General features: G+C 36.9%; 8 protein-coding genes and 1 long non-coding RNA gene across 20 annotated transcripts; 2 read left to right on the forward strand and 7 right to left on the reverse strand.

Annotated features, from left to right (window-relative positions):
• Positions 1–38,423: 38,423 nt before the first annotated feature.
• LOC124200832 (mucin-2-like) lies at positions 38,424–52,829 on the reverse strand. 8 transcript variants are annotated; one of them, XM_046597154.1, is made up of 12 exons: positions 52,705–52,829; positions 51,880–51,985; positions 51,600–51,805; positions 51,307–51,531; positions 50,757–51,232; positions 50,610–50,691; positions 47,608–47,762; positions 41,806–41,932; positions 41,568–41,732; positions 41,315–41,493; positions 38,770–41,252; positions 38,424–38,671 (listed from the first exon to the last, which is right to left on the reverse strand). In XM_046597154.1, exons 6-12 carry the CDS (start codon positions 50,658–50,660, stop codon positions 38,598–38,600), a joined length of 3,234 nt encoding a protein of 1,077 aa, XP_046453110.1. In that variant the 5' UTR covers positions 50,661–50,691; positions 50,757–51,232; positions 51,307–51,531; positions 51,600–51,805; positions 51,880–51,985; positions 52,705–52,829; the 3' UTR covers positions 38,424–38,597. The 8 variants fall into 8 exon arrangements, with proteins under 8 accessions (XP_046453110.1, XP_046453109.1, XP_046453112.1 ...); XM_046597153.1 differs by having other exon boundaries at positions 51,595–51,805; positions 52,705–52,817; XM_046597156.1 differs by lacking the exon at positions 52,705–52,829 and having other exon boundaries at positions 38,770–40,410; positions 40,453–41,252.
• Positions 52,830–57,575: 4,746 nt separating this feature from the next.
• LOC124199305 (lipase lipl-1-like) lies at positions 57,576–59,531 on the reverse strand. Its single transcript, XM_046595101.1, has 7 exons — positions 59,338–59,531; positions 59,066–59,264; positions 58,873–58,990; positions 58,561–58,804; positions 58,329–58,487; positions 58,166–58,250; positions 57,576–58,078 (listed from the first exon to the last, which is right to left on the reverse strand). Exons 1-7 carry the CDS (start codon positions 59,479–59,481, stop codon positions 57,783–57,785), a joined length of 1,245 nt encoding a protein of 414 aa, XP_046451057.1. The 5' UTR covers positions 59,482–59,531; the 3' UTR covers positions 57,576–57,782.
• A 310-nt stretch (positions 59,532–59,841) lies between these two features.
• LOC124200637 (gastric triacylglycerol lipase-like) lies at positions 59,842–62,153 on the reverse strand. The gene is made up of 8 exons (XM_046596901.1): positions 61,872–62,153; positions 61,268–61,469; positions 61,058–61,172; positions 60,723–60,975; positions 60,455–60,613; positions 60,292–60,376; positions 60,092–60,237; positions 59,842–59,997 (listed from the first exon to the last, which is right to left on the reverse strand). The coding sequence occupies exons 1-8, from the start codon at positions 62,151–62,153 to the stop codon at positions 59,842–59,844; spliced, it is 1,398 nt and encodes a 465-aa protein (XP_046452857.1).
• A 1,213-nt stretch (positions 62,154–63,366) lies between these two features.
• LOC124199302 (gastric triacylglycerol lipase-like) lies at positions 63,367–66,139 on the reverse strand. The gene is made up of 10 exons (XM_046595097.1): positions 65,625–66,139; positions 65,332–65,533; positions 65,176–65,202; positions 65,005–65,092; positions 64,825–64,910; positions 64,588–64,745; positions 64,318–64,476; positions 64,160–64,244; positions 63,924–64,069; positions 63,367–63,816 (listed from the first exon to the last, which is right to left on the reverse strand). The coding sequence occupies exons 1-10, from the start codon at positions 65,907–65,909 to the stop codon at positions 63,664–63,666; spliced, it is 1,389 nt and encodes a 462-aa protein (XP_046451053.1). The 5' UTR covers positions 65,910–66,139; the 3' UTR covers positions 63,367–63,663.
• An 845-nt stretch (positions 66,140–66,984) lies between these two features.
• On the reverse strand, positions 66,985–70,962 carry LOC124199304 (lipase 3-like). The gene is made up of 11 exons (XM_046595100.1): positions 70,307–70,962; positions 69,175–69,382; positions 69,047–69,085; positions 68,905–68,980; positions 68,724–68,810; positions 68,481–68,637; positions 68,201–68,362; positions 68,005–68,089; positions 67,794–67,914; positions 67,679–67,706; positions 66,985–67,581 (listed from the first exon to the last, which is right to left on the reverse strand). Exons 1-11 carry the CDS (start codon positions 70,517–70,519, stop codon positions 67,429–67,431), a joined length of 1,329 nt encoding a protein of 442 aa, XP_046451056.1. The 5' UTR covers positions 70,520–70,962; the 3' UTR covers positions 66,985–67,428.
• Positions 70,963–71,078: 116 nt separating this feature from the next.
• On the reverse strand, positions 71,079–81,614 carry LOC124199303 (gastric triacylglycerol lipase-like). 4 transcript variants are annotated; one of them, XM_046595098.1, is made up of 12 exons: positions 78,093–78,541; positions 77,905–78,029; positions 77,561–77,807; positions 77,195–77,399; positions 76,980–77,097; positions 76,812–76,897; positions 72,317–72,474; positions 72,075–72,236; positions 71,828–71,912; positions 71,611–71,741; positions 71,520–71,534; positions 71,079–71,450 (listed from the first exon to the last, which is right to left on the reverse strand). In XM_046595098.1, exons 3-12 carry the CDS (start codon positions 77,795–77,797, stop codon positions 71,301–71,303), a joined length of 1,347 nt encoding a protein of 448 aa, XP_046451054.1. In that variant the 5' UTR covers positions 77,798–77,807; positions 77,905–78,029; positions 78,093–78,541; the 3' UTR covers positions 71,079–71,300. The 4 variants fall into 4 exon arrangements, 2 of the variants coding, with proteins under 2 accessions (XP_046451054.1, XP_046451055.1); XR_006876780.1 differs by lacking the exons at positions 71,079–71,450; positions 71,520–71,534; positions 71,611–71,741; ... (4 more) ...; positions 76,980–77,097; positions 77,195–77,399 and adding exons at positions 78,778–78,792; positions 78,887–79,017; positions 79,088–79,172; ... (5 more) ...; positions 80,554–80,826; positions 81,081–81,614 and having other exon boundaries at positions 77,682–78,029; positions 78,093–78,691; XR_006876779.1 differs by lacking the exons at positions 71,079–71,450; positions 71,520–71,534; positions 71,611–71,741; ... (4 more) ...; positions 76,980–77,097; positions 77,195–77,399 and adding exons at positions 78,778–78,792; positions 78,887–79,017; positions 79,088–79,172; ... (5 more) ...; positions 80,554–80,834; positions 81,081–81,614 and having other exon boundaries at positions 77,682–78,029; positions 78,093–78,691.
• Positions 73,045–73,434, forward strand: LOC124199308. Its single transcript, XR_006876781.1, has 2 exons — positions 73,045–73,282; positions 73,352–73,434. It is a non-coding gene; the product is annotated as an uncharacterized LOC124199308 (long non-coding RNA).
• On the forward strand, positions 73,828–76,725 carry LOC124199306 (homeobox protein prospero-like). Its single transcript, XM_046595103.1, has one exon. It carries the CDS (start codon positions 75,378–75,380, stop codon positions 76,572–76,574), a length of 1,197 nt encoding a protein of 398 aa, XP_046451059.1. The 5' UTR covers positions 73,828–75,377; the 3' UTR covers positions 76,575–76,725.
• Positions 81,615–82,279: 665 nt separating the features above from the next.
• Positions 82,280–84,742, reverse strand: LOC124199307 (arrestin domain-containing protein 17-like). 2 transcript variants are annotated; one of them, XM_046595105.1, is made up of 8 exons: positions 84,645–84,742; positions 83,942–84,112; positions 83,707–83,836; positions 83,526–83,607; positions 83,275–83,457; positions 83,004–83,180; positions 82,735–82,942; positions 82,280–82,656 (listed from the first exon to the last, which is right to left on the reverse strand). In XM_046595105.1, exons 2-8 carry the CDS (start codon positions 84,051–84,053, stop codon positions 82,538–82,540), a joined length of 1,011 nt encoding a protein of 336 aa, XP_046451061.1. In that variant the 5' UTR covers positions 84,054–84,112; positions 84,645–84,742; the 3' UTR covers positions 82,280–82,537. The 2 variants fall into 2 exon arrangements, with proteins under 2 accessions (XP_046451061.1, XP_046451060.1); XM_046595104.1 differs by lacking the exon at positions 84,645–84,742 and adding an exon at positions 84,214–84,379.
• Between the last annotated feature and the right edge of the window lie 21,816 nt (positions 84,743–106,558).

Genomic DNA, 106,558 nt, shown 5'->3' on the forward strand with positions numbered 1-106,558 from the left:
TTTGAACACGTTACTCATTTTCATCTTGTCGGATACGTGATTTTTTACTCCCTCTCGTAGAAGTCTCTGATGCGTCCCGTTTTTATTTTTTGGCTCCTTCTCCACACTTAGAAAATTTCGGAGAAACTGTCTTTGTTTTTTCGCGGCAAAGTTTGATTCTAAAATCTTATAATTTCCTTTATCTTAAAAATTGTAGACATGAATTCGTGGCACATCTGTATAGTATTGGCTTCCCACCACGACGATCCGGGTTCGATCCCCGGTTCAGGTTCCTTATTTCATCAACTATGCTGTTAGTATGCAGTAGATTTATGAAGTATGTTCCGGTAACCCTTTGAATACTCTGACAAATGAACTTGATGTCCAGATATCCGGATCAGCGTTCGTGAAAAATGTCGGCACAGCAAACACTCATAAGGAAAAGAAGAGTCAAGAAAAAAGGAACGAAATTCAGAGTCCAGAAAAATATTTATTATTAATGACTTCTTGAGATCCTTTTTCCGTCCCAAGTACGTCTAAATTCCATCCAATGGGACGGGATAAGGACCGCTATGAGATCTCGGCGAAGCGGACATTGGTCATACGTAAAAGACGTCCTAGGAATGTAAACTTGGGAATCTGCTATGTGCCAAGTACATCTCAGACGTCTCAAAGTGACGTGTTTGGGACGTATATGGGACTGCACTGTGCTATCTGGGAGAACAGTACAGAACAGCACAGCACAGCACAGCACAGCACAGAACAGCACAGCACAGGACAACACAGCAAAGCACAGCACAGAACAGAACAGAACAGAACAGAACAGAACAGAACAGAACAGAACAGAACAGAACAGAACAGAACAGCCTAGCACAGCACAGCACAGCACAGCACAGAACAGCACAGCACAGCACAGCACAGCACAGCACAGCACAGCACAGCACAGCACAGCACAGCACAGCACAGAACAGAACAGAACAGAACAGAACAGAACAGTACAGAACAGAACAGAACAGAACAGAACAGAACAGAACAGAACAGAACAGAACAGCACAGCAAAGCACAGCACAGAACAGCACAGCACAGCACAGCACAAGACAACACAGCACAGCAAAGCACAGCACAGAACAGAACAGAACAGAACAGAACAGAACAGAACAGAACAGAACAGAACAGAACAGAACAGAACAGAACAGCCTAGCACAGCACAGCACAGCACAGAACAAAACAGCACAGAACAGAACAGCACAGAACAGAACAGCCTAGCACAGCACAGCACAGCACAGAACAGCACAGCACAGAATAGAACAGAACAGAACAGAACAGAACAGAACAGAACAGAACAGAACAGAACAGAACAGAACAGATCGGAACAGAACAGAACAGAACAGCCTAGCACAGCACAGCACAGCACAGAACAGCACAGCACAGAATAAAATAGAACAGAATAAAATAGAACAGAATAAAATAGAACAGAACAGAACAGAACAGAACAGAACTGAACAGAACAAAACAGAACAATACAGCACCGCACAGCACAGCACAGCACAGGACAACACAGCACAGCACAGCACAGCACAGAACAGAACAGAACAGCACAGAAAAAAACAGAACAGAACAGAACAGCACAGCACAGCACAGCACAGAACAGAACAGAACAGCACAACACAGAACATAACAGAACAGAACAGCACAGTACAGTACAGAACAGCACAGAACAGAACAGAACAGAACAAAAAAGAACAGAACAGAACACACATGCATTGCGCACAGCACAGCACAGAACAGAACAGAACAGCACAGCACAGCAAAGCACAGAACAGAACAGAACAGCACAGCACAGCACAGAACAGCACAGCAGAGCACAGCACAGCACAGCACAGCACAGCACAGAACAGAACAGAACAGCACAGCACAGCAGAGAACAGAACAGAACAGAACAGAACAGAACAGCACAGCACAGCACAGAACAGCACAGCACAGCACAGGACAACACAGCACAGCACCGCACAGAATAGAATAGAACAGAACAGAACAGAACAGAACAGAACAGAACAGAACAGATCAGAACAGAACAGAACAGAACAGCCTAGCACAGCACAGCACAGAACAGAACAGCACAGCACAGAACAGAACAGAACAGAACAGAACAGAACAGAACAGAACAGAACAGAACAGAACAGAACAGAACAGAACAGTACAGAACAGCACAGCACAGCACAGCACAGCACAGCACAGAACAGCACAGCACAGCACAGCACAGCACAGGACAACACAGCAAAGCACAGCACAGAACAGAACAGAACAGAACAGAACAGAACAGAACAGAACAGAACAGAACAGAACAGATCAGAACAGAACAGAACAGCACAGAAAAGAACAGAACAGAACAGAACAGAACAGAACAGCCTAGCACAGCACAGAACAGAACAGAACAGAACAGAACATAACAGAAAAGAACAGAACAGAACAGAACAGAACAGAACAGAACAGAACAGAACAGAACAGAACAGAACAGAACAGAACAGAACAGAACAGAACAGAACAGAACAGCCTAGCACAGCACAGCACAGCACAGCACAGAACAGCACAGCACAGCACAGCACAGCACAGCACAGCACAGCACAGCACAGCACAGCACAGCACAGCACAGAACAGAACAGAACAGAACAGAACAGAACAGAACAGAACAGTACAGAACAGAACAGAACAGAACAGAACAGAACAGAACAGAACAGAACAGCACAGCAAAGCACAGCACAGAACAGCACAGCACAGCACAGCACAAGACAACACAGCACAGCAAAGCACAGCACAGAACAGAACAGAACAGAACAGAACAGAACAGAACAGAACAGAACAGAACAGAACAGCCTAGCACAGCACAGCACAGCACAGAACAAAACAGCACAGAACAGAACAGCACAGAACAGAACAGCCTAGCACAGCACAGCACAGCACAGAACAGCACAGCACAGAATAGAACAGAACAGAACAGAACAGAACAGAACAGAACAGAACAGAACAGAACAGAACAGAACAGATCGGAACAGAACAGAACAGAACAGCCTAGCACAGCACAGCACAGCACAGAACAGCACAGCACAGAATAAAATAGAACAGAATAAAATAGAACAGAATAAAATAGAACAGAACAGAACAGAACAGAACAGAACTGAACAGAACAAAACAGAACAATACAGCACCGCACAGCACAGCACAGCACAGGACAACACAGCACAGCACAGCACAGCACAGAACAGAACAGAACAGCACAGAAAAAAACAGAACAGAACAGAACAGCACAGCACAGCACAGCACAGAACAGAACAGAACAGCACAACACAGAACATAACAGAACAGAACAGCACAGTACAGTACAGAACAGCACAGAACAGAACAGAACAGAACAAAAAAGAACAGAACAGAACACACATGCATTGCGCACAGCACAGCACAGAACAGAACAGAACAGCACAGCACAGCAAAGCACAGAACAGAACAGAACAGCACAGCACAGCACAGAACAGCACAGCAGAGCACAGCACAGCACAGCACAGCACAGCACAGAACAGAACAGAACAGCACAGCACAGCAGAGAACAGAACAGAACAGAACAGAACAGAACAGAACAGAACAGAACAGAACAGAACAGAACAGAACAGAACAGAACAGAACAGAACAGAACAGAACAGAACAGCACAGCACAGAACAGCACAGCACAGCACAGGACAACACAGCACAGGAAAGCACAGAACAGAACAGAACAGAACAGAATAGCGCAGAACAAAACAAAACAGAACAGAACAGAACAGAACAGCACAGCACAGCACAGCACAGCACAGAACAGAACAGCACAGCACAGCACCGAACAGAACAGAACAGAACAGAACAGCACAGCACAGTACAGTACAGAACAGCACAGCACAGAACAGAACAGAACAGAACAGAACAGAACAGAACAGAACAGAACAGAACAGAACAGAACAGAACAGAACAGAACAGAACACACATGCATTGCGCACAGAACAGAACAGAACAGAACAGAACAGAACAGAACAGAACAGAACAGAACAGAACAGAACAGAATAGAACAGAACAGAACAGAACAGCCAGCACAGGACAACACAGCACAGCACAGCACAGCACAGAACAGAACAGAACAGAACAGCACAGAACAAAACAGAACAGAACAGAACAGCACAGAACAGTACAGAACAGCACAGCAAAGCACAGCACAGAACAGCACAGCACAGCACAGCACAAGACAACACAGCACAGCAAAGCACAGCACAGAACAGAACAGAACAGAACAGAACAGAACAGAACAGCACAGAAAAGAACAGAACAGAACAGAACAGAACATAACAGAACAGAACAGAACAGTACAGAACAGAACAGCACAGCACAGAACAGAACAGAACAGAACAGAACATAACAGAACAGAACAGAACAGAACAGTACAGAACAGAACAGAACAGAACAGAACAGAACAGCACAGAACATAACAGAACAGAACAGCACAGTACAGTACAGAACAGCACAGAACAGAACAGAACAGGACAGAAAAGAACAGAACAGAACACACATGCATTGCGCACAGCACAGCACAGAACAGAACAGAACAGAACAGTACAGCACAGCACAGCAAAGCACAGCACAGCACAGCACAGGACAACACAGCACAGCACAGCACAGCACAGAACAGAACAGAACAGCACAGAACAAAACAGAACAGAACAGAACAGAACAGCACAGCACAGCACAGAACAGAACAGAACAGAACAGCACAGCACAGCACAGCACAGAACAGAACAGAACAGAACAGCACAGAACAGAACAGAACAGAACAGCACAGTACTGTACTGTTCTGTGTGTGTGTACTGTACTGTTCTGTTCAGCAAAGAACAGTACAGAACAGAACAGAACAGAACAGAACAGAACAGAACAGAACAGAACAGAACAGAACACACATGCATTGCGCACAGCTCAGCACAGTTTAAGAACAAGAACAGTTCTTATTTTTGTTCTTCATCTTGTTCTTATTGTTGTTCTTATTCTTGTTCTTTTTTTTGTTCTTATTCTTGTTCTTATTTTTGTTCTTATTTTTGTTCTTATTCTTGTTCTTATTTTTGTTCTTATTCTTGTTCTTATTTTTGTTCCTATTTTTGTTCTTATTCTTGTTCTTATTTTTGTTCTTATTCTTGTTCTTATTTTTGGTTCTTTTTTTTGGTTCTTATTCTTGTTTTTTTTTGTTCTTATTCTTGTTCTTATTTTTGTTCTTATTCTTGTTGTTATTCTTGTTCTTGTTCTTATTCTTATTCTTTTTCTAATTCTAATTCTATTTCTTGTTCTTGTTCTTATTCTTGTTCTTATTTTTGTTCTTATTTTTGTTCTTATTCTTGTTCTTATTTTTGTTCTTATTCTTGTTCTTATTTTTGTTCTTGTTCTTGTTCTTCTTCTTCTTCTTAATTTTGTTCTTATTTTTGTTCTTATTCTTGTTCTTATTTTTGTTCTTATTCTTGTTCTTATTCTTGTTCTTATTCTTATTCTTATTCTTATTCTTATTCTTATTCTTATTCTTGTTCTTATTCTTGTTCTTGTTCTTGTTCTTGTTCTTGTTCTTGTTCTTGTTCTTGTTCTTGTTCTTATTCTTGTTCTTATTCTTGTTCTTATTCTTATTCTTATTCTAATTCTTGTTCTTATTCTTGTCATAATTTTTGTTCTTGTTCTTGTTCTTATTCTTGTTATTCTTCTGTGGGTGTGGCTTCGACAAGCCCGATGAAACAATAGGCCTCTTATTAGCAAACTAACCGGTGCACTTCTATTTGTCTGGACTGGACTGGACTGGACTGGACTGTGGACTCATTACATTCCATCATCAACCCTTATTTCTATTTCTTTTCCTTTTTTTTTTTTTTTTTTTAATAGTCATGGGGCTCTGAAGAGGCCCTCTGGTAGCCAGAGATTTTTTCAGATGATGGGTTGTGGGTAGCCCTTTAGCCCCCACCTTCTTCACTGTCTTTATTTTTCTTTTTTGTGCTGAGTGTGGACCTTATGAAAGTTAATTGTGGAGATTGGCGACCGCAATTGGTAGTGAAACGATTAAATTGGTTGCTTGTGATTGCTTAAAGTTTTGTTTTTAGAAAGTGTAGTTTTTTAAAGTTTTAATAGTTTTACAAAAATGGTTCAAAAAAAAAACCATCCAGGAACTCCGAAAAACACTTTTATGAGATTGAAGTTGCTATTATATTTATTTCACTTGTGAAAACCATTTCTTTATTACAGGATGTGTTAATCGATGTCCAATACACCATTTCAAGTGTATTGAATCAATAAATTCATAAAGCAATTCATGAAGATATAGTTTTAGAAAAATGGTTCATAGAAAATCTTCCAGGAACTGTAAAAAAACACTTTTATAAGATACAAATTTCTATAATATTTATTTCACTTGTTTTAACCATTTCTTTATTACAGGATGTGTTAATCGATGTCCAATACATCATTTCAAGTGTATTGAATCAATAAATTCATAAAGCAAATCATTAAGAAATAGTTTTTAAAAATGGTTCAAAGAAAATCTTCCAGGAACTGCGAAAAAACACTTTTATGAGATTGAAGTTGCTATAATATTTATTTCACTTGTTAAAACCATTTCTTTATTACAGGATGTGTTAAACGATGTCCAATACACCATTTCAAATGTATTGAATCAATGAATTCATGAAGCAATTCATGAAGAAATAGTTTTAGAAAAATGGTTCATAGAAAATCTTCCAGGAACTGCGAAGAAACACTTTCATGAGAATGAAGTTTCTATAATATTTATTTCACTTATTAAAACCATTTCTTTATGACAGGATGTGTTAATCGATGTCCAATACACCATTTCAAGTGTATTGAATCAATAAATTCATAAAGCAATTCATGAAGAAATAGTTTTAGAAAAATGGTTCATAGAAAATTTTCCAGGATCTGCGAACAAACACTTTTATGATATTGAAGTTTCTATAATATTTATTTCACTTGTTAAAACCATTTCTTTATTATAGGATGTGTGAATCGATGTCCAATACACCATTTCAAGTGTATTGAATCAATAAATTCATAAAGCAATTCATGAAGAAATAGTTTTAGAAAAATGGTTCATAGAAAATCTTCCAGGATCTGCGAACAAACACTTTTATGATATTGAAGTTTCTATAATATTTATTTCACTAGTTAAAACCATTTCTTTATTACAGGATGTGTTAATCGATGTCCAATACACCATTTCAAGTGTATTGAATCAAAAAATTCATAAAGCAATTCATGAAGAAATCGTTTTTGAAAAATGGTTCATAGAAAATCTTCCAGGAACTGCGAAAAAACCTTTTTATTAGATTGAAGTTTTTAAAATATTTATTTTACTTGTTAAAACCATTTCTTTATTACAGGATGTGTTAATCGATGTCCAATACACCATTTTAAGTGTATTGAATTAATAAATTCATAAAGCAAATCATAAAGAAATAGTTTTAAAAAATGGTTCAAAGAAAATCTTCCAGGAACTGCGAAAAAACAATTTTATGAGATTGAAGTTTCTATAATATTTATTTCACTTGTTAAAACCATTTCTTTATTACAGGATGTGTTAATCGATGTCCAATAAACCATTTCAAGTGTATTGAATCAATAAATTCATAAAGCAATTCATGAAGAAATAGTTTTAGAAAAATGGTTGATAGAAAATCTTCCAGGAACTGCGAAAAAACACTTTTATGATATTGAAGTTTCTATAATATTTATTTCACTTGTTAAAACCATTTATTTATTACAGGATGTGTGAATCGATGTCCAATACACAATTTCAAGTGTATTGAATCAATAAATTCATAAAGCAATTCATGAAGAAATCGTTTTTGAAAAATGGTTCGAAGAAAATCTTCCAGGAACTGAGAAAAAACCTTTTTATGAGATTGAAGTTTCTAAAATATTTTTTTTACTTGTTTAAACCATTTCTTTATGAAAGGATGTGTGAATCGATGTCCAATACACCATTTCAAGTGTATTGAATAAATAAATTCATAAAGCAATTCATGAAGAAATAGTTTTAGAAAAATGGTTCATAGAAAATCTTCCAGGATCTGCGAACAAACACTTTCATGATATTGAAGTTTCTATAATATTTATTTCACTTGTTAAAACCATTTCTTTATTACAGGATGTGTTAATCGATGTCCAATACACCATTTCAAGTGTATTGAATCAATAAATTCATAAAGCAATTCATGAAGAAATAGTTTTTGAAAAATGGTTCGTAGAAAATCTTCCAGGAACTGCGAAAAAACTTTTTATGAGATTGAAGTTTCTTAAATATTTATTTTACTTGTTAAAACCATTTCTTTATGACAGGATGTGTTAATCGATGTCCAATACACCATTTCAAGTGTATTGAATCAATAAATTCATAAAGCAATTCATGGAGAAATAGTTTTAGAAAAATGGTTCATAGAAAATTTTCCAGGATATGCGAACAAACACTTTTATGATATTGAAGTTTCTATAATATTTATTTCACTTGTTAAAACCATTTCTTTATTACAGGATGTGTGAATCGATGTCCAATGCACCATTTCAAGTGTATTGAATCAATAAATTCATAAAGCAATTCATGAAGAAATAGTTTTAGAAAAATGGTTCATAGAAAATCTTCCAGGATCTGCGAACAAACACTTTCATGATATTGAAGTTTCTATAATATTTATTTCACTTGTTAAAACCATTTCTTCATTACAGGATGTGTGAATCGATGTCCAATACACAATTTCAAGTTTATTGAATCAATAAATTCATAAAGCAATTCATGAAGAAATATTATTTGAAAAATGGTTGATAGAAAATATTCCAGGATCTGCGAACAAACACTTTTATGATATTGAAGTTTCTATAATATTTATTTCACTTGTTAAAACCATTTCTTTATTACAGGATGTGTGAATCGATGTCCAATACACCATTTCAAGTGTATTGAATCAATAAATTCATAAAGCAATTCATGACAAAATAGTTTTAGAAAAATGGTTCATAGAAAATCTTCCAGGATCTGCGAACAAACACTTTTATGATATTGAAGTTTCTATAATATTTATTTCACTTGTTAAAACCATTTCTTTATTACAGGATGTGTGAATCGATGTCCAATACACCATTTCAAGTGTATTGAATCAATAAATTAATAAAGCAATTCATGAAGAAATCGTTTTTGAAAAATGGTTCGAAGAAAATCTTCCAGGAACTGCGAAAAAACCTTTTTATGAGATTGAAGTTTCTAAAATATTTATTTTACTTGTTAAAACCATTTCATTATGACAGGATGTGCTAAAGATGTCCAATACACCATTTCAAGTGTATTGAATCAATAAATTCATAAAGCAATTCATGAAGAAATAGTTAAAAAAAATGGTTCAAAGAAAATCGTTGCATTGGTGTTGAAGAAATACCAAAAAAACGTCCCAAACATCTAGCCTGAAATATTTCCAAATTGTGGTGGAGACCTTTCCTATCACATGTTTTAGTATTTTTCGTGTTGAATCAGTATAGAATACACTATTTTACAATAATTATAAGAAGAAACTCAGAACATGTGACAGGTTGCATTGGTGTTGAAGAAATACCAAAAAAAAACGTCCCAAACATCTAGCCTGAAATATTTCCAAAACGTGGTGGAGACCTTTCCTATCACATGTTTTAGTATTTTTCGTGTTGAATCAGTATAGAATACACTATTTTACAATAATTATAAGAAGAAACTCAGAACATGTGACAGGTTGCATTGGTGTTGAAGAAATTCCAAAAAAAAAAACGTCCCAAACATCTAGCCTGAAATATTTCCAAAACGTGGTGGAGACCTTTCCTATCACATGTTTTAGTATTTTTCATGTTGAATTAGTATAGAATACTCTATTTTACAATAATTATAAGAAGAAACTCGGAACATGTGACAGGTTGCATTGGTGTTGAAGAAATACAAAAAAAAACGCCTCAAACATCTAGCCTGAAATATTTCCAAAACGTGGTGGAGACCTTTCCTATCACATGTTTTAGTATTTTTCATGTTGAATCAGTATAGAATACTCTATTTTACAATAATTATAAGAAGAAACTCAGAACATGTGACAGGTTGCATTGGTGTTGAAGAAATTCCAAAAAAAAACGTCCCAAACATCTAGCCTGAAATATTTCCAAAACGTGGTGGAGACCTTTCCTATCACATGTTTTAGTATTTTTCGTGTTGAATCAGTATAGAATACACTATTTTACAATAATTATAAGAAGAAACTCAGAACATGTGACAGGTTGCATTGGTGTTGAAGAAATACCAAAAAAAAACGTCCCAAACATCTAGCCTGAAATATTTCCAAAACGTGGTGGAGACCTTTCCTATCACATGTTTTAGTATTTTTCGTGTTGAATCAGTATAGAATACACTATTTTACAATAATTATAAGAAGAAACTCAGAACATGTGACAGGTTGCATTGGTGTTGAAGAAATTCCAAAAAAAAACGTCCCAAACATCTAGCCTGAAATATTTCCAAAACGTGGTGGAGACCTTTCCTATCACATGTTTTAGTATTTTTCATGTTGAATTAGTATAGAATACTCTATTTTACAATAATTATAAGAAGAAACTCGGAACATGTGACAGGTTGCATAGGTGTTGAAGAAATACAAAAAAAAAACGCCTCAAACATCTAGCCTGAAATATTTCCAAAACGTGGTGGAGACCTTTCCTATCACATGTTTTAGTATTTTTCATGTTGAATCAGTATAGAATACTCTATTTTACAATAATTATAAGAAGAAACTCAAGAACATGTGACAGGTTGCATTGGTGTTGAAGAAATACCAAAAAAACGTCCCAAACATCTAGCCTGAAATATTTCCAAATCGTGGTGGAGACCTTTCCTATCACATGTTTTAGTATTTTTCGTGTTGAATCAGTATAGAATACTCTATTTTACAATAATTATAATAAGAAACTCAGAACATGTGACAGGTTGCATTGGTGTTGAAGAAATACCAAAAAAACGTCCCAAACATCTAGCCTGAAATATTTCCAAAACGTGGTGGAGACCTTTCCTATCACATGTTTTAGTATTTTTCGTGTTGAATCAGTATAGAATACTCTATTTTACAATAATTATAATAAGAAACTCAGAACATGTGACAGGTTGCATTGGTGTTGAAGAAATACCAAAAAAAACGTCCCAAACATCTAGCCTGAAATATTTCCAAATCGTGGTGGAGACCTTTCCTATCACATGTTTTAGTATTTTTCGTGTTGAATCAGTATAGAATACTCTATTTTACAATAATTATAATAAGAAACTCAGAACATGTGACAGGTTGCATTGGTGTTGAAGAAATACCAAAAAAACGTCCCAAACATCTAGCCTGAAATATTTCCAAAACGTGGTGGAGACCTTTCCTATCACATGTTTTAGTATTTTTCGTGTTGAATCAGTAAAGAATGCTCTATTTTACAAAAATTATAAGAAGAAACTCATTACATGTGACAGGTTGCATTGGTGTTGAAGAAATACCAAAAAAACGTCCCAAACATCTAGCCTGAAATATTTCCAAATCGTGGTGGAGACCTTTCCTATCACATGCTTTAGTATTTTTCGTGTTGAATCAGTATAGAATACTCTATTTTACAATAATTATAAGAAGAAACTGAGAACATGTGACAAGTTGCATTGGTGTTGAAGAAATAACAAAAAAAACGTCCCGCACAGAACAGCACAGCACAGCACAGCACAGAACAGAACAGAACAGCACCGTACAGTACAGTACAGAACAGAACAGAACAGAACAGAACAGAACAGAACAGAACAGAACAGTACAGAACAGCACAGCACAGCACAGCACAGCACAGGACAACACAGCACAGAACAGAACAGAACAGAACAGAATAGAACAGAACAGAACAGAACACACATGCTTTGCGCACAGCACAGCACAGAACAGAACAGAACAGCAAAGCACAGAACAGAAAAGAACAGAACAGAACAGAACAGAACAGAACAGAACAGAACAGAACAGAAAAGAACAGAACAGAACAGAACAGAACAGAACAGAACAGCCAGCACAGGACAACACAGCACAGCACAGCACAGAACAGAACAGAACAGCACAGAACAGAACAGCCTAGCACAGCACAGCACAGCACAGAACAGCACAGAACAGCACAGAACAGAACAGCACAGAACAGAACAGCACACAACAGAACAGCCTAGCACAGCACCGCACAGAATAGAACAGAACAGAACAGAACAGAACAGAACAGAACAGAACAGAACAGAACAGATCAGAACAGAACAGAACAGAACAGCCTAGCACAGCACAGCACAGCACAGAACAGCACAGCACAGCACAGCACAGAATAGAATAGAATAGAACAGAACAGAACAGAACAGAACAGAACAGAACAGAACAGAACAGAACAGAACAGAACAGTACAGCACAGCACAGCAGAGCACAGCACAGCACAGGACAACACAGCACAGCACTGAACAGAACAGAACAGCACAGAACAAAACAGAACAGAACAGAACAGAACTGAACAGCACAGCACAGCACAGAACAGAAAAGAACAGCACAGCACAGAACAGAACAGAACAGAACAGAACAGCACAGTACAGTACAGAACAACACAGAACAGAATAGAACAGAACAGAAAAGAACAGAACAGAACACACATGCATTGCGCACAGCACAGCACAGAACAGAACAGAACAGCACAGCACAGCAAAGCACAGAACAGAACAGAACAGCACAGCACAGCACAGCACCGAACAGAACAGAACAGAACAGAACAGAACAGAACAGAACAGAACAGAACAGAACAGAACAGAACAGAACAGAACAGAACAGAACAGAACAGAACAGAACAGAACAGAACAGAACAGAACAGAAAAGAACAGAACAGAACAGAACAGAACAGAACAGAACAGCCAGCACAGGACAACACAGCACAGCACAGCACAGAACAGAACAGAACAGCACAGAACAGAACAGCCTAGCACAGCACAGCACAGCACAGAACAGCACAGAACAGAACAGCACAGAACAGAACAGCACAGAACAGAACAGCCTAGCACAGCACAGCACAGCACAGAACAGCACAGCACCGCACAGAATAGAACAGAACAGAACAGAACAGAACAGAACAGAACAGAACAGATCAGAACAGAACAGAACAGAACAGCCTAGCACAGCACAGCACAGCACAGAACAGCACAGCACAGCACAGCACAGAATAGAATAGAATAGAACAGAACAGAACAGAACAGAACAGAACAGAACAGAACAGAACAGAACAGAACAGAACAGTACAGCACAGCACAGCAGAGCACAGCACAGCACAGGACAACACAGCACAGCACAGCACTGAACAGAACAGAACAGCACAGAACAAAACAGAACAGAACAGAACAGAACTGAACAGCACAGCACAGCACAGAACAGAAAAGAACAGCACAGCACAGAACAGAACATAACAGAACAGAACAGCACAGTACAGTACAGAACAGCACAGAACAGAATAGAACAGAACAGAAAAGAACAGAACAGAACACACATGCATTGCGCACAGCACAGCACAGAACAGAACAGAACAGCACAGCACAGCAAAGCACAGAACAGAACAGCACAGCACAGCACAGCACCGAACAGAACAGAACAGAACAGAACAGAACAGAACAGAACAGAACAGAACAGAACAGAACAGAACAGAACAGAACAGAACAGAACAGAACAGAACAGAACAGAACAGAACAGAACAGAACAGAACAGAACAGAACAGAACAGAACAGAACAGAACAGAACAGAACAGTACAGAACAGCACAGCACAGCACAGCACAGCACAGCACAGAACAGCACAGCACAGCACAGGACAACACAGCAAAGCACAGCACAGAACAGAACAGAACAGAACAGAACAGAACAGAACAGCACAGAAAAGAACAGAACAGAACAGAACAGAACAGCCTAGCACAGCACAGCACAGCACAGCACAGAACAGCACAGCACAGCACAGCACAGCACAGCACAGCACAGCACAGCACAGCACAGCACAGCACAGCACAGCACAGCACAGCACAGAACAGAACAGAACAGAACAGAACAGAACAGAACAGAACAGAACAGAACAGAACAGAACAGAACAGAACAGAACAGAACAGAACAGAACAGAACAGAACAGAACAGAACAGAACAGCACAGCAAAGCACAGCACAGAACAGCACAGCACAGCACAGCACAAGACAACACAGCACAGCAAAGCACAGCACAGAACAGAACAGAACAGAACAGAACAGAACAGAACAGAACAGAACAGAACAGAACAGAACAGAACAGAAACAGCACAGAAAAGAACAGAACAGAACAGAACAGAACAGCCTAGCACAGCACAGAACAAAACAGCACAGAACAGAACAGCACAGAACAGAACAGCCTAGCACAGCACAGCACAGCACAGAACAGCACAGCACAGAATAGAACAGAACAGAACAGAACAGAACAGAACAGAACAGAACAGAACAGAACAGATCGGAACAGAACAGAACAGAACAGCCTAGCACAGCACAGCACAGCACAGAACAGCACAGCACAGAATAAAATAGAACAGAATAAAATAGAACAGAATAAAATAGAACAGAACAGAACAGAACAGAACAGAACTGAACAGAACAGAACAGAACAGTACAGCACCGCACAGCACAGCAGAGCACAGGACAACACAGCACAGCACAGCACAGCACAGAACAGAACAGAACAGCACAGAAAAAAACAGAACAGAACAGAACAGAACAGAACAGCACAGCACAGCACCGAACAGAACAGAACAGAACAGAACAGCACAGCACAGTACAGTACAGAACAGCACAGAACAGAACAGAACAGAACAGAACAGAACAGAACAGAACAGAACAGAACAGAACAGAACAGAACAGAACAGAACAGAACAGAACAGAACAGAACAGAACACACATGCATTGCGCACAGCACAGAACAGAACAGAACAGAACAGAACAGCAAAGCACAGAATAGAAAAGAACAGAACAGAACAGAACAGAACAGAACAGAACAGAACAGAACAGAACAGAACAGAACAGAACAGAACAGCACAGAACAGAATAGAACAGAACAGAACAGAACAGAACAGAACAGCCAGCACAGGACAACACAGCACAGCACAGCACAGCACAGAACAGAACAGAACAGAACAGAACAGAACAGAACAGAACAGCACAGAAAAGAACAGAACAGAACAGAACAGAACAGCCTAGCACAGCACAGCACAGCACAGCACAGAACAGCACAGAACAGCACAGCACAGCACAGAACAGCACAGCACAGAACAGAACAGAACAGAACAGAACAGCACAGCACAGAACAGAACAGAACAGAACAGAACATAACAGAACAGAACAGAACAGTACAGAACAGAACAGAACAGAACAGAACAGCACAGTACAGTACAGAACAGCACAGGACAACACAGCACAGAACAGAACAGAACAGAACAGCACAGAAAAAAACAGAACAGAACAGAACAGCACAGCACAGCACAGAACAGAACAGCACAGCACAGAACATAACAGAACAGAACAGCACAGTACAGTACAGAACAGCACAGAACAGAACAGAACAGAACAGGACAGAAAAGAACAGAACAGAACACACATGCATTGCGCACAGCACAGCACAGAACAGAACAAACAGAACAGTACAGCACAGCACAGCAAAGCACAGCACAGCACAGCACAGGACAACACAGCACAGCACAGCACAGCACAGAACAGAACAGAACAGAACAGCACAGAACAAAACAGAACAGAACAGAACAGCACAGCACAGCACAGCACAGCACAGCACAGAACAGAACAGATTAGAACAGAACAGCACAGCACAGCACAGCACAGAACAGAACAGAACAGAACAGCACAGAACAGAACAGAACAGAACAGCACAGTACTGTACTGTTCTGTGTGTGTGTGTACTGTACTGTTCTGTTCAGCACAGAACAACACAGAACAGAACAGAACAGAACAGAACAGAACAGAACACACATGCATTGCGCACAGCTCAGCACAGTTTAAGAACAAGAACAGTTCTTATTTTTGTTCTTCATCTTGTTCTTATTCTTGTTCTTATTCTTGTTCTTTTTTTTGTTCTTATTCTTGTTCTTATTTTTGTTCTTATTTTTGTTCTTATTCTTGTTCTTATTTTTGTTCTTATTCTTGTTCTTATTTTTGTTCCTATTTTTGTTCTTATTCTTGTTCTTATTTTTGTTCTTATTCTTGTTCTTATTTTTGGTTCTTTTTTTTGGTTCTTATTCTTGTTTTTTTTTTGTTCTTATTCTTGTTCTTATTTTTGTTCTTATTCTTGTTCTTATTCTTGTTCTTGTTCTTATTCTTATTCTTTTTCTAATTCTAATTCTTGTTCTTGTTCTTGTTCTTATTCTTGTTCTTATTTTTGTTCTTATTTTTGTTCTTATTCTTGTTCTTATTTTTGTTCTTATTCTTGTTCTTATTTTTGTTCTTGTTCTTGTTCTTGTTCTTCTTCTTAATTTTGTTCTTATTTTTGTTCTTATTCTTGTTCTTATTTTTGTTCTTATTCTTGTTCTTATTCTTGTTCTTATTCTTATTCTTATTCTTATTCTTATTCTTGTTCTTATTCTTGTTCTTGTTCTTGTTCTTGTTCTTGTTCTTGTTCTTGTTCTTATTCTTGTTCTTATTCTTGTTCTTATTCTTATTCTTATTCTAATTCTTGTTCTTATTCTTGTCATAATTCTTGTTCTTGTTCTTATTCTTGTTATTCTTCTGTGGGTGTGGCTTCGACAAGCCCGATGAAACAATAGGCCTCTTATTAGCAAACTAACCGGTGCACTTCTATTTGTCTGGACTGGACTGGACTGGACTGGACTGGACTGTGGACTCATTACATTCCATTTCTATCAACCCTTATTTCTATTTCTTTTCCTTTTTTTTTTTTTTTTTTAATAGTCATGGGGCTCTGAAGAGGCCCTCTGGTAGCCAGAGATTTTTTCAGATGATGGGTTGTGGGTAGCCCTTTAGCCCCCACCTTCTTCACTGTCTTTATTTTTCTTTTTTGTGCTGAGTGTGGACCTTATGAAAGTTAATTGTGGAGATTGGCGACCGCAATTGGTAGTGAAACGATTAAATTGGTTGCTTGTGATTGCTTAAAGTTTTGTTTTTAGAAAGTGTAGTTTTTTAAAGTTTTAATAGTTTTACAAAAATGGTTCAAAAAAAAAACCATCCAGGAACTCCGAAAAACACTTTTATGAGATTGAAGTTGCTATTATATTTATTTCACTTGTGAAAACCATTTCTTTATTACAGGATGTGTTAATCGATGTCCAATACACCATTTCAAGTGTATTGAATCAATAAATTCATAAAGCAAATCATAAAGAAATAGTTTTAAAAAATGATTCAAAGAAAATCTTCCAGGAACTGCGAAAAAACAATTTTATGAGATTGAAGTTTCTATAATATTTATTTCACTTGTTAAAACCATTTCTTTATTACAGGATGTGTTAATCGATGTCCAATAAACCATTTCAAGTGTATTGAATCAATAAATTCATAAAGCAATTCATGAAGAAATAGTTTTAGAAAAATGGTTCGTAGAAAATCTTCCAGGAACTGCGAAAAAACTTTTTATGAGATTGAAGTTTCTTAAATATTTATTTTACTTGTTAAAACCATTTCTTTATTACAGGATGTGTTAATCGATGTCCAATACATCATTTCAAGTGTATTGAATCAATAAATTCATAAAGCAAATCATTAAGAAATAGTTTTTAAAAATGGTTCAAAGAAAATCTTCCAGGAACTGCGAAAAAACACTTTTATGAGATTGAAGTTGCTATAATATTTATTTCACTTGTTAAAACCATTTCTTTATTACAGGATGTGTTAAACGATGTCCAATACACCATTTCAAATGTATTGAATCAATGAATTCATGAAGCAATTCATGAAGAAATAGTTTTAGAAAAATGGTTCATAGAAAATCTTCCAGGAACTGCGAAGAAACACTTTCATGAGATTGAAGTTTCTATAATATTTATTTCACTTATTAAAACCATTTCTTTATGACAGGATGTGTTAATCGATGTCCAATACACCATTTCAAGTGTATTGAATCAATAAATTCATAAAGCAATTCACGAAGAAATAGTTTTAGAAAAATGGTTCATAGAAAATTTTCCAGGATCTGCGAACAAACACTTTTATGATATTGAAGTTTCTATAATATTTATTTCACTTGTTAAAACCATTTCTTTATTACAGGATGTGTGAATCGATGTCCAATACACCATTTCAAGTGTATTGAATCAATAAATTCATAAAGCAATTCATGAAGAAATAGTTTTAGAAAAATGGTTCATAGAAAATCTTCCAGGATCTGCGAACAAACACTTTTATGATATTGAAGTTTCTATAATATTTATTTCACTAGTTAAAACCATTTCTTTATTACAGGATGTGTTAATCGATGTCCAATAAACCATTTCAAGTTTATTGAATCAATAAATTAATAAAGCAATTCATGAAGAAATAGTTTTAGAAAAATGGTTGATAGAAAATCTTCCAGGAACTGCGAAAAAACACTTTTATGATATTGAAGTTTCTATAATATTTATTTCACTTGTTAAAACCATTTATTTATTACAGGATGTGTGAATCGATGTCCAATACACAATTTCAAGTGTATTGAATCAATAAATTCATAAAGCAATTCATGAAGAAATCGTTTTTGAAAAATGGTTCGAAGAAAATCTTCCAGGAACTGAGAAAAAACCTTTTTATGAGATTGAAGTTTCTAAAATATTTTTTTTACTTGTTTAAACCATTTCTTTATGAAAGGATGTGTGAATCGATGTCCAATACACCATTTCAAGTGTATTGAATAAATAAATTCATAAAGCAATTCATGAAGAAATAGTTTTAGAAAAATGGTTCATAGAAAATCTTCCAGGATCTGCGAACAAACACTTTCATGATATTGAAGTTTCTATAATATTTATTTCACTTGTTAAAACCATTTCTTTATTACAGGATGTGTTAATCGATGTCCAATACACCATTTCAAGTGTATTGAATCAATAAATTCATAAAGCAATTCATGAAGAAATAGTTTTTGAAAAATGGTTCGTAGAAAATCTTCCAGGAACTGCGAAAAAACTTTTTATGAGATTGAAGTTTCTTAAATATTTATTTTACTTGTTAAAACCATTTCTTTATGACAGGATGTGTTAATCGATGTCCAATACACCATTTCAAGTGTATTGAATTAATAAATTCATAAAGCAAATCATAAAGAAATAGTTTTAAAAAATGATTCAAAGAAAATCTTCCAGGAACTGCGAAAAAACAATTTTATGAGATTGAAGTTTCTATAATATTTATTTCACTTGTTAAAACCATTTCTTTATTACAGGATGTGTTAATCGATGTCCAATAAACCATTTCAAGTGTATTGAATCAATAAATTCATAAAGCAATTCATGAAGAAATAGTTTTAGAAAAATGGTTCGTAGAAAATCTTCCAGGAACTGCGAAAAAACTTTTTATGAGATTGAAGTTTCTTAAATATTTATTTTACTTGTTAAAACCATTTCTTTATTACAGGATGTGTTAATCGATGTCCAATACATCATTTCAAGTGTATTGAATCAATAAATTCATAAAGCAAATCATTAAGAAATAGTTTTTAAAAATGGTTCAAAGAAAATCTTCCAGGAACTGCGAAAAAACACTTTTATGAGATTGAAGTTGCTATAATATTTATTTCACTTGTTAAAACCATTTCTTTATTACAGGATATGTTAAACGATGTCCAATACACCATTTCAAATGTATTGAATCAATGAATTCATGAAGCAATTCATGAAGAAATAGTTTTAGAAAAATGGTTCATAGAAAATCTTCCAGGAACTGCGAAGAAACACTTTCATGAGATTGAAGTTTCTATAATATTTATTTCACTTATTAAAACCATTTCTTTATGACAGGATGTGTTAATCGATGTCCAATACACCATTTCAAGTGTATTGCATCAATAAATTCATAAAGCAATTCACGAAGAAATAGTTTTAGAAAAATGGTTCATAGAAAATTTTCCAGGATCTGCGAACAAACACTTTTATGATATTGAAGTTTCTATAATATTTATTTCACTTGTTAAAACCATTTCTTTATTACAGGATGTGTTAATCGATGTCCAATACACCATTTCAAGTGTATTGAATCAATAAATTCATAAAGCAATTCATGAAGAAATAGTTTTAGAAAAATGGTTCATAGAAAATCTTCCAGGATCTGCGAACAAACACTTTTATGATATTGAAGTTTCTATAATATTTATTTCACTAGTTAAAACCATTTCTTTATTACAGGATGTGTTAATCGATGTCCAATACACCATTTCAAGTGTATTGAATCAAAAAATTCATAAAGCAATTCATGAAGAAATCGTTTTTGAAAAATGGTTCATAGAAAATCTTCCAGGAACTGCGAAAAAACCTTTTTATTAGATTGAAGTTTTTAAAATATTTATTTTACTTGTTAAAACCATTTCTTTATTACAGGATGTGTTAATCGATGTCCAATACACCATTTTAAGTGTATTGAATTAATAAATTCATAAAGCAAATCATAAAGAAATAGTTTTAAAAAATGGTTCAAAGAAAATCTTCCAGGAACTGCGAAAAAACAATTTTATGAGATTGAAGTTTCTATAATATTTATTTCACTTGTTAAAACCATTTCTTTATTACAGGATGTGTTAATCGATGTCCAATAAACCATTTCAAGTGTATTGAATCAATAAATTCATAAAGCAATTCATGAAGAAATAGTTTTAGAAAAATGGTTCATAGAAAATTTTCCAGGATCTGCGAACAAACACTTTTATGATATTGAAGTTTCTATAATATTTTTTTCACTTGTTAAAACCATTTCTTTATTACAGGATGTGTGAATCGATGTCCAATACACCATTTCAAGTGTATTGAATCAATAAATTCATAAAGCAATTCATGAAGAAATAGTTTTAGAAAAATGGTTCATAGAAAATCTTCCAGGATCTGCAAACAAACACTTTTATGATATTGAAGTTTCTATAATATTTATTTCACTTGTTAAAACCATTTCTTTATTACAGGATGTGTTAATCGATGTCCAATAAACCATTTCAAGTTTATTGAATCAATAAATTAATAAAGCAATTCATGAAGAAATAGTTTTAGAAAAATGGTTGATAGAAAATCTTCCAGGAACTGCGAAAAAACACTTTTATGATATTGAAGTTTCTATAATATTTATTTCACTTGTTAAAACCATTTATTTATTACAGGATGTGTGAATCGATGTCCAATACACAATTTCAAGTGTATTGAATCAATAAATTCATAAAGCAATTCATGAAGAAATCGTTTTTGAAAAATGGTTCGAAGAAAATCTTCCAGGAACTGAGAAAAAACCTTTTTATGAGATTGAAGTTTCTAAAATATTTTTTTTACTTGTTTAAACCATTTCTTTATGAAAGGATGTGTGAATCGATGTCCAATACACCATTTCAAGTGTATTGAATAAATAAATTCATAAAGCAATTCATGAAGAAATAGTTTTAGAAAAATGGTTCATAGAAAATCTTCCAGGATCTGCGAACAAACACTTTCATGATATTGAAGTTTCTATAATATTTATTTCACTTGTTAAAACCATTTCTTTATTACAGGATGTGTGAATCGATGTCCAATACACCATTTCAAGTGTATTGAATCAATAAATTCATAAAGCAATTCATGAAGAAATAGTTTTTGAAAAATGGTTCGTAGAAAATCTTCCAGGAACTGCGAAAAAACTTTTTATGAGATTGAAGTTTCTTAAATATTTATTTTACTTGTTAAAACCATTTCTTTATGACAGGATGTGTTAATCGATGTCCAATACACCATTTCAAGTGTATTGAATTAATAAATTCATAAAGCAAATCATAAAGAAATAGTTTTAAAAAATGGTTCAAAGAAAATCTTCCAGGAACTGCGAAAAAACAATTTTATGAGATTGAAGTTTCTATAATATTTATTTCACTTGTTAAAACCATTTCTTTATTACAGGATGTGTTAATCGATGTCCAATAAACCATTTCAAGTGTATTGAATCAATAAATTCATAAAGCAATTCATGAAGAAATAGTTTTAGAAAAATGGTTCATAGAAAATTTTCCAGGATCTGCGAACAAACACTTTTATGATATTGAAGTTTCTATAATATTTTTTTCACTTGTTAAAACCATTTCTTTATTACAGGATGTGTGAATCGATGTCCAATACACCATTTCAAGTGTATTGAATCAATAAATTCATAAAGCAATTCATGAAGAAATAGTTTTAGAAAAATGGTTCATAGAAAATCTTCCAGGATCTGCAAACAAACACTTTTATGATATTGAAGTTTCTATAATATTTATTTCACTTGTTAAAACCATTTCTTTATTACAGGATGTGTTAATCGATGTCCAATAAACCATTTCAAGTGTATTGAATCAATAAATTAATAAAGCAATTCATGAAGAAATAGTTTTAGAAAAATGGTTGATAGAAAATCTTCCAGGAACTGCGAAAAAACACTTTTATGATATTGAAGTTTCTATAATATTTATTTCACTTGTTAAAACCATTTATTTATTACAGGATGTGTGAATCGATGTCCAATACACAATTTCAAGTGTATTGAATCAATAAATTCATAAAGCAATTCATGAAGAAATCGTTTTTGAAAAATGGTTCGAAGAAAATCTTCCAGGAACTGAGAAAAAACCTTTTTATGAGATTGAAGTTTCTAAAATATTTTTTTTACTTGTTTAAACCATTTCTTTATGAAAGGATGTGTGAATCGATGTCCAATACACCATTTCAAGTGTATTGAATAAATAAATTCATAAAGCAATTCATGAAGAAATAGTTTTAGAAAAATGGTTCATAGAAAATCTTCCAGGATCTGCGAACAAACACTTTCATGATATTGAAGTTTCTATAATATTTATTTCACTTGTTAAAACCATTTCTTTATTACAGGATGTGTTAATCGATGTCCAATACACCATTTCAAGTGTATTGAATCAATAAATTCATAAAGCAATTCATGAAGAAATAGTTTTTGAAAAATGGTTCGTAGAAAATCTTCCAGGAACTGCGAAAAAACTTTTTATGAGATTGAAGTTTCTTAAATATTTATTTTACTTGTTAAAACCATTTCTTTATGACAGGATGTGTTAATCGATGTCCAATACACCATTTCAAGTGTATTGAATCAATAAATTCATAAAGCAATTCATGGAGAAATAGTTTTAGAAAAATGGTTCATAGAAAATTTTCCAGGATATGCGAACAAACACTTTTATGATATTGAAGTTTCTATAATATTTATTTCACTTGTTAAAACCATTTCTTTATTACAGGATGTGTGAATCGATGTCCAATACACCATTTCAAGTGTATTGAATCAATAAATTCATAAAGCAATTCATGAAGAAATAGTTTGAGAAAAATGGTTCATAGAAAATCCTCCAGGATCTGCGAACAAACACTTTCATGATATTGAAGTTTCTATAATATTTATTTCACTTGTTAAAACCATTTCTTCATTACAGGATGTGTGAATCGATGTCCAATACACAATTTCAAGTTTATTGAATCAATAAATTCATAAAGCAATTCATGAAGAAATATTTTTTGAAAAATGGTTCATAGAAAATATTCCAGGATCTGCGAACAAACACTTTTATGATATTGAAGTTTCTATAATATTTATTTCACTTGTTAAAACCATTTCTTTATTACAGGATGTGTGAATCGATGTCCAATACACCATTTCAAGTGTATTGAATCAATAAATTCATAAAGCAATTCATGACAAAATAGTTTTAGAAAAATGGTTCATAGAAAATCTTCCAGGATCTGCGAACAAACACTTTTATGATATTGAAGTTTCTATAATATTTATTTCACTTGTTAAAACCATTTCTTTATTACAGGATGTGTGAATCGATGTCCAATACACCATTTCAAGTGTATTGAATCAATAAATTAATAAAGCAATTCATGAAGAAATCGTTTTTGAAAAATGGTTCGAAGAAAATCTTCCAGGAACTGCGAAAAAACCTTTTTATGAGATTGAAGTTTCTAAAATATTTATTTTACTTGTTAAAACCATTTCATTATGACAGGATGTGCTAAAGATGTCCAATACACCATTTCAAGTGTATTGAATCAATAAATTCATAAAGCAATTCATGAAGAAATAGTTAAAAAAAATGGTTCAAAGAAAATCGTTGCATTGGTGTTGAAGAAATACCAAAAAAACGTCCCAAACATCTAGCCTGAAATATTTCCAAATTGTGGTGGAGACCTTTCCTATCACATGTTTTAGTATTTTTCGTGTTGAATTAGTATAGAATACTCTATTTTACAATAATTATAAGAAGAAACTCGGAACATGTGACAGGTTGCATAGGTGTTGAAGAAATACAAAAAAAAAACGCCTCAAACATCTAGCCTGAAATATTTCCAAAACGTGGTGGAGACCTTTCCTATCACATGTTTTAGTATTTTTCATGTTGAATCAGTATAGAATACTCTATTTTACAATAATTATAAGAAGAAACTCAAGAACATGTGACAGGTTGCATTGGTGTTGAAGAAATACCAAAAAAACGTCCCAAACATCTAGCCTGAAATATTTCCAAATCGTGGTGGAGACCTTTCCTATCACATGTTTTAGTATTTTTCGTGTTGAATCAGTATAGAATACTCTATTTTACAATAATTATAACAAGAAACTCAGAACATGTGACAGGTTGCATTGGTGTTGAAGAAATACCAAAAAAACGTCCCAAACATCTAGCCTGAAATATTTCCAAAACGTGGTGGAGACCTTTCCTATCACATGTTTTAGTATTTTTCGTGTTGAATCAGTATAGAATACTCTATTTTACAATAATTATAATAAGAAACTCAGAACATGTGACAGGTTGCATTGGTGTTGAAGAAATACCAAAAAAAACGTCCCAAACATCTAGCCTGAAATATTTCCAAAACGTGGTGGAGACCTTTCCTATCACATGTTTTAGTATTTTTCGTTTTGAATCAGTATAGAATACTCTATTTTACAATAATTATAAGAGAAAACTCATTACATGTGACAGGTTGCATAGGTGCTGAAGAAATACCAAAAAACGTCCCAAACATCTAGCCTAAAATATTTCAAAATCGTGGTGGAGACCTTTTCTATAATTTATAATGGTATTTTTCGTTTTTAATCAGTGTAGAATACTTTATTTTACAATATTTATAAGAGAAAACTCATTATATGTGACAGGTTACATTGGTGTTGAAGAAAAAACAAAAGAAAAGTCCTAAAGTTCAAGCCTTAAATATTTCCAAATCGTGGTGGAAACCTTTCCTATCACATGTAATGGTATTTTTCGTGTTGAATTAGTGAAGAATACTCAATTTTACAATAATTATAAGAGAAAACTCATTACATGTGACAGGTTGCATAGGTGCTGAAGAAATACCAAAAAACGTCCCAAACATCTAGCCTAAAATATTTCAAAATCGTGGTGGAGACCTTTCCTATAATTTATAATGGTATTTTTCGTTTTTAATCAGTGTAGAATACTTTATTTTACAATATTTATAAGAGAAAACTCATTATATGTGACAGGTTACATTGGTGTTGAAGAAAAAACAAAAGAAAAGTCCTAAAGTTCAAGCCTGAAATATTTCCAAATCGTGGTGGAAACCTTTCCTATCACATGTAATGGTATTTTTCGTGTTGAATCAGTGAAGAATACTCTATTTTACAATAATTATAAGAGAAAACTCATTACATGTGACAGGTTGCATAGGTGCTGAAGAAATACCAAAAAACGTCCCAAACATCTAGCCTAAAATATTTCAAAATCGTGGTGGAGACCTTTCCTATAATTTATAATGGTATTTTTCGTTTTTAATCAGTGTAGAATACTTTATTTTACAATATTTATAAGAGAAAACTCATTATATGTGACAGGTTACATTGGTGTTGAAGAAAAAACAAAAGAAAAGTCCTAAAGTTCAAGCCTGAAATATTTCCAAATCGTGGTGGAAACCTTTCCTATCACATGTAATGGTATTTTTCGTGTTGAATTAGTGAAGAATACTCAATTTTACAATAATTATAAGAGAAAACTCATTACATGTGACAGGTTGCATAGGTGCTGAAGAAATACAAAAAAACGTCCCAAACATCTAGCCTGAAATATTTCAAAATCGTGGTGGAGACCTTTCCTATAATTTATAATGGTATTTTTCGTTTTTAATCAGTGTAGAATACTTTATTTTACAATATTTTTAAGAGAAAACTCATTATATGTGACAGGTTACATTGGTGTTGAAGAAAAAACAAAAGAAAAGTCCTAAAGTTCAAGCCTTAAATATTTCCAAATCGTGGTGGAAACCTTTCCTATCACATGTAATGGTATTTTTCGTGTTGAATTAGTGAAGAATACTCAATTTTACAATAATTATAAGAGAAAACTCATTACATGTGACAGGTTGCATAGGTGCTGGAGAAATACAAAAAAACGTCCCAAACATCGAGCCTGAAATATTTCAAAATCGTGGTTGAGACCTTTCCTATAATTTATAATGGTATTTTTCGTTTTTAATCAGTGTAGAATACTTTATTTTACAATATTTATAAGAGAAAACTCATTATATGTGACAGGTTACATTGGTGTTGAAAAAAAAACAAAAGAAAAATCCTAAAGTTCAAGCCAGAAATATTTCCAAATCGTGGTGGAAACCTTTCCTATCACATGTAATGGTATTTTTCGTGTTGAATCAGTGAAGAATACTCTATTTTACAATAATTATAAGAGAAAACTTATGACAGGTTGCATAGGTGCTGAAGAAATACCAAAAAACGTCCCAAACATCTAGCCTAAAATATTTCAAAATCGTGGTGGAGACCTTTCCTATAAGTTATAATGGTATTTTTCGTTTTTAATCAGTGTAGAATACTTTATTTTACAATATTTATAAGAGAAAACTCATTATATGTGACAGGTTACATTGGTGTTGAAGAAAAAACAAAAGAAAAGTCCTAAAGTTCAAGCCTGAAATATTTCCAAATCGTGGTGGAAACCTTTCCTATCACATGTAATGGTATTTTTCGTGTTGAATCAGTGAAGAATACTCTATTTTACAATAATTATAAGAGAAAACTCATTACATGTGACAGGTTGCATAGGTGCTGAAGAAATACCAAAAAACGTCCCAAACATCTAGCCTAAAATATTTCAAAATCGTGGTGGAGACCTTTCCTATAATTTATAATGGTATTTTTCGTTTTTAATCAGTGTAGAATACTTTATTTTACAATATTTATAAGAGAAAACTCATTATATGTGACAGGTTACATTGGTGTTGAAGAAAAAACAAAAGAAAAGTCCTAAAGTTCAAGCCTTAAATATTTCCAAATCGTGGTGAAAACCTTTCCTATCACATGTAATGGTATTTTTCGTGTTGAATTAGTGAAGAATACTCAATTTTACAATAATTATAAGAGAAAACTCATTACATGTGACAGGTTGCATAGGTGCTGAAGAAATACAAAAAAACGTCCCATACATCTAGCCTGAAATATTTCAAAATCGTGGTGGAGACCTTTCCTATAATTTATAATGGTATTTTTCGTTTTTAATCAGTGTAGAATACTTTATTTTACAATATTTTTAAGAGAAAACTCATTATATGTGACAGGTTACATTGGTGTTGAAGAGAAAACAAAAGAAAAGTCCTAAAGTTCAAGCCTTAAATATTTCCAAATCGTGGTGGAAACCTTTCCTATCACATGTAATGGTATTTTTCGTGTTGAATTAGTGAAGAATACTCAATTTTACAATAATTATAAGAGAAAACTCATTACATGTGACAGGTTGCATAGGTGCTGGAGAAATACAAAAAAACGTCCCAAACATCGAGCCTGAAATATTTCAAAATCGTGGTTGAGACCTTTCCTATAATTTATAATGGTATTTTTCGTTTTTAATCAGTGTAGAATACTTTATTTTACAATATTTATAAGAGAAAACTCATTATATGTGACAGGTTACATTGGTGTTGAAGAAAAAACAAAAGAAAAATCCTAAAGTTCAAGCCTGAAATATTTCCAAATCGTGGTGGAAACCTTTCCTATCACATGTAATGGTATTTTTCGTGTTGAATCAGTGAAGAATACTCTATTTTACAATAATTATAAGAGAAAACTCATTACATGTGACAGGTTGCATAGGTGCTGAAGAAATACCAAAAAACGTCCCAAACATCTAGCCTAAAATATTTCAAAATCGTGGTGGAGACCTTTCCTATAATTTATAATGGTATTTTTCGTTTTTAATCAGTGTAAAATACTTTATTTTACAATATTTATAAGAGAAAACTCATTATATGTGACAGGTTACATTGGTGTTGAAGAAAAAACAAAAGAAAAATCCTAAAGTTCAAGCCTGGAATATTTCCAAATCGTGGTGGAAACCTTTCCTATCACATGTAATGGTATTTTTCGTGTTGAATCAGTGAAGAATACTCTATTTTACAATAATTAGATAATGATTACAATGATCAATAATGAGAAAACTCATTACATGTGACAGGTTGCATAGGTGTTGAAGAAATACAAAAAAACGTCCCAAACATCTAGCCTGAAATATTTCAAAATCGTGGTGGAGACCTTTCCTATAATTTATAATGGTATTTTTCGTTTTTAATCAGTGTAGAATACTTTATTTTACAATATTTTTAAGAGAAAACTCATTATATGTGACAGGTTACATTGGTGTTGAAGAAAAAACAAAAGAAAAGTCCTAAAGTTCAAGCCTTAAATATTTCCAAATCGTGGTGGAAACCTTTCCTATCACATGTAATGGTATTTTTCGTGTTGAATTAGTGAAGAATACTCAATTTTACAATAATTATAAGAGAAAACTCATTACATGTGACAGGTTGCATAGGTGCTGGAGAAATACAAAAAAACGTCCCAAACATCGAGCCTGAAATATTTCAAAATCGTGGTTGAGACCTTTCCTATAATTTATAATGGTATTTTTCGTTTTTAATCAGTGTAGAATACTTTATTTTACAATATTTATAAGAGAAAACTCATTATATGTGACAGGTTACATTGGTGTTGAAGAAAAAACAAAAGAAAAATCCTAAAGTTCAAGCCTGAAATATTTCCAAATCGTGGTGGAAACCTTTCCTATCACATGTAATGGTATTTTTCGTGTTGAATCAGTGAAGAATACTCTATTTTACAATAATTATAAGAGAAAACTCATTACATGTGACAGGTTGCATAGGTGCTGAAGAAATACCAAAAAACGTCCCAAACATCTAGCCTAAAATATTTCAAAATCGTGGTGGAGACCTTTCCTATAATTTATAATGGTATTTTTTGTTTTTAATCAGTGTAAAATACTTTATTTTACAATATTTATAAGAGAAAACTCATTATATGTGACAGGTTACATTGGTGTTGAAGAAAAAACAAAAGAAAAATCCTAAAGTTCAAGCCTGAAATATTTCCAAATCGTGGTGGAAACCTTTCCTATCACATGTAATGGTATTTTTCGTGTTGAATCAGTGAAGAATACTCTATTTTACAATAATTATAAGAGAAAACTTGTGACAGGTTGCATAGGTGCTGAAGAAATACCAAAAAACGTCCCAAACATCTAGCCTAAAATATTTCAAAATCGTGGTGGAGACCTTTCCTATAATTTATAATGGTATTTTGCGTTTTTAATCAGTGTAGAATACTTTATTTTACAATATTTATAAGAGAAAACTCATTATATGTGACAGGTTACATTGGTGTTGAAGAAAAAACAAAAGAAAAATCCTAAAGTTCAAGCCTGAAATATTTCCAAATCGTGGTGGAAACCTTTCCTATCACATGTAATGGTATTTTTCGTGTTGAATCAGTGAAGAATACTCTATTTTACAATAATTAGATAATGATTACAATGATCAATAATGAGAAAACTCATTACATGTGACAGGTTGCATAGGTGTTGAAGAAATACAAAAAAACGTCCCAAACATCTAGCCTGAAATATTTCAAAATCGTGGTGGAGACCTTTCCTATAATTTATAATGGTATTTTTCGTTTTTAATCAGTGTAGAATACTTTATTTTACAATATTTTTAAGAGAAAACTCATTATATGTGACAGGTTACATTGGTGTTGAAGAAAAAACAAAAGAAAAATCCTGAAGTTCAAGCCTGAAATATTTCCAAATCGTGGTGGAAACCTTTCCTATCACATGTAATGGTATTTTTCGTGTTGAATCAGTGAAGAATACTCAATTTTACAATAATTATAAGAGAAAACTCATTACATGTGACAGGTTGCATAGGTGCTGAAGAAATACCAAAAAACGTCCCAAACATCTAGCCTAAAATATTTCAAAATCGTGGTGGAGACCTTTCCTATAATTTATAATGGTATTTTTCGTTTTTAATCAGTGTAAAATACTTTATTTTACAATATTTATAAGAGAAAACTCATTATATGTGACAGGTTACATTGGTGTTGAAGAAAAAACAAAAGAAAAATCCTAAAGTTCAAGCCTGGAATATTTCCAAATCGTGGTGGAAACCTTTCCTATCACATGTAATGGTATTTTTCGTGTTGAATCAGTGAAGAATACTCTATTTTACAATAATTAGATAATGATTACAATGATCAATAATGAGAAAACTCATTACATGTGACAGGTTGCATAGGTGTTGAAGAAATACAAAAAAACGTCCCAAACATCTAGCCTGAAATATTTCAAAATCGTGGTGGAGACCTTTCCTATAATTTATAATGGTATTTTTCGTTTTTAATCAGTGTAGAATACTTTATTTTACAATATTTTTAAGAGAAAACTCATTATATGTGACAGGTTACATTGGTGTTGAAGAAAAAACAAAAGAAAAGTCCTAAAGTTCAAGCCTTAAATATTTCCAAATCGTGGTGGAAACCTTTCCTATCACATGTAATGGTATTTTTCGTGTTGAATTAGTGAAGAATACTCAATTTTACAATAATTATAAGAGAAAACTCATTACATGTGACAGGTTGCATAGGTGCTGGAGAAATACAAAAAAACGTCCCAAACATCGAGCCTGAAATATTTCAAAATCGTGGTTGAGACCTTTCCTATAATTTATAATGGTATTTTTCGTTTTTAATCAGTGTAGAATACTTTATTTTACAATATTTATAAGAGAAAACTCATTATATGTGACAGGTTACATTGGTGTTGAAGAAAAAACAAAAGAAAAATCCTAAAGTTCAAGCCTGAAATATTTCCAAATCGTGGTGGAAACCTTTCCTATCACATGTAATGGTATTTTTCGTGTTGAATCAGTGAAGAATACTCTATTTTACAATAATTATAAGAGAAAACTTGTGACAGGTTGCATAGGTGCTGAAGAAATACCAAAAAACGTCCCAAACATCTAGCCTAAAATATTTCAAAATCGTGGTGGAGACCTTTCCTATAATTTATAATGGTATTTTGCGTTTTTAATCAGTGTAGAATACTTTATTTTACAATATTTATAAGAGAAAACTCATTGTATGTGACAGGTTACATTGGTGTTGAAGAAAAAACAAAAGAAAAATCCTAAAGTTCAAGCCTGAAATATTTCCAAATCGTGGTGGAAACCTTTCCTATCACATGTAATGGTATTTTTCGTGTTGAATCAGTGAAGAATACTCTATTTTACAATAATTATAAGAGAAAACTTGTGACAGGTTGCATAGGTGTTGAAGAAATACAAAAAAACGTCCCAAACATCTAGCCTGAAATATTTCAAAATCGTGGTGGAGACCTTTCCTATAATTTATAATGGTATTTTTCGTTTTTAATCAGTGTAGAATACTTTATTTTACAATATTTTTAAGAGAAAACTCATTATATGTGACAGGTTACATTGGTGTTGAAGAAAAAACAAAAGAAAAGTCCTAAAGTTCAAGCCTTAAATATTTCCAAATCGTGGTGGAAACCTTTCCTATCACATGTAATGGTATTTTTCGTGTTGAATTAGTGAAGAATACTCAATTTTACAATAATTATAAGAGAAAACTCATTACATGTGACAGGTTGCATAGGTGCTGGAGAAATACAAAAAAACGTCCCAAACATCGAGCCTGAAATATTTCAAAATCGTGGTTGAGACCTTTCCTATAATTTATAATGGTATTTTTCGTTTTTAATCAGTGTAGAATACTTTATTTTACAATATTTATAAGAGAAAACTCATTATATGTGACAGGTTACATTGGTGTTGAAGAAAAAACAAAAGAAAAATCCTAAAGTTCAAGCCTGAAATATTTCCAAATCGTGGTGGAAACCTTTCCTATCACATGTAATGGTATTTTTCGTGTTGAATCAGTGAAGAATACTCTATTTTACAATAATTATAAGAGAAAACTCATTACATGTGACAGGTTGCATAGGTGCTGAAGAAATACCAAAAAACGTCCAAACATCTAGCCTAAAATATTTCAAAATCGTGGTGGAGACCTTTCCTATAATTTATAATGGTATTTTTCGTTTTTAATCAGTGTAAAATACTTTATTTTACAATATTTATAAGAGAAAACTCATTATATGTGACAGGTTACATTGGTGTTGAAGAAAAAAACAAAAGAAAAATCCTAAAGTTCAAGCCTGAAATATTTCCAAATCGTGGTGGAAACCTTTCCTATCACATGTAATGGTATTTTTCGTGTTGAATCAGTGAAGAATACTCTATTTTACAATAATTATAAGAGAAAACTCATTACATGTGACAGGTTGCATAGGTGCTGAAGAAATACCAAAAAACGTCCCAAACATCTAGCCTAAAATATTTCAAAATCGTGGTGGAGACCTTTCCTATAATTTATAATGGTATTTTTCGTTTTTAATCAGTGTAGAATACTTTATTTTACAATATTTATAAGAGAAAACTCATTATATGTGACAGGTTACTTCAACCTCCTCCTCCTCAACCTCCTCCTCCTCAACCTTCTCCTCCTCAAACTCCTCCTCCTCAACCTCCTCCTCCTCCTCAACCTCCTCCTCTTCAACCTTCTCCTCCTCAACCTTCTCCTCTTCAACCTTCTCCTCCTCAACCTTCTCCTCCTCTACCTCCTTCTCCACAACCTTCTCCTCCTCAACCTACTCCTCCTCAACCTCCTCCTCCTCAACCTCCTTCTCCTCAACCTTCTCCTCCTCAATCTCCTCCTCCTCAACCTTCTCCTCCTCATCCTCCTCCTCTTCAACCTCCTCCTCCTCAACCTCCTCCTCCTCATTTTCTCCTCCTCAACCTCCTCCTCCTAAACCTCCTCTTCTTTAACCTCCTCCTCCTCAATATCCTCCTACTCAACCTTCTCCTCCTCAAAAGTCCTCCTCCTCAATCTCCTCCTCCTCAACCTTCTCCTCCTCAACCTCCTCCTCCTAAACCTTCTCCTCCTCAAACTACTTCTCCTCAACCTCCTCCTCCTCAACCTCCTCCTCCTCAACCTTCCCCTCCTCAAACAACTCCTCCTCAACCTCATCCTTCTCAACCTCCTCCTCCTCAACCTCCTCCTCCTCATCCTTCTCCTCCTCAACCTTCTCCTCCTCAATCTCCTCCTCCTCCTCGAGGAGAAGGAGAAGGAGAAGGAGAAGGAGAAGGAGAAGGAGAAGGAGAAGGAGAAGGAGAAGGAGAAGGAGAAGGAAATAGAAATAGAAGGAAAATAGGAAAATAGGAAAATAGGGATATAGGAAATAGGAAAGTAGGGAAATAGGAAATAGGAAATAGGAAAATAGGAAAATAGGAACATTGGAAAATAGGACAAAAGGAAATAGGAAAATAGGAAATAGGACAATAGGAAATAGGAAAATAGGAAATAGGAAAATAGTAAAATAGGAAATAGGACAATAGGAAATAGGAAAATAGGAAATAGGGAAATAGGGAAATAGGGATATAGGGAAATAGGAAATAGGAAATAGGAAATAGGAAATAGGAAAATAGGAAATAGGAAAATAGCAAAATAGGATATAGGGAAATAGGAAAATAGGAAATAGGAAAATAGGAAATAGGAAATAGGAAAATAGGAAATAGGGAAATAGGGAAATAGGAAATAGGAAATAGGAAAAAAGGAAAATAGGAAAATAGGAAAATAGGAAAATAGGAAAATAGGAAAATAGGAAAATAGGAAATAGGAAAATAGGAAATAGGAAAGTAGGGAAATAGGAAAATAGGAAATAGGAAATAGGAAAATAGGAAAATAGGGAAATAGGGAAAAAGGGAAATAGGAAAATAGGAAAATAGGAAATAGGAAATAGGAAAATAGGAAATAGGAAAATAGGGAAATAGGGAAATAGGGAAATCGGGAAATAGGAACATTGGAAAATAGGACAAAAGGAAATAGGAAAATAGGAAAATAGGAAAATAGGAAAATAGGAAATAGGAAAAAAGGAAATAGGAAAGTAGGGAAATAGGAAATAGGAAATAGGAAAATAGGAAAATAGGGAAATAGGAACATTGGAAAATAGGACAAAAGGAAATCTGGAAAATAGGAAAATAGGAAATAGGACAATAGGACAATAGGAAAATAGGAAATAGGGAAATAGGGAAATAGGGAAATAGGGATATAGGGAAATAGGAAATAGGAAAATAGGAAAATAGGAAAATAAGAAATAGGAAAATAAGGAAATAGGAAATAGGAAAATAGGAAAATAGGAACATTGGAAAATAGGACAAAAGGAAAATAGGAAAATAGGAAAATAGGAAAATAGGAACATTGGAAAATAGGACAAAAGGAAAATAGGAAAATAGGACAATAGGAAAATAGGATATAGGGAAATAGGAAAATAGGAAATAGGAAAATAGGAAATTGGAAATAGGAAAATAGGTAAATAGGAAATAGGAAAATAGGAAATAGGAAAATAGGAAATAGGAAATAGGAAAATAGGAAATTGGAAAATTGGAAAATAGGAAATACGAAATAGGAAAATAGGAAATAGGGAAATAGGGAAATAGAGAAATAGGAAAATAGGTAAATAGGGAAATAGGAAAATAGGAAAATAGGAAATAGGTAAATAGGTAAATAGGAAATAGGAAAATAGGAAATAGGAAAATAGGAAATAGGAAAATAGGAAAATAGGAAATAGGACAATAGGAAATAGGAAATAGGAAAATAGGAAATAGGAAAATAGGAAATAGGGAAATAGGAAATAGGAAATAGGAAAATAGGAAAATAGGAAAATAGGAAAGTAGGGAAATAGGAAATAGGAAAATAGGAAAATAGGAACATTGGAAAATAGGAAAATAGGAAAATAGGAAAAAGGAACATTGGAAAATAGGTAAATAGGAAATAGGAAAATAGGAAAATAGGAAATAGGACAATAGGAAATAGGAAATAGGAAAATAGGAAATAGGAACTAGGGAAATAGGGAAATAGGTAAATAGGGATATAGGAAATAGGAAATAGGAAAATAGGAAAATAGGAAAATAGGAAAATAGGAAAATAGGAAATAGGAAAATAGGAAATAGGAAAGTAGGGAAATAGGAAATAGGAAAATAGGAAAATAGGAAAATAGGAACATTGGAAAATAGAACAAAAGGAAATAGGAAAATAGGAAAATAGGAAATAGGACAATAGGACAATAGGACAATAGGAAATAGGAAATAGGAAAATAGGGAAATAGGAAAATAGGAAATAGGGAAATAGGGAAATAGGGAAATAGGGAAATAGGGAAATAGGGAAATAGGAAATAGGAAATAGGAAATAGGAAAATAGGAAATAGGAAAATAGGAAATAGGAAATAGGAAAATAGGAAATAGGAAATAGGAAATAGGAAATAGGAAAATAGGAAATAGGAAAATAGGAAATAGGAAAGTAGGGAAATAGGAAATAGGAAAATAGGAAAATAGGAAAATAGGAAAATAGGAAAATAGGAAAATAGGAAAATAGGAACATTGGAAAATAGGACAAAAGGAAATAGGAAAATAGGAAAATAGGAAATAGGACAATAGGACAATAGGACAATAGGACAATAGGACAATAGGACAATAGGAAAATAGGAAATAGGGAAATAGGAAAATAGGGAAATAGGAAAATAGGAAATAGGGAAATAGGGAAATAGGGAAATAGGGAAATAGGAAATAGGAAATAGGAAAATAGGAAATAGGAAAATAGGAAATAGGAAATAGGAAAATAGGAAATAGGAAAATAGGAAAATAGGAAATTAGGAAATGGGAAAATAGGAAATAGGAAAATAGGGAAATAGGGAAATAGGAAAATAGGAAATAGGAAAATAGGAAATAGGAAAATAGGAAAATAGGAAAATAGGAAAATAGGAAAATAGGAAAATAGGAAAATAGGAAAATAGGAAAATAGGAAAATAGGAAAATAGGAAAATAGGAAAATAGGAAAATAGGAAAATAGGAAAATAGGAAAATAGGAAAATAGGAAAATAGGAAAATAGGAAAATAGGAAAATAGGAATTTTTCCCTATTTCCCTATTTGGAAATAGGAAATAGCAATTTCCTATTTCCCTATTTTCCTATTTCCTATTTCCCATTTTCTATTTCCTTTTTTCCTATTTCCTATTTTCCTATTTCCTATTTACCCATTTCCCTATTTCCTATTGTCCTATTTCCTATTTTCCTATTTCCTATTTTCCTATTTCCTATTTTCCTATTTCCTATTTCCTATTTCCTATTTCCTATTTTCCTATTTCCTATTTTCCTATTTTCCTATTTCCTTTTTTCCTATTTTCCTATTACCTATTTTCCTATTTCCTATTTCCTATTTTCCTATTTTCCTATTTTCTTATTTCCTATTTTCCTATTTTCCTATTTTCCTATTTTCCTATTTTCCTATTTCCTATTTCCTATTTTCCTATTTTCCTATTTTCTATTTTCCTATTTCCTATTTTCCTATTTTCCTATTTCCTATTTTCCTATTTCCTATTCAGGATCTGAAAATCACAACTTCAATGAATTTGAAATGACGATTCTGATTGTTTTACAAATGTCAAGGGTTTTTACAAATTTCAAAAGTTATGAGCATTTGAATTTTTTTTCTGTCATAATTTTTGAGATTTCAAGACTTTACGGTCACACCACAGGCTTAATACTCAACACCAAAATGAAAACTAAGTCTCAAAAGATTGAGGGGACTGTCCTCTATTACCTAGGTTTCAAATATTCAAACACCAAAATTAATTTCAAAAGTACTGAGCATTTGAAGTTTTTTCTGCCATCATTTTTGTGATTTCAAGACTTTACGGTCACACCAAAGGCTAAGTACTCAACACCAAAATGAAAACTTTGTCTCAAAAGGTTTAGGGGAATGTCCTCTATTACCTATAGGTTCCAAATATTCAAACACCAAAATAAATTTCAAAAGTTATGTGCATTTGTTGCCATAATTTTTGTGATTTCAAGACTTACCGGTCACACCACAGGCTTAGTACTCAACACCAAAATGAAAACTAAGTCTCAAAAGGTTCAAGGAAATGTCTTCTATTACCTAAGTCCCAAATATTCAAACACCAAAATAAATTTCAAAAGTTTTGTGCATTTGAAGTTTTTTCTGCCATAATTTTTCTGAATTCAAGACTTCACGGTCACACCAAAGGCTTAGTACTCAACACCAAAATGAAAACTAAGTCTCAAAAGGTTCAGATGAATGTCCGCTATTACCTAGGTCCCAAACATTCAAACACCAAAATAAATTTCAAAAGTTATGAACATTTGAATTTTTTTCTGCCATAATTTTTGTAATTTCATGACTTTACGGTCACACCACAGGCTAAGTACTCAACACCAAAATGAAAACTAAGTCTCAATAGGTTCAGGGGAATGTCTTCTATTACCTAGTTCCAAATATTCAAACACCAAAATAAATTTCAAAAGTAATGTGCATTTGAAGTTTTTTCTGCCATCATTTTTGTGATTTCAAGACTTTACGGTCACACCACAGGCTTAGTACTCAACACGTAGAACAAGATATTTTATTGATAACTTGTAGATATATTTAGTTAAAGCTGTATTGCTGCTGTCCTTGGTGTCACAATTTAATGTGTTGCTCATTGATTTGTTTTCCACTTCAAATCTCTTCCATCTGTCTGATTAAGGGACAACTGAACTGATTTCTCCTGGTTTATATTGACACTTGCTGACAGACCCCTGACAAAAAAATGCAGTCATTTTCATCAGCATTGGAATGAGTCAAGCACGTGTGTTTCAGTGTAAAAATCACGAATGTGGATTTATTTCCGAAAAATATCGCATCGTTTATTCAGAAATTCGTCTTATACACGAAAAAGTTTTTGGCTGACTGCCTTAGCCTATTAATGAACAATAAAAAATTTTGCAGATCCACAGAAAAACAGTGGTGGAAACGAATTTCAATCCAATTTTATCAAGAAAATTTAAACAAAAATCAAATGTTGCTAGCTGTCTTCAACGAAGTTTTTATCTTGTTGCCTCTTGGTCTTGGTGCTGGCTGGTACAACCCTAATATTGAAAAATAAGATCAGCGTGTTAATTCACGGCATAAAGTAATTAGTGGTTATTAGTAGTACTGCAATTATATTTCAAACGCGTGAACTTACAGGAATGGAAGGCGTGATATCTAGGATCGGCTCCTTCCCAACCGGGCTTTCCAGGATCGTCAACGACGGAAGCGGCTGTTGATGGCTTCCGTGTAGTGGTACTGACAGGAGCGGCTGTAACAGTCTGTGTGGTAGTTCTGACTGTGGTGGTGGTGACGGTAGAGGCAGGGCAGCGAGGATCGCTTGAACCTGGAACACATATGGGAGGAGAAGTAGGACATCTTGGATCTGAGGATTCTGGATTACAAGTTAATGGTGGTTGTGTTGTTGTTGCTGTCGTTGGGCAGCGAGGATCGTTTGTTCCAGGAATGCATCTCGCGGGTGGCTGAGTTGTTGCCGCTGTTGTTGGACAACGTGGATCATTCGATCCGGGAATGCAAACAAATGGACGCTGAGTTGTGGTTGTGGAAGTCGTGGATGGCGGTGGTGGGCAACGCTGATCCTTGGTTCCCGGTTTACATACCAGAGGCGGTTGCGTTGTTGCGACTGTTGTTGTTGGGCAGCGCAGATCCTTTGAATCAGGGGTACAAATAAAAGGACGCTGTGTTGAAGTAGTCGGGCAACGAGGATCAGTCGACCCGGGTATGCAAACTAATGGGGGTTGTGTGGTGGTGGTGGTGGTAGTAGTTGTTGCTACTGTTGATGGCGGTGTAGACGGTAGCAGTGGACACAGTGGAGATCCCGGTGTACAAGTTGGAGGTGGTTGAGGACAGCGAGGATCTTTGGATCCAGGCACGCAAATCTGAGGCGCTTTCGTTGTCGGGATTGTCGTTGGACAGCGGGGATCATTCGATTCAGGAGTGCAAATCAAAGGTTGCTGAGTTGTGGTTGTAGTTGTGATGGGTGTTGTTGGTGGAACTGGTGGGGCTGGTGTTGTCTTTGGGCAGCGTGGATCGGTCGAACCGGGAGTGCAAACTGGAGGTGGCTGTGTTGTTTTGGCAGTGGTTGTAGTTGGACATCTTGGGTCGGTTGATCCAACCACACAGACTGGAGGAGAAGGCGTTGTTGTTGTCCTTTCAGTCGGGCATCTGGGATCATTTGACCCAGGAAGGCAGGCAGGCGGTGATGGCGTTGTAATTTTGGGCGGAGCTGTAGGGCACCTGGGGTCGGTAGAACCTGGGAAGCAAACTGGAGGAACCGGAGTTGTTGTAGTGCTGGTTGTTGGAGCAACTGTTGTTGTAGTTGGACACCTTGGATCATTTGATCCAGGATAACATACAGGGGGCGGCTGCGGTGTAGTAGGGCATCTGGGATCTTTGGATTCTGGTCGACAGACCAATGGTGCTGGTGTAGTGATTATAAGTGGACACCTACGATCGTTCGTTCCAGGAGAGCAATCAGGCAGTGACGGCGTAGTAGTTATTGTTGCGGGGGTGATGCATTTGGGATTCTTTGATCCGGGATAACAGGGAGGAACCGTTGTCGCTTCCGTTGTAGTCGGTAGAACTGGAGTTGCTGTCGTCGGGCATCCCGGGAGATTCGATCCAGGAACACACGGTGGGCGTGCTGTCGTAGTTCTGAGTGGGATTTCAGGTGGACATTGCGGATTATTAGAACCTGGGACGCAGATGGGAGGTGGACATTGCGGATTATTAGAACCTGGGACGCAGATGGGAGGTGGGCATTGCGGATTATTAGAACCTGGGACGCAGACGGGAGGTGGACATTGCGGATTGTAAGAGCCTGGGACGCAGGTTGTTGGAGGCTCAGTGATGATTGGCGAACTAGTCGTCGTTGGACATCCAGGCTGATTAGATCCTGGAAAGCAAGTCGGTGGAGTTGGGACCGTTGGAGCTGTTGAGCATCCCGGTGAAGTCGATCCTGGGAAACAACCAGGTGTCGTGAAGGGCGGAGGTGGCAGAGGAGGCAGAGTCGTTACAACAATAGGCCGGCTGGTCGTTGTTGGACATCTGGGATCGTTGGAGCCTGGGAAACAAACCACTGGCGTGACAGGCGGTGCGAGCGTTGTTGATGGCGGAGGTGGAGGCGGACATCCAGGATAATCCGCACCAGGAAAGCAAGGTCTTTGGGTTAACTGTGGCGGACATCTGGGATCTTCGGGTCTCAAGTTGCAGTTGGGGATGCTGACGGGGGATCTGGTCGTTGTTGGGCACCTGTAATCAAACGGATTCGAAAGGCAATCCAGCGGAGTAGTCGCTTCAACCGAGGGCTCTGTCGGTCGCCTTGGCGTCGTCGTCTCTGCGATAGGGGCAATTGTCGTCGTTTGAACGGCCAGGGCAACCGTGGTAGTCGGGCGAGTCGTGACGACGGTGGGCGGTTTGGTCACGACGCTAATCTGCGACTCTTCTTCAACGCAGTTGCGCTGATTGCATGACCCCTCGCAGATGTCAACGTTACAGGTAAAGTAAACTTCACTTTTCGTTGGGAAGCGGAAGGCCGTAATGTTGGAATAAGTAACAAGCGTTGCATTGCTGTCACCCACTTGGTCCGTTCGCCGCCAGAAATGCATCAATTTGGGCTTCCTGAATCGATTTAGTTCACATTTAGTCAATTTTAACTGTTAGTTCATCTGATTTATACATACTTGGCGCATCCATCTGTCGATGTGAGTTGCAACTTTAAAGTGGATTCCACATCAATGCTACTGTCGTCGTAAGCCCAGCAGTCACGAACGGCCATATCGTACAAGCCGTAGAGATCTCTCAAGTAAATGATAAGACTCAGTTCCTCTCCAATTTTCAAGTTTCCGTCAATCGGTTTCGTCTGAAATTGCGCCATTAAAAAAAGAAATGAAATTTTGCAGTTCATTTTTTGTAGTTAAGTCATTTCACACTTACGGCAGGATAAACGCCTTTCATAACGTCCATCCAGCAATCCACTTCTCCACTCTTTCCGCTGCTTTGGACATCGAGCATTTCGACAGTCAACGGGCTCCAGGTAACGTATTTGGTGATCCTTTCCGACAGCCGACAACTGATCTTTCGTGATACGTCCCATATTTCCTGATAAATTTGGTCTTGTATTAACGCTAACCTATTTTAATGAAACATAAAATAAAATATTATGGATGTATACCTGAACGATGGGATCCGATTGAAAAATGAGGATGTTGGACTGAGTGCCGTCCACAGCAATTGTCCCGCAACCTTCGGCCGGAACGACGAACGAATACTTTGAGCGGTTGCTACCTAATGCCACGTACCTACGATCGATTGGAGTTGTAACAAAGAAAGAATGGAGATACTTGGTAGTTTTGAAGAAAATTCGAGCCGATTTTTCTCGAGTGCGAAGGAAATGGAAGACGAGGAATCCGTCGTGAAAAAAAAAAGGTAAATAAATATTTTAAATATTTTCTTGTCGGAAATTTTTATGATGAGAGCCCGGGCTTTAGAATAACACGTCGAAAGGAGCGCCGTTGCTTTAAACACATGCATAGATTACCTTCGAAGGTCTGACAGTTCTCTTCTTTATTATTCGTCTATTTTTTTTAGATTTTTCTGAGGACATAATAGAGTCGGCCGAAAGTCTCATAGTCATTGTCATCGTGATTTCTCAACAGAAGAAGCGTGACTGTGTCGTCTTCTTTTTTTTATTACTTGGCCAAAAAGAGAGAAAAGGATCCATCTACTCGATAAAATGAAAGCCCTTCCTAGCATACTACATGTCCTTGGGTAAGGTGCGTCATTCTTTCCCTTTTAGTGTAAACATTTTCAACTCTCAATCTATGCTATTAAATTATTATTTTTTCAAAAGTTCTAACATCGCGTGATATCAATTCCAGGTTTCTACAGGGACATTTTGTTGTTGTTATTACTGTTTGGACAAACTACGTACGGAAAATGACATGAATTGAAAGAAGAAGACATGTCGTGTGAGAAAGTTTTGAAAATCAAAGTGAACAGAACTAGACGTGGAAGCGAAAGAGCTCGTGTTCAGGCCAAAAAAAAAAGGTGCTGGAGAAAAGCTCACCTATACCAACCTACCTGTTTCATTTCACATTCGAACACGCTTCATTTTCTTTTCCCTGTCGGATATGTTGGACATTATGTCGCACCAAGAAAAGACAACACAACTTGTTTGGGACTCGAAAATTGACAACGATAAAAAAGAAAAAGTCTGAAATGTCGGCAAAGGATGTGAAAAGGACTTGGATTATTAGTATTTTATCGGGGGATTATTCACTAGGTCAAAATAAAGAAGTTTCCTTGACTTTCTTTTCTGGTCATTCTTTTGTTTGATTGAGAAAGGGTAGAGTTAATGGGGGAAAGTAAGGGGATTTTTTGAAAGATTTGTTTAAAAAAGAAAGGTTTACACAGTTCAGGGTTTGGCCGGTGGAATAAAGTTCTTGCACTTTCACATAATATGATAATGAATGAAAATTTCACGAGATAAGGAACTAGAGAAATGTTGTTGGAATTTTTTGTGTACCCTTTGTTGCTCTCGGGGTATTTGAAGAAGCCAGGTGGTTAGAAAGGTGAACACGTTAGCAATCTTTTAGTAAGCACAAGCTAAAGCTAAGCCCCAATAATGTCACAAACAAAAAATAGAACAAATAATTATTCTTTATTTCCGACGTGAATTTTTTTTTTTTTCCATTTAAGGATCATCATATTCCAGATTCATTTTGCACTGACTGCTGCTGGATTGAGTATCCTTCAAACGGATGACCGGATTACGGGCGTAGCCATTACTCAGGGATCGACTGTTGGACGGTAAGGCGGAAGAATCGAATGAATTGGAGGATCCGTTGGTGGAAGTGAGGTTACAGTTGCGGGTTGTTTTGTTGTAATGAACGGGTAAAATTCCGCGGTGTAAGTTGTTGGATTGTTGCACATTTCGACACAGAGTTCGACTTCGCAAGAAAGGGAAAGTTTCGCACTGTCGGCGATCCTAAACGCCGTCATTGACGCGTGCACAATATTGTCGGTGCGCCGGAAATTTTTCAGCAATTTTGGGCGGAGCGTACATCCGTTGCTGTCCGTCAGTTGGACTCGATTGGTCAGCCCGTCGGATGCGAAACAGTTCTTGACAAACATGTCGGCGTAGTCTTGAAAGATGTAAAAGAGTAGCGTCACAGGATCTCCGATTTTGATCCGAGTGTCTTGACTGACGGGTGGTCCGTCAATTCCAGTGCCAATGACAACTTGCGTTCGGATCTCTTCATTCTTGCCATCGACAACACTCAGCGGAGGCTGAAAAGCCACTGACTGAGTGTCTGACTTGAATAAGCACTGAATTTGTCGGCTGTTCTCCCAGGCTTCTTGATGGCTGTCTTCAATCTGGAATACCAGAACGTTGTGGAAACTGAAATTCAGCTTGCCCGCCACCGATTCAGTCCCGCAACCGTCACCCGGCACCATAAAGACGAACGTGCTTGAGCCGCTACCTTTATGGACGAATCTTTTTTTTTTTGTAGCATCCATGGGCCACGGGAGGAAATGCGGAAAGAAAAATTATCAAATCAAAACCAAAAGCAATTAAGTTCACATTAAAAGGCACACAAAGTTTGGAGTGTGGAAAGCGAAGCGTTAAAAACACGATGAAAACGGTCACAATCGACAGCGAAATAAGAAAAATAGTTTTGCGTGGAAATTCCATATTCATTAGTCTGTTTTTCGGTTGATATATTGTAATAAATCTCTCACCTGTATTGACTACATTTACACTTAAAAATATATGTTGTAAAGTCATTAACGTTGTATACGAGTATGTAACAAAAGCATATACAGAACGCGAGGAATGCTTCATTTTTCAAAAAAATTCTGGACTTCCATTTTCCTCATCGATTTTTCGCTGAAATAATTTTTCTTGGGAGTTTTAAAATTGTCCGGCGCGCTCTTCTTCTTTGCGAAATTGGTTTTTTAGTTTTTTTCTCTCCCTTATTTGGGTTTGTTGTCGTTTGAATGAAATGGCTCGCATTTTCTTGGGTATCGCGTTTTGTTTTTTTGAATAATCTTTCTTTCTTTTTTTTTGAGCACGTGACCTGACGTACTACCCGTCGTTATGCAATACTGCCACATGAATACTTTCCAAAAATTCGCGCCAGATTCCAAAGGAAGATGATAAAAGGAGCCAGAAGGTGGTAGTGATTCAGCTGTTTTTTGGTTAGTTGTATGGGTGGCTTGTTTGGTAATGTGATATTAGGTGGTCAAAATTGTTGGAAAGAACTTGTTCACAGGCGCGATGCCAACTTGTTCAATCGTTTACTGGCAGTGCTGTATTTGACGGCGAGGAAAACTATGATTGTGATGAGGCCCAATAATGATGTAATGATGAGTACGGCGCTGGCCGCCAGGGAGAAAGTCGTCACGCAAAAGGTTCTCGTATCTTCCGTGGGCGATAGGGTTCTGCCGCTGAATTCTGGATATTCATCGGGTTGCCGGAAGTATTCGAAGGAAGTTGAAACGGGTTCAACGGCCAAAGCTGCCGGCAAGACTCTGACTGAACGCGTGAGTCTGACCTGGGCAATTTCCATTCGACCGTTGGCCATTTCCGTGCCGTCGACGGAGCGTTTGTTCTTGTTCTGAAGGACTTTACGGTCACGTCGGCCATCTCCGCGCTGGAAATGGAACATGTGAAAGGCGTGAGTGGACGGGTCGCCCTTCCAGCTATCGGCGGAACCTTTTTCTTTTTGGGATTCGCTCGTGGCCACTTTCTCTGTCGAAGCGCGGGCCTTGGTTGGGGCGGGAGTCGGGCGAGCCGTCGGGCGAGTCGTCTTGACGGTAGCAGAAGTGACGGGCGAGTCGTTGGATCCTCCTGGAACGAAAATGCATTCCGGATCAAGAGATCCTGGCGGGCAGAGAGTAACTGGATACTGGGAATCCTTGGGAGGTCGATCCAGGCAATCGGGATTGTCCGATCCTTGATAGCAATTCACCGTCTTGGCGGCTGGAGTTGTGACCGGTGGAATCTTGGCTGGCGGAGCAGTGGCTGGCGGAGCAGTGGCTGGCGGAGCAGTGGCTGGCGGAGCAGTGGCTGGCGGAGCAGTGGCTGGTGGAGCAGTCGCTCGCGGAACAGTCGCTGGCGGAAGAGTTGCCGGCGGAATCGTGGCAGGCGGAAGTGGGGGAGATGTCGGGCAGCGGGCATCGTTCGATCCTGGTTGGCAAACGTAAGACGTGACTGGTGGAGGAGGTGGTGGTGGCGGCTCCAGAGTCGTTGTAGGAGGCGTGATGTTTGGCGGCAGTGTGACTTTCGGTTGAGCTGGAACAAAGCACCGCGGATCATTGCTGCCGAATTCGCATTCCGGTTCGCCCACAGTTGGAACGGGATTGTAGACCTGTTTGTAAGGCGGTAGCGGAGGCAGGTAATCCAACGATGGCGGTAGATAGTCGAGCGTAGGTAGCAGGACTTCATTTTGGACAGGTGGTGGCTGTGTCGGGGCCGGAGTAGTGACTGGCGCCAGTGTTCGGATCACTGTCGGAGAAGTTGGCGGAGGTGGTGGCGGGGGAGTAGTGTAAGTCGGCGTCGTCGTGACACGAACGGTCGTGACTGGAGCTGTCACTGGAGCAAGTGTCGGCGCTGGAGTCCGTGGAGGAGCAAGAGTCGGGAACAAAACGACAACCGGTTGAATAGTTGTGGGTTTGACGGTGGTCGTGTCCGCCTCTGGTAAGAGTACGCCATCAGAAGGATAATTTTCTTCCGGTTGGCAAGGATTCGGCTCGCAACCTCCTTTGCAGATTTCGACGTTGCAGCTCGTAAAGACTTGCATATTGTCCGGGAAGGAAAAGGCCGAAACGGCCGACCATTTGACTAAGCTTCCGGCGTAGGGACCAGTAGTGGCACGATCTTTGGCGAACGGGCCCAGCAGTTTAGCTTTCATCACGCAACCTTGAGCATCCGTCAGTTGGACGCGGAAGGCCGTCGGATCGACCAGCTCGGGGGTGGAGTGAGCGTAACAATCACGAACTTGGAGGTCCATTTCAGCCGAGGGATCGTTGATTCCGACGACTAGTGAAAGCTGTTCGCCGATGCGAACCGCCGAATCAATCGATTGCGACGTCGGCCATCGCCCCTTCTGCAAATCCATCCAGACTTCAACGGCGTCGTCGTCGGCGTCGGTGAATTTCGCCTCAACGGCCTCCAACATGTCGATGGTCAGCGGGCGGACGCTGACCGTCTTGGTCACGCGATCTGTCCAGCGGCAGTTGAGTTTCTGGGCCGAGTCCCAAATCTCTTGGACGACGGCGTCGTTCTGAATGACGATGACGTTGGAAGCGATTTTCATGCCGCCGTCGGCGTCGTTGTTTGTGCCGCAGCCCTGCATCGGCACCACAAAGCTGAAGCGTGCCACATTGCTGTTGGCTCCCACGTACCTGATTTTTGGTTGTGTTATTTTGGTGGGCGGACGGTGGGGTGAATTCAAGGGGCGCAAAGGTGGATGATTTCGGTGGGGGAATTTGGGTCGTGCGGCGATCCGCAGTCAAGTTTCACCAGGTGTAAGAGAGACGGAAGAGAGGAAGGTGGGGAACGAGAGAGGCGGAAAACGGGAAAAGGAAAGGAATGTTTGATTGAGATTTAAAAGCTCGAAGCTCAGTGGTTTTTAAATAGTATCAAACTAACAACGGATGGATTTATTGCGATTATTTTTTTTTCTTTCTTTTTTGTTCTCGAAAACAGTCAATGGCGTCACGATAGAAACAAAATAGATAGTGACAGGCAAGATAAGAAGGTCGAACACTACGGCTCACTGTTTCGTTTGTTTTTTAGATCAAAAGCGTTCAAAAGACAATTTAAATCATTTTCCTTTGGCCGGTTTCAAAAAGTGAACGCAAAATGAACGGGCAAGCGCCTCTATAGGCTTTAAAAACTAGAGATCAACCGACAAAGGAAATACAAAACTGCTAATGAAAGAAGAAAAACAAAATGATCATTTCCTACCTGCAAGCCGGATCGGAGAAATGTCCTTTGCTGAAAATGATGCCATCAAAGGGTAGATCAAACTCGACTTCGACGCTCATGCCACTTTTGGCGCACTGCACCTCCATTTTGCTGATTTGGGGCATGTTCATCATCAGGGGAACGCTCCGCACTCCCTGAAATAATTGGTTAAGCAATCAAATATAGTACAAAATGTAATAAAACATGCCAGCGATATCAGATGTATCAAATTGCTATACATTAGAAACTTGCGCGTGTTTTTTTATGACATTGGCAACGGTTACGTGGCATCGACAATAAGGTTCAGTGACCCACAAAATTAAACAAACACGAGACTTTCACGCAAACGAGTGCCAAAGTTGCGCGCACCTTCCTGTGCTGCTGCGAGGCCAAACGAAAAAATGGCGATAGGGAAAACCCGACGGGAGCAGACGCTTAACAATTTCATAAAGAAAGAAAGAAAGAGAAAGGTTATCTTTTCTCTTTTTCACTATGTACACATATTTGGTTGCCAAAAAAGAGCGAACTATACTGCTGGGAAAAAGTGGCGATCTGTCGAGGTGAAATTATACGTCTGCCTTCTCCTCCTCCTATTATAATCGGCCGTATCAATTGAGCCCAAATGGCTCGACGCCAACTCCGTGTCACCGTCCTACATTGAATTGGCGCAACCCTCCGCATCCACACAGCGTGACGTCCGAAAATCTTCCGCCGATTTCGCAAATGTACCGCGGGGTTCACTGGCAGCAGCTGTGCTGTGTGGCAGATGACCCACATAGGGAACCATTAAAAAAAAAAAATAAAGAGGATGCGTGGGTGCATCATCTCTTCTATGCCGAGCGTTGAAATCACCCGACAAGAGTCATCGTCCACCATTTACGGTCGAGACTGCGTGCATGTGGATGTTCGCCACTCAAAAACCGCCCCAACGTCTAGTGTATACGAGGGAAAGTTGGTCTCCCGACCATCCAACAAGTTGCCGAGATCTTCGTTTTATTCTTTGGTTGCAGGTGCCAAGAATCGTGACTTGTCACTTGTTAGCATTCATTTCTTTCTTTCTCTCTTCAAGTCGGTCTCGTTAGACACTAAGTTAAAAATACCACCGGGAAAGAGTTGACTTTCAACCTCCATTTTCTGCAATGCCAAAAAATTGTACACAACTCGTTTTTCTACCTGTCTGACTGGCTGCTGGCTAGCCGAGAGAAGAGAAAGAAAAGGAACCCCATCTTATATATTATATGCAACAGACTGAAGAAACTTGAAAGATAAGAAAGCATTTTTTCACTGGACAAAAACTCGCAGGTAAGGTGTGTAAGGGTATAGGTAACGTAACCACTTTCACTGTGCGTGCTTAATATTCTCCCTTTCTCTCTTTTCTTTGGGCCTTTCTTCCTGTGTGAGCGAGAAGAATGAGGAGGAGAAAGACCAGCACGACGGCCTCGAGCTTCGGAAAGGGAAATGAAGGGACCTGCTGCCATAGGCCGTATATAATCGGCCAAACAGGTGGTGGTGTGTGTTTCTTTATCCAAAACGAATCATCAACACAAAGTGAGAATGGGCCCTAGTCGGCTCGTTTTCGGTTTTAATAATGGCTGGGATATGAAATTGGGTTTCATCTCTTTCGGAGGGGGGCTGGCTTCTCTACATACGACGTGTGTGTGTTTGATTAGTACGTCTTTTGTTTTCTGATTTCCCAGGCTCGGCGCTTATACAAACGAGTTTTTTTTTTATTCTTTCGAGAATAAAAATAACAAACACGATAGAAACAAAAATCCTTTGCCAAACAGGAAGACGAAAATTCAAGAAAGTGAACCCGTTCGAGAAAAAAACTCTCTCCGCGATCAGCGTCTCTTTTCTCTTTCTCTCCTTCCGTGAAAATCGAACGCAAGCAATCAACGGACAAAGATCTTACAACCGTTTGATGAGTTTCTTGTTTTTCCCGTTTCTAACGAATGACGAACGTTTCGTGGCATGCGCCAAAGTGTTGGCGCGTTCGGCGACCATTATACAGACGAGATGAAGCAAGCGCAAGTTACTAGGTCAACAAGAGAAATTACAAGCAACAAACAACTCTGGATGAAGCTGCAGCACTTCTCTGTGCGTCGAGATAGACCTCCGCGCGTATCCACGTATCGTTGAATCACGCCGTGACCCCGCCACTTTCACGCCCTGAACTCTCTCTTTCTTTTTTATTTCTTTTTTTATCACAACTACATCTCTGCAGTCACCAGCAGCCGGCGTAGCGTCCCGTTTTCTTCTTCTTCGGATGCTCCATTCACTTCTTCTCCTTCCGCGCCCATATCTATTTTTATAAAATACCCAATGGCTTGCTGGCGGCCCAAGTGTCATGGGGAAAAAAGTTGAACACAAAACGAACGCAATCTATACACAATAGGTTACAACATTTCCTAGCGCTTTGCGGCTTCTCTCTCCCCCCCACCTGCGCGTTTTCTCCCATCATTATTTATTACGTACCGTTTTCTTCTTTCTTTCTTTCTTTTCAGCGTTCCTGTAATTCCTATTCTTTTCTTTCTTTCCTTCTTGGCATCGCGACAAGAAAGGAAAAATCTCTTCTCGTGTCTGTTTGTAATATCGCGCGCTTAGAGATTCGCGCCGTCCTATTTGCAAAGCAGAAGAAAGCGTTTCGGGCTGCTGAGCGCTTGAAACAACTCAAAGGCAAATCTTGCATGTTATTTCTCCCCCGTTTTCCCTTAGAGTGGCCCGCAACAGCTTGAGCGGGCCGGCCGCTTTGATGTCTTTTTTTTCGTTTCTTTTTAGCAATCGCGAAACTCTTTAACATGCCTTCCCATTTCACCAAATGGAGTGATAGCATCGGCGGCGGCACGCCGCGGAGAAAGTTGGGTCTGTTTGATCTTGTCGGATAACGAGACTTTTGACAACAAAATTTCAACTATATAACTCTACGCTTTTTTAACGACATCGAATCGATCAGTCCAAAACGAGAGAGTAGAAACTAAATATAATTCAAAGTGTGGACTTACCCCGGCGATGAAGACGATTGCACATATGGTCACTAGAAAGTGGTTCGACATCTTCAATCTCTGTGGAGATCCTTGTGATCCCCTGCGCGAATGAAACATTAGATTAGAACAAATAATCGTCTTTGAAGTAAAAGAAAAACAACATACGTTTGAGGTGTGATGAACCACGGGAGCGTTTCGGATAATAACAAACAAAGCCAGAAAAATAAAAACCCAAGCTCAGTGGCAGTGTTGTTGCTGAGTTGCTGGTAGGACTGGGGCAAGACGAGAAGCACAAGCTCAATCGAGAGTCAAGGTTTGATAGTGACCACGGCTGAAGACCCAAAGCCGACTCGGTTATATAGTCGGAGACCCAAGGTGGGTGACGGGGTGGTGGGGAAGCAGCTTCTCAGACGGGGAACACAACAGACACACGTTGCCCAAGGAGTTTGGTGTGTTATTATACAAGAGAGGAGGCGGAGTTTTCTTCTTGGAAAGAAAAGGAGAAAAATCACAGCAGCATCGAACCGGGAGCTCTAGCCAAAAAGTCGTCCCACTCTCGATGGGGGTCGAAAGAAGGGAAAGCCCGTTCTACTCGCAGCCATGTAACTAATCCAGACGGGGTACCTACTCCGTCTCCCCACCTAGGATATATATTACACGCACCGTGAAAAGATTGAAAGGAAAAATGGAGAAAGCTTTTTTTCTTTTTTTTTACCTTATTTTTTCGTCTCTCTCCGAATTCACAACGATGACATTAATTTCATTTTGACTGGCGTTGTTGACGCGGCGTGCACCGAGGAAAGAAGAAATGTGATCGATTGGTTTCTCTCGGTCGTCAACGCGACCATCAACATCATCTGACTTGCTAATTCGGTGAAAATATGATGACGAGATGGGAAGAATGAAACAAAAAACAAGCATTTTCTCGACTGCTATTCCCCTGAAAAGAAAAAAAATTCGAATAATGATGGCAACAACATACAATGCGTGGAGTTATACACACTCAACCTGCAGTTGTTATTATCATTCGTTGCAGCTGGATTTTGTTTTTTTCTCTTTTCAAAAATGCGTACGTGTATAGTTGCTGCCGAGCACCCGCATTCCGCACCAGTAGATCCTGTCACTAGTGCTATCGCAGTAGTTGATCATCGTGTGTCAGGTTCCGTCTTTCTTTCGGACAGTCTCGTTTTCACTGGTGATGCCAAAAGAGACGACTGTAACAAAAGCGGTCGAGAAAGCAAGAGTCAGCGAAAACGCGTAGGCAAAGCAAAAATGTAGTTGGAGTCACTTTCTAAGTCCCCCCTCCTCCTCCTCCTCTCCGAAGTTTCTAATCATTTCAGGAAGAAGATGATGATGGCGATGATGGAAGTAATCGACCGGTCAAACCAGCAATTCTACAAACAAAATAGATGGTAAGTAAATCAATATCTTGACCTGCTGTTCAACTGGCCCCACCCAATTTGACCGAAAACAAGACGGGACAAGTTTTGTTTGTCGTGTTTAGCGTACGACAGTGGCCACCGTCAACCGCGGATTACAATCGGGATTTTTCCAACGAGAGAGGTTCGGCAGGTCCCTCTTTGTCATGTAAAATGTTCTTGTTGCAATTGTTGCTTTTAGAGAAAAAAGTAAAAACGGTTTTTAATTTGAAATTCTTTCAACAATCCAGATTGTGAAACACAGGTTTCTCGGCAAGTCATTCCATTGCTGGCCCTCCAGGAAAATCAGAATATTTTAAATAGAGAATGTGAGAATATGTTTGCAAAGTAAACTGCTGACTACAATGATCACTACTGAAGCATGAAACAGCTTAATAATGAACTTGAATGGAAATGAAAATTTTAGGTTGACCGATTTTATGTTACATAGCCATGATTGTTCTCACATGAACCTATATGATTTTCCTGAAGGAACAACACTGGATTGATTTTCCCACATACGGTATAGCCTTATGTTTGCTGCACAATTAATGCAGTATTCAAGAGCAAACAGAAAATTTCGTGACGACCACGTTTTCGCAAGATCAGCACGATTGCTTCCCAGATAGATTGTAAACATCAAAATACTTCAAAATTTCACTGTTTAATCATTTCAAATTGTATTTTTATTTTACCTTCAGGGTTCAGCTCAATTTAGAATGTCATCTCCGTTTTTTTAATCCTCAACTGCTTCAAATCAACTTTGACTCATTTTTGCAACTTGCAATTTCGAAAGCAGACGACACTTTCTTTCTTTAATTAGAAATCGATTGAAAAACTAAACAATTAAAAATCGACCCCAATCTTCAATTCAAACCGTAATTATTACACGTTACTCAATAAATAGCTTTCTCCGCGAACGTCATTCGAATTTATTTGAAACGTTCAACATTATTTTTGTTTTCCCTTTCTGGGAGAACGAATTGTGCTAGCAACCGATTCATCAGCCCATTTCCGCGTCCCGCCTATTTCCTCTTAATAGCCTTCTTGTCTGCCAAATCACGACACACAAAAGTTGTAAAAAAAAAATACGAAACAAACATCACACAAAAGCAAATTGAGCTAAGCAGGTCAACAGTGTCAGTGCGCCTTCCATCCGGTGATATATCACTTATGGCCCTGTTGGGCCGTTGATGCTGCGTTTCATTCGGTTACATACTCATTTCGAGTATATGTATAAGCGCTCGAAAGAGAAAACCTGCTGCTCACCGCCACTCACGATTCTCTGCTGTATATTGTCGTTCAGCGTGTAGCCGACATTCGTGCGATGGCTGGAAACGCCAAGTGCGTACAGTCAAAACTCTCAAGTATATGCACATAATATAATACCGTGGCGCTATCGTAAAGTCCGTATAGAGGAGGGATAGATGGGAGTCGAGGGAAAAGCTGTTGAAGCCCTGCCATCGTGAATCCAACCTTTTACGTCTATACACGTATATATTAACAATAGCGAGGGCAACCCCCCAATAAATGAAACGAATGAAGGAAGAGAGCATGACGTGACAACTTGATGATTAAACACAAATGTCTGGAGGGGATATACAGTACACTAGTATAGACGCTGAAAAGTTGAGATGATGTAGCTGTTAATGATTTCCTTCCCAGGTGCGCACAGGTCTCCCGTCCTTGAAGGCCTCTGGGCCGAGATAGCTTTCATTTTCATCTGCTGATGTGTTGTGTGTCTTATCTATTTTATATTTCACTCTGTTCACATTTAGCTTAGAGCCACAGTCCTCCTTTCTCCTGATTACATGTTGTATTATAGTCTATAGAGCGGACAAAAGAAGCGTCGTCGTTTGATTCTTCTTCTTCTCTCTTTTGTGAATACATTATCGACAAGAGTCGCGATAAACACATCACCCACATCCAGCAGCAGCCAGCCCGCGTGACACATTTTGACCAGAAAGTCTGTTGGTTGTTGGACGCCATGTTTCCAACGCTATATAGTTTCCCGTATGGCGAACTCTGTCGATGTCGGACGAGGAAGAAGTTGAAAGAGAACACCAGCATCAGCACCGGCGCGGCAGCAGACGTTATTTTCATCTATCGCGCGTTTGGAGAAAAGAAAACGCTGATTCAATCTGAATCGCGCTCGAGCCTTTTACGGACGTATGCGAGAAGCTGTACAGCTGGAGAATGCCAGCAACAACTTGTGTATACGTCTATAGTTGCCAACGTGAAGAAAAAGACGGAATACTTGAACGTTGGTGCCAACACGCACGACACGACACTTTCCATTTCTTTCTCTTTTTCTTTTCACCCATTTTTTTAAAAAATCTCGGATAGCCTCTTTAGACGTGCACGTCGGATAGAGAATCAAAAGACTTGATTGCTTCACCGCCACAACGTCATCAAACGAATAGGGAAAAAGTTGTAAAAAAATTATATGATTTTTTATTCGAAGGCACCGGAAACCAAATGATGAACACATCCATAATAACTCTCTCTTTTTTTAGATTCTCGCTCTTTAGGTCGGATAGTAATTATCCATTGTTCAATATATTATCAAGGAAAAAAAAATATGAAATAAAATATAAAATGCTGAGATATAGAGTTGCGAGCGCTCATTCATTATTATGCATCGCCAATTTTAGCGGGTGCCTGCCTTCCTCTTTCACCTTCGTGAGTGATGAGCCGGTGCGAGCTTTTCCTTTATAATTTTCAATTATTCTTTTCTTCAACGCTTTTTTCTTTTTATTTGATGTTTTTTTATGGTTTCATTCTTTTATTCGACTAAATACATAAATTTCAAATAAATTCTTGGTTAACCACGAAAAAAAAATAAATAAAAAAAAAGTATTTATAGTTTCAACAACCTGCCGCGAGCATATCGAACCGGTGTTATTTGTCGGTCATCGTGACGGGGCTACACTCGGCCGCCACCCTTCGCATGATCTAGATACCAACAACTGCTGAACACGCACGCTTCAAGGAATTGTTTGACTCGCATTTTTTCAAATTATATTCTGGCGCTATGAACATAATAAAACCTGATGGATATGCAGTTATAATATAGATTCATTTTGGCGCATCCCCTAAATTTGTTGCACTTTGCCAGATTGGAAAATTGCTGTTTCACAGAGCACAGATTCGATGAATTTTCCAAGAAAACCAGCAGATGACATAATCCATAATATTTCATCTTCCTTTCATCATGATGAAGGCCCACCCAAAATGCATAAGGGGAAAAACAAATGAATGAATTTTTGTTGTGATAATTTTATTGAATTTGCCAAAAGGGAAGGTTCTGGGAGTGGTATCTGACCAGGAGCCACGCTCTTACTTCATTGGCTGCATACTGGGCCGTAATTGTGCCATCTAGTGCTACCGAGTGAACGGCAACCGTCGATGACCCTCAGGGGCTAATCGTACGAACTTAAGGACACAACTTCAGAGCGTGTGCCAGCCAGTCAAGAATACCAGGGTTATATGGGTAACGATCTTTATAGATAGACGTCCTTTATAGCAACAGGACGCCTAATAGATCGGGGAGGTGAGTTTAGAAGTAAATTGACACGTAGAGATTAGCAGTTGTGTGAGTAGTTAGTAGTTTATTATGAGTAGTTAGTTGAGTTAGTTAGTTAGTTGGGTTAGTATGTTAGTAGTGTTAAGCAGACATATATGAGGAGCATTATACAATTTGGAGGGACAGAGAATCGAACACGGGACAATTTGGTGGGATACAGTGTGCTCTAACCATTGCGCTAAGGTTGCACATCTCGATGTGAATTAAATCGAATCACTATAGGCTACAGACGCCTTGGGGTTCTAGATCTACTTGACTTTTCGCAGTCGGAACACGATGTATCTGTGGCCTAATGGATAAGGCGTCGGCCTCCTAAGACAGAGACTGTGGGTTCAAGTCCCGAATTCTCCAAAAAAATTGCTGTATAGTTGACACATGGAAATGGAAGTTCTTACTGGAAATCCCGAAGAAATGTTCGTTGCCATTAATGGACAGCTCAATTTTTAATTTTCAAATTTTTATGAGAAATGCCAAACTATTTTAAAGTACCCCTGCTATTATGGGATCCCGCAAGTTCCCGAATTTTGTCGAGATAGAGCAGAGTCTCCTCTGCGGTCCGTTTTCAAAGCGTTTAATTTTAGATTGTTAAATGACGCAGAATATATCTAATAGTCGGCACCGTGATTTTCAATGGGGGGGAATTCATGTGAAAAGAATCTCCAACGGCAACGGGGCCCTTGCGATGTCAAATACAAAAGGAAATAATAGCGCTGTATTTTCATCTCGCTATGGAGGGCGCGAGATTTAAAAAAAAAAAAAAATTTCACCAGTGTGGTTACGCAATGCGCGCTGTATGCAAATATGGCCGACAACCCACCATTCATGCCGCTTTGAAGCCAAAACGCATAAACTTGATACACGCTCGAGCTGATTTGAATTCAACAATGTAATATGGCCTGAAATAGAAACGGCGTGTGTCGATGGGGAAAGTTGCAAACACACACCGATGAGAGCTGATCCCGTTGGTACATTACGTCGACGTCCTCTTATCTCTTGCTAAGAGTTGAAGTGTATAAGCTGTATATGCGTTTGCGATTTTCTTTATAGCTAGAATGTTGTTGTTGTTGGACTTGGTATATTTAAATGAATAAGGGCCTATATACGCATCGGATGATGTCATCATCTATAGTCGAGAAGTCGAGACTCACGGTCTCGGAATATTTCGTATATTGCACATTGCACCCACAAGGAGAAAACCAGCTATAGTTTCTCCCGAAATATCGATATGGATATCACTTTGAATTCCCCCCAGCACCGATGTAACAATTCGTTTCTCTCTCTGCGCTGTCCTTTTACCTTTTCTTTTCTTTTTGTGCATCTTCTGCTGATTGCAGCACGATGGGTCGTAAATTCGAGAAAAAACCTTACTGCGGCTGCTGCGCAATCGAAGCGCCGTGAAGTTTACGATCTGTCTGTCTGCCCGGTTAATAGACGAACGCTGCATAGCGCTCGCGCTGAGAGTTTTGCCCTGATGCTGGCGAGCGTATATATAATAGACGCGTATGGACCTTTCTTTTCTTGAATTTCAAAACAGCAAGAGAAAGTATTTCTATACATACTATACCCGGCCACTCCCGCGTGATTACTGTCATGCGCACCAGCTCCTTCTAGCGGCGTGAAAAATAGACTCGACTATCAAGTTTTTCTCTTCACATTTCTTTTTCGCTGCTGCTGCTGCCTTTGACTTTGTATTGTGAACCGGCACGAGACTTTTGGCACGCTGACTATACACATACGTCTCATCTTGATGTCATATTATAATAAGCCGAGAAGAATTGAATAATATAACTGCTGGCTAAATTCTACTGTCTGTCAGATTTATCTTTCGGCGAGTATATAATATAGCCACATCGATAAGATCAGGTTGCTTTTATGATTCCATCTGTTTGATGATAGCGTAGGGACTCTGCGTCATAGAATTGTTGATGACAATCGCTGTGCAAGTCAATCGGAATGTGTTACTCAATGTCTCTTCTAATATTTGGACATGCTGAAACTGTATTGTGCCTTTTACAATCAATCGTCGCATCAATTTGAATAATCCGTTTTTTTAAAAACAGATTTCTCTGCTACATTGGAAGGGGAATTTCATTAGCAGCCGGGCCAATTATACAAATGCAAAGTAATCGAATAAAAGTTAAGCGAGCGATTTTTAAAAATCCACAGGTCAATTTTATCGCCGCATCCTTAGACTTGGGGCTTGATGGGCAGATTGGCAAGAATGACGTCATTTACAAGGCCCTTGACGTGGATAGCCCAGAGGAAGTCGAGGTGATTAAAGTGGGCGATGTGGACGCTCTCCTTGACATTGGGGAACTGAGATTCCGCCCAGGCAACGTCCACCGGATCGGCCAGCCAATCGTTGTCCCCCCAAAATGTGATCATGGGCGCCGTCACTTTGCCGGCGTTGTAAAGCGGTGGAGTCTCCTGCCCGTAGCTGTTAAGGTTTCCCAGCCTTCCAAAGTCGTAATGCGCGTAATAAGCTATATAACATCATGTTCAATTGACAAATATAATTATTAGCGGAAAATAACAAAATTAAACCGAAATAGTAGACGACAGTCAAATACCATAGTTGTACTCTTGAGCGTAATGAAGCATGTTTTGAACGCTTGTACCAGCCGGTGTGTGGGACACAATTAGTGGAATCAACTCCTGGAAAGCAATGAAATGAATATAAGCCAATATAAGTATACGGTATGAGATAAACATAATAATGATGTGAGAGTTTACCGGATCAAGTTCTGCCACATCCGGTCCGCATATCAGGAAGAGAATACTTTCACAGACGAGTGCAGTGGTGGTATTGGCTTGGCATTCTTCTTGGCCCATCAGGTCGAAGAAATCACTGCTGGGCAGGAATTCGTCAATGCCCAATAAATTGGCAATAACCTATACACATTATATTTCCACGAAAATCATAATTCATGTCAATTATGGGACGATATAATAGGCGATTTTCCACCTCTAGGTTATCGGCGTATGGAGCAATGAGTCGCAGGGGACTTCTCATGTGGGCAACAGTGGTAATGGGAGCCAGAGCGAACATCAGGTTGACTTTCTCGTTCAAGTCGGGATTGGTTTCCATGGCGATGTAAAACGTGAGCGTCCCTTGCGAGTGACCCACGTAGCTCAACGAAGGTTGATTGGTGTAGGATAAAATGTAGCGCAGATTTGCTGGGACGTCATACTTGCCAATTTGATCAAACCTTGATGATGTTATTAAACGGTATAAATATAAAATCATTGGGAAAATTCTTGTGAACTAATTTTTTACGAAAAATCCCAAAATGAAGGATCGTCATCCGGACTGAGCGTTGTATGATTCCGGCCGTATGTGTTACCTCGGACGGCACCGAGCCATACATCGTATCCAGCATCCGCCAAAAGATAGCCTTCAAAATTGGAATTTTACTTTCATTCTTGATTGCAATTGCAATGATAAATAAATAATAAAATAAGGATTTTACCGAGAGCACTTTCAGTCGATCCAATTATCCAGTCGGCCGAGGACGATAGTAAACCGTGCTGTAGGAATACGACCGGCTTGTTGGGTGCAGGTCCGGAATTTTTCCCGTACGGTATACGCTGGGCCTCAAGTAAATAGCCGTCAGTCGTTTCGATGTAATGCAGCTCGACCGGATAACCACGGTTGACAATGATTTGAGCCTATTATACAACATCAATCAGAAATGAACTTAGGGTCACAATAATGTAAATCAGATAATTGTTCAAAACGTACCGTTGTCATGTAAATCTCTTCGTCACCACGACCCGAATGTCCTCCCTTGTCGAATAAAGGAGACGCATTGGCCAAACCTACCAGGACAAAAATGATGGCAAGCGCACGCATCTTCGCTTTCCAACTGTCTATAAAATTTCCCATCGCGTTTTATAGCAAGTCATATTATACTCACACTTTTGTATACCATTGTAAGTATAACCACTGAGACTATGTCACGCGTTTAGTTATCAGCATATCAAGCGCAGTGAATCAAATGGAATAGAGTTAGAAAGTCTGGCTCGTTCCGCTGCACAAGCTTTAACCAGATACGCATAATCGTAACAAAAATAAACATTCTAAGCCAAAAGTAAATACTGTTCAGAAGCGTCAATCAATTATATCTCTCTCGAGGTTTGCGTCATCGCACGTGACGCAAAACAACAACAACAACAACAAATGAAACAGTTTTTTTTTGTTTAGTTGCAACGCATTGAAAATGAAAATAAAATAAGCGCCACTCGGCTATGCTGCTGGTGGAGGTAAAATGCTAATGATGCGGCTGTTGAGAAGCCGGTTGTTATCCTTGGCCCAGAGGAAATCGAAATGATTGTAATGCGTGTCGTCTACCTTAATCAACTCTTTGAGATTTGGCAACTGACGCGATAGCCAGGCAACGTCCTATAATATAAAGAGTATTATATTAAGAGGACTTGTCGGAACAAAATTATATTTACATCTGCTATTTGATTGAAACTATAATATATTATAATACCTCACTCGTCGACAAATAATCACTTGAGCCATAAAAGAGATAGACAGGCGTCGTGACTTTGCTTAGATCGTATGAAGGAGGTCTGAGCGATCCATAATGTCGCAAGTTTCCGAAATATCCGTAGTTATAAGCGCTAAATGTTTCGCCTTTAAAGATGATATAGTATAGCAAATTCTCAATTCAATTTATTATTTATATACCTGAATTGTGATTCATGGCGAAATGGGCTCCAGTGCGGACGGATGTGCCTGCTGGTAGGTGGCCATCGATCACAGGCAACAGATTCTGAATGAAAAAGATTTAATTTCAAATAGCTTCAAATAGCTTAAACCGCAATCAAAAATGTTTTGACGGTTGACTTACCAGATCGAAATGTCCGTTATCGTGTCCAACGATGAGAAAGAGAATGTTGCGGCAGATTGCGGCGCGCAAGTAATTTTGAACGCAGTAGCTTCCCCTCATTTTGTTGAGCCTCATGTCGTTGAACATGAAATTTCGCACCCGTAAAATGCGGAAGAGAAACTGCCGATGCACTTGGACAATTTGCAAAATGTTATTTGAATGTGAGGGAATGAATTAACCGTGTATAATAATAGTACGGATATATATATAAAAGCGAACTCGATCAAACCTCAATGTATTTAATAAGGGGAGCGATGGCTCGAACGACTGGACTAGCAATGTGGGCCAAAGAAACAGCTGGGCCCAGGGCTATCATCATTTGGATTTTGGAATTGAATTGCGGATCGGCGATGGCTGCCACGAAGAACATGGAAGCTCCCATGGAATAGCCTATATAGCTCAATTTCCCATCTGCGATTCCATTTTTGGCCAGAACGAAATCAACGACGGCGGGAATGTCGTATTTTCCCATTTCGTCCCATCTATTTAACAACAAAAAGGATATTATAAATTTTGATAATAGTCAGTTAAATGATTGACTGGTAAATTAATTATGTAACTGACGAGAAATTCCAAAATGCCTCTTCAGACGGATCGAGGTATTGATGCTTCCGGGAGTAAGTATTTCCGCGGGCGTTCGAAATCCAGACATCAAATCCCGAATCCGCCAGTTGAAATGCTGTGGGGCATTTGATTGGTTTAAAAAAAAATTATTGTATGCTTTTTTTTGTTTTTGTTTGATGGGATATAATTGAAAATAATAACTGTAGGTACCCAAGTTTCGATCGGTTGGGCTGATGAGCCAGTCAGCGGAACTGCCGCCAAATCCATGCTGGAGAAGAACGGGTTTGCCGTAAGGTGGACCTGAGTTGATTCCTTTTCCGTGAGGAATACGATGAAGTTCCAGGATGTAGCCGTCTTTGGTAACCACTGAATAGGTTTCAGCAGGGTAACCTCTACCAGTTATAATTTCAATCTATGCAATATTATAACGGGTGGATTTCTCACTCAAAACAAATATGATATCTACACCGCCCATTCAATGTCAATTATGCAACTCAGTCAATTAACATAATAGCGCAAAATAAAATTAAATAACAAACACTTGGAGGAAGTTATAACATTCAATAAAAGCCTGATAAAAAAAGTCATTTTAAAAAATATAGACGTAAGAAAGAGAAAGCGGAGACAAAAAGTTTACGATATGAATTTTCCAAACAGCCAGCCATGATAATTCAAAAACGCCGTTACCGTGTTACTATTTTCGATACAACATTAAATATTATAGCTGTGTGAGATTCCAGCAGATCCCGTCTTTTCACTCTTTTGCATGAAGCATTATTAATAAAAATTGTTGCGGATAATAATTGAAATTTACCGATGTCATCCTGGCTTCAGGATTATCCGGCAGCGGTGTTTTATCTTTTTTCTGCGCCTTGGCCAAAAACGGCGTCATCACTTCGTCAAACACCGGTACGTTGGCAACTGTTTGTGATAGTAACTGCTGTTTGGCCAGCCACGGATAATCGAGCTTATTACGGTGCTGGAACTGATGACTAGGTCGAGGATGATTAGTTCTAATCAAGTCTAGAGACCAGCACAGTTGCACTTTGGCTATGATTAACGTCAAACACACAAGGGCAGAGATACGGCCACTCATCACTTCCAATAAGTTTTTGGTCAATATCGAATTTCTGCCCAATAAAATTAAGCACCGCGCGATTAATACGTTTCAAGACAGCGCTGTTGCTGCTGTACACCTTTGGGTTTTTTGTATATTCCTCGGCGCTAGCTGGCAAACACGCTCCAGCATGCCGATGCTTTGCGAACCGAGTCAGAACTGATGGCATATTGAAATGAGTTTCCACGTTGTTCCTCTAACATATTTTTGAATACTGTATAATTTAGTCATCCCCCCCCCCCCACTTGCAGCTGTCTTATTTGCTTCTGCTGCAGTCGTGTTATATGGTCAAAACTCGGCTACACGACTCGGTTGCGGAAAACCCATGAGAGCGCAGCACTACTGCTGCTGCTGGTTATCGTGAACTTCAAATCAGACGCGATATATTCAATTGAAAGCAGACCATATTATATAACTCATATTTCTGTGGCACTTGTGGCAGCCGATCTAGGACTTGATTGGCTTTCTATACATACTTGCAATCAGGTCAGGGTGGACCCGTTACCATTTTCTACGGAGACAATTTTGACAGCCTTCGGGAACGATTCAACTCAATAGTATATCAAAATGTGAAAAACTGCCATCGCTAAATTAATTCAAAATAAAGGAAATAAAATTAATTGCACTAAAAAGCAAAATCAAGGAAGGTATTAAAATAATGCCTTCAAGCTTGAATTGGTCAAATTTCAAATGAATATACCCTAGCGCGTGTATAATATCAATATTCATTCATACAGAAGTTTCATATACAAATTATTGTAATAAGCTCGTTCATTAATTCGTAGCTTCTGGTTATGATATTACACACAAGTAGTAGGTACAGCTAGCTTCCTTGTTATAGTTTTCTTACCTTGCCGAAAGCCATTTGGACTGAGTGACTAACGGTTTCACCAATTCATTTTCTATCAGGCCTGAGGTATTATTCCATTGTTCCACATTTTCAGGCGAATGTAGTCCACATCATCTTCCGTCTGGAGCCGTTCGATTGATACTGAAACACTCTAATACTTACACCTTTATTTGATCGCGTATGGTTGTAATAAATAATGGAAATGATTGATTAATCATAAAAACGGATAAATGGTAGGACAGGTGTTATAAATGTTAATATACTGACACAATAACATTTTCTTTCCCAAGTATCTTCACAAGTATATAGTTGTAGTGATGGCATTACGGGATATTATATAATACGCGTCGCCCAAATCTGATATACAGTTTACGCCATCTAGTTCGCGTTTTGAAATCAAGTAGGACTTCAAATATATAATTTGTTTGTTGAAGTCCGCATCACTGACATTACAAGAGGACCCGCGTCCCCGCGATTTTACACTACAATTTCGCGATTCATTATTGTATACTTTATTATTATGATCAAGCAAAGACATAAATAGAATTGGTTTTTTGAATGGCAGGATTGACGGTGAGCATTCAAGAGATGTAAAATCGGGAAACATTTTATAATTTCATTTGTACTAAATATCCATCGTCAATTTGGGGATGGTAGGAATGATATCAGTTGATTGTTAAGAAGGACATTATTGTTCTTACTGATCAAAAAGCTGGCATGATTGTAATGTTTGTCATCGACTTTGACGAGTTCTTTGACATTGGGCAATTTGGACGCTAGCCATTCGATGTCCTGCAACACAATAATGCGTGACAGCTCGTTAGCTCATTAATAGACCGAACAAAAAATAAACTATTCCTCGCGCATGCAAATGAATGTGGCGAAATTGCTGGTCTTACCTTGGGCGTTACGAGACGATCGTTTTCCCCATAAAATAAGTAGACCGGTACTTTAACTTTACCCAAGTCGTAAGGAGGTGGTCTGAATTGCTTGTAGCGAAGATAGTTGCCAACAGGTCCGAAATCATACGGAATGAATGTGGGACCTGAATAAAATCAGAAATGATGGCGTCAACAATTGTTTGTTTTTTTAATAAAAATACTTCTATATATAGCCTGAGCATTATAATGTATACCGGAGTTAAAATTCATGGCGAACTGGGCGACAGTGCGAACTGAAGTCCCTGCTGGGGTGTTCCCATCTAAAACTCTCAGAATTTCCTTAAAAAATTCAAAAATAATATGCACACTTTTATCATCAATTGCGGATGTTTTTTTTTCTAATTTCTCATACCACATCTATGTTTGTCGTGTCGTCTCCAAGCAGCAAAAAGAGAACATTTCGGCACAGTCCAGCCCATCCTATATTTTTCAAGCAAAACTTCCTTTGGAAATAGTTCAGATACGACTCTTGCGAAAGGAAAGCTCGAGTCTTTAAAAGCCTGAACAAAAACTGCTCAGAGGAGAGAAAATAAAATTTAACGCTAATAAAGACAGCTAAAAAAAGCAAAAAAAAAAAAAAAAAAAAAATGTTTTGAATTTTTAAATAAAATAAAATGACAACCTCTAAGGGCTTGATGAAGGGAGCTAGACGAAAAAGAGGGCTGGTCATGTGGGCTAGCGACGTCGCTGGAGCTAAGGCAACCATCGTTTCGATTTTCGATTGAAGTTCCGGGTATGTGGCCATTGCTACGAAAAACATGCTGCATCCCATAGAATGCCCTTATCGGATCAACAAATGATGATTGATTATAATATGACGAAACAATAACAATTGCAGATTTGCTGTGCTATTATTTACCGATGTAAATTAATTTTTTGCGTTCCGTTTTGAAGAGGATGAAGTTCAGCACAGCCGGAATGTCAAATTTGCCCATTTCGTCCCATCTAATAATACCATATTTTGCATGAATTAATCAATATTTTCATTTCAAACGAATTATTAAAAAAAAAGAAAAGAAAAAATGATTTTAATACTGACGAGAAATCCCAGTAAGACTTTTGGGTGTGAGTCAGGGTCTTATGCTTGCGTGAGTAAACGTTGCCGCGAGCATTGCCGAGCCATACATCTAAAATTCATATATCGATTCGGTTATTTGACTGGCATTTTGGTTTGCGCAAATATAAGTCCTTATTAATAATTATATATTACCGTAACCAAGATCTGCTAGGATGAATGCTGTAATCAAAGAGCGTACATAGATTCAATCTCTGGTCATCTTCATATTTGACACAAATGGTCACTTTAACTATACACACATATTAAAAAAAAAAAAAAGAACAATCTTCAGTTGTCAGAGTTTTATACCTAAAGATTGATCGGAGGGAGTAATTAGCCAGTCAGCTGAGGAGCAGAGGAGTCCGTGTTGTAGCCAGACAGGTTTGCCAGTGCCCAAATCGGAGGTCTGACCTTTACGCCCAGGGATTCGGTGCAATTCCAAAATGTATCCGTCTGACGTCGTGACTGAATACGAAGCTACTGGATAGCCGCGGTTAATGATTATTTGCACCTATATAGACAGTTAGAAGGAGCACTTAATAGGTCACAAGGTCATCACATAACATATAGGAAGGAACTATATAGGAAGTGTTCAAATATACCGCGTTCATAGCTCTTTCGTCATTGCTCGGCAAAGCTGTCAAATTGATGAATTTGTCGTCGGTTTCCAGCTGCTTTTTCGTAAAGTGAGCTCTCGGTGAAAACTGCCACATTTGACTCAACACTTTAGTGACGGACTGGTGGACATTGCGACGAAAAATGCTTCGGCCACTGCTGTTGCTTCGGCGCTCGTGATTTAAAACTGTTGAGCATTGACTTAACTGACTCACCAAATACAGACACATTATGAAGATGAGAAACGGAATGAGCGATGGTAAGCGTACCATTACAACCCCTATATGTCTCCTGTGTTGTAACTCGGCTGCAGCAAATGTTAAAACCAAATGAAAACTTGCGCAAAATTGCTGTTTGTCCGACTTTTTGAACGGCTGGAACGAAGAGTGTTGAAGTGGTCCGTTTCGGGGCCAGACATTTGTGAACTGACGCTCCCTTCGAATGTGCAAGTCGCTTTTGAAAAGTCGAAATAACTACACGATGCTGTGTAGGAGAGCAACCTGTTCAAGCCACGTTCCACCTGCTCAAACAACATGTTTATCAGCCATCAGACTCCAAAGAGAAGTCTATACAAGAGGTGAAATGCCCAAAGGCCAATAAGGTGAGAATGAGAGGGGTTTTTTTTCCCGACACTACATCTATATGCCCGCCAATAATACCCGTATGGAAATTGCAAATATATACAGACCGTCTGAACTTTGAAACTGGCCAGAATTTATTTCTTTTTTTCTGTCTGTGTATATCCGATTTCAAACTATAAGCGCCAGCAGTCTGAAGAAGAAAACCGTTTTAGAATTGTTTTTCGCATACATAGCCAGCAGCTTTTTTTTTTTTTATTTTTTATCTTTTTTGTTGGCTATGATACAAATTCTGCGGCTGGGCGAGTTCAACAGCCATTCCCTACAGTCCGCCTGGCAAGCAGCAGATGCCAAAATTGCCAAGAATGAAGAATCACGAGAGTTTGTATTATATAAAGGGAATTTATATTTTTCTATTCTCTATTTTAAGATGAAAATGCCGTTTGGCGAAGCAAGCGTAGTACAAAAAACTGGTTTGACCTTATAAGTATGTGTAATGTGACGTCACAGAATAGTAATGTGATTTAAAATGCAAATCGCTGCGGAATGAAGCCACCTTCCGATCGACTGGTCAAACGTGTTTGACGGTGCTGCGACCACAATGGCGCGTGAAACTTATACACAAAACACGAACTATGTAGTAGAAAGAAATGGTCCTTTTTTCGTTGGCAACCTTGATCGAGGCTGAACTTCTTTTTGGTTTCTTAGTTTACCGTCTCACCTATAGTCAGAACCTTTTTTCTTATAGTAAGTCCATAAAGATGAAACAGTTCGCCGTTTATACCTTGCGAGGAACAAATAAAATGTGTCTAATAGTTGCATCAATATTTTTTGCTGGTCCGATAAATGTATGTAAAAATAAATTCAGACCCCATATAGATGCAATACCGGATAGATGCAACTCCATTGTCCATTTCTTCATACTACGCAAAGCTATATAGTTAAATGATTATATCATCATATAAATAACGGGAAATCATAAGAATGCGCACATTATGGCGTCCGTATTTCATATTAAATCATTTCGAGTGTTTTTATAAATATGGCAAGTATAATATACCGTAGCTAATAATAATGCGCATCAAAAATATTTATCTCTTGAATGGTCGATTGACTGTGTCAACATAGAATGCGCCACGGAGTAATAAATAAAAATGAGACTTTATATGTACAAGAACAATGCTCAGCAAAGTTCGTTTCGAATAGATCACAATCACAATGCCGATGGCAGACGGGATATGATTGGATCGTAAAGGACTCGATTGTTGTCCGTTGCCCACAAGAAGTCGAAATGATTGTACAGTTCGTGGTCCACTTTAATCGATTCTTTCACGTTCCCCAGTTTCCCAGCCAGCCAGGCAACATCCTGCGTTCAAAAAGCAAATGAAAAAAAAAATGCCATTTAAATTACAGTTTCAATTACAAGTTGATGAAATGATTGCGTAATAACAAATCGTACATACCCCCGGACCAACTAAAAGATCATTGTCACTGGAATACAAAAATATTTTCATTTATTATGTAGACATGATGATGGAATAAATTTTATTAAAATAAAACGAATAACTAGGGATATACCCGTAAAAGATGTAGACGGGGCACGTCACTTTATTTAGTTCGTAGGGTGGTGGGGTGAGCCGCCCATTATACCGCTGCAAATTTCGCAACCAACCGTAACTGTAGGGTATGAAAGTCTCGCCTTTATACGTCAAACAAAGAAGGTGTTTTACATACTTGACGATATTTAATATTTCTATTGCTAATAATAATATGAATTGTGTCATATTACCTGAGTTATAATTTTGGGCAAATTGCGCTGCCGTGCGAACTGAAGTGCCCGCAGGTACGTGGCCATCCATGACGGGCCAGAGATCCTATACATAGACACGGAAATGAACCATTTATTTCTATATGAATTCGACTGGACTGAAAGTAACTAGTTGATGAATATAGAATCGGTGGTGTCATCATCAGATATTTATTACCGGGGAAATGTTGCGCAAATCATCGTCGACCAGAGCAAAAACCATGTTTCGACAAAAGAAAGTTTTGTGTCGATCCTGTTCACGGCAAAAAGCCGCTTGAAGCCGATGCATCAAATCATCCCGAGTCAAAAAAGCCCGCGTTCGCAATAGCCTCAGGACGATCTGCCGTAAGAAAAACAAACGGAAGGACAAATTTTTAATACAATAATACAAAGCTGCTCCTGTCGGCAGGTACACAAAAACTGATGATTATATATATATATATTAGAATTAGACAAACTTGGAGTGGCGTGGCGAAGGGCGCAAAGTAGCGGATTGGACTCTTCATTTGGGCCAAAGCTGTGGCCGGAGCCAGTGCCATCATGACTTCGATTCGATCGTTCAACTCTGGCCGATTGATCATGGCAACGAAAAACATGGCGCAACCCATAGAGTGGCTTGCATCATCACATTAACACGACAAAGAAAATGAAATTGACACAAAGTACGGAAGCACAACTGTGAAATGTGATGCCAAAGTTACCCAATGTAGCTTAGTTTAGCTCTTCCGGTCTTTGTCAAAATGTAGTTCACCACGGACGGAATGTCGAACGTTCCCATTTGATCCCATCTGTTGTGTTGTGCATTTTTGTTTTCCGAACCGAAAAGAATTTTGTCCGTTAACTAAATCTAAATATAAACTCAAATAATAAAAAAATGCATACGAAAATTTCCAATATGCTTCACTTGATGGGTCAATATTTGCATGTTTGCGTGAATAGATATTCCCACGCGCGTTGCCTAAAGAGGGAGGACAGCATATAATAACATGTTATTGGAAAATACCCATAGTTATAAAATTCATACCTAACCAAACGTCATATCCCAAATCGGCCAGGCGAAAAGCTGCTCATTGCGTCAATATAGATATTTTTAAAATAATTAGAATAATAATAGGATAATATAGCATTGTTTTAAAGGGAGCGACGACTTACCTAGCGATCGATCAGACGGACTGATGAGCCAGTCGGCGTCGCTGGTCGAAAAACCATGTTGTAAGAAGACTGGCTTACCAAGAGGTGTGCTCGAGTCTGTCGACTGACCTTTGCCGTGCGGTATCCTATGGACTTCAAGGATATAGCCGTCATCGGTAACTACCGTGTGCACTTCCACTGGATACCCTCGACTAGAAATGATTTCCACCTGATCAACGACATACACCGAGTCTTGAGTTATTATTAGTATACATCAACTCTCACTTGGGAATTTGGAAATTTTAAATGCGGAATTTTCTATCCGGGACTTTCCCTGCTGTGGCCATATGCTGTTAGCCTAGTTCCTGTAAGGTACGGTTGTAATAATAATGAGCGAATTTGTTATTTCGCCACCGCAAACAACCCTTTATTATATACACGCTAACTGTACCCACTTCAATTGTTTGAACAGGGAAATGGATGGTTTTACATTCTTTTTCTTTTTTCTTCTTCTCTCAAAACAGATTTACCGTTGTTCAATTCTATTTTTTTCGTGTGTTGGGTAGCCTATACCTGCTGCTTTCCAAAAGCACGTGGAAGACAAACCGACTGACCGCTTTTACCTTGGCTTTTACTTATGACCGCGATATTCTAATGTGTGTCTTGCTGCTCTTGATTTCCATCTGTATGGGCCATACATACAAGATTCTATACCATAGCACGCATATGCCAAACGATGTGAATAGGCTCTGACAAGACACAAGCAAGAGCGCCAGTGACTGTGCATTTCCCGAACGCGCCTCAATAGCTAGAAAACCTGCCAAGTCATCGTGCCAAGTAGCCTCACGCTATAGTCCGGCAGCATTCCTATTCGCCACTTTTGGGGCTAATACTTCGCCTACTTTCGTGAGTTTGCCTATAATATAAAATCATCTGAAAGACAGAAATATGAAGATGACGCGCTACGCTTTGTGGACATTTCATCGGCGAAGTCAATTGTAGTTCCGCGTCCATTTAATAACCAACAGATAGTTAGCTAAAAATTCATTAAAAATTTATAGACTATAACGAACCTTTTAGCGAAAAGTCAAAATTTCAAACGCATTAGCATTTTAGAAACTCAATCAAAAATAAAATAAAACGGAATATTCACGGAAGTCATGGAAATTTCGGGATTGGCGTCCTGCTTTTGAGAGATCCTCCTCTTGGTTTTGATCCACAGATTTGTCCATTTGATGATGGAGCGCCACTTGATTTTGCCCAGTAGCGCGGCAGTTGTCGTTTTGCTCTCACTGCTGTGGGTCACGAGCACAACTAAAAAGACGAGAAGCTGGACGACGAGATCTGTCCGAAGCCACGGCACCATCACTCTCAAAATGTACAGTAAAATGTAGAGGGAAAAACAAACACACAAATGAATCAACTAATTTTGGAACCGCGCGCGGTATTACAGAATTAAGCAACTGGCGTTCTGGAAGAGTGGTGTAAGAAGACTGCTGCCTGCCACAGACACACTCATTTAAAGAGTCACCAACCGTGTTGCGTGTTCGCCAGTCGACTGCTGGCTGAATGCACCTTCAGCCTTCGGGTATATCTTCACCCCGTGTGTGCTGTGTTAGACTTCACTAGGTATATGGAAACTCTATAGCGCAGGTTGTCGTTGTATTTAGAAGAAGCTAGTGCGAGATAAAATAGACTGTAGCTATCCTATGCTGCTTCCAGGAGACCTAGTAACCTCGAAAAACATTGGGAAACGGTCTGCCTCGATGTCCGCATCTGATAGTATCGCCTACCTGTGACGTTCCCGGAAGCCACTCAGCAACCAAGGACGTAATCAGCGATGTGTGAAAAACCCGCGAGGAACTGTAGTAAAGTTTAAAATCCCAAATAAAAAACTCAGTGAAATAGCAAATAGGCTATATAGGCCAAAAAGGAAAAGTTAGGTCGATGAAATAAAAATGAGTTTTGATTAGAGTATAGAACAATTTTCTATACTCATCTTTTATTTTATCGGACACTGAGAACCTAATACAGGAATGCTTGCAACGTGCCTGAGTCGTTGCGTAAAATGTTTTACTCGAAACGTTTCTGCTATATCGTTATTGGCTCGAAAATAAATTAGGAAACCACAGTCCAACGATAGAGGACTACGACGACGGAAGCAGTGGAATAAATTGATCGTAAACAAGTCGTTTAGCGTCCGGTGAAAAGAGATGGTTCACGTGGTTCCATAGTGGATCGTCTACTTTATTTGAGGCCTTCAGATTTCCCAATTTGGAAGCCAACCAGGCAACATCCTATTTTTAAGAAAATAGGTGTGTGACAAACGAAAATGAAAAATAAAAAAGAATCTATTTCAAACATACCCCTGGGGCAACAACCTGTAGAAAAAAAAAATATTATTGGCGAGACTTAATACAAATAACAATAAAAAAAAAAAAATATTATTCAGTATACTTTATCATTTTGACCCCAGAAAAGGTAGACGGGGCAGGTGACTTTACTCAAATCATAAGCAGGAGGGGTAGACTGCCCGTAGCGCTTTTGGTTTTCCGCCGAGCCGAAATCAAATCGTTGGAAAGTCTGTCCTGTAATTCCAAAATTCCTTTCAATCGTTTGCATATGCACTGATTAACCATATAGAGTAATTTCTAGGCTAATAGAATTTATATACCAGCGTTGAAATTCTGAGCAAAGTGAGCGGCTGTTCTAAATGAACTTCCCGCCGGATTGTGGCCATCGTATACAGGTAAAAGATTCTGTTGAAACCATAGACATCGTTGAATTGAAATGCGCAACGCCATAACAAAAAAAAAAAATGATTTTGCGCAACATTTTTCGTTTGACATTCCAATTAAGAAAAGAGCGGTCAGTTATTAGCCATAATAAATAAATGCATAAACAAGACTATCATCACTTACCACATCCATACCACGGTAGTCATCACCAGTAATTGCAACTGTGGGGTTTTGACAAATGGAATTCCTCAGGAAAAGATTGGGACCGCAGAAAGCCTTGCGGAAATTGTGCCTTGGCGAATCGACAGGTTCGTACGCTCTGATTCTGAGAGTTTGGTAGATCAACTGAACTCGAAAATCCCAGGTTAATTTATAAGAAAACGTTAGCCTATTTACTTGATTTGATCATACATGTTTATATATACCATTAACTGATTGACGAACGGGGCTTGAAAACGAATGCTAGTCTGTGACTGCGCAACAGCTGCCGCAGGTGCCAGAGCAATCATCACATCAATCTTCGCGTTCAACTGGGGGCGCAAAGACATGCCAACGAAAAACATTGCGCATCCCATTGAGTGGCCTACATTATTATTGTATTGACTTCACAGAGTGTGTGAAGCAGACGACGCTAGTGAGCACAGCAGCGGTAACATACTTAATTTCCAGTATGTTAGTAGGTTAAAAGTACTGAATTTGTCAAGTAGGGCTTTTTTCATACTTAATTTGGAAAATTTCCTACTTGAAATATTTTTTAACGTACTTACAACTCATTTTCATACTTGCAAGCACTATCTTTTTTAAATATCAAGTAGTTTAGGGAGTTGTAAGTATGTTCAACTATTTGTAAGTATTGTAAATTTGTAAGTATATTGGACGAACATACTTATACCTATTTTTCATACTTATTTTCGTCGTATACATACTTAAACAGCTAATAACATACTTGTATTTTGTACTTGTACTTTTGCTCACTTTTGAAATTTGATTGAGCTTAGCCTATATATATCGACTACTGGATTCAACTTGTTAGTCGACGAGGCTAGTGATCCCACGTCCATTGAAGATGTTGTTATTGCTAGTAGTAACACAACTGATGCTGGCGTCAGGGCTGGTCTTGAACAATCATCAGCTGAAGATAGCCGGAAGATAGGCATGATTTTGATCACGAACAACAACCCCAACATTTTGGCCAGCAAAATTTGGTTCCTGCTGCTCATCGTGAAATTGAATCCCTCCTTTTCACTCATGGTGCTGCGTTTAGTGAATTTGAATGGGAGGCTGGCTTGCTACTTATGTTGCGACAAAGATATTTCCTGACCTACGAGGCCCTGCTCTTTGTTTCTCAGTCCATCCATGAGCATTATTCAAGAAATATGGCCATCGTTCAGGTAGAACTCTAGAATACATGTAAACTACTTGTTTAAGGAATATAACTCCTTTTTTTTCATTAATTGTAGGAAAAATTTGCTGCCCTATTTATATCTACTGAAGGAACTGGTAGTACCGAGTTTAAAGCAGCTTTCCTGTAAATCATTTTTGTGAAAAAAATGAATAAGGGCACATGCTCGCCGCTTTAGGAGAGAAAATTGAATATAATGTTTGGACATAAAAATCTCTAAGTCCTAAACCCCCCCGTTGATTCATAACGGTTAATTAATTAGTTAAATCATATCAAGAATGGCACAGCGGATCAGCATCTGACTGTGATGCGAGAGACCCGTGTTCGATTCCTACAGAAGGCTTTTCTTTTATTCAAGTAAGTATGTTGGAGGCACATACTTACATGCTTACTCGTTACTTACAAAATGTAAGTATGAAAAAACTATTTAAGTATGTTAAGCTCGTAAGTAGTTTCGTCTTGTAAGTAATCCTGGCCCACTAAAGTATGTTAAGGTAAGTATTCTACCGCTGCTGTGAGAGCGTAGGGTCAGTCTGGACAAGCTCGTCCCCGCCTAACGTTGTGCTCTCAACGTCTGTCGATTACATCTTCAGTTAATACACTGTTTCTCCCTACATTCGTTGGTCTAAACATGGCGCAGTTGGTTAACTCCTACACCTCCATTTGCTGATTGTTTCACAAAGAAAATTATCCGAGTGTTCAGAATTTCTGCATCGACATTCCACCAACGATCGCCAATCTCACGTGGCGCCGCACAAATTTGCCGCTAGGTTCGCAACACCAGAGTAGTTCGCAGTTACAATTGGAATTAGTATTGCCCTTCGACAAAATTGGGGTACCCAGACTCCTTTGATTGACGATTCTCTCTAAAATCGAAGTTTCCGTGTGCCCAGTATTTCGGTATTCAAAACCACTCCAACGAACGTCGAGCTAGCGTGGTGCCGCACATTTTTGCCGCCAGGCGCGCAACACAACAGTTTCGTCAATCTCGGTGGTTTATGTGCATTACTTCGACTTACGGCATTCTCACGAGCAACCTTTCTTTTATCATCAAGAGTTTCGGTAACCGAACTTTATTCATCACGATCCGTATCACACGGCCTGGAATCGCATATTCCGGAAACGGTGGCGCCACACGCTACCCCCAGTTTTAGTTACCCCACGCCTCCGGTAGGAGCGCCCCATCAAGGGATACACTCCTGATTTTCGCCTATTGATATCACATCAATCTACGCAATCACATGCATGCAGCGCGTCGTCACTCTGTCGCAGTACAAGTGGGTCGACATCACACTCATCCTTTATATTCTCGCTGTAGAATAAGCTCGCAACCACAATCATGGCCACAGCCATCGCCGCCGCAGCAGCAGCCGCAGCCAATGCAGCTCCGCAACAGCCAATAGTGAATCCACCCAGAGCATTTAAGCCTTATGGTTCACCACCATCTTTCGATCTGGAAGCTGAACGCGATTCATTCGGCGTACAGGAAGAAAGAGGGAAGATATTTCTGGCTCTGTCAACCATCAATGAAGTACTCGACGCCGCCACATCGCCGGCTCGCGGCGTCCGACGACCTCGACACGATTCCAGCCCTTCCGACGTCGAAGCAGCCGCCGCCGCCGCCGAAGTCGATCTCGACGACATCGACGACGAAATCGAGGAATCGAAAAAGAGTCGGCCGGCCATTCGGGTCCCGAGGAAGAAGAGGAAGACGACGACGAGGAAGAAGAAGAAGAGAAGAACAAACGGGCCCGCGTCGAGTCGATCGTATCGACGATGCGCACCTCGACCCCGGCTGAAATCAACGGCGGCAAGAAGCGCAAACTCTACCAGCCCCAGCAGCACGGACACAAATTCACCAACGAGGGAGAGGAGTAGGACGTCGAGACAGCGGACGATCGCAACGATTCACTGTCAGAGGAACAACACGATCTCAGCATGGCCCGCGCTCAAGCTTCCTCTCGCTCCAGCTCCGCCCAGCAACAGCAGCAGCACCAACGGGCCGAGAAATCCAGCAGCGAGCCGGCCCAGCAGCAGCAGCAAATCCGCCAGCCTGTCCGAGACGACGCCGGCCGCTCGACACGATGCAGATGCAGCAGCAACAGCAGCATGATCCCTTCAGGAGCGCATCGCTTCGCTCCACCAGCAGCGCTTCACCGCACTCCAACAGCAGCAGCAGCACCAACGGGCCGAGAAATCCAGCAGCGAGCCGGCCTAGCAGCAGCAGCAAATCCGCCGGCATGTCCGAGACGACGCCGGCCGCTCCCGCAACGCCCTCAATCAGCCCATCAATTTCGGTAGGCGTTCCAATCAGCGATTTAAGTCACGTCTCCCAGGCTCATGCGGCCTACCTGGACGCCACCCGTCGCATGCTCATGGAGAAACAGCAGCAACGCCAGCAAGCGCCTATCAAATCCGCCGTCCAGCAGATGCAGCAGCAACAGCCATTGCCGACGACCCAGCAGCCCGTTCAACAAATGACCAGCACCCCAAAGGAGCCGGACTCCTCGCCCAACAACACGGAACTGGAAGGTTTGGCTGAAATGTTGAAATCGGAATTGGCCTCGTCTTTGGCCCAGTGGGTGGACAACACTCTGTCCCGCTTTGCCGCCGCCCAGCAGCAACAGCAGCGCTCCCATCATCACGTCATCGCCAACAGCCAGAAATCTTCGGCCAACTCTGTTACCGGCGAGGAATCTGAATTGAGCAAATTGCAACGAGGCCGCGTTATCGACCGCGGATTGCGAAACGGCGATATGGCCGCCCTCGGTTTGACGTCGACTCCGTTCTTGCGGACGCCCTACGGCCCACTTCCGCATCATCTCTTCCCTCAACAGCAGTCTCCCAATACCGCTCTCAACCACATCGTCAACTCCATTGGAGCCGGAATCCATCCGGCTGCCGCCGGTTTGGCCAACATCGGCCAGCAGTTCACCCAGCAGCAGCAGCAGCAACAGCAGCAGCAACAGCAGCAGCAACAGCAACAGGAAGAACAAGAGGCCATCGACGCCGATGCCGCTGAACAGAACGAGGCCCTCAGCTTGGTCGCCTCGCCCAAGAAGCGCCGTTTTACCCCCGCCGCCAGCAACAACAACAACAAAACGACGTCGTCCGAAAGGAATTCGAGTCCGGCACCTGGACATCGTGACAACGCCGAAACGCGTCCGTATTTTGTTTCGTGTTGTCCCTCAAAACAGCCATGCCCCCTTTTCCTTTTTTATGTATTAAAAGAAAGCAAACCCGGAAAGAAAGGGCATGTATTGACTTCACAGAGTGTGTGAAGCAGACGACGCTAGTGAGAGCGTAGGGTCAGTCTGGACAAGCTCGTCCCCGCCTAACGTTGTGCTCTCAACGTCTGTCGATTACATCTTCAGTTAATACACTGTTTCTCCCTACATTCGTTGGTCTAAACAATTATAACGAAAAGCTAAATCAATTGTCGGGAAAATATATACGTGTGCCAATTGCGTAATAATAAAATCCAATGTGAATGCAGCTTATTTAATGTAATTGCTCACCAACGTAACTCATCGTACTGCGCCCCGTCTTGGCCAGCACGTAATCGATCACTGCGGGAATGTCGTAGTTTCCCATTTCGTCGAATCTATATCCTTGCAAAAATTGTTGAAATAAATTTGTCGTCTTGGTTGCGCACCAATCAACTGCTGGTATTATATTATACTTACGAAAAATTCCAATAAGCTTCCTCTGCAGGGTCGAGACTGACATGCTTGCGTGAATAAGTATTGCCTCGGGCGTTCCCAAGCCACACGTCGTACCTGCCGCTGTCGGCCAAGATGTAGGCTGCAGTTTTATAGTTGATTATTTGTAGAACAGAAAAAGAAAATGACATTAACAACGATATGGTGGCACAGTGTGGATGGAATCCAGGTGATATTACCGAGAGATTGACTGTTGGGAGTGATGAGCCACACACTGTCAGTGTTGAGAAATCCGTGTTGAATAAAGACGACCGGTTTTTTAATATCGGGATTGGGGACTTCACTTTTACCGTGCGGAATGCGATGCACTTCGAGAATGTAGCCATCATCGGTAGTCACTTGGTTAACTTCAACGGGATATCCTCGACTGGCAATGATTTGAACCTGAATTTTATATACACGGAACGGAATAATAAGGATATGAAATATATTATAATTTCCGGTTGGCATCTCTTACTCCGTACCGGTTTATAAGACGATACAAAGTTATGCTCAATAAAATAGTTATTTTGAATCAACGCACCATGCAAGCTTTATTATCTTACCGTTGTCATTTTTGCTTCACTGAGATCTCGTCCTTCGTTTTGATAAAGTTGATCGCCAATGGCAGAAATAAGTTCAGTCTCGTTCCAGTGCTGACCTATTTCTTCAAGCTGCGTTCCATTTATTAAAAACAATCTGTATTGACTAGGCAGCAGTACTGAAGATAATGGCGTTGTCCAAGTCAACGGGAAGCAAAAGAAGCAAGCAATATAAAAATAAATTCTTGTCGTACAATTCATATTGTATGGGCTTGAAAAGACAATGGAAAAAATATGAGGGAGAGGATGAAAAAATAAAATAATTTTAGAATAACACAAATTATTGAAATGAATTTCACGAATGTTACCGTCCTTATGTAGAATTTGTGGAAATCAGTTTTTTTTACTTTTAAAAATTTTAACTGTTGCGTGTCGACAAGACGAAATAAAATGTCCGATTGTGCGCAAGGTCCAACATGAACTGAACTGGATACTGGGTAAGCAGACAAGCACTGTAGCTACATATGTATGTGCTAGAAACATACAAAAGGAATACCCGTTTTTTTTTTGGCACCATATAGCATTTCAAGGACGTTAGAAGAAGAGTAATAAAACATTAAAATCACTTTAGGGTCAAGGTTTCCTTCATTTTACCATCACTTTATTCTGCAGAGATATGAAGATTGTCCTTGTTTCGACCAATAAACCTAAAAAAAAAGGTGTTTTTTGCAAAACACCAAAATCTGCAAGAACCGTTACAATATCTTATTAACCTAGCCCATAAATTTGTCGGTGAGTTTGAAAATATATATCACTGGAATAGTAATTCCCGATTGATAGGCTACAATTTAATGTGATGGGTGGTTCATTGAAAAATATTCAGGTAAAAAAGATCATAATAATAATAATATTTTATAATGACAATCGGACAAATATTGGGTATGTCTGGTAATAAAAATATGTTTTAACGTGAATTCAAAGCTCTATTTTAGTTGAAATTTTTTAGCTTGCTTTTGGAAGGAGGGGAATGAACTTATCATAAACTAGTCGTTTGGCGTCCGGTGAAAATAAGTGATCTACGTGGTTCCACGATTGATCTTCGACCTGAATAGAAGCCTTCAAATTTCCCAATTTGGAAGCCAACCAGGCAACATCCTAATACCAAAACGAGAAAGAGACAAGCAATTAGTCAATCTGCAATCAATCAGTGGACGTGGAGGGAGGAAGAAATGGCTATATACCCTCGGATCAACAACCTGGGGAATAAAATTGAACGAATTAATTTAAATATGCTGCGCTTCATAGTTTCTATCAAATTAATATTTCAAGAATAGATTTTGTGTGCAATACTTTATCACTTTGTCCCCAGAAAAGGAAAACGGGACATGTGACTTGACTCAGATCGTAAGCGGGAGGTGTAGCTTGTCCGTAACGCAGCTGATTTTCCGTTGGACCAAAATCATACCGCTGGAAAGTCTGACCTGCAATTGAATTTCAACAATTTCCGACAACAAATTTAGTTTAAAATCGGTCGGGATAAATATGAAATACCCGCGTTGAAATTCTGAGCAAAGTGAGCGGCTGTTCTAACTGAAGTTCCCGCCGGATTGTGACCGTCAATAACAGGTAGGAGATTCTATTTTAATAATACCAATTGAAGTCCAATTGAAATAATAAATATTGAGAAGATTAATATGAGCTCGCGTCATATTTAAACAATACAATAAGCGCTATATTCCAATGCATTATATATACAAATATAAAATATTACACATACCGCTTAAACTTACCACATCTATATCCCGGTATTCGTCACTAGTTGTAGCAAATATAGGGTTTTGACAGAGGGAGTAACGCAAGAAAAGACTAGGCCCGCAAAACCTTTTTCTCAAACTGTTCCGTGGCGAATCCACTGGCTCGTATATGCGCACTCCAAGAATTTGGAAGAGATTCTGATCAACTCCAGCAGCATTCAAAAACACAGAATGAGTTCATTTGCAAATAATTCTGGCGATTATTTAATTATATAGTGACGTACAACTAACAGGTTCACGAACGGAGCTTGGAAACGAAGGCCAGTCTGGGACTCTGCAACAGATGACGCTGGTGCTAGACCAATCATCACATCAATCTTCGCGTTCAACTCGGGGCACAAAGACATGCAAATGAAAAACATTGCGCATCCCATCGAGTGGCCTGAAACGAAAAGAAATAGGCTATAACGTGTGAGGAATAAGACTATTTTAAATACCGAGATATTGCGTACCAACATAACTCATCGTACTGCGCCCCGTCTTGGCCAGCACGTAATTGATCACTGCAGGAATGTCGTAGTTTCCCATTTCGTCGAATCTTTTCTTGACAAGTTATTTGCTCAAATATATTTTTGCACTCGTCGCTGTCTAGGAAAATTAAATGTTGACTTACGAAAAGTTCCAATAATCTTCTTCGGAAGGGTCAAGATAAACGTGCTTGCGTGAATAGGTATTGCCTCGAGCGTTCCCAAGCCACACGTCATACACGCCGGTGTCAGCCAAAATGTAAGCTGCAATTTGTTGGACAGATCAAAACAGACACAATTATAAGAATATAAGAATTTTGACAATTGCGTATATAGCGCGTATATAATTACCGAGGCCTTGGTCGTTAGGAGTGATGAGCCACACATTGTCGGTGTTGAGAAATCCGTGTTGAATAAAGACGACCTGCTTTTCAACATCGTGCTTGGGCACCTGGCCTTTACCATATGGAATACGATGCAGTTCCAGAATGTAACCGTCTTCAGTGATTACTTCGTGGATTTCAACAGGGTAGCCTCGACTGGCGATGATTTCGACCTGTAGACAATTTTTGATGGGCATCAAGATAGGAAAATTTCATTACTTTGCACTCCTAATTAAGTTGAAAAAAAAGAGTTATCATCTGTGTTATTCGTCGCAATATACCCAAAGAATGATTATAATAACTTTTTAAAAATATGGAATCCATATTATTATTCTCTCATTGATATATCCTACCGTTGTTATTTTCGCTTCATCTATACTTTCCTCCTCGTTTTCGTCAAATTGCTTGCCGTAGCGAGACAGCCAGCGATGTCCGCTGGTGTTGTGCGGAACGTCTTTTGCTGACTGTGCTACGTCATTTTGAAAAATCGAGGTGAATGGAGATGAGAACGTTGCGGTTGCGAAGGCCAGTAAGCAATGACAAGCAACGAAATAATACAGCAATGTAGCGGTAGCCACACAGTTCATAGCCGCGGAGTGGATTTCCGATACAACTCGAAAAAGGACCTGCAAAACTTGAACACGTGAAAATCATTTTGATTGCAGAGATTTTTTGCATTTAGCAGGACAAATCTATTAGGCCTAATAAGAATCACACTTGGTAATTAGTTTTTCTTTCCTTTTTTTTAAAAAAGTAGAAAAACTAATTTTAGTTTCCCGGATTTAAGTTGCTGCTGATGGATGATGTTCTTTTCTATATAAATGGCCACTTTAATTTGTAACGCGTTTCGTAAAGCCTTCAGGATACTATATAGGCCTACCGTTTCCGCGTATAAGACTTCCGACTGTTCTTTTTTAATCAGCTGAGAGTTGTTTGCGGTCTGAAGAAGTCTGCAGAAAGGACCGCAATTTAGTTTTTTTTCTTCCGGATGGACCAAAGCGGTGCAAAGTCATAACCTCTCACAATTCAATATTTTTAATGACGAATCGTGAACTTATACGTGAACGTGAGTAGAACATGAACTGGAAACTGAAAATAAACATACACACACACAAAAAACAAACAGCCTTAGGCTATGTAGGATAGCAACGTGAATAACGACGTTATGGCTCCTTGCGAAATTTGGTTGTGGGTCACTTAAATGGCATAGGCTAATTGCCGGTTTCAATTGTAACAGAATTGGATGGGTAGCACAAATGCTGAAAGGCCATTTAGTCTTTCTGCTCGGAATTAAATTTGTTGTCCATAACAAAAAAGATCATCCGGCAGCGGTAAAGGTGTACACTGAAATGCAGAGTTTATGAAGCACCGTTCCGTATATATATTCACTACAGAAGTGTTACGTGGCCCACAATTCGCCAGCAGTGAATTCCAGAACCGCCATCACCCATCAGCTCGACCCAAAAAAAAAAAAAAGCGATGAAACTATACGGCCGTTATACAACATATAACGGGACGCAATATATCGCAATATCATCTATTTTACTGTACCGCAGATTGAACAGCACTGAAACAACTGGATCTCGGGGAACTCAAAAGGAATTGACCTTTATGCAAAACCACGTAACGTGTGATAAAACACAAATATTGTGTATAAGAGCTATATAGATAGGCGGTTTGGGAACTGGAGATTTCGCGATATACTCACCAGCGTGAATATGCCATGCGTAGTTTCACAACACTGCAAGGTCAATTACACTCACGATGGAATTATATAAGATCTTTACATAGACGCTATAATATGCAGGTGTTTCTGTATTCAAACTGCGCTTTTGCCCTGATGATGCAGCAGCAGCACTTCAGTGGGAAAGGAGCTGAAAGATGCCAACATGGAAGTTTTACTATATTCTACTGCCTTGAAACTTGCGTGCCAAATTTATCCTTGTACGCCTCGCTGTGCTTATATGACATAGTTACAGACCCATGCAGCGGCGTATATTTTGCAATTTATCATCAAATTCACTGTAAGCTATTTCCTTATCAGCTTATCAGGTCAGGCCTGTACTTCAGCACACGACGTTCCGTCTTTTTAATTATTATTGGATAACCTATACATTAGATGTATTCATGTAATTACAAATATTCTTTTTTACGTGTAGTTCGCAATTATTAGATGTCTAACAAATGAATTCATTATTTATACTTACCTATTATTTCAAAATAATAGTTAATATGTATACTATGAATATAACTTCCAAAAAGATTGTGTGATTAACTACAAGATTAATTCAGACGAATTCAGATTATTAGCGCATCAGGATTACAATTCAATACCAACTATCCGTAAGTCAAATAACGAGGCTTATAGGAATCTCCGACTCCATAGACGACATGTTCAGAATCGTCGGTTTCTCTTAAGTTTCCACCAAACATGCATTCTTCATAACTCGGAGGCGCTATATTTAAAAGAGGAAACAGTCGAATTAATAATTAGTTAGACAACTTGTATAAAAGTAAACAATGCTTATATTTACGAAGATCTGGATAGTCGTTTGAAATCGGGGAAGCTATTTCACGTCCCGGATTCGTTATGCTCGTAGAATTCTCGGTCCGGGTTTGCGAGTTTGGGTGTGCGATTCTCTGCTGAAAATTAGCGAATGAGCTGCGTAGAGGAACATTACCGATGAGAAGGTTGTGGAAAATCTTCAGATTGAAGGAAAATGCCCCAGGATCTACAGCAAACTGCCCGACTGATTTAAAACGCAGTTCAAATGTTTCTCCTCCCAAAACAAAAGAGACTCACCATGATGCTGTAGGACACGTCGATGATATTGCAAAACTGAAGATTTGAAGAGACGATAGGAGGAACAATGATGGCATAATTTTCCCATGCCTGAAAATCTTTGAATTTTCCTCTTATTGATTCGTTAATAACGCGTTCATGGAATTCGGTTGCACGCGTTGCGTGATAACTAGTTTTCTAAAAATTACGACTTATGTTATTAACATTACGTAAAATAGGTCACGTAAAAGACCCGATTTTTTAGTCTGGTGACAATTTTCTTGCCTTTTACCTCTATGATCTGAACTTTTGTGCCACGCATAGCCTTTCTGCTCAAGTTTTCAACTTCGGCGTTGAAGATGATTGATTCTCCCGGAACATAACCGCAACGATCCAGCCAAAATTTAGCAGTTATCGGGTTGGATTTGCAACAAAGAATTCCCAGAGTCTTATAACCGGACGCTTGCACTGGTACCTTGTCAATAAATTATCGAAAAAAGCTCAAATTGTGCAATCAACAAATTATTTTATGTAAGTAATTACGCTAGATTCAGGAATTTGATTGAGGTCCATTATGGAGTTCACAGTTATAGGAATTTTGCATTCGTGATTCCACTTTCTACGTCTGTAATATATGTCGTCATCAAATAATAACACAATATCGTATAAAAACAGCTTTAAACCGTCTAAACAAATTATTTATGGGGAAAATGTGAATAAATACCGTTCATAAACAGCTCGAATGGTGTAACGGACGTTGCCATGAACTCCTTCAAATGAGGACGGAATTTGATGCGGCAGTATCAATGAAAATGGAAATTGATGTTTCCCTTTACCCAACGTACGATCACTTCCTATTATTTTTTTTTTTTCAGTCAAATTAATTATAAAAGCCGTTATTGTCTGTTATTTGTCATATTAGGCTTTATAGAGGGGATTTCTATACATTAAAATTTTACCTCCAGCGTTGATGGTGATCCGGTGACGGAAGTAACTTTCGTTGGATTGGTAGTGGGTGGTAATATTTTTTACTACGTTGTGTGAACGTCCATTTCGATAAATCGTATTCATTTGTTGCTCTGTCCTGGTAAAAGAAACTTGAGCTGATCCACGGCAATCGACGTAAATACCTAATAAAAATGTATAAGAGAGGCAAATTACATAAGACTCAAGATGATGCATAACAATGTTTGTGGCTTAATGTTTAACATTCTAGTCGACTTTATTATACCATTCACATTTTTGGGTTTGTCGTTCCATACGTGAACACTTCCTGTAATTTCTTGACCAGGAAAAAACACGCAGTTATCTTTATCTAAAGTGACGTAAAACTTGGCCAACACCATAGCTACAGTATAAATCAGTACCTTCTCGAACTATAAAAATAGTTAAACTAACTCCGCCAACCAGTTCGATAAGCTCTTATTATTACTCTTCTCCGATAGTGTTATCTTATCTTAATAACAATGAGTCCACCACTCAGAGGCCGGATTTGGGGTCTTTGTGGTTTTCATTTTTCGGGGAAACGGTGACTGAGGCATCGTAGCCAGTCCCCGATTAAACAGTTTTGTTTAAAATTTTGTGAAAAAACGAATGGTGAAATCCGCAATTTTTTAGCTAGCATAGTTTTTAAGTAATTTAGGGAAAACTAAGGGGGCCCACCAGAAATTGTAGAGTTTTAGGATTTTTCACATCAGTATCCAGGCGAACCAGACCGTTAAAAAAACTAACAAAGGTTTTGCCCCCCCCCCTCTACAGACATATCACACCGTTTTGTTATCTGAGGTTTATTGCAAGAGATATCGACGATTGAAAATCTAGAAAATTTTACACCATTTTTGAAGATTTTCTACATCACCCACTTAATTTTGCCTTGCCATCTAGCGACGATCGTATTGGAAATACACCATTTCAAGTCCATTGAATCAATAATTCATAATACAAATCACCAGGGTTGGGAACGATAATAAAAAAAAGTATGTTCGTTACAGAGATAAGGAGATGACAAACTCAATGGGAGAGCCAGCAGACGACGCCGCCCCATTTATTCACCCGTTCAGAACCCACCCTAAAACTATCTCCTTACCACACTTCGCGCTTCACCAGTGCTACGCTAGCGCTCCTACCGACCGGAGCCCGTAAAATTGTGAGCAACGCAATTCCCTAACGCAACGCAATTTCCCTTGCTGATTTTTTTTGCAAGTGATTTGGGAAAAATGGGAAAAATTTTTCCCGTAGTAGATTTTCAAACATGAATTACTTTTGAAATCCTATTGGGTAATTGAATATTCGCCTCTCTACGTATTATGGATACTACCCTGAAGGTTTCAAAAATGAATTTTTGTTTGGGTAACGCGGATTTCAACTTGGCACGCTCCGAAAGGATTGAAATCGTTACACGAAAATGTCAACAAAAAATTGATGAAAGTAGATTTTCAAACATGAATTTCTTCTAAAATCCTATTGGTTTATTGAATATTCGCCTCTCTTCGTATTATGAACACTCCCCTGAAGGTTTTAAAGTTGAATTTTTGTTTGGGTAACGCGTATTACGACCGTGACACACTCGACAAATATTGAAATCGTAACACGAAAATGCCAACCAAAAATGATGAAAGTAGATTTTCAAACATGAATTACTTTTGAAATCCTATTGGGTAATTGAATATTCGCCTCTCTACGTATTATTGAAACTCCCCTGAAGGTTTTAAAGTTGAATTTTTGTTTGGGTAATGCGGATTTCGACTGTGGTACACTCCGAATGTATTGAAATCTTAACACGAAAATGTAAACAAAAATGATGAAAGAACATTTTCAAACATGAATTACTTTTGAAATCCTATTGGGTAATGGAATATTCGCCTGTTTACGTATTAAAGTCACTCCCCTGAAGGTTTTAAAGTTTAATTTTTGTTTAGGTAACGTGGATTTCGACTTTGGCACACTCCGAAAGGATTGAAATCGTAATACGAAAATGTCAACAAAAATTGATGAAAGTAGATTTTCAAACACGAATTTCTTCTGAAATCCTATTGGGTAATTGAATATTTCCTCTCTATGTATTATGGAAACTCTGGAACCATAAAGGTTTTAAATTTGAATTTGTGTTTGGGTAATGACGATGAAATTTGAAATGACGATATAGATTGTTTTACAAATTTAAAGGGTTTCCCTGTTACAGGATATGTTAATGGATGTCCAATACACTATTTCAAGTCTTTAAAATCAACGAATCTATTAAGACATGCATGAAGGAAAAGAAATAGAAATAAGGTTTGATAGAATAATCTTCCATGAGCGGAAAATCACCACTTCAATGAATTTGAAATGACGATTCTGATTGCTTTACAAATTTCAAGGGTTTCCCTGTTACAGGATATGTTAATCGATGTCCAATACACTATTTCAAGTCTTTCAAATCAATGAATCTATTAAGACATGAATGAAGAAAAAGAAACAGTAATGAGGGTTGATAGAAAATCTTCCATGAGCGGAAAATCACCACTTCAATGAATTTGAAATGACGATTCTGATTGTTTTACAAATGTCAAGGGTTTCCCTGTTACAGGATATGTAAATCGATGTCCAATACACTATTTCAAGTCTTTAAAATCAATGAATCTATTAAGACAGGGATGATGGAAAAGAAATAGAAATAAGAGTTGATAGAAAATCTTCGAGGAAGTGAAAACACAACTTCAATGAATTTGAAATGACGATATCAATTGTTTTACAAGTTTAAACAAATTTCTTGTTACACGATATGTTAATTCGATGTCCAATACACTATTTAAAGTCTTTAAAATCAATGAATCTATTAAGACAGGGATGATGGAAAAGAAATAGAAATAAGAGTTGATAGAAAATCTTCCAGGAAGTGAAAACACAACTTCAATGAATTTGAAATGACGATATCAATTGTTTTACAAGTTTAAACAAATTTCTTGTTACACGATATGTTAATTCGATGTCCAATACACTATTTAAAGTCTTTAAAATCAATGAATCTATTAAGACAGGGATGATGGAAAAGAAATAGAAATAAGAGTTGATAGAAAATCTTCCAGGAAGTGAAAACACAACTTCAATGAATTTGAAATGACGATATCAATTGTTTTACAAGTTTAAACAAATTTCTTGTTACACGATATGTTAATTCGATGTCCAATACACTATTTCAAGTCTTTAAAATCAATGAATCTATTAAGACAGGGATGATGGAAAAGAAATAGAAATAAGAGTTGATAGAAAATCTTTCAGGAAGTGAAAACACAACTTCAATGAATTTGAAATGACGATATCAATTGTTTTACAAGTTTAAACAAATTTCTTGTTACACGATATGTTAATTCGATGTCCAATACACTATTTCAAGTCTTTAAAATCAATGAATCTATTAAGACAGGGATGATGGAAAAGAAATAGAAATAAGAGTTGATAGAAAATCTTCCAGGAAGTGAAAACACAACTTCAATGAATTTGAAATGACGATATCAATTGTTTTACAAGTTTAAACAAATTTCTTGTTACACGATATGTTAATTCGATGTCCAATACACTATTTAAAGTCTTTAAAATCAATGAATCTATTAAGACAGGGATGATGGAAAAGAAATAGAAATAAGAGTTGATAGAAAATCTTCCAGGAAGTGAAAACACAACTTCAATGAATTTGAAATGACGATATCAATTGTTTTACAAGTTTAAACAAATTTCTTGTTACACGATATGTTAATTCGATGTCCAATACACTATTTAAAGTCTTTAAAATCAATGAATCTATTAAGACAGGGATGATGGAAAAGAAATAGAAATAAGAGTTGATAGAAAATCTTCCAGGAAGTGAAAACACAACTTCAATGAATTTGAAATGACGATATCAATTGTTTTACAAGTTTAAACAAATTTCTTGTTACACGATATGTTAATTCGATGTCCAATACACTATTTCAAGTCTTTAAAATCAATGAATCTATTAAGACAGGGATGATGGAAAAGAAATAGAAATAAGAGTTGATAGAAAATCTTCCAGGAAGTGAAAACACAACTTCAATGAATTTGAAATGACGATATCAATTGTTTTACAAGTTTAAACAAATTTCTTGTTACACGATATGTTAATTCGATGTCCAATACACTATTTAAAGTCTTTAAAATCAATGAATCTATTAAGACATGCATGAAGGAAAAGAAATAGAAATAAGAGTTGATAGAAAATCTTCCAGGAACTGAAAATTACCACTTCAATGAATTTGAAATGACGATTCTGATTGTTTTACAAATTTCAAGGGTTTCCCTGTTACAGGATATGTTAATCGATGTCCAATACACTATTTCAAGTCTTTAAAATCAATGAATCAATTGAGACATAAATGAAGAAAAAGAAACAGTAATGAGGGTTGATAGAAAATCTTCCATGAGCGGAAAATCACCACTTCAATGAATTTGAAATGACGATTCTGATTGTTTTACAAATGTCAAGGGTTTCCCTGTTACAGGATATGTTAATCGATGTCCAATACACTATTTCAAGTCTTTAAAATCAATGAATCTATTAAGACATGCATGAAGGAAAAGAAATAGAAATAAGGGTTGATAGAAAATCTTCCAGGAAGTGAAAACACAACTTCAATGAATTTGAAATGACGATATCAATTGTTTTACAAGTTTAAACAAATTTCTTGTTACACGATATGTTAATTCGATGTCCAATACACTATTTAAAGTCTTTAAAATCAATGAATCTCTTAAGACATCCATGATGGAAAAGAAATAGAAATAAGAGTTGATAGAAAATCTTCCAGGAAGTGAAAACACAACTTCAATGAATTTGAAATGACGATATCAATTGTTTTACAAGTTTAAACAAATTTCTTGTTACACGATATGTTAATTCGATGTCCAATACACTATTTAAAGTCTTTAAAATCAATGAATCTCTTAAGACATCCATGATGGAAAAGAAATAGAAATAAGAGTTGATAGAAAATCTTCCAGGAAGTGAAAACACAACTTCAATGAATTTGAAATGACGATTTCAATTGTTTTACAAGTTTAAACAAATTTCTTGTTACACGATATGTTAATTCGATGTCCAATACACTATTTAAAGTCTTTAAAATCAATGAATCTATTAAGACAGGGATGATGGAAAAGAAATAGAAATAAGAGTTGATAGAAAATCTTCCAGGAAGTGAAAACACAACTTCAATGAATTTGAAATGACGATATCAATTGTTTTACAAGTTTAAACAAATTTCTTGTTACACGATATGTTAATTCGATGTCCAATACACTATTTCAAGTCTTTAAAATCAATGAATCTATTAAGACAGGGATGATGGAAAAGAAATAGAAATAAGAGTTGATAGAAAATCTTCCAGGAAGTGAAAACACAACTTCAATGAATTTGAAATGACGATATCAATTGTTTTACAAGTTTAAACAAATTTCTTGTTACACGATATGTTAATTCGATGTCCAATACACTATTTAAAGTCTTTAAAATCAATGAATCTATTAAGACATGCATGAAGGAAAAGAAATAGAAATAAGAGTTGATAGAAAATCTTCCAGGAACTGAAAATTACCACTTCAATGAATTTGAAATGACGATTCTGATTGTTTTACAAATTTCAAGGGTTTCCCTGTTACAGGATATGTTAATCGATGTCCAATACACTATTTCAAGTCTTTAAAATCAATGAATCAATTGAGACATAAATGAAGAAAAAGAAACAGTAATGAGGGTTGATAGAAAATCTTCCATGAGCGGAAAATCACCACTTCAATGAATTTGAAATGACGATTCTGATTGTTTTACAAATGTCAAGGGTTTCCCTGTTACAGGATATGTTAATCGATGTCCAATACACTATTTCAAGTCTTTAAAATCAATGAATCTATTAAGAAATGCATGAAGGAAAAGAAATAGAAATAAGGGTTGATAGAAAATCTTCCAGGAAGTGAAAACACAACTTCAATGAATTTGAAATGACGATATCAATTGTTTTACAAGTTTAAACAAATTTCTTGTTACACGATATGTTAATTCGATGTCCAATACACTATTTAAAGTCTTTAAAATCAATGAATCTCTTAAGACATCCATGATGGAAAAGAAATAGAAATAAGAGTTGATAGAAAATCTTCCAGGAAGTGAAAACACAACTTCAATGAATTTGAAATGACGATATCAATTGTTTTACAAGTTTAAACAAATTTCTTGTTACACGATATGTTAATTCGATGTCCAATACACTATTTAAAGTCTTTAAAATCAATGAATCTCTTAAGACATCCATGATGGAAAAGAAATAGAAATAAGAGTTGATAGAAAATCTTCCAGGAAGTGAAAACACAACTTCAATGAATTTGAAATGACGATTTCAATTGTTTTACAAGTTTAAACAAATTTCTTGTTACACGATATGTTAATTCGATGTCCAATACACTATTTAAAGTCTTTAAAATCAATGAATCTATTAAGGCATCCATGATGGAAAAGAAATAGAAATAAGAGTTGATAGAAAATCTTCCAGGAAGTGAAAACACAGCTTCAATGAATTTGAAATGGCGATATCAATTGTTTTACAAGTTTAAACAAATTTCTTGTTACATGATATGTTAATTCGATGTCCAATATACTATTTCAAGTCTTTAAAATCAATGAATCTATTAAGACATGCATGAAGGAAAAGAAATAGAAATAAGAGTTGATAGAAAATCTTCCAGGAACTGAAAATTACCACTTCAATGAATTTGAAATGACGATTCTGATTGTTTTACAAATGTCAAGGGTTTCCCTGTTACAGGATATGTTAATCGATGTCCAATACACTATTTCAAGTCTTTAAAATCAATGAATCTATTGAGATATGAATGAAGAAAAAGAAACAGTAATGAGGGTTGATAGAAAATCTTCCATGAGCGGAAAATCACCACTTCAATGAATTTGAAATGACGATTCTGATTGTTTTACAAATGTCAAGGGTTTCCCTGTTACAGGATATGTTAATCGATGTCCAATACACTATTTAAAGTCTTTAAAATCAATGAATCTCTTAAGACATCCATGATGGAAAAGAAATAGAAATAAGAGTTGATAGAAAATCTTCCAGGAAGTGAAAACACAACTTCAATGAATTTGAAATGACGATATCAATTTTTTTACAAGTTTAAACAAATTTCTTGTTACACGATATGTTAATTCGATGTCCAATACACTATTTAAAGTCTTTAAAATCAATGAATCTCTTAAGACATCCATGATAGAAAAGAAATAGAAATAAGAGTTGATAGAAAATCTTCCAGGAAGTGAAAACACAACTCCAATGAATTTGAAATGACGATTTCAATTGTTTTACAAGTTTAAACAAATTTCTTGTTACACGATATATGTTAATTCGATGTCCAATACACTATTTAAAGTCTTTAAAATCAATGAATCTCTGAAGACATCCATGATGGAAAAGAAATAGAAATAAGAGTTGATAGAAAATCTTCCAGGAAGTGAAAACACAACTTCAATAAATTTGAAATGACGATATCAATTTTTTTACAAGTTTAAACAAATTTCTTGTTACACGATATGTTAATTCGATGTCCAATACACTATTTAAAGTCTTTAAAATCAATGAATCTCTTAAGACATCCATGATGGAAAAGAAATAGAAATAAGAGTTGATAGAAAATCTTCCAGGAAGTGAAAACACAACTTCAATGAATTTGAAATGACGATATCAATTGTTTTACAAGTTTAAACAAATTTCTTGTTACACGATATGTTAATTCGATGTCCAATACACTATTTAAAGTCTTTAAAATCAATGAATCTATTAAGGCATCCATGATGGAAAAGAAATAGAAATAAGAGTTGATAGAAAATCTTCCAGGAAGTGAAAACACAACTTCAATGAATTTGAAATGACGATTTCAATTGTTTTACAAGTTTAAACAAATTTCTTGTTACACGATATGTTAATTCGATGTCCAATACACTATTTAAAGTCTTTAAAATCAATGAATCTATTAAGACATCCATGATGGAAAAGAAATAGAAATAAGAGTTGATAGAAAATCTTCCAGGAAGTGAAAACACAACTTCAATGAATTTGAAATGACGATTTCAATTGTTTTACAAGTTTAAACAAATTTCTTGTTACACGATATATGTTAATTCGATGTCCAATACACTATTTAAAGTCTTTAAAATCAATGAATCTCTTAAGACATCCATGATGGAAAAGAAATAGAAATAAGAGTTGATAGAAAATCTTCCAGGAAGTGAAAACACAACTTCAATGAATTTGAAATGACGATATCAATTGTTTTACAAGTTTAAACAAATTTCTTGTTACACGATATGTTAATTCGATGTCCAATACACTATTTAAAGTCTTTAAAATCAATGAATCTATTAAGGCATCCATGATGGAAAAGAAATAGAAATAAGAGTTGATAGAAAATCTTCCAGGAAGTGAAAACACAACTTCAATGAATTTGAAATGACGATTTCAATTGTTTTACAAGTTTAAACAAATTTCTTGTTACACGATATGTTAATTCGATGTCCAATACACTATTTAAAGTCTTTAAAATCAATGAATCTATTAAGGCATCCATGATGGAAAAGAAATAGAAATAAGAGTTGATAGAAAATCTTCCAGGAAGTGAAAACACAGCTTCAATGAATTTGAAATGGCGATATCAATTGTTTTACAAGTTTAAACAAATTTCTTGTTACATGATATGTTAATTCGATGTCCAATATACTATTTCAAGTCTTTAAAATCAATGAATCTATTAAGACATGCATGAAGGAAAAGAAATAGAAATAAGAGTTGATAGAAAATCTTCCATGAGCGGAAAATCACCACTTCAATGAATTTGAAATGACGATTCTGATTGCTTTACAAATGTCAAGGGTTTCCCTGTTACAGGATATGTTAATCGATGTCCAATACACTATTTCAAGTCTTTAAAATCAATGAATCTATTGAGATATGAATGAAGAAAAAGAAACAGTAATGAGGGTTGATAGAAAATCTTCCATGAGCGGAAAATCACCACTTCAATGAATTTGAAATGACGATTCTGATTGTTTTACAAATGTCAAGGGTTTCCCTGTTACAGGATATGTTAATCGATGTCCAATACACTATTTAAAGTCTTTAAAATCAATGAATCTCTTAAGACATCCATGATGGAAAAGAAATAGAAATAAGAGTTGATAGAAAATCTTCCAGGAAGTGAAAACACAACTTCAATGAATTTGAAATGACGATATCAATTTTTTTACAAGTTTAAACAAATTTCTTGTTACACGATATGTTAATTCGATGTCCAATACACTATTTAAAGTCTTTAAAATCAATGAATCTCTTAAGACATCCATGATAGAAAAGAAATAGAAATAAGAGTTGATAGAAAATCTTCCAGGAAGTGAAAACACAACTCCAATGAATTTGAAATGACGATTTCAATTGTTTTACAAGTTTAAACAAATTTCTTGTTACACGATGTATGTTAATTCGATGTCCAATACACTATTTAAAGTCTTTAAAATCAATGAATCTCTGAAGACATCCATGATGGAAAAGAAATAGAAATAAGAGTTGATAGAAAATCTTCCAGGAAGTGAAAACACAACTTCAATGAATTTGAAATGACGATATCAATTTTTTTACAAGTTTAAACAAATTTCTTGTTACACGATATGTTAATTCGATGTCCAATACACTATTTAAAGTCTTTAAAATCAATGAATCTCTTAAGACATCCATGATGGAAAAGAAATAGAAATAAGAGTTGATAGAAAATCTTCCAGGAAGTGAAAACACAACTTCAATGAATTTGAAATGACGATATCAATTGTTTTACAAGTTTAAACAAATTTCTTGTTACACGATATGTTAATTCGATGTCCAATACACTATTTAAAGTCTTTAAAATCAATGAATCTATTAAGGCATCCATGATGGAAAAGAAATAGAAATAAGAGTTGATAGAAAATCTTCCAGGAAGTGAAAACACAACTTCAATGAATTTGAAATGACGATTTCAATTGTTTTACAAGTTTAAACAAATTTCTTGTTACACGATATGTTAATTCGATGTCCAATACACTATTTAAAGTCTTTAAAATCAATGAATCTATTAAGACATCCATGATGGAAAAGAAATAGAAATAAGAGTTGATAGAAAATCTTCCAGGAAGTGAAAACACAACTTCAATGAATTTGAAATGACGATTTCAATTGTTTTACAAGTTTAAACAAATTTCTTGTTACACGATATATGTTAATTCGATGTCCAATACACTATTTAAAGTCTTTAAAATCAATGAATCTCTTAAGACATCCATGATGGAAAAGAAATAGAAATAAGAGTTGATAGAAAATCTTCCAGGAAGTGAAAACACAACTTCAATGAATTTGAAATGACGATATCAATTGTTTTACAAGTTTAAACAAATTTCTTGTTACACGATATGTTAATTCGATGTCCAATACACTATTTAAAGTCTTTAAAATCAATGAATCTATTAAGGCATCCATGATGGAAAAGAAATAGAAATAAGAGTTGATAGAAAATCTTCCAGGAAGTGAAAACACAACTTCAATGAATTTGAAATGACGATATCAATTGTTTTACAAGTTTAAACAAATTACCACTTCAATGAATTTGAAATGACGATTCTGATTGTTTTACAAATTTCAAGGGTTTTTCTGTTACAGGATATGTTAATCGATGTCCAATAAACTATTTCAAGTCTTTAAAATCAATGAATCTATTAAGACATGCATGAAGGAAAAGAAATAGAAATAAGGGTTGATAGAAAATGTTCCAGGAACTGAAAATCACCACTTCAATCTTTTGATGCTCATAACTTTTGAAATTTATTTTGGTGTTTGAATATTTGAAACCTAGGTAATAGAGAACAGTCCCCTCAATGTTTTGAGACTTTGTTTTCATTTTGGTGTTGAGTTTTAAGCCTTTGGTGTGACCGTAAAGTCTTGAAATCACAAAAATGATGGCAGAAAAAACTTCAAATGCTCATAACTTTTGAAATTTATTTTGCTGTTTGAATATTTGAATTCTAGGTGATAGAAGACAGTCCCCTCAATCTTTTGAGATTTAGTTTTTATTTTGGTGTTGAGTTTTAAGCCTGTGGTGTGACCGTAAAGTCTTGAAATCACAAAAATGATGGCAGAAAAAACTTCAAATGCTCATAACTTTTGAAATTTATTTTGGTGTTTGAATATTTGAAACCTAGGTAATAGAGGACAGTCCCCTCAATCTTTTGAGACTTAGTTTTCATTTTGGTGTTGAGTTTTAAGCCTTTGGTGTGACCGTAAAGTCTTGAAATCACAAAAATGATGGCAGAAAAAAATTCAAATGCTCATAACTTTTGAAATTTATTTTGGTGTTTGAATATTTTAAACCTAGGTAATAGAAGACAGTCCCCTCAATCTTTTGAGACTTAGTTTTTATTTTGGTGTTGAGTTTTAAGCCTGTGGTGTGACCGTAAAGTCTTGAAATCACAAAAATGATGGCAGAAAAAAATTCAAATGCTCATAACTTTTGAGATTTATTTTGGTGTTTGAATATTTGAAACCTAGGTAATAGAGAACAGTCCCCTCAATCTTTTGAGACTTAGTTTTCATTTTGATGTTGAGTTTTAAGCCTGTGGTGTGACCGTAAAGTCTTGAAATCACAAAAATGATGGCAGAAAAAACTTCAAATGCTCATAACTTTTGAGATTTATTTTGGTGTTTGAATATTTGAAACCTAGGTAATAGAGAACAGTCCCCTCAATGTTTTGAGACTTTGTTTTCATTTTGGTGTTGAGTTTTAGGCCTTTGGTGTGACCGTAAAGTCTTGAAATCACAAAAATGATGGCAGAAAAAACTTCAAATGCTCATAACTTTTGAGATTTATTTTGGTGTTTGAATATATGAAACCTAGGTAATAGAGAACAGTCCCCTCAATGTTTTGAGACTTTGTTTTCATTTTGGTGTTGATTTTTAAGCCTGTGGTGTGACCGTAAAGTCTTGAAATCACAAAAATGATGGCGGAAAAAAATTCAAATGCTCATAACTTTTGAAATTTATTTTGGTGTTTGAATATTTGAAACCTAGGTAATAGAGGACAGTCCCCTCAATCTTTTGAGACTTAGTTTTCATTTTGGTGTTGAGTTTTAAGCCTTTGGTGTGACCGTAAAGTCTTGAAATCACAAAAATGATGGCAGAAAAAAATTCAAATGCTCATAACTTTTGAAATTTATTTTGGTGTTTGAATATTTTAAACCTAGGTAATAGAAGACAGTCCCCTCAATCTTTTGAGACTTAGTTTTTATTTTGGTGTTGAGTTTTAAGCCTGTGGTGTGACCGTAAAGTCTTGAAATCACAAAAATGATGGCAGAAAAAAATTCAAATGCTCATAACTTTTGAGATTTATTTTGGTGTTTGAATATTTGAAACCTAGGTAATAGAGAACAGTCCCCTCAATCTTTTGAGACTTAGTTTTCATTTTGATGTTGAGTTTTAAGCCTGTGGTGTGACCGTAAAGTCTTGAAATCACAAAAATGATGGCAGAAAAAACTTCAAATGCTCATATCTTTTGAGATTTATTTTGGTGTTTGAATATTTGAAACCTAGGTAATAGAGAACAGTCCCCTCAATGTTTTGAGACTTTGTTTTCATTTTGGTGTTGAGTTTTAAGCCTTTGGTGTGACCGTAAAGTCTTGAAATCACAAAAATGATGGCAGAAAAAACTTCAAATGCTCATAACTTTTGAGATTTATTTTGGTGTTTGAATATTTGAAACCTAGGTAATAGAGAACAGTCCCCTCAATGTTTTGAGACTCTGTTTTCATTTTGGTGTTGAGTTTTAAGCCTTTGGTGTGACCGTAAAGTCTTGAAATCACAAAAATGATGGCGGAAAAAAATTCAAATGCTCATAACTTTTGAAATTTATTTTGGTGTTTGAATATTTGAATTCTAGGTGATAGAAGACAGTCCCCTCAATCTTTTGAGATTTAGTTTTTATTTTGGTGTTGAGTTTTAAGCCTGTGGTGTGACCGTAAAGTCTTGAAATCACAAAAATGATGGCAGAAAAAACTTCAAATGCTCATAACTTTTGAGATTTATTTTGGTGTTTGAATATTTGAAACCTAGGTAATAGAGAACAGTCCCCTCAATGTTTTGAGACTTTGTTTTCATTTTGGTGTTGAGTTTTAAGCCTTTGGTGTGACCGTAAAGTCTTGAAATCACAAAAATGATGGCAGAAAAAACTTCAAATGCTCATAACTTTTGAGATTTATTTTGGTGTTTGAATATTTGAATTCTAGGTGATAGAAGACAGTCCCCTCAATCTTTTGAGATTTAGTTTTTATTTTGGTGTTGAGTTTTAAGCCTGTGGTGTGACCGTAAAGTCTTGAAATCACAAAAATGATGGCAGAAAAAACTTCAAATGCTCATAACTTTTGAAATTTATTTTGGTGTTTGAATATTTGAAACCTAGGTAATAGAGAACAGTCCCCTCAATCTTTTTAGACTTAGTTTTCATTTTGGTGTTGAGTTTTAAGCCTTTGGTGTGACCGTTAATTCTTGAAATCACAAAAATGATGGCAGAAAAAAATTCAAATGCTCATAACTTTTGAAATTTATTTTGGTGTTTGAATATTTTAAACCTAGGTAATAGAAGACAGTCCCCTCAATCTTTTGAGACTTAGTTTTTATTTTGGTGTTGAGTTTTAAGCCTGTGGTGTGACCGTAAAGTCTTGAAATCACAAAAATGATGGCAGAAAAAAATTCAAATGCTCATAACTTTTGAGATTTATTTTGGTGTTTGAATATTTGAAACCTAGGTAATAGAGAACAGTCCCCTCAATCTTTTGAGACTTTGTTTTCATTTTGGTGTTGAGTTTTAAGCCTTTGGTGTGACCGTAAAGTCTTGAAATCACAAAAATGATGGCAGAAAAGACTTCAAATGCTCATAACTTTTGAGATTTATTTTGGTGTTTGAATATTTGAAACCTAGGTAATAGAGGACAGTCCCCTCAATCTTTTGAGACTTAGTTTTCATTTTGGTGTTGAGTTTTAAGCCTGTGGTGTGACCGTAAAGTCTTGAAATCACAAAAATGATGGCAGAAAAAACTTCAAATGCTCATAACTTTTGAAATTTATTTTGGTGTTTGAATATTTGAAACCTAGGTAATAGAGGACAGTCCCCTCAATCTTTTGAGACTTAGTTTTCATTTTGGTGTTGAGTTTTAAGCCTTTGGTGTGACCGTAAAATCTTGAAATCACAAAAATGATGGCAGAAAAAACTTCAAATGCTCATAACTTTTGAAATTTATTTTGGTGTTTGAATATTTTAAACCTAGGTAATAGAAGACAGTCCCCTCAATCTTTTGAGACTTAGTTTTTATTTTGGTGTTGAGTTTTAAGCCTGTGGTGTGACCGTAAAGTCTTGAAATCACAAAAATGATGGCAGAAAAAACTTCAAATGCTCATAACTTTTGAAATTTATTTTGGTGTTTGAATATTTGAAACCTAGGTAATAGAGGACAGTCCCCTCAATCTTTTGAGACTTAGTTTTCATTTTGGTGTTGAGTTTTAAGCCTTTGGTGTGACCGTAAAGTCTTGAAATCACAAAAATGATGGCAGAAAAAACTTCAAATGCTCATAACTTTTGAAATTTATTTTGGTGTTTGAATATTTTAAACCTAGGTAATAGAAGACAGTCCCCTCAATCTTTTGAGACTTAGTTTTATTTTGGTGTTGAGTTTTAAGCCTGTGGTGTGACCGTAAAGTCTTGAAATCACAAAAATGATGGCAGAAAAAACTTCAAATGCTCATAACTTTTGAGATTTATTTTGGTGTTTGAATATTTGAAACCTAGGTAATAGAGGACAGTCCCCTCAATCTTTTGAGACTTAGTTTTCATTTTGGTGTTGAGTTTTAAGCCTGTGGTGTGACCGTAAAGTCTTGAAATCACAAAAATGATGGCAGAAAAAACTTCAAATGCTCATAACTTTTGAAATTTATTTTGGTGTTTGAATATTTGAAACCTAGGTAATAGAGGACAGTCCCCTCAATCTTTTGAGACTTAGTTTTCATTTTGGTGTTGAGTTTTAAGCCTTTGGTGTGACCGTAAAGTCTTGAAATCACAAAAATGATGGCAGAAAAAACTTCAAATGCTCATAACTTTTGAAATTTATTTTGGTGTTTGAATATTTGAATTCTAGGTGATAGAAGACAGTCCCCTCAATCTTTTGAGATTTAGTTTTTATTTTGGTGTTGAGTTTTAAGCCTGTGGTGTGACCGTAAAGTCTTGAAATCACAAAAATGATGGCAGAAAAAACTTCAAATGCTCATAACTTTTGAAATTTATTTTGGTGTTTGAATATTTGAAACCTAGGTAATAGAGGACAGTCCCCTCAATCTTTTGAGACTTAGTTTTCATTTTGGTGTTGAGTTTTAAGCCTTTGGTGTGACCGTAAAATCTTGAAATCACAAAAATGATGGCAGAAAAAACTTCAAATGCTCATAACTTTTGAAATTTATTTTGGTGTTTGAATATTTTAAACCTAGGTAATAGAAGACAGTCCCCTCAATCTTTTGAGACTTAGTTTTTATTTTGGTGTTGAGTTTTAAGCCTGTGGTGTGACCGTAAAGTCTTGAAATCACAAAAATGATGGCAGAAAAAACTTCAAATGCTCATAACTTTTGAGATTTATTTTGGTGTTTGAATATTTGAAACCTAGGTAATAGAGAACAGTCCCCTCAATCTTTTGAGACTTTGTTTTCATTTTGGTGTTGAGTTTTAAGCCTTTGGTGTGACCGTAAAGTCTTGAAATCACAAAAATGATGGCAGAAAAGACTTCAAATGCTCATAACTTTTGAGATTTATTTTGGTGTTTGAATATTTGAAACCTAGGTAATAGAGGACAGTCCCCTCAATCTTTTGAGACTTAGTTTTCATTTTGGTGTTGAGTTTTAAGCCTGTGGTGTGACCGTAAAGTCTTGAAATCACAAAAATGATGGCAGAAAAAACTTCAAATGCTCATAACTTTTGAAATTTATTTTGGTGTTTGAATATTTGAATTCTAGGTGATAGAAGACAGTCCCCTCAATCTTTTGAGATTTAGTTTTTATTTTGGTGTTGAGTTTTAAGCCTGTGGTGTGACCGTAAAGTCTTGAAATCACAAAAATGATGGCAGAAAAAACTTCAAATGCTCATAACTTTTGAAATTTATTTTGGTGTTTGAATATTTGAAACCTAGGTAATAGAGGACAGTCCCCTCAATCTTTTGAGACTTAGTTTTCATTTTGGTGTTGAGTTTTAAGCCTTTGGTGTGACCGTAAAATCTTGAAATCACAAAAATGATGACAGAAAAAACTTCAAATGCTCATAACTTTTGAAATTTATTTTGGTGTTTGAATATTTTAAACCTAGGTAATAGAAGACAGTCCCCTCAATCTTTTGAGACTTAGTTTTTATTTTGGTGTTGAGTTTTAAGCCTGTGGTGTGACCGTAAAGTCTTGAAATCACAAAAATGATGGCAGAAAAAACTTCAAATGCTCATAACTTTTGAGATTTATTTTGGTGTTTGAATATTTGAAACCTAGGTAATAGAGAACAGTCCCCTCAATCTTTTGAGACTTTGTTTTCATTTTGGTGTTGAGTTTTAAGCCTTTGGTGTGACCGTAAAGTCTTGAAATCACAAAAATGATGGCAGAAAAGAATTCAAATGCTCATAACTTTTGAAATTTATTTTGGTGTTTGAATATTTGAAACCTAGGTAATAGAGGACAGTCCCCTCAATCTTTTGAGACTTAGTTTTTATTTTGGTGTTGAGTTTTAAGCCTGTGGTGTGACCGTAAAGTCTTGAAATCACAAAAATGATGGCAGAAAAAACTTCAAATGCTCATAACTTTTGAGATTTATTTTGGTGTTTGAATATTTGAAACCTAGGTAATAGAGAACAGTCCCCTCAATCTTTTGAGACTTTGTTTTCATTTTGGTGTTGAGTTTTAAGCCTTTGGTGTGACCGTAAAGTCTTGAAATCACAAAAATGATGGCAGAAAAGACTTCAAATGCTCATAACTTTTGAGATTTATTTTGGTGTTTGAATATTTGAAACCTAGGTAATAGAGGACAGTCCCCTCAATCTTTTGAGACTTAGTTTTCATTTTGGTGTTGAGTTTTAAGCCTGTGGTGTGACCGTAAAGTCTTGAAATCACAAAAATGATGGCAGAAAAAACTTCAAATGCTCATAACTTTTGAAATTTATTTTGGTGTTTGAATATTTGAATTCTAGGTGATAGAAGACAGTCCCCTCAATCTTTTGAGATTTAGTTTTTATTTTGGTGTTGAGTTTTAAGCCTGTGGTGTGACCGTAAAGTCTTGAAATCACAAAAATGATGGCAGAAAAAACTTCAAATGCTCATAACTTTTGAAATTTATTTTGGTGTTTGAATATTTGAAACCTAGGTAATAGAGGACAGTCCCCTCAATCTTTTGAGACTTAGTTTTCATTTTGGTGTTGAGTTTTAAGCCTTTGGTGTGACCGTAAAATCTTGAAATCACAAAAATGATGGCAGAAAAAACTTCAAATGCTCATAACTTTTGAAATTTATTTTGGTGTTTGAATATTTTAAACCTAGGTAATAGAAGACAGTCCCCTCAATCTTTTGAGACTTAGTTTTTATTTTGGTGTTGAGTTTTAAGCCTGTGGTGTGACCGTAAAGTCTTGAAATCACAAAAATGATGGCAGAAAAAACTTCAAATGCTCATAACTTTTGAGATTTATTTTGGTGTTTGAATATTTGAAACCTAGGTAATAGAGAACAGTCCCCTCAATCTTTTGAGACTTTGTTTTCATTTTGGTGTTGAGTTTTAAGCCTTTGGTGTGACCGTAAAGTCTTGAAATCACAAAAATGATGGCAGAAAAGACTTCAAATGCTCATAACTTTTGAGATTTATTTTGGTGTTTGAATATTTGAAACCTAGGTAATAGAGGACAGTCCCCTCAATCTTTTGAGACTTAGTTTTCATTTTGGTGTTGAGTTTTAAGCCTGTGGTGTGACCGTAAAGTCTTGAAATCACAAAAATGATGGCAGAAAAAACTTCAAATGCTCATAACTTTTGAAATTTATTTTGGTGTTTGAATATTTGAAACCTAGGTAATAGAGGACAGTCCCCTCAATCTTTTGAGACTTAGTTTTCATTTTGGTGTTGAGTTTTAAGCCTGTGGTGTGACCGTAAAGTCTTGAAATCACAAAAATGATGGCAGAAAAAACTTCAAATGCTCATAACTTTTGAAATTTATTTTGGTGTTTGAATATTTGAAACCTAGGTAATAGAGGACAGTCCCCTCAATCTTTTGAGACTTAGTTTTCATTTTGGTGTTGAGTTTTAAGCCTTTGGTGTGACCGTAAAGTCTTGAAATCACAAAAATGATGGCAGAAAAAACTTCAAATGCTCATAACTTTTGAAATTTATTTTGGTGTTTGAATATTTGAATTCTAGGTGATAGAAGACAGTCCCCTCAATCTTTTGAGATTTAGTTTTTATTTTGGTGTTGAGTTTTAAGCCTGTGGTGTGACCGTAAAGTCTTGAAATCACAAAAATGATGGCAGAAAAAACTTCAAATGCTCATAACTTTTGAAATTTATTTTGGTGTTTGAATATTTGAAACCTAGGTAATAGAGGACAGTCCCCTCAATCTTTTGAGACTTAGTTTTCATTTTGGTGTTGAGTTTTAAGCCTTTGGTGTGACCGTAAAATCTTGAAATCACAAAAATGATGGCAGAAAAAACTTCAAATGCTCATAACTTTTGAAATTTATTTTGGTGTTTGAATATTTTAAACCTAGGTAATAGAAGACAGTCCCCTCAATCTTTTGAGACTTAGTTTTTATTTTGGTGTTGAGTTTTAAGCCTGTGGTGTGACCGTAAAGTCTTGAAATCACAAAAATGATGGCAGAAAAAACTTCAAATGCTCATAACTTTTGAGATTTATTTTGGTGTTTGAATATTTGAAACCTAGGTAATAGAGAACAGTCCCCTCAATCTTTTGAGACTTTGTTTTCATTTTGGTGTTGAGTTTTAAGCCTTTGGTGTGACCGTAAAGTCTTGAAATCACAAAAATGATGGCAGAAAAGACTTCAAATGCTCATAACTTTTGAGATTTATTTTGGTGTTTGAATATTTGAAACCTAGGTAATAGAGGACAGTCCCCTCAATCTTTTGAGACTTAGTTTTCATTTTGGTGTTGAGTTTTAAGCCTGTGGTGTGACCGTAAAGTCTTGAAATCACAAAAATGATGGCAGAAAAAACTTCAAATGCTCATAACTTTTGAAATTTATTTTGGTGTTTGAATATTTGAAACCTAGGTAATAGAGGACAGTCCCCTCAATCTTTTGAGACTTAGTTTTCATTTTGGTGTTGAGTTTTAAGCCTTTGGTGTGACCGTAAAGTCTTGAAATCACAAAAATGATGGCAGAAAAAACTTCAAATGCTCATAACTTTTGAAATTTATTTTGGTGTTTGAATATTTGAATTCTAGGTGATAGAAGACTGTCCCCTCAATCTTTTGAGATTTAGTTTTTATTTTGGTGTTGAGTTTTAAGCCTGTGGTGTGACCGTAAAGTCTTGAAATCACAAAAATGATGGCAGAAAAAACTTCAAATGCTCATAACTTTTGAAATTTATTTTGGTGTTTGAATATTTGAAACCTAGGTAATAGAAGACAGTCCCCTCAATCTTTTGAGACTTAGTTTTCATTTTGGTGTTGAGTTTTAAGCCTTTGGTGTGACCGTAAAGTCTTGAAATCACAAAAATGATGGCAGAAAAAAATTCAAATGCTCATAACTTTTGAAATTTATTTTGGTGTTTGAATATTTTAAACCTAGGTAATAGAAGACAGTCCCCTCAATCGTTTGAGACTTAGTTTTTATTTTGGTGTTGAGTTTTAAGCCTGTGGTGTGACCGTAAAGTCTTGAAATCACAAAAATGATGGCAGAAAAAAATTCAAATGCTCATAACTTTTGAGATTTATTTTGGTGTTTGAATATTTGAAACCTAGGTAATAGAGAACAGTCCCCTCAATCTTTTGGTGTTTGAATATTTGAATTCTAGGTGATAGAAGACAGTCCCCTCAATCTTTTGAGACTTAGTTTTTATTTTGGTGTTGAGTTTTAAGCCTGTGGTGTGACCGTAAAGTCTTGAAATCACAAAAATGATGGCAGAAAAAACTTCAAATGCTCATAACTTTTGAAATTTATTTTGGTGTTTGAATATTTGAAACCTAGGTAATAGAGGACAGTCCATTAAATCTTTTGAGACTTAGTTTTCATTTTGGTGTTGAGTTTTAAGCCTTTGGTGTGACCGTTAAGTCTTGAAATCACAAAAATGATGGCAGAAAAAACTTCAAATGCTCATAACTTTTGAAATTTATTTTGGTGTTTGAATATTTGAAACCTAGGTAATAGAGGACAGTCCCCTCAATCTTTTGAGACTTAGTTTTCATTTTGGTGTTGAGTTTTAAGCCTTTGGTGTGACCGTAAAGTCTTGAAATCACAAAAATGATGGCAGAAAAAACTTCAAATGCTCATAACTTTTGAAATTTATTTTGGTGTTTGAATATTTGAATTCTAGGTGATAGAAGACAGTCCCCTCAATCTTTTGAGACTTAGTTTTTTATTTGGTGTTGAGTTTTAAGCCTGTGGTGTGACCGTAAAGTCTTGAAATCACAAAAATGATGGCAGAAAAAAATTCAAATGCTCATAACTTTTTAGATTTATATTGGTGTTTGAATATTTGAAACCTAGGTAATAGAAAACAGTCCCCTTAATCTTTTGAGACTTAGTTTTCATTTTGGTGTTGAGTTTTAAGCCTGTGGTGTGACCGTAAAGTCTTGAAATCACAAAAATGATGGCAGAAAAAAATTCAAATGCTCATAACTTTTGAGATTTATTTTGGTGTTTGAATATTTGAAACCTAGGTAATAGAAAACAGTCCCCTCAATCTTTTGAGACTTAGTTTTCATTTTGGTGTTGAGTTTTAAGCCTTTGGTGTGACCGTAAAGTCTTGAAATCACAAAAATGATGGCAGAAAAAACTTCAAATGCTCATAACTTTTGAAATTTATTTTGGTGTTTGAATATTTTAAACCTAGGTAATAGAAGACAGTCCCCTCAATCTTTTGAGACTTAGTTTTTATTTTGGTGTTGAGTTTTAAGCCTGTGGTGTGACCGTAAAGTCTTGAAATCACAAAAATGATGGCAGAAAAAACTTCAAATGCTCATAACTTTTGAAATTTATTTTGGTGTTTGAATATTTGAAACCTAGGTAATAGAGGACAGTCCCCTCAATCTTTTGAGACTTAGTTTTCATTTTGGTGTTGAGTTTTAAGCCTTTGGTGTGACCGTAAAGTCTTGAAATCACAAAAATGATGGCAGAAAAAACTTCAAATGCTCATAACTTTTGAAATTTATTTTGGTGTTTGAATATTTGAATTCTAGGTGATAGAAGACAGTCCCCTCAATCTTTTGAGATTTAGTTTTTATTTTGGTGTTGAGTTTTAAGCCTGTGGTGTGACCGTAAAGTCTTGAAATCACAAAAATGATGGCAGAAAAAACTTCAAATGCTCATAACTTTTGAAATTTATTTTGGTGTTTGAATATTTGAAACCTAGGTAATAGAGGACAGTCCCCTCAATCTTTTGAGACTTAGTTTTCATTTTGGTGTTGAGTTTTAAGCCTTTGGTGTGACCGTAAAGTCTTGAAATCACAAAAATGATGGCAGAAAAAACTTCAAATGCTCATAACTTTTGAAATTTATTTTGGTGTTTGAATATTATAACCTTGGTAATAGAAGACAGTCCCCTCAATCTTTTGAGACTTAGTTTTTTATTTGGTGTTGAGTTTTAAGCCTGTGGTGTGACCGTAAAGTCTTGAAATCACAAAAATGATGGCAGAAAAAAATTCAAATGCTCATAACTTTTTAGATTTATTTTGGTGTTTGAATATTTGAAACCTAGGTAATAGAAAACAGTCCCCTCAATCTTTTGAGACTTAGTTTTCATTTTGGTGTTGAGTTTTAAGCCTGTGGTGTGACCGTAAAGTCTTGAAATCACAAAAATGATGGCAGAAAAAAATTCAAATGCTCATAACTTTTGAGATTTATTTTGGTGTTTGAATATTTGAAACCTAGGTAATAGAAAACAGTCCCCTCAATCTTTTGAGACTTAGTTTTCATTTTGGTGTTGAGTTTTAAGCCTGTGGTGTGACCGTAAAGTCTTGAAATCACAAAAATGATGGCAGAAAAAACTTCAAATGCTCATAACTTTTGAAATTTATTTTGGTGTTTGAATATTTGAAACCTAGGTAATAGAGGACAGTCCCCTCAATCTTTTGAGACTTAGTTTTCATTTTGGTGTTGAGTTTTAAGCCTTTGGTGTGACCGTAAAGTCTTGAAATCACAAAAATGATGGCAGAAAAAACTTCAAATGCTCATAACTTTTGAAATTTATTTTGGTGTTTGAATATTTGAATTCTAGGTG

This window comes from Daphnia pulex, chromosome 8 (assembly GCF_021134715.1).
Source record: "Daphnia pulex isolate KAP4 chromosome 8, ASM2113471v1".
In the NCBI taxonomy this organism is placed as follows: domain Eukaryota; kingdom Metazoa; phylum Arthropoda; class Branchiopoda; order Diplostraca; family Daphniidae; genus Daphnia; species Daphnia pulex.

What these genes read in the sequence shown, in the direction of transcription:
- LOC124200832 (XM_046597154.1), bottom strand. Translation starts at nt 50,660, where the DNA reads ATGTCGAACCACTTTCTAGTGACCATATGTGCAATCGTCTTCATCGCC. An exon ending in AATCGGATCCCATCGTTCAG is followed by an intron (nt 41,733 to 41,805) that starts GTATACATCCAT and finishes CAAATTTATCAG; the next exon opens with GAAATATGGGACGTATCACG. An exon ending in ATATCACGCCTTCCATTCCT is followed by an intron (nt 38,672 to 38,769) that starts GTAAGTTCACGC and finishes TTTCAATATTAG; the next exon opens with GGTTGTACCAGCCAGCACCA.
- LOC124199305 (XM_046595101.1), bottom strand. Translation starts at nt 59,481, where the DNA reads ATGGGAAATTTTATAGACAGTTGGAAAGCGAAGATGCGTGCGCTTGCC. An exon ending in AAGAGATTTACATGACAACG is followed by an intron (nt 59,265 to 59,337) that starts GTACGTTTTGAA and finishes GTTGTATAATAG; the next exon opens with GCTCAAATCATTGTCAACCG. An exon ending in ATCGACTGAAAGTGCTCTCG is followed by an intron (nt 58,991 to 59,065) that starts GTAAAATCCTTA and finishes CCAATTTTGAAG; the next exon opens with GCTATCTTTTGGCGGATGCT.
- LOC124200637 (XM_046596901.1), bottom strand. Translation starts at nt 62,153, where the DNA reads ATGAGTGGCCGTATCTCTGCCCTTGTGTGTTTGACGTTAATCATAGCC. An exon ending in CCCTTATTAAATACATTGAG is followed by an intron (nt 60,614 to 60,722) that starts GTTTGATCGAGT and finishes GTGCATCGGCAG; the next exon opens with TTTCTCTTCCGCATTTTACG. An exon ending in CGCCATGAATCACAATTCAG is followed by an intron (nt 60,238 to 60,291) that starts GTATATAAATAA and finishes TCATCTTTAAAG; the next exon opens with GCGAAACATTTAGCGCTTAT.
- LOC124199302 (XM_046595097.1), bottom strand. Translation starts at nt 65,909, where the DNA reads ATGGTACGCTTACCATCGCTCATTCCGTTTCTCATCTTCATAATGTGT. An exon ending in CAAAAAATTAATTTACATCG is followed by an intron (nt 64,746 to 64,824) that starts GTAAATAATAGC and finishes TGATCCGATAAG; the next exon opens with GGCATTCTATGGGATGCAGC. An exon ending in ATCGTCTCGTAACGCCCAAG is followed by an intron (nt 63,817 to 63,923) that starts GTAAGACCAGCA and finishes ATTGTGTTGCAG; the next exon opens with GACATCGAATGGCTAGCGTC.
- LOC124199304 (XM_046595100.1), bottom strand. Translation starts at nt 70,519, where the DNA reads ATGGTGCCGTGGCTTCGGACAGATCTCGTCGTCCAGCTTCTCGTCTTT. An exon ending in TCCGTCTGATCGATCGCTAG is followed by an intron (nt 69,086 to 69,174) that starts GTAAGTCGTCGC and finishes CGCAATGAGCAG; the next exon opens with CTTTTCGCCTGGCCGATTTG. An exon ending in CCTTCGCCACGCCACTCCAA is followed by an intron (nt 68,363 to 68,480) that starts GTTTGTCTAATT and finishes TTCTTACGGCAG; the next exon opens with ATCGTCCTGAGGCTATTGCG.
- LOC124199306 (XM_046595103.1), top strand. Translation starts at nt 75,378, where the DNA reads ATGCAGATGCAGCAGCAACAGCAGCATGATCCCTTCAGGAGCGCATCG.
- LOC124199303 (XM_046595098.1), bottom strand. Translation starts at nt 77,797, where the DNA reads ATGAATTGTACGACAAGAATTTATTTTTATATTGCTTGCTTCTTTTGC. An exon ending in GAAGCTTATTGGAATTTTTC is followed by an intron (nt 76,898 to 76,979) that starts GTAAGTATAATA and finishes GCAAGGATATAG; the next exon opens with ATTCGACGAAATGGGAAACT. An exon ending in ACTACCGTGGTATGGATGTG is followed by an intron (nt 71,913 to 72,074) that starts GTAAGTGATGAT and finishes TGGTTTCAACAG; the next exon opens with AATCTTTTACCTGTATACGA.
- LOC124199307 (XM_046595104.1), bottom strand. Translation starts at nt 84,328, where the DNA reads ATGGTGTTGGCCAAGTTTTACGTCACTTTAGATAAAGATAACTGCGTG. An exon ending in ATCAAATTCCTGAATCTAGC is followed by an intron (nt 83,458 to 83,525) that starts GTAATTACTTAC and finishes TTTATTGACAAG; the next exon opens with GTACCAGTGCAAGCGTCCGG. An exon ending in AAACGACTATCCAGATCTTC is followed by an intron (nt 82,657 to 82,734) that starts GTAAATATAAGC and finishes TTTTAAATATAG; the next exon opens with CGCCTCCGAGTTATGAAGAA.